Source organism: the organism of the source record quoted next, unplaced genomic scaffold (assembly GCF_019419815.1).
Source record: "Pyrus x bretschneideri cultivar Hongxiangsu unplaced genomic scaffold, Pyrus_bretschneideri_v1 Contig74, whole genome shotgun sequence".
Taxonomy (NCBI): domain Eukaryota; kingdom Viridiplantae; phylum Streptophyta; class Magnoliopsida; order Rosales; family Rosaceae; genus Pyrus; species Pyrus x bretschneideri.
Genome location: NW_025999814.1, coordinates 1,359,198 through 1,481,093, shown reverse-complemented (window position 1 = coordinate 1,481,093; position 121,896 = coordinate 1,359,198). Strand labels below are relative to the sequence as shown.

At 37.9% G+C, this 121,896-nt stretch overlaps 19 protein-coding genes and 3 non-coding genes across 31 annotated transcripts; 12 read left to right on the top strand and 10 right to left on the bottom strand.

The window, feature by feature from the left end:
* Positions 1 to 1,316: 1,316 nt before the first annotated feature.
* On the top strand, positions 1,317 to 4,890 carry LOC103961487 (proteasome subunit beta type-5). 3 transcript variants are annotated; one of them, XM_009374038.3, is made up of 8 exons: positions 1,317 to 1,450; positions 1,617 to 1,745; positions 2,462 to 2,591; positions 3,202 to 3,308; positions 3,564 to 3,698; positions 3,780 to 3,883; positions 4,163 to 4,263; positions 4,509 to 4,890. In XM_009374038.3, the coding sequence occupies exons 2-8, from the start codon at positions 1,632 to 1,634 to the stop codon at positions 4,634 to 4,636; spliced, it is 819 nt and encodes a 272-aa protein (XP_009372313.2). In that variant the 5' UTR covers positions 1,317 to 1,450; positions 1,617 to 1,631; the 3' UTR covers positions 4,637 to 4,890. The 3 variants fall into 3 exon arrangements, with proteins under 3 accessions (XP_009372313.2, XP_048430623.1, XP_048430624.1); XM_048574666.1 differs by having other exon boundaries at positions 1,327 to 1,450; positions 1,547 to 1,745; XM_048574667.1 differs by having other exon boundaries at positions 1,357 to 1,444; positions 1,612 to 1,745.
* Positions 4,891 to 10,545: 5,655 nt separating this feature from the next.
* Positions 10,546 to 15,550, top strand: LOC125472837 (receptor protein kinase-like protein ZAR1). The gene is made up of 2 exons (XM_048574773.1): positions 10,546 to 12,337; positions 14,448 to 15,550. The coding sequence occupies exons 1-2, from the start codon at positions 10,819 to 10,821 to the stop codon at positions 15,080 to 15,082; spliced, it is 2,154 nt and encodes a 717-aa protein (XP_048430730.1). The 5' UTR covers positions 10,546 to 10,818; the 3' UTR covers positions 15,083 to 15,550.
* Positions 15,551 to 17,288: 1,738 nt separating this feature from the next.
* On the top strand, positions 17,289 to 25,236 carry LOC103961484 (pre-mRNA-splicing factor ATP-dependent RNA helicase DEAH7). 2 transcript variants are annotated; one of them, XM_009374036.3, is made up of 18 exons: positions 17,289 to 17,467; positions 17,732 to 17,789; positions 17,886 to 18,024; positions 18,190 to 18,411; positions 18,510 to 18,586; positions 19,165 to 19,450; positions 19,884 to 20,048; positions 20,171 to 20,316; positions 20,420 to 20,511; positions 20,914 to 21,025; positions 21,522 to 21,699; positions 21,831 to 22,060; positions 22,147 to 22,323; positions 22,542 to 22,613; positions 22,738 to 22,914; positions 23,036 to 23,097; positions 23,202 to 23,354; positions 23,440 to 25,236. In XM_009374036.3, the coding sequence occupies exons 2-18, from the start codon at positions 17,784 to 17,786 to the stop codon at positions 25,037 to 25,039; spliced, it is 3,894 nt and encodes a 1,297-aa protein (XP_009372311.2). In that variant the 5' UTR covers positions 17,289 to 17,467; positions 17,732 to 17,783; the 3' UTR covers positions 25,040 to 25,236. The 2 variants fall into 2 exon arrangements, with proteins under 2 accessions (XP_009372311.2, XP_048430631.1); XM_048574674.1 differs by having other exon boundaries at positions 17,289 to 17,471.
* Positions 25,237 to 25,707: 471 nt separating this feature from the next.
* On the top strand, positions 25,708 to 27,091 carry LOC103961480. The gene is made up of 3 exons (XM_048574675.1): positions 25,708 to 26,094; positions 26,208 to 26,258; positions 26,361 to 27,091. The coding sequence occupies exons 1-3, from the start codon at positions 25,785 to 25,787 to the stop codon at positions 26,684 to 26,686; spliced, it is 687 nt and encodes a 228-aa protein (XP_048430632.1). The 5' UTR covers positions 25,708 to 25,784; the 3' UTR covers positions 26,687 to 27,091.
* A 1,503-nt stretch (positions 27,092 to 28,594) lies between these two features.
* Positions 28,595 to 32,231, top strand: LOC103961481 (mannosyl-oligosaccharide glucosidase GCS1). Its single transcript, XM_009374034.3, has 9 exons — positions 28,595 to 29,033; positions 29,131 to 29,216; positions 29,411 to 29,662; positions 29,761 to 29,935; positions 30,365 to 30,451; positions 30,566 to 30,634; positions 30,772 to 30,868; positions 31,226 to 31,308; positions 31,650 to 32,231. The coding sequence occupies exons 1-9, from the start codon at positions 28,707 to 28,709 to the stop codon at positions 31,995 to 31,997; spliced, it is 1,524 nt and encodes a 507-aa protein (XP_009372309.2). The 5' UTR covers positions 28,595 to 28,706; the 3' UTR covers positions 31,998 to 32,231.
* A 459-nt stretch (positions 32,232 to 32,690) lies between these two features.
* On the top strand, positions 32,691 to 40,384 carry LOC103961483 (mannosyl-oligosaccharide glucosidase GCS1-like). Its single transcript, XM_048574763.1, is given in 23 exon segments — positions 32,691 to 33,070; positions 33,155 to 33,228; positions 33,539 to 33,790; positions 34,090 to 34,264; positions 34,877 to 34,963; positions 35,074 to 35,142; positions 35,259 to 35,355; positions 35,733 to 35,815; positions 36,313 to 36,420; positions 36,844 to 36,965; positions 37,141 to 37,248; positions 37,344 to 37,417; positions 37,703 to 37,828; positions 38,159 to 38,226; positions 38,427 to 38,576; positions 38,651 to 38,701; positions 38,870 to 38,926; positions 39,059 to 39,208; positions 39,301 to 39,392; positions 39,510 to 39,619; positions 39,703 to 39,723; positions 39,726 to 39,765; positions 39,863 to 40,384. Coding segments are annotated over 23 exon segments (2,568 nt in total). The 5' UTR covers positions 32,691 to 32,758; the 3' UTR covers positions 40,005 to 40,384.
* Positions 40,385 to 43,018: 2,634 nt separating this feature from the next.
* LOC103929956 (nuclear pore complex protein NUP54-like) lies at positions 43,019 to 46,092 on the bottom strand. Its single transcript, XM_009339227.3, is given in 10 exon segments — positions 43,019 to 43,347; positions 43,431 to 43,580; positions 43,676 to 43,777; positions 44,139 to 44,225; positions 44,305 to 44,370; positions 44,801 to 44,851; positions 44,853 to 44,912; positions 45,007 to 45,066; positions 45,319 to 45,372; positions 45,462 to 46,092. Coding segments are annotated over 10 exon segments (1,200 nt in total). The 5' UTR covers positions 45,915 to 46,092; the 3' UTR covers positions 43,019 to 43,230.
* A 613-nt stretch (positions 46,093 to 46,705) lies between these two features.
* LOC103961478 (F-box/kelch-repeat protein At1g67480) lies at positions 46,706 to 49,990 on the bottom strand. Of its 2 annotated transcripts, none has more exons than XM_009374029.3 (4): positions 49,835 to 49,990; positions 48,728 to 48,798; positions 47,783 to 48,620; positions 46,706 to 47,568 (listed from the first exon to the last, which is right to left on the bottom strand). In XM_009374029.3, exons 3-4 carry the CDS (start codon positions 48,334 to 48,336, stop codon positions 46,938 to 46,940), a joined length of 1,185 nt encoding a protein of 394 aa, XP_009372304.1. In that variant the 5' UTR covers positions 48,337 to 48,620; positions 48,728 to 48,798; positions 49,835 to 49,990; the 3' UTR covers positions 46,706 to 46,937. The 2 variants fall into 2 exon arrangements, with proteins under 2 accessions (XP_009372304.1, XP_009372306.1); XM_009374031.3 differs by lacking the exon at positions 49,835 to 49,990 and adding an exon at positions 49,602 to 49,808.
* Positions 49,991 to 61,732: 11,742 nt separating this feature from the next.
* Positions 61,733 to 64,523, top strand: LOC103961477 (small ribosomal subunit biogenesis GTPase RsgA 1, mitochondrial). 2 transcript variants are annotated; one of them, XM_048574752.1, is made up of 5 exons: positions 61,733 to 62,470; positions 62,994 to 63,215; positions 63,318 to 63,512; positions 63,638 to 63,831; positions 64,178 to 64,523. In XM_048574752.1, the coding sequence occupies exons 1-5, from the start codon at positions 61,814 to 61,816 to the stop codon at positions 64,365 to 64,367; spliced, it is 1,458 nt and encodes a 485-aa protein (XP_048430709.1). In that variant the 5' UTR covers positions 61,733 to 61,813; the 3' UTR covers positions 64,368 to 64,523. The 2 variants fall into 2 exon arrangements, with proteins under 2 accessions (XP_048430709.1, XP_048430710.1); XM_048574753.1 differs by having other exon boundaries at positions 64,101 to 64,237.
* A 227-nt stretch (positions 64,524 to 64,750) lies between these two features.
* On the bottom strand, positions 64,751 to 65,685 carry LOC103961474 (signal peptidase complex subunit 1-like). The gene is made up of 3 exons (XM_009374026.3): positions 65,563 to 65,685; positions 65,265 to 65,302; positions 64,751 to 65,140 (listed from the first exon to the last, which is right to left on the bottom strand). The coding sequence occupies exon 3, from the start codon at positions 65,138 to 65,140 to the stop codon at positions 64,859 to 64,861; it is 282 nt and encodes a 93-aa protein (XP_009372301.1). The 5' UTR covers positions 65,265 to 65,302; positions 65,563 to 65,685; the 3' UTR covers positions 64,751 to 64,858.
* A 1,361-nt stretch (positions 65,686 to 67,046) lies between these two features.
* Positions 67,047 to 69,768, bottom strand: LOC103929952 (60S ribosomal protein L17-1). Its single transcript, XM_009339220.3, has 7 exons — positions 69,678 to 69,768; positions 69,510 to 69,546; positions 69,344 to 69,384; positions 67,854 to 68,084; positions 67,661 to 67,763; positions 67,505 to 67,572; positions 67,047 to 67,410 (listed from the first exon to the last, which is right to left on the bottom strand). The coding sequence occupies exons 1-7, from the start codon at positions 69,678 to 69,680 to the stop codon at positions 67,345 to 67,347; spliced, it is 549 nt and encodes a 182-aa protein (XP_009337495.1). The 5' UTR covers positions 69,681 to 69,768; the 3' UTR covers positions 67,047 to 67,344.
* LOC125472844 lies at positions 68,329 to 68,471 on the bottom strand. Its single transcript, XR_007254775.1, has one exon. It is a non-coding gene; the product is annotated as a small nucleolar RNA snoR74 (small nucleolar RNA).
* On the bottom strand, positions 68,512 to 68,652 carry LOC125472846. The gene has a single exon (XR_007254777.1). It is a non-coding gene; the product is annotated as a small nucleolar RNA snoR74 (small nucleolar RNA).
* On the bottom strand, positions 68,697 to 68,838 carry LOC125472845. Its single transcript, XR_007254776.1, has one exon. It is a non-coding gene; the product is annotated as a small nucleolar RNA snoR74 (small nucleolar RNA).
* Positions 69,769 to 73,639: 3,871 nt separating the features above from the next.
* Positions 73,640 to 80,952, bottom strand: LOC103961473 (endoplasmic reticulum metallopeptidase 1). Of its 2 annotated transcripts, XM_048574751.1 has the most exons (22): positions 80,830 to 80,904; positions 80,384 to 80,722; positions 80,117 to 80,202; positions 79,920 to 80,021; positions 79,604 to 79,710; positions 79,420 to 79,520; positions 79,175 to 79,262; positions 78,560 to 78,648; positions 78,112 to 78,251; positions 77,854 to 78,010; positions 77,597 to 77,732; positions 77,312 to 77,408; positions 76,747 to 76,876; positions 76,345 to 76,404; positions 76,084 to 76,202; positions 75,810 to 75,934; positions 75,285 to 75,509; positions 75,024 to 75,184; positions 74,503 to 74,666; positions 74,287 to 74,369; positions 74,112 to 74,197; positions 73,640 to 73,965 (listed from the first exon to the last, which is right to left on the bottom strand). In XM_048574751.1, exons 2-22 carry the CDS (start codon positions 80,594 to 80,596, stop codon positions 73,822 to 73,824), a joined length of 2,613 nt encoding a protein of 870 aa, XP_048430708.1. In that variant the 5' UTR covers positions 80,597 to 80,722; positions 80,830 to 80,904; the 3' UTR covers positions 73,640 to 73,821. The 2 variants fall into 2 exon arrangements, with proteins under 2 accessions (XP_048430708.1, XP_009372299.2); XM_009374024.3 differs by having other exon boundaries at positions 80,384 to 80,952.
* A 4,880-nt stretch (positions 80,953 to 85,832) lies between these two features.
* Positions 85,833 to 88,809, top strand: LOC103929949 (probable arabinosyltransferase ARAD1). Of its 2 annotated transcripts, XR_007254753.1 has the most exons (5): positions 85,833 to 86,520; positions 87,038 to 87,334; positions 87,432 to 87,527; positions 88,022 to 88,643; positions 88,678 to 88,809. XR_007254753.1 is itself a non-coding variant. In XM_048574748.1 (4 exons), exons 1-4 carry the CDS (start codon positions 86,011 to 86,013, stop codon positions 88,445 to 88,447), a joined length of 1,329 nt encoding a protein of 442 aa, XP_048430705.1. In that variant the 5' UTR covers positions 85,833 to 86,010; the 3' UTR covers positions 88,448 to 88,809. The 2 variants fall into 2 exon arrangements, 1 of the variants encoding a protein (XP_048430705.1); XM_048574748.1 differs by having other exon boundaries at positions 88,022 to 88,809.
* Positions 88,810 to 89,086: 277 nt separating this feature from the next.
* On the bottom strand, positions 89,087 to 92,352 carry LOC103961471 (sulfite oxidase-like). 3 transcript variants are annotated; one of them, XM_048574749.1, is made up of 12 exons: positions 92,181 to 92,352; positions 91,985 to 92,100; positions 91,078 to 91,140; positions 90,960 to 90,996; positions 90,788 to 90,872; positions 90,575 to 90,693; positions 90,404 to 90,499; positions 90,202 to 90,312; positions 90,010 to 90,111; positions 89,818 to 89,865; positions 89,499 to 89,714; positions 89,087 to 89,426 (listed from the first exon to the last, which is right to left on the bottom strand). In XM_048574749.1, exons 1-12 carry the CDS (start codon positions 92,253 to 92,255, stop codon positions 89,310 to 89,312), a joined length of 1,185 nt encoding a protein of 394 aa, XP_048430706.1. In that variant the 5' UTR covers positions 92,256 to 92,352; the 3' UTR covers positions 89,087 to 89,309. The 3 variants fall into 3 exon arrangements, with proteins under 3 accessions (XP_048430706.1, XP_009372295.2, XP_048430707.1); XM_009374020.3 differs by having other exon boundaries at positions 90,788 to 90,869; positions 92,181 to 92,348; XM_048574750.1 differs by having other exon boundaries at positions 90,788 to 90,877; positions 91,985 to 92,317.
* A 2,679-nt stretch (positions 92,353 to 95,031) lies between these two features.
* On the top strand, positions 95,032 to 98,721 carry LOC103929948 (flavonoid 3',5'-methyltransferase-like). The gene is made up of 5 exons (XM_009339214.2): positions 95,032 to 95,170; positions 95,984 to 96,069; positions 96,229 to 96,373; positions 96,496 to 96,627; positions 98,303 to 98,721. Exons 1-5 carry the CDS (start codon positions 95,117 to 95,119, stop codon positions 98,591 to 98,593), a joined length of 708 nt encoding a protein of 235 aa, XP_009337489.2. The 5' UTR covers positions 95,032 to 95,116; the 3' UTR covers positions 98,594 to 98,721.
* Positions 98,722 to 100,913: 2,192 nt separating this feature from the next.
* LOC103961469 (65-kDa microtubule-associated protein 8) lies at positions 100,914 to 105,139 on the top strand. Its single transcript, XM_009374016.3, has 11 exons — positions 100,914 to 101,185; positions 101,295 to 101,498; positions 101,653 to 101,910; positions 102,007 to 102,219; positions 102,502 to 102,657; positions 102,731 to 102,890; positions 102,989 to 103,140; positions 103,233 to 103,320; positions 103,596 to 103,669; positions 104,212 to 104,286; positions 104,472 to 105,139. Exons 1-11 carry the CDS (start codon positions 101,102 to 101,104, stop codon positions 104,793 to 104,795), a joined length of 1,788 nt encoding a protein of 595 aa, XP_009372291.2. The 5' UTR covers positions 100,914 to 101,101; the 3' UTR covers positions 104,796 to 105,139.
* Positions 105,140 to 105,720: 581 nt separating this feature from the next.
* On the bottom strand, positions 105,721 to 106,950 carry LOC103961505 (retrotransposon-like protein 1). The gene has a single exon (XM_018650939.2). The coding sequence runs from the start codon at positions 106,796 to 106,798 to the stop codon at positions 105,863 to 105,865; it is 936 nt and encodes a 311-aa protein (XP_018506455.2). The 5' UTR covers positions 106,799 to 106,950; the 3' UTR covers positions 105,721 to 105,862.
* A 1,119-nt stretch (positions 106,951 to 108,069) lies between these two features.
* LOC103929941 (mitochondrial import receptor subunit TOM20) lies at positions 108,070 to 110,854 on the top strand. Its single transcript, XM_009339204.3, has 6 exons — positions 108,070 to 108,231; positions 108,398 to 108,476; positions 108,613 to 108,782; positions 108,874 to 108,921; positions 109,520 to 109,618; positions 110,519 to 110,854. The coding sequence occupies exons 1-6, from the start codon at positions 108,133 to 108,135 to the stop codon at positions 110,642 to 110,644; spliced, it is 621 nt and encodes a 206-aa protein (XP_009337479.1). The 5' UTR covers positions 108,070 to 108,132; the 3' UTR covers positions 110,645 to 110,854.
* A 7,451-nt stretch (positions 110,855 to 118,305) lies between these two features.
* LOC103961467 (cytochrome P450 78A5) lies at positions 118,306 to 121,308 on the top strand. Its single transcript, XM_009374014.3, has 2 exons — positions 118,306 to 119,354; positions 120,444 to 121,308. The coding sequence occupies exons 1-2, from the start codon at positions 118,371 to 118,373 to the stop codon at positions 121,062 to 121,064; spliced, it is 1,605 nt and encodes a 534-aa protein (XP_009372289.2). The 5' UTR covers positions 118,306 to 118,370; the 3' UTR covers positions 121,065 to 121,308.
* The last annotated feature ends 588 nt before the right edge of the window (positions 121,309 to 121,896 follow it).

Here is a 121,896-nt window from a genome sequence, read left to right as displayed (position 1 = left end):
TGACGTTCGTAAGTAAAGAGATCATGCATGTGAACATCGTTCCTCGATTCTAACAGAGTCACTGCATGAAGGACACAAAGGTGTTGACTAGAATGTTCTAAATTATTTAATACAAACAAACGATTCGGATTCATTTTCAATTGTTGCTGGTGGTGAAGCCAACATGGGGGCATTAGCTGCCACTGACCCCAATAACTTCAAATGTCTCCCCTTTGAATTTTTATATAACCCCTATAATAGCTAAGGCAAACAAAATAGAGACACCATTTATTTTTTTTAATTGAAACATATCAAAACAACCTTTCCAAAATAGGGAGAGGTTTGTCAGTGATCAATATTGTAAAGAATTAACATCATATGGAAAATCATTGGTTGAATGATGACTTGATTATATACAATGAAAAGTGAATGGAAATCAATGGTTTAATGATTACTTAGCCATATACAATAAAAAATGTATTTGATTCTATTGATAATGATGTTATGATAAGACGTTCTAAAATATGAGAACATGTAGTTACCAATTATAAATAAAACCAAAGTATATTATTTTTCGAAAGCTTCTTGTTCGTGACCCCATTAAGGTAAATTCATAGTTACGCCACTAATTGCTGCATATGATCTAAAATACTTGGTACAAACTTAATCTAAAATACGTTTTCGGGCTTCACCAAATTTAATATATTATTTAATTTTTCTAATTATTTATACTTATGTGCTGGTAGATTAATTTTTCATGCAATAAAAATACACTTGTATTCTATTTTCTTATGATGTAATATGAATTTCTTAATTAAAGATAGAAAAAATAAAAAATGAACGAGGCTATCTGAATTTGATGCTAATTGGATCTAGATTGATAAATCAAATTCGATAATCCAGACAAGTATCGAATTTGTTAATTCAATTATAAATGAAGCCAGATATAGATCAAGGCTAATCTAATTAGAATTTGACCCATTTAGAGCTCAAGATGTAACTACGCTTGAATACATATTTTTTTTTTAATTTAAAATAAATATGATAAATGAAGGGCAATGGGAGGTAACAGGTTACAACATTTTTCTTTTGTCTTAGTAAATTGGAGATGTTATAATTCGGATCCTCCAATTACATCTGTTCATTGTACATCATGCGATCATAAATTATTGTAATTTTTTTATATTTAAAATAGAATATAATAGTACCTAACCAAAATTGACTACATAAAATACGATAAATGAATGTGATTGAAGGATCAGGCGAGACGAATAATCCGACATGGGGCTATTTTATCGGCCCAACTTAAAGCCCATCATCGACCCCAAATCGTTAGTTTTCTTTTCCTCATGCACAAGAAAACCAAAACCCAATACAAATAAGCAGCATTCCTACCAGTATCTTTTTAGCTCGATCTCACTCTCGCTTCTTCCTCTTTGGTCTTCGTCTGCACGATCATCAACCTCTCAAGGTACTTTCACAATCCCTAATTTCTCCCAATTTTTTTCGATGTTCATTACCGAACCTACGAAATTTGACACAGATTGCACCATTTTTCGATTTCTAGGGTTTATTCTGGAAGACGATCACAAATTTATCTGCGATTTTAATTTTTCGTCTAATGTTGTGCTCCTCAGAGGATTTTAAGAGCTATGAGGCTTGACACTAGCGGTCTTGAGTCACACGCGCCGCTGTTCGGCGAGAGCAGTGGGTTTCTTGACGTCGTTTCGGCTCCTCCGTCGTTCGAGGTTCCGACGACGAATGATGTGAGTTTTTTTATGAGAGATTTGCAAAGTGGGTGTTGTCTAGTTGCCTGTATTTCTTGTGATAATCTGGAATTGGAATTTTATTTTCTTCCTCTGATTTCATGAACTGGGTGTTCAAATTTCTTCTGTTTTGTTAATTATGATTGACTGGGGTATCTGATATTTAATTAATTGATCTTTGATCTGTGAAGTGGATTATGGTATTTCTGATGGAGGTTTTGATTTATGGTTTCTCAGCAAATTTTATGATAATTTACTCGATATGATGATCTCTACGACTGTGCTGGGTGGTAGTGGACATTTTCTTGCTGCCGTCGTTTCTTTCGATGATGTTATTGTTTCTTGTTGTTCAATGATCGAAGTTGTATTGTTTTTGTATTTGATTAGTTGAGGATGTAAGATGTACTGTTTTGTATTTGATTAGTTGCTGAATATATTTTTAGAACTTCCTGGTTCATAGTTATTACTGCGTTTTCACGCTGTATACTTTGATTTTCGGGCCCTCTTCTTATTCTCTGTGGTTAAGTTATGTTTGTACTCACATGTCTATCTATCTAAATTTGTGGTTAATTTGCAGTACGAGATGGATCTAAGTATGGCTAAGGGGTACTTAGATGTTCATTTTACGCTCTCTTTCCGTAGTTTTTAGTCTCTGTGTGGTAGAATTTGGCTGAATATATGGGTTTTTTTTTTTCCTTTTTTTCCTGCTGTTTCAGTTTGATGGATTTCAGAAGGAAGCTATTCAGATGGTGAAGCCGGCTAAGGGGACAACCACACTTGCGTTCATCTTCAAGGATGGAGTCATGGTTGCTGCCGATTCCCGGGCCAGCATGGGCGGATATATCTGTAAGATGTTTTATTACTTTTTTCCTATTGCTTGCATATATGAGATAGTTGTATGCTTTGTACCATGAAGTTTGTAGGGGTAATTTGTAATGATGCTTAAACTATTTAGTGTTTGTGAAAATGTATCTATTTTACGTTTCCGAATGATTTTAATTAAGTGCTCCATTAATCGTATTGGCGTATTGACATATTCTATTAGTTTAGGAGTGCTAGAGAGTATCTCTTACGTCTGCATACCTGGTGTAGATTGTTCACAGTTTAGCGTTGTTTTGATTAAGTGCTTTGTTCACTGTGTTCACATTTCCTTATCGTGTTAGTTTAGGTGTCCTAGAGCATGTCTGTTATGGCTGCATACTGGTATACATTGTTCACATTTTAGAGTGATTTTGATTAAGTATTATTCGGATTGGCATATTCTATTAGTTTAGGTTTCCTGCCTCGTATCGGTTATGTCTGCATACCGGTTTACATTGTTCACATTTTAGAGTGATTTTGATTAAGTGCTCTATTCATCGCATTGACATATTCTTAATCATAATAGCTTAGGTGTCCTAGAGAGTATCAGCTATGCATGGGTTCACATTTACCATCTTGTTTCTTATCTTTTCAGCATCACAATCTGTGAAGAAGATTATTGAAATCAATCCTTACATGCTTGGTACAATGGCTGGAGGAGCTGCTGACTGCCAGTTTTGGCATAGGAATCTGGGGATTAAGGTAGTGCATCTATTCTATTTTGTTAATTTGCAGTTTAAAAACTTTAGACTTGTCAGCTATGATTCAATTAGAAGGGCTGGATTTATACTTTTTTGGTGCTGTATACGTGGATGACAAATATACTTAAGAATCTTTATCTGATGAAATTTTATAGGAGTGGTGCCATATTGACGTTCACAATGACAATTGTGCTATTTATTTTGACTTAGTATATGGTTATTGGTTACCAACAACCAATCTTTTGTTATGGCTCAGTGTCGGTTGCATGAGTTGGCAAATAAGCGGAGGATTTCAGTTACAGGAGCATCAAAGCTGCTGGCAAACATTCTTTACTCTTATCGTGGTATGGGTCTCTCAGTTGGGACCATGATTGCAGGCTGGGACGAAACGGTAAATGAGATACAAATCCTGTCACATTAGTTTTTGATGTCATTTATACTCATGTAATGTGTATCCTCGTTTTGAGTGCAGGGTCCTGGACTGTATTATGTAGACAGTGAGGGAGGCCGTTTGAAAGGAATGAGGTTTTCTGTTGGTTCGGGCTCGCCTTATGCTTATGGTGTTCTGGATAATGGGTGCGTACTTTCACTCCTCTAGTTTTTTTTCGTCTATCGTTGCAATAGTGTTGAACCGTTATTTCTGCAATGTCTTCTGTAGTTGTCTTTATTAATTGAACACGAGAGTAACAATGCATAGGATTTGGTTACGGATAAGAATCACAAGCATTATCTTACGTTATGCATACTGAGTTCTAGCTACTTAGTATAGCGGAGTTTTATTTGTATGTAAGCATTATCTTACTGTACAGTTATTTCTGCACCCGTCATTCTACTAACTCAAGTTGCTTATGTTAGGTACCGATATGATATGTCTGTAGAAGAAGCTGCTGAGTTGGCTAGAAGAGCAATATATCATGCAACATTCCGTGATGGAGCCAGCGGCGGTGTTGCGAGCGGTAAAAATCTCTCTCTCGGGTTTTATTTTCTGCACATACATATACATGACTTGTACTTTTTATGGATATATTTTGAGGGAGTTTTAACAAAACACTTTTGGTACTGTTCATTTTAACGAAAATAACATTTTTACTTTAAAAAGTCACTCTAGTACTATTCACTTACAACATCTTTTTATCCTTTTGATTAAAACTCAAAGTTTTCGAGCATTTTTCATTAGTTTTACTTTATTTTTATTAATCAGTATATCATGTGGGAGCAAATGGATGGAAGAAGCTTTCGGGAGATGACGTAGGGGAGCTTCACTACTCGTACTACCCTGTGGTCCCAGGGGCTGTGGAGCAGGAGATGGTTGAAGTAGCTGCACAGTGATGAACCCATTACAACTTTGTGATATATTTCTCTCCATTTTCATTTTATCTGCTGTTACTGATGCTTAAAGTTTCGGATTCAATTAATCCCTGACGCGGTGATACGGTATCACTCTATAATTTCTCCCACATGAGAAGTACATCAACGAGAACAAATTTTATTTGCGGGGATTGGGCCCCACCATTCTCATGAACATGTTGAACAACCAACGTTGATTATTTCATACCAAATCAATCTGATCCCTTAAGCCCAAAGCATGCAAGTATAATAATTAAGAATATATATATATATATATTTAGTTGTTGCCTGTAGGTGGATGTATTTTTGTTTTTTTTTTAAACAAATGATATTATTTACTCGAAGGGGAAGGTGGATGGACTTAGTGGGTTAAAAGCCAAATTTTTTAGCCCGGAAAATTTAGCTTTTAACTCAGAAATAGCTTTCTGCTCCAATCAGTCTAGTCTAAAATTTTAACCCGGAATTATTAAAGAATGAATTTAGGCTTTTTTTATTAAATTAAATTTAAAAATAAAAATAAATATGTAGACTATCGTAAATTAATTTTATGAACATTTTAATCTAAAAAAAATTTAAATTTCGATAAATATTGGGTGGAGTTCACTCCGATTTCTGGGCTAAATTTTGGGGGGAATTTGGCATTAGTTTAGTATTTACCCCAAAATTTCCCCTTGGATTGGAGTGGGTTTGAGGGGAAATTTTGGAGGGTAATTTGACTTTTAGCCCACTATTGGAGTTGGTCTTATGGAGTTAGCAATAATATGATTCAAATTCATCTTTAACGATAATTGAACTTAAGACTTCTCACTTGCAAGTGAAGAGAAATATCAATAGGTTGTAGTACTAAGTGGTAGGTGAATGTATATTTTAATGTTGCACCATGTCATCACTACTACTTGACATGGTCTTAAATATCGATATTATCGGCGATATTTCGTCGATAATATCGTTTTTTTTTTTAGAGGGGGATATTTTCACACGTATCCACCTTATTTTCGTCAATATATTGGGATAATATCGGTAATATCGGGATAATATCGATAAAATAAACATAATAATTCAGTGTGTGTGTGTGGTGGTGCGTGTGTGTGTTATGATAAGTTACATAATATAATATATAATATATATATATAATATAAAGCTCAAATTAGTTATTGCTACTACAACATGAAGCTCAAATTCGAGATAAGGAAGTAGAAATAGATCATGTCGACCAGTGTAACCCACTAGATGTCTTTTATATTGTTGTTGAAGGTGATGATGTTCAGAGGGTAACCCACTTTATCAATGGATTAGACCTCTTCATTAGATGATGATGAAAGGCAACCCAGCTCTAAGAGTTCTGAAGAAGCACGTAATGAAGGGATAAATGTAGAAAGAGTATTAAAGGAGGAGGTGGGATCTAGTAGCGCTGACTCTTTCGAAGAACTTTTCCAATCCTACACAACCACAAGATCATGCTGATACTAATGATAACTCTAGTACAAGATCAGGAGACTCACCTACCACCAGAGGTGGGAATGATGAAGGATATAGTGGAGCTGGAGGTAGTGGTGGATATGGAAAGTATGTTGGACCACCTCCCGGATTTATGAGCCCCTTCACTGGTGAGGCAAACTTCACCCATGCAACACAGGATGAGGACCATGGCAGTAGGCGGGCAGGACCAGGAATTGGTGCCATAGGGAATGACTATACTCGTAGAGAAGAGGCAAGCAGACTTTGTCAAGTCAAAAAGATGACTCGTTATCTATGACTTCAGACTCTGTTGGAGTGAGAAGTAGTAACTATGGTTATACTCATAACCAACCATTTCCCTACCTTTCATACCCCATCCATGTTGGGATGGAATCGAGCAACTCATGGAAAGAATCCGAGACTCAATCTTCAAATGATTTTGCTTATGGACAACGTCAACCAATCTTGGATCCATATAGATGGCATGTTAACAATTACATGCAAAACTATTTTGGGGATTTATCATTTGATGACTGCTCTTCACAATACACTTACTCTACACATAGAGATGATGAAGATAGTGAAAATTTTGAACCTCATAGGAATTCTATGTGGTACTAAGTCACTCATGTATCTTACCATGCAATATATAAAGTGTAAAATATTGTACTAATTCATTATATATAAATGATTATGGTGTGTTTAAACTTCTTTCATTAATTACTACATATTTTCTACACTCACAATGTTTGCCAACTCGCTATATAATCAACTTAAATCAGTTAAATCCATCATGCAACGCATTTCCTTCCAATTTTTTGTGATAAACTAATAGATAATTGACTAAATAAACATCCTGCAAAGTTTCAATAAAAATTTCCAAGTTTTTCTTACAAATTCCATGGTTTTTATTCAATTTTTATCGATATCGATAATATCCCGATATTTCCATCGAAATTTCCGTGTTTTTGGACTACCGATATTTCCGATATTAGCGATATTTTTGAGCATTGCTACTTGATAGAATCTTAATACAGCGTTTGGTAACATCTTAGAACCAACATTTTTTCACAGTTTTAAGTTAAAAAAGCTAAAAGTTCAAGGCAGCAAAATCCATCTTTTCAATTTCTGCGCAAACCTCTTTTCCAAGAGCCGTTGAGCCTTTAATGAAACTTTCACGTACCCAAAATGACCTTAAGCAATTAAATAATTTACAATCAAACATGCTTTTATCATCTTCCATTATTTTTGGTGAGCTGTTTCGGAATCAGTCGGAGTCGAAGCGGTGATGCAGCGAGCAAGATTACACCCTCTGTCCACGGTGGTGCCAGATGCCTTTCTCGATGGTGATATCCCATCTACCTCCGATGGTAATATCCCCATAACCCAATTAAACTAACAAAAACCCCAGATGGAATTACCAACAATTCGAAGATCGAACACTCACCTTCCATGTTAAGACTGGATATTTTTTTGAGGTTGTTCAAGAACATGAGGTTGTACTTCAAGACCTTGGAGCGGCGGACCTTGAGCTTTTAGACCAAGCAAAGCTATCCTAGGCCCCTCCTCCTTTATTATCGACCTAGTTTCGAGCTTGCAACCTAACCTGCCAATGAACCATCCAGCACAGAGGAAAAATTTTAGGATTTCAATTGAGATAGAAAGAGATCACATGGAGAAAGGAAGATTGAGAAAGCAAAATGTGAAATGGGAAGAAGGCGGAAACGATGATAAAGGGAAAGGAAAGAGAGACACGTGAGAGAGAGAGAGTTTGAGAGGTGCTTCTGGAAAGATAGTGGGATGATTCCCTTTTAATTATGATAATAAAACATAAAAAAGATGGGAATTTTAAATAATAAACTGTTCAAATTTTTATGTTAAAATAACCATTACTGTTGGACATGCTTACGATAAATTGATTAGTTATTGGAGTTTTTGTCATTTGGCTAGCTGAAATAGCAAAAAAATTAGTAGTGAAGATCTGATCATATTCAGTTTAAAAGATTTTGATATTTTTAAGTAATTTGTGGTACTAATTAGTATTTAGAATAGATTTAAATTAAGATATGAATATTTTTAAAAACAACAAAGCATGTTTAACAATTGATTTAGTACTATGCCCTTTTGATCATTTTACACAGTCACAACTGTTTTACATAAAGATTTACCAAACACTATAACATTGCTTTTTTTTGCCAAAAGTACATTTACAACTATAGTTTACCAAACACATTACTGCTTTATTTCATAGCTGCTTATTTCCACATCACAGCCAAAACAATTTTTTTTTCAAAGCACAACAATACCAAACTAGCCCTAAGAGGGATGGGGATGGACTTAGTCTCACAATAGGTTAGCAATAATGTGATTCAAATTTGTCTTTGGCAAAAATTGAACTTAAGACTTATCACTTATAAGTGAAGATAAATATCACTAGATTTTTGTACTAAGTGGCAGGTGAATGTATATTTTAATGTCGCACGATGTCATCACTACTACTTGATAGAATCTTAATCCAAGTAAGAAAAAGCGAATACAAAATGTATGCTTTCTTTGTATGTAAATTTAAGTACTGTTTTGGGTTTTGAGCATCTTTTTACGTCTCATTTTATATTTTATAAAAATATATAAATAAGAGTATTATTCTAATGCGAAAAATGAATTTTGAAATTTCATCTACTTTTTGAAAAGAAATATACATTGTCTATCCAAAGACATTTTTGCATCTCCCGTTAGAGATGCTTTGAGTCATGACTTGACAAGAGATTTTACATCCTTGTAATTTTGTGTTTATTAGTGAGCTCAACTTTTAACGAAATGCTTGAATTCTACTTATTTTCTTGAATTATCATAATTATTGCAGTAACTTAAATTTAATTTGTAAGTACTCTGGTGTTCAATTAGTAAAATGTCGAATTTTTTTTCTCAAAACTTCACAAAGAATCCTACCATTTTAATAGCCAATAAATTAGTGGATAAGTATATTAATTGTTCATTTAAAAAAAAGTAAAATGATTCATATGATAAATACATCATTATTCCCATTAAAAATACAATTATTATTTCAATTTCCACCCAAGACTGGACGGACGTTATATCTCTCTCTCTCTCTCTCTGTGTTTTGTTAGCTTCTAAGCATGTTTTGATGATTACTAGTAAGAGATAATCATTGTGCAAATTCCACTAAATAATAATTAAATTTTACTTTTACTTTTCACCAATTACCAATTCAATTTGCTCCCTCCGTACTTACTCCTAAAAGGGTACAAATATACGAAGTGATTAATTGCCTTCGTTAATTTGATCAAGAAAAATGCAAAGGACACTCTTTAAAAAATGAGACTTTCTATAAACTTTGTGATAATTTGTGAGAAATTTCATTTTAAAAAGTCCCCTTAATAATACTCTTTGGTCAACGCATATATTTAATTACCCTTAATTCCTTATTAATTCGAATCACGAATTTTTGCTAAACATTATTTTACGAGCGAGCTCATTACTTTAACCAATCTTGCACCTCATACCCAACACGTAATTTCGGCAATACAAACGCTACTTTTGTTGGAATGACCCATTGTCGTACGTCGGACAAACCGACAATTTAAGGGGGCTATGAGATTTTTTTCTTCTTGGGTCAAACATAAGTCAGACATTGAGTCGAAGATCCTTTCCTTATCAGCAAGTATTGCCTTTGCCTGCTTCATTTGTTGTTTGCTGACGCTGCCTCTTGCTGTGTATTTTGGCCAATGAAACCGCAACACAAGACTCTGTGAGTCTGTGACTGTGACTGACTGCGTGTGACAATATTATTTTTACTTATCCATTTAGTTAAGTTCCAATAATTTCCATACGTATAGTAAATATCGTTCAAACAGATTTGATTCGGTTGTTCGTACAAAAAACAAAGTGATTGGATTTTATAAACAAACGATTCTTCGCAGACGATCATCCCAAAAACATATGTGCTAATTAAGCATACAATACACCACCTACTCTATTAATTTAACCATAAAAAATAATTAAGAATGAGACTAAATTTCTTAAATGACACTAAATAATATCAGTTTAGCTTCTAACCGAAATGGTTTTTGAAATTGACCTAATTCATTACTTTGGTCACTAACGATAAGAGTCGAGAAAATGAGAAAATGTTAATCATAGATGTATTAGACCTGACCAACCTAATTCATTACTTTGGTCACTAACACCATCATGTACCTTAAAATGAGGAAATTGGCTTAATTTCTATATGACACTAAACAATAATAGTTGAGCTTTCTAACCGAAATAGTTTTTTAAATTGATCTAATTCAGTCACTTTGGTCGTCAACCATAAGAGTAGAAAATGAGGAAATAGTTAATCATAAGCGTATTAGACCTGTACCAACCTACACTACAACATCACCATCATGTGCCTTAAAATAATAAGAACACTGTAAAATGCCTCCACTTCCTCTCCTTTGCTTCTCTTCTACTCCCCTCCTCCTACCTCTCTCCTTTTGGCGGGAAGTGGACCCCGCCAATCAAATCTCCTCCTTCCTCCGGTCTCTTTCTCATAAATACCCGCAGCACCGCCTCACCCACACCTCCAACCACCCTCTCTCTCTCTCTCTCTCTCTCTCTCTCTCTCTAAACAACAACAACAACAATATGAACTTCAATTAAACGCACAAATCTCCATCTCCTCCCATTTCTCCGCCCAAATTATGGAACCTTCCATATTCTCCGCCCTCATCTTCCTCCTCTTCCTCGTCGACACCATACTCTCGCTCACCCCCGACGGCCTTTCCCTCCTCTCCCTCAAATCCGCCGTCGACCAGTCCTCCGACGGCTCCGCCTTCTCCGACTGGCTCGACACTGATCCCACACCCTGCCGCTGGACAGGCATTTCCTGCATGAACATCACCGGCTTTTCCGACCCCCGTGTTGTTGGAATCGCTCTCTCCGGAAAGAACCTCCGCGGATACATTCCCTCCGAACTTGGAACATTAGTATACCTTCGCCGCCTTAACCTCCACAGCAACAACTTCCATGGCTCAATCCCTTCCCAACTCTTCAACGCCACCTCACTCCACAGCCTCTTCCTCTATGGTAACAACCTCTCTGGTCCTCTCCCGCCGTCGACATGCAACCCCCCGCGCCTCCAGAACATCGACCTCTCCAACAACTCCCTCTCCGGTCCGCTCCAGAAGGACTACTTGAAGAACTGCCGCCAATTGCAGCGGCTGATCCTCGCGGGAAACCGATTCGAAGGCGAAATTCCGGCGGGAATTTGGTCCGACATGGAGAATCTAATCCAATTGGACCTCTCCTCCAACGAGTTAACCGGATCGGTGCCGGACGATTTCGGCAAGTTGAAGTCTCTCTCCGGCACGCTCAACTTATCGTTCAATCACTTATCGGGAAAGATTCCGAAATCCCTCGGCGAATTGCCTGTCACGGTGAGCTTTGATCTCCGAAACAATAATTTCAGCGGCGAGATTCCTCAAACGGGTTCGTTTTCGAACCAGGGTCCCACCGCGTTTCTGAACAATCCTCTGCTCTGCGGGTTTCCGCTTCAGAAAGCTTGTAAAAACCCGGGGCAGAGCTCCGCGGATAGTCCGAATTCGGGACCGGGATCGGAAAAAAGTCCGGGAAAGGGATTGAGTCCGGGTCTGATTGTCCTAATCTCGGTGGCGGACGCCGCCGGAGTGGCGTTTATCGGATTAGTCGTCGTTTACATTTACTGGAAAAAGAAGGACGACGAGGACGGATGCAGTTGTACCGGAAAGAGCAATTTTGGCGGCAACGAGAAGCGCCACCTCTGTAATCTGTGCCAGCTCTGCTCTTGCGCTTGCATCAACGGCGGGTTCGGGAACGAGGATTCGGATTCCGGCGACCCGGAAAAGGGAGAGAGGGGGAAAGGGGAGGGGGATCTCGTTGCGATCGACAAGGGTTTCACGTTTGAGCTCGACGAGCTGTTGAGAGCATCGGCTTACGTGCTGGGGAAGAGCGGATTGGGGATTGTGTACAAAGTGGTGCTCGGGAATGGAATCCCGGTGGCGGTGAGGAGGTTGGGGGAGGGCGGCGATCAGCGGTATAAGGAGTTCGCGGCGGAGATTCAGGCGATCGGGCGGGTGAAGCATCCGAATGTGGTGAAGCTGAGGGCGTACTATTGGGCGCCCGACGAGAAGCTTCTCATCAGTGACTTCATTTCTCACGGTAACTTGGCCTCTGCACTTCGCGGTAAGTTTTTTGCCTTTTTCTTTTTCTCTTTTTTTTTTTTTTTTTAATATGCAGTTGTGAATTACGTTATTATGTCTTTTTGTGAGAGTGGATGGGTCATATTTTTGGTTTGCGCCTTTTCATTAATTAGTGAATTTTTTTTTCATTTATAAATCAAAAGTTAAATTCGATCATCATCGAAGAGGAATTTGAACCACATTATTAGTAGCTCTGGTAAGGCGAGGTCAAACTCATCATCCTTAATGTAGATAATATCATTTGTTAAAAAATGCTATAATTTGGATATTGTTAGTGATGGAACTAGAAATTGATCATAGGAGGATCTTTAAGCCATACGAAAAAAATTAGGCAAAATATAGCAATATAATTAAAGGTGGTGTTATCTCCACATTTATTTTTACTTTCACACACCTTCTCAATTTTCTACCAATCAAATGAATTGAAGAATATTAATAGACAAAAATTAATAAATGTGCGTAAGAAGGAAAAGAGAATATAAATAGCATTGCTTTATAATTAATTGGAACAAAATTAAAATGTTTTATTTTTTATTGGCCTTTAAGCCATGCAAGTTTGCTCCTGTAGTGAAGGACATATAAGGCAGCTGGGCCACGACTAGCTTAAGGGGTGGTTTAGAAGTTTTAATTTAATTGGTACGGGGCCTGTTCCGCCTGGACCGGTTGGACTTTAAAAGTTGCAGGTTTTAATTATAAGAAAACTAATAAAAACAGTTTGAAAATTTTAAGTTTTAATAAGAATGATAAAATAAAAGGTAAAATAAATAGTATCAAGTTCGAATTTTTAGTGTAAAAATGTGATTTTTCATTAAAGTAAACAGTACCGCGGACTTTTCGTTAAAATTCTCAAATTAAAGTTCTAGGTTTTAATTAAAGGAAACTAATGAAAAATGCTTGAAATTTTTGAGTTTTAACGAGAAGGACAAAATGAAGGGTAAAGTAAATAGTACCAGGTTTGACTTTTTAGTGTAAAAATATGATTTTTTTTTTTTGTTAAAATAAATAGTACCACGGACTTTTCGTTAAAATTCCCTTTAATTATTAGGCAGCAAATTATCATCCTGCCTGGTACACAAATGATGATTTTGCATTATGTTTGTCCACCCTTATCATTAAAACTTGTAGTCCGACTATGAAACGGACGTCTGTCTCTTATTAAATTTGTAGTTCAACTATAAAACGGATATTCATTCTTTACAATAGAAGTTACAAACCATCGCAAAACATATGTTCTCGATGCACATCCGTTCTTTATATAAAGACGGAGGTTCTGGGAAGAGCAAATATGTTGAAAATTGTGGGAATATTTGCCAACTTGGCAAGAAAATGACATGCTTAGATATCACATTGTTTTTCGTATGTGGGCAAATAGTTGTATCCATGTTGTTTGGAAAATGACCACGTGTTTTTATGTAAGTGGTGAAAAATTTTATTTTTGAAGTTACTAATTTTTTAACGCACATATCCCACCATTTGTATGGTGACATGTAATGTACCATTTTATGTGTCGATCACACTAAAAAATCTCTCGTGATGTGAGGCTTGCGCATTTTGGAGAGCTCAACACAATTCACTACATGGTAGGTCAGGATAATCATATCATATTTGGTGCACACCATCACAGCTTTTTGGCCCCGCTAGTTGTAAGTATACTTCAATGGGAAATGATTTCCGCACCCATTTGTAGCTTTTTGGACACCCTTTTGTTTAAGCTACTCAATTGAACGTCAAAAGAGAAAATGGCTGAAATTAAGACAGGGTGTACAGAAAGTAAAAAAGAACGTGCGGAAACAATTTTCCTACGTTGATCAAATATTTGTTCGATGTTAATGAAATTGGAACTTTGGAAGCAGAAAAGTGAATCTGTGTTTGTGCAGGGGAAACGTAAAGGGTAGATTTTAATTCCTGTGTCATCTGCCTTTGTTTTCAAGTTTCCTTGGTGGCATGGAGCCACTACAACTACCATGTCATAATTCGAGTGGATAACGTCGATTCTAATGCAATTCTTCTGCATTTCCCTTTTCTGCAATTGTTATACAATTCCTTTACTTAAAAGCTATTGAAACTGAAAATTTTGAATTAAAAATGTGCAGGGAGAAACGGTCAGTCATCATCAAGCCTCTCGTGGACAACGAGGCTAAAGATCGCCAAGGGAACAGCCCGAGGCCTCGCCTACCTGCACGAATGCAGCCCCAGAAAGTTTGTCCACGGTGACATTAAACCCTCCAACATTCTTCTCGACAACGAATCTCAAGCCTACATTTCAGATTTCGGACTCAACAGGCTTATCGAAATCACAGGAAACAACCCCTCCTCGGGTGGCTTCATGGGCGGGGCTTTGCCTTACATGAAACCAGTACAAACAGAGCGATCAAACAATTACCGTGCCCCGGAGGCCCGTGTCACGGGAAGCAAAGTCACCCAAAAATGGGACGTGTACTCGTTCGGAGTTGTGTTGCTTGAATTGCTCACAGGGAAGTCCCCGGAGCTGTCTCCGACCACGTCAACTTCGGTCGAGGTCCCAGACCTAGTGAGGTGGGTGAGGAAAGGATTTGAGGATGAAAACCCTTTGTCGGATATGGTAGACCCTGTGTTGCTACAGGAAGTGCATGCCAAAAAGGAGGTACTTGCAGCTTTCCATGTAGCCCTTGCATGCACTGAGCCGGACCCTGAGGTTAGGCCAAGGATGAAATCCGTCTCTGAAAATCTTGAAAGGATTGGAACGTGAGGATCGATACGTATACACAGTTGGGAGATAATTTCCGCACATCCTTTTTCATTCCGCTGCACTCCTTCCTATTTTTTGAGCTTCTATATTGTTTAATATAAGTTAATGGATAATCAAGGAACAAAAACAAGAGGAATGCAGAGGGTGAAAACATGAGTGCGGAAATTATTTCTCTGAATATAGTCATGAAGTTCAACGTTCACTTGATGAATTTGAAGATTTAGTTTTTGTCAGATGGTGGATTTTGATAGGTTGTGGTAGGTTTATTTTGAAGAATCAATTTGTTGATGAAGAACCCCATTTAATTTTTGGAAGTCAAGCAAATCCCCATAGCATAATTTTATTACACATTATTTTGTTTTCCTTTTGTGTAAAAATGATAATTAAGAACTGGCTACATTTTGTAATTTGAAATGTCTAGTTTCTGCCAATTCTAGTTTGCTTGTAATAATAATGTAACTTTTCTCCCATTCCCCCCCCCCTCTCTCTCTCTTCTTTTCTCAATTTTTGCGTTGTATAATGGACATTCACAAATTCTTAATTCAATTTTTCCTACCGTCATTTTTTTTTCCTTGTTCACCACATGATTTAATTCAACCTAAAATATTAGATTAAGATAGCAAGCGGTAAATTGTCTTAGTGGCTTAGAATTTTTCTTTTTAACTCATTGTATTTCGAGTTTAAACTATTTTCCTACTCGTAGGGTAGGTTATCCTCTTCCAACCCACTGCGGGTACAAACTTCCTCCTAATTCTCTACGGAAACTACAAAAACTCAGCTCCTAATTTGTTGTGGTTTTAATGTACAAATGAATTTTGCTTTGTAATACATTAAAACCAAACCAAACCTAAATCGAATCGGAAAAAAACAAGCCGAAGAATACTTTAGGTTCGATTTTCAATTTTGGTGAAAAACCGAACCGATTGAATCCGACCTGTGGACTGTATAATATGTTGGAATAATGGCTGATACAAAACTCTTTATCCTTGCACCCAAAGGAGGGGACCATTGCACCAACGAGACGACTAGTACTACTAGAACGTCTCTACCAAACAGTAATAAGTGGCCTGAGCTCCAACTTGAACTGTCCGAGTTGATCTTGAAAATCCTTGATTCAACTAATTTCGTCGATGTCCATCGCTTTAAAGCTGTTTGTACATCTTGGGAAACCGCTGCAAAGTTATATGCCTCTGCAGCCGTGGCGTTGGCGTTGCCTCCACAATCCCCATGGCTGATGCACCGTGGCCACGAAGAGGTACTAGTAGTACTACTGATCAGTTCTGCATCTTTAGCCTTGCGGAGAAAGGTTTACACGATGAAGAATGTGTTTGAAGCCTTTGAATGCGCCCAATGGTGTGAGTTCATCGCAGGGGTGGCTGGTGGTCTGTGACAAGGATGTTTGCAAGAAATCATTCACGGCACCCTTTCTTATTGCAAAGTGTACGAAACAATAAAAACTCGTATGGAAATGCTTTACAAATAACGAAAAGCGCTTTTAGAGGAAATATATTTGAGTTATAAAAACACTTGAATTACTTCCTGCAAGAAGCATCAGTTATATGTTTATCGGAAGACACATATCAAATATGTAGTTTACCGTGTTTCTTCGACACAATCATTTTTGTGGGGAGCCTTTCTCTTCTTAGTGGCGATCTTGAGATTGTTGGAAGGCACTAGTAAGTCCACTATATACATTACCGGTGGAGAAAAAAGCCACATTTAGCTCAGTTGGCAAATATTTCGATCAAACTCCAGTCTTTATAACCACCATTTACATAGAAACATTAACCTTAATTTCTTATGCATAGAAATATCAACCTTAATTTCTTATGTTCAAGTTAAAACCGTTGCTTGTCAAAATTAAGTAATTTGTATCTGATCTACTAAGTAGTATGTTTCAATTCACTAGTTTATCCATCTCACATGGACGTATATCGTGGACGAAAGTTATACTTTTTGACAAATCATTTAAATTACGAAAAAAAGTATTTGAAAATCAGGATCCAATTGTACGTCACAGAAAATCCCTTGACAAATTAAAAAGTCACAAAAAGTCCAAATCATTTTGGAGGCCCATGTGTTTAAACTTCGGACTGGAGATTGGATCCTTCTCACAAACTAAAACCAAACCAAACCCGGAAACCCACATCTCGAAAAATATGAAAAATAAATTTAAAAATAAAAAATAAACGAAAAATAGGCACCCGTTTTGTCTCGCACGTAAAAAAAAAAAAAAAAAAAACCGTAGGGAGTTCCGGGACGAGTAGAACCTGAAACGAAAGTCGGTGGAGTCGCCGCCAGTTGTCTTCTTCTTTAAAACTACAGATTGAAACCCCTCCAAAAACTCCGACGGAACACTACTCTCGCAGGCCTCTTCTTCCACAGGTACGTACGTCCCTCTCTCTCTCTCTCTCTCTCTCTCTCTCTCTCCCCTCTCCAAAACTTCAATTGGGGAACGACTCGATTCACGGCGTCCGAATTCGAAGCTAGAAATTTCTAGGGTTTTGTTCGAATTCAGTTCAGTTCGCATTCTGGAATCATTCGCCATTGGTATTAAAATTTTCCGGGGATTTGAAATTGCAAAATCTTGTTTTTATGTGCCTTACGACTTGAAATTTGTTTCTGATTTCACTGTTGCTGTATTTGCAGGTGCCCTCATTGCTCGGCGGGTTCGATTTTAGTGTTTGTTCGGCTGATTATCATGGAGGTTAGTATCCGATTCGTGGGATTTAGCTAGAAAGTAGAGTCATTTTTGTATTTACTAACATTTTTATTCCCTAATTTTTGTGATGTTAATGTGTAGAAACGAGGTCACACTGAACCTATTGACCTGGACAAGACAACGGCGACGTTGGAACCTGAGGCGAATAGCGATGGGGGATTATTTGTACCTGGGAAGGATAGAGTTGTTTTTAGACCTCCAGAGAGGAAATCTCTCCTGGGTAAGATCTCGTCTTTAACTTGTTCCGTACTTTCGAGTTTCTATCCTTGTTCATGTGTTTTGTTATGTTTATGAAATTTTGTGGAATCAGTGCCCTGCCTCCCTCCAATGCAAGTGGTAGTATTGTTAGGGGCCTTCCTTCTAATTTTGATTTATGATGGAACAGGGTTAGATGTCCTAGCTATTGCCAAACGGGAAGGTTCTAAGGTCAACGGTGGATTCAAGACCCCAAGAGAAAGAGGTGCTAATGTTGTCTCATCAATGGAAGAAGACGAAAAATCAGAGTCTGTAATTTCGGATGAAAAAGGTACCGATGAACCCACTGCTATACGAAGTCACTCTAGGAGGCGATATCGGGAAATATCTGGGAGTGAGACACCACGGACAGGTACACTTTTCTTATAGTATCTTACTCCGTCCCATCTGCCTTTCTCTAAGTATACATTTCTTTACTTAAAAAGGCACTTTGTAATCCTTGTGTTGCAGAAAGTACTGTAACAGAAGAAGGAAAACTTGATGATATGCACGAGAATCGCCACTCTAGGGAACATCGGCGTGGAGATGTAAGCTTACTTCTAGCGGTCTATTTGTCTTTCTGTTTTAATGTCATTGTTTAGAAATTAGATCACAAGTGATATTATATTTGTTCAAGAAATTGCTCATCCAGAAATTTGGCCTTTAGGGTCTAAAGACATTACCAAATTGTTTATTTAGTACTTAGAAGCTGACTTGTGATTCTCTATATGGTAAGAACCATGATTACATGGCCAGTACTAGCACTACAGTGATAGATTTAAGAAAATGAAGAATCTCATGAGAGTGGCATTAAAAAAAGCTGAATTGACCTAAGGCATTTTTTTTCTTCTTATGTTGTGAAGGAGAGATATGTAGGAGGCAAGAGCATCTTATATTTAACTCTGCTCATATGAATGATATGGAGGAGGAAAATTGTAAATGAGAACTCAAAGTGCTTTTGATTGGTCAATTTGATTATATAAGTTATCTATCTTCTGCTCCCCTCTGTTGTTTTCTTGGGAGGTTTATGTTAGAATTTCGCACTTGTGACATGCTATTTCCTCTGTTGTGTATGCTTTTCTTAAATAAATTCTGCCATGCTTCTTACTGTGCATCTTAACTGAAGGATTCGTCTCCTAGTGGAAGTTCCCACAGCGTCAGGTCTCGGACCCCTAAGTATGACAGGGATGATCGTGGAAATGAGAGAAGAGATTACAAGAGTAGATACGACAGGGATGACCGTGGTAGTGAGAGAAGAGAGTATCAGGATGGTAGTAGGAGTGAAAGACAAAGATATAGTAGTAATGGTAATGATTATTATCGTCGAAGGGAAGGTAGCCGATACGAACAAGAATATAGTGGAGAATATGGAAGAAAGCGTAGTAGATATGAAGATTCAAAGAGGACACCTGGTATGCACTGTCTTCTTCTTTTCTTCTGTTAAATTATTTGATTCTTTTAATAAAGGAGGACAGACACGGAAATGACCATAACTATGCAACCCTATTCCTAATAGATTAACCCCAAAATAGCATATCCAAATTATAAGAAAGCCCTTTGAGGCCACAATTGCAGAATTTACACTTTCAACATTTTTATTTGTTAATAGTGTATGTACGGAAACTTTTATTTAGGTTTTCTTTTCAAGGAACCTATACTTTGAGCTTACAATTGGGTTCCTTATACTTATTGGAAACTGTAGAATAATGAGTTCTCATATGCTTCTTTTATTTAATTATTTGTCACAGGTACATGTGAGAGGTAGCTTATATAATAAGATATAGCTTAAGTTGTGTAACTACACGGATATTGCTGTCTCTAATGCCATATTTGCAAATGTTGCAGGCAGATCTGACTGGGATGATGGGAGATGGGAATGGGAGGAGTCACCACGACGTGATAACTACTCTAATACCAGTGGGCGACATCAACCATCACCGGCACCTATGCTGCTTGGTGCCTCACCTGATGCACGACTAGTATCCCCATGGTTAGGTGGCCATACACCTGGTATGATCTTTAAACATCAACCTTATTGGAGAAGAACAAATTTGGATTTATTTTTCCTTTATGATAGAGATGGTTTCATTTTATCTTCATTTTTAGATTTAACCAGGTTAGAATTACAACAGGTTCTGCTGCTTCTCCTTGGGATCATGTCTCTCCCTCTCCAGCTCCAATACGTGCTTCTGGATACTCAGTCAAATCTTCAAGTTCGAAATATGGTGCGAGGTCCCATCAACTTACTTTTTCTTCAGAAAGTTCACAATCATTCAAGGTATGTTTTCTTTGTGAATTTGTGGTTAATTTTTGTAGATTTTTGAATTAGGTTTTTTGCCTCTTTTTTCTGTGTCAATGATTCATGATAGTCCTGTTTGCAGGATGGGGAAGAAGATAATTTGGCCGAAGAGCACACATACGAGATTACTGAAAGCATGCGTCAAGAGATGGAATACAATTCTGATCGTGCATGGTAAGTTAATTCTGTTAAGTTTTTTTTTTTTTTTTTTTTTTAACTCAATGAACCTTAAATCATGTCCTCAAAAGCAAGTTTAGGGGATGATCAAATGTGATTGTCGTTTCCTGGGAAAAGAGATCCCCTGTAGAGCACCAATATGTCAATATTATTTTGCCTTGGCTCTGCTAAATTTTGCTTATCATTTGTACAAATTTTCACAATTGTTTTGTTAAACGGTAAAACATCTTAATAGCGTTATCATTAGAACAACCCTGCATTTCATGTCAGCTTTTAAGTGGTAGCTACCCACATAATGTTTTGTTGTTGCACGGTATATCCCTTGTGGACCTCATGTTATGATTTAGTAGGGCAGCTTAGTTTTGAACTTCATTTGACTCATATAAACTTGTTATACAGGTATGATAGAGAAGAAGGAAACACAATGTTTGATACGACTGATGACTCGTCCTTGTTTTATGCAAACGATGCTTCATTTCAAAAGAAGGAAGCAGAGTTGGCAAAAAGGCTGGTATGTTCATTGTTTTTTTTTTCCTTTAATTTGCAGAGTTTTATCTGAACCGTATTTTTGTTGATGAATGAGTATTACACAGTGCTTTTTATTTAAAAAGAGAGTGGACTAAAGGACTGGAAGTTTCTTCTTTATTCTTCTAATTGTGATGGCTTCCTAAGATGGAGGAGGCTAGTAAGTGAATATCCTATTGGTTGAGAATGTGAACTCGAGAGTGATGCAAAGTCATAGAAAAGAACCAATCATTGATGCTCTAACATTTATTTAGTAACATTTGTAAATATGATGAATATTGAATACTCACATCAGTTGTACTTAAATAAATTTTCAGTCATCTCTCTGATTGTTACCTGTCTGATTTGTTATCTCAGTCTAACTTGTTTAGTGGCCAAATTTATTCATTTATTATGTTAAGTCAGATTGTATATTGGCCGAGGTGTACTGGCTATGCTTGTATTTCTGTCATGGTCACTATATGTCTTGTTTTTCTTTTCAGGTCCGAAAAGATGGAACTAAGATGTCTCTTGCTCAGAGCAAAAAGTTGTCTCAACTCACTGCTGATAATGCTCAGTGGGAGGATCGTCAACTTTTAAGATCTGGTGCTGTTAGAGGTACCGAGGTGCAGACTGAGTTTGATGATGAAGAAGAACGGAGAGTCATTCTTCTTGTCCATGGTAAGAAAATAGCATAAGCGCATGACTAGCCATATCACATTATTGATGAACTATTTGCTTTTCTGTTTATGAATAGAAGATGGAAATCTCTGTTTGCTATAATATCTACTACTGTTATGATGTTATCCCAGATACAAAGCCTCCCTTCCTGGACGGCAGGGTTGTTTTTACCAAACAAGCAGAGCCCATAATGCCTATAAAGGATCCGACATCGGATATGGCCATAATTTCACGCAAAGGATCTACTCTGGTTAGGGAAATTCATGAGAAGCAAAGTCAGAACAAATCACGTCAACGTTTCTGGGAGCTTGCAGGTTCCAAACTGGGTGATATCCTTGGTGTTGAAAAAACGGCGGAGCAGGTATATTGAACTTATGAGAGGAAGTTCTGATTTTTGCTTTGCACTATTAAGGTTTGGGACTAAGCATTTCATTTTTTTAATGCTAGATTGATGCAGATACTGCTGCAGTAGGTGAAGATGGTGAAATTGATTTCAAAGAAGATGCGAAGTTCGCACAACATATGAAGAGCGGGGAGGCTGTGAGTGATTTTGCATTGTCAAAAACACTCTCACAGCAACGACAATATTTGCCCATATTTTCTGTGCGAGATGAGTTATTGCAGGTATAATGTTATCTGTTTGTGTCTAATGCTTTGTTTGGTTTGGAAAGAAATAATATCTAGCAGATCTCTCACTTCCATTGAGAATTCGAACTGTCATTATTAATTAGTTTCAGTGACCTGTGATGCTGATGTTTTGTTTACTGATCTCTCTCTTCCACTAGGTTAGGCCGTATATTTAAACATTATATTCTAACCCTGATTTAATATCCATTGGATAGGTAATTCGAGAAAATCAGGTTATTGTTGTTGTTGGAGAAACTGGTTCTGGAAAGACAACTCAATTGACACAGGTAAGTTTGCTTTTATAAATATCGTATCATCAAATTCTCTCTCATTTTTTGGATTTATGAGAGTGGATGCATATGAACGGTGTACTCCATTACCTGGCATTCATTATGTTGATTTTGTTGACAGTATCTTTATGAAGATGGATACACAGTAAATGGTATAGTGGGTTGCACCCAACCAAGGCGTGTAGCAGCCATGAGTGTTGCAAAAAGAGTAAGTGAAGAGATGGAGACTGAGCTTGGTGATAAAGTTGGCTATGCTATTCGTTTTGAGGATGTGACTGGGCCAAATACCATAATAAAGGTCATTTTTTTGTCTGCTTTTTAAACCAATATTTGCCCATATTTTATAGAGAAGTACAGCTTACCTATGGTCATAACCTTTACATCATTATATTAAATCTTGCCTTTTTAATCTTTTGCAGTACATGACTGATGGAGTACTTCTGCGTGAAACGCTCAGAGATTCTGATCTTGACAAATACCGGTATGAAAATTTCCAAATTTTGGAAAAGCTCTTTATCTCTGAATTTAACTGGTAATTTACCTTCAGCACAAAATTATTTACTGCCAAGGTTTTTGCTTTTGCAGTGTAGTTGTCATGGACGAAGCCCATGAAAGGTCACTAAACACAGATGTGCTGTTTGGAATTTTGAAAAAAGTGGTGGCCCAACGTCGTGATTTTAAGCTCATTGTGACATCTGCAACTCTAAATGCTCAGAAATTTTCAAATTTCTTTGGGAGGTAATTTTAGTTAAGTTGTACCATTGTCATGGTGTTCGCATCAACTTGCTCTGCTTGCTTAATATGACTATTTATTTTGTTGCAGTGTACCGATTTTTCACATTCCTGGGAGAACGTTTCCTGTAAATGTCTTGTTCAGCAAAACCCCATGTGAAGATTATGTTGAAGGTGCAGTGAAGCAGGCCATGACAATTCACATCACGAGCCCTCCAGGTGATATCCTCATCTTCATGACAGGCCAAGATGAGATTGAGGCAGCTTGTTATGCGCTTGCCGAGCGGATGGAACAACTTATCTCGTCCTCCAAAAAAGCAGTTCCAAAACTCTTGATACTCCCTATATATTCACAGTTGCCTGCTGATTTGCAAGCCAAGATATTCCAAAAAGCTGAGGATGGGGCACGTAAATGCATTGTAGCAACCAACATTGCTGAGACTTCTTTGACTGTGGATGGAATATATTACGTGATCGATACAGGCTATGGTAAGATGAAGGTATATAATCCTCGAATGGGTATGGATGCTCTTCAAGTGTTTCCTGTTAGTCGTGCAGCTGCTGACCAGCGTGCTGGGCGTGCTGGTAGAACTGGGCCTGGGACATGTTATCGGCTGTACACAGAGAATGCATATCTAAATGAATTACTGCCTAGTCCTGTGCCAGAGATTCAGAGGACTAACCTTGGTAATGTGGTGTTGTTGCTCAAGAGTCTTAAGGTCGAGAACTTGTTAGACTTTGATTTCATGGACCCACCTCCCCAGGACAATATTCTCAACTCTATGTACCAATTGTGGGTCTTAGGTGCCCTGAACAATGTCGGAGGCTTAACTGAACTAGGCTGGAAAATGGTGGAGTTCCCATTGGACCCCCCGCTTGCTAAGATGTTATTGATGGGTGACCAGCTTGGATGCTTGGATGAGGTTCTGACAATTGTGTCTATGCTTTCGGTGCCATCAGTGTTTTTTAGGCCTAAAGATAGGGCAGAGGAGAGCGATGCTGCAAGGGAGAAGTTCTCTGTTCCGGAATCTGACCACTTGACGCTGTATAATGTCTACCAGCAGTGGAAACAACATCAGTATCGGGGGGACTGGTGTGGAGATCATTTTTTGCATGTTAAAGGCTTACGAAAGGCTAGAGAGGTGAGGTCCCAACTGCTGGAGATCCTGAAGACGCTAAAAATTCCTTTAACATCCTGTTGGCCCGATACTGATCTTGTGAGAAAAGCCATATGCTCCTCGTACTTCCACAATTCTGCAAGATTGAAGGGAGTTGGCGAGTATGTGAACTGCAGGACCGGGATGCCATGCCATTTACATCCGAGCAGTGCTCTTTACGGTATGGGGTGCACTCCAGATTATGTGGTTTATCATGAACTGATTTTGACGGCAAAGGAGTACATGCAGTGTGCCACGGCGGTGGAGCCGCAGTGGTTGGCCGAGTTGGGGCCCATGTTCTTTTCTGTGAAGGATTCAGATACATCGATGCTGGAGCATAAGAAGAGACAAAAGGAGGAGAAAACAGCGATGGAGGAGGAAATGGAGAACCTGAGGAAGACTCAAGCGGAGGAAGAGAAAGAAAGCAAGCGGAAGGAGAGGGAAAAGAGATCAAAGCAGCAGCAGCAAGTCTCGATGCCAGGTTTGCACAAGGGATCTTCTACATATTTGAGGCCAAAGAAACTTGGCTTGTAAATGCCAATTGTTTATAGTACTGTTACTTGATTCTGCCCTAGTTTTGTGGTCGATCGTCAACCTTTAAACACAAACCACTAAACCGATTTGTGCTGTAACCACCCTGGATTCGGAACAATCCATAAGACCCGCGAACAATGTGTTACGCTCCAATCCACTCGAGATTTATAATACGACTTGAAAACTTTCTTTTCTAAGTTGTATATCCTATTCCAAGATCCTGGAAACCGAAATAATCAGGTTCATGTACACAGCAATGACAATCTGTGATATAAACTGCAAATAATGGCCATCACTCCCTACAACAAAGTGGTCTTTTAGCGAAAAAAGTTCAGTGAGAAGACATATTTCTCTCGCTATATGACACTCTGCAAGAATATCATTCTGTCATTTGCAATAACTGACCCAATTTTGATCACTATAGAAAAAGTGAAAAGTAAAGAAAAACATAACTACACGTGAAATATACGACCAATTTATTGTTATTAGACTTTGAGTAAAAGTGAAAAGTAAGATGCCTTGGCGCTCGGATTCATCCAAAATAAGCCCGTGTGGGATTCGAATGCAAGGAATCCGTTTGTGTGTGTCTTGGACGTGCAATTAACGTGGCATGAAAGCTCCCTACACAAGCAACTCAAACTTTAGGAAAGCACTACCTAGCACCTCCCACAATCGATGCCCTACAAGTAAACAAAAGCTTTCATTGATTGGAAAGTGACCGTTGCTCAAATGCTAACGATTTTACATGGTTGGACCCAACGACTGCATAAGCCAATGCTTAGCTTTCAAGACCAATAAACTTGTTCACCAGATTCTAGTTGAGCCAAACAAACCTTGTATCACTGCCTTAATGTACAAAACCAACCATGTAACAAACCCTCCACATCTTCTTGAAGAGATGGGAAATTGTGTTCCAGTTCATAAGACCCAAGACTCTGCTTCAAATCTCAAATGTTCAAGCGATTCCCGGACAGAATGCATCCTGATTGAACGCCCTGTTCGAGAAAACTCCATTGGTACCGCGATCTCCCATGCGAGCAGTTTTCAAGAACCAAGTATTTCTATACTAACTTGTCCTGCTAAATTCATGGCTATCATGTACTTGTAGCCCGAAAACTTTGATTTTATCGAATTTTACTGTTTTGAGTATATACTTGTTACTTTGTAGGTGGGAAAGAGTTAGAATCTGATCGTGAAGATTTCTTCAGTGTCAATGGTGGTAAGAACTAAGATCAAGTAAATTTCATCAATATTTTTACTGTCACCTCAGAAAATGTAATGTCGAGTTCGACGTTTGGTTATTTTATTTTATTTTATGCAGATCTTACCCCATCTGCAAGCAACACTCCGATCCATGAAATAAAAACTGATGCGAATAAGCAGCTGATTGAATTGTTCCATGAGAGCGACAGCGATGGATCAGAAGACGAACCTTCCATTTTCGACCTGCCACAAAATTCAGCAAATAAAAGTCTATCGTATGAGTCTGTAGCGGACATAGTTTTCAGAAGTGTGACAATTCCGAAAACGAATTTGAATCCCAGCAGGACAAGAAAAGTTACACAGTTTGCACAATATTGCTGTCTGCCTAAACTGGTGCGGAGCCTAAGCTGTAGTGAGAGGAAGAGACGCTACCGATGCCAATGAGTTCTGCTTCCAAAGATTCAAGAATGTCCAATTACTATTTGAATAGTGGGAAAATACCTTATTGTTGTTGTTGTTGTTGTTGGTGGATGTACAGGCGAAGCTATAGAGGGACAGGGAGGGGCGGTCGTCCCTCCCCTCGCCAGAAATAAAGCCTAGGAGAGACGGAAATCAAGCCTAGAAGCGAGATTCTGCCCCTCTGCTTACTGCTGCTACTTTGTTGCGGCTCTGTTGCGAGGCTGCGATGATTGTGTGATAGCATATTAGTTGTTTATATTGAGATAGATGTTTTTGCTTTTATTAATAATGAGTCTATTAAGCGATGTTTTCATGACATAAACTTTCGCCGTTAACAATTGTAACTTGTTTGTATTGATAAATTAAGAACGACATTAATATTATCTACTATCTAAAATGATTTGATTGTCTACATTTTCTTGGGACCATTTATCCTTTGAAATTTTGTCCCTCCTCTAGAAAAAATCCTAGCTTCGCCACTGGTTGGATGAATGGTAACTTTGCAGAATTCTATGAATATATATCTTGGTGTTTGGTAAGTTGATAGGTATGTGTTGAGAACATGTTTCAGGAATCTTGTACTGCATAAAGAAGCCCTCAATTTTAGTGGAAATTTTGAGTGTCATCGATCTAAAATGGTGTGAGAGTGTCTCATTCAGCATGTGGCTGAGGGGTACGACGTGTTTGGGATCAGGTAGAACATCTCCGGTTTTGGATTCATGAAAAGAAAGTGAGATGTGATGTGATGTGATGTGATCTAGTCCAAGTCATGTGAGCTGGCAGTAACCAAAACATGGTGTCTCGAGCATTATGCCTTTAGATACGTAATAGTTCGGCGTATATCAACGTACATGTGAGCGGATTAAACCAATATAAGTCAAATAAGTATAAACCACACAAGGGTATGGTGCGGCTTCTCAATCTAGACGAGAGTAATGTTAGGTAGAACAATTTTGAAAACAAATTTACAAATTATGTGATGTGTAATCAATAAAAATAAGCGCGAATCATCACTGTTTTTTTTTTTTTTAACAAACGACATTATATGCACTAAGAGATGGAGAAGTGAGATAAGTCTCACAATAGACTAGCAATAATATGATGTGAAGTGAAACAACATTGTTAAAGAGACTTGACCATAATTTCCGTCGATATTTTCATAAAATTTGCGCATCGATATTTCCACATATGTTGATATTTTAGTGGGTTGGTTTGAAATTGTGGTGCTTAAAAAAAAAAAAATGTGATTTTTAAAAAATCTGCTGTCAATGATGGTAGAAAAGCAGAAGCAAGGTCTACCATGCTTCTAAATTTTTTTTTAAAGCACAGGAATCAGTGTCCATTTAATGAAATTTTCAAAGGCAAGTATACCCCACATTTTCTAAGATTACAATCTTTGCTCCTACATTATTGTCTTTGACAATTATTTATCACATTAAATACCAATCCTTCTTAGTCATTCAACATATTCATATCAATTTATATAAAAATTTACCAAGCACTCACACACTGGTTTTTTATTTTTTATTTTTTTTGAAGCACTTTACAGTAAAATTTTAATAAATACTCAACAACTTTATGCTACAACAGTTTATTATTCTATCACATTAGAAACAATATTTTTTAAAAGAACACCAATGCCAAAGAAGACCTGGCCCAATTAGCTTAAGAAGATCATAATAATAAAATAAAAAGGAATTGTTATTAGCACTTCAAAAATCTCATTTTACATTCCAAATTTTCCATATTAGGAAAGAAAAATACACTTGTAAAGAGTGTAGAATGAAATTTTTGGAGTGCCAATAACACTTACTCAAATCAAATTATGATATAACAGGACACGTGGCTTAGTGGCGGTGCGTAAAAATTGGAGCGTAACCTTTTCAAATTCCCATGGTATTTGAGCATTGGTTTCCCAGATACGTACTCCGACTTAATCATACTGACACTGGATTCTTACGCTTATGCAATCAGACTTTTCAGTCTTTGAGTCAAGCAAAGTAAAATGTCAGGAAGTGAAAGAATTGCTCGAAGCAGAGCCAAATCCCACAGAGATCATGCCAAGGACGACGATGACTTGGACGGCGTTGATCTCCGTCAGACACAGCCTCCCAAATTGATGCCACCGTGCAGAGATTCCAGAACCAGAAACCACCACACCTCAGTCGGAACTTCCAACTCCGTCGGTCTCAAACGCACGCTAGGGCTTGGCGTGTTCGCCTTCTTCGTCGCCATGCTTTTGATCCTCGACCTCTTAAACCGTTTTCCAGGTCCTAGGGTTCTTACGCCCTTCACTGCTTCCTCAAAGCTCATGGAAACCCCTCACCCTCAGGTATTGTGCGATTCGAATTTTTGTTTTTGATGGTTGCGTGTGTTTATTGAGAGGTCAGGAATTGAGACTGAGATTGCATTTTGGGGTGGTGTGGCAGTTTTTTGAAGGTGATGAGGAGAATACCAAGGAGAGCTTGTATTGGGGAACGTATCGCCCTCGCGTTTATCTCGGAATCCGTGCCAGGTTTGTCCTTGTGGCTGCGATTCGTTGCGTATTTCAGCAGCGAATTTGAGCATATAAGTTTAAGTCGGAAGTAATTGTGTTACTCCAAGCAATAGAACTAGGCTGCTCTGTTAATTTTGACTTTGTGGGTGGCAAATGACTGTATGGTGGTGGTGCTGGTGGTGGTGGTCATTATAAACTGTTGTCCCTTGCAGGACTCGTCGATCTTTGATTGCCGGATTAATGTGGATTGGTATGAAGGACGGGCAATATTTGTTGCGCCATGTTTGCCAAGATTCTGATGAGCTGAGCATATATAGTTGGAAACATCGTAAAGACCAAAACTTGGGACATCAAGTCATTGTTGACCACGACATGAACTTGGCCACAAGTTTCTTCCAATCTAAGGGGGAAGACAGCGGCTATGGAGGAGATTGGGCAGTTCGAGTTGATGTGCGAAGCCAAAAGTAAACAGCCACAAGTTACTTTGTTCGGTAACATTTGCTTTAGTCACTCACTATTCGTGAGTCTTATATTGACACTTTCCATCATGCGTCAATCACAGGCCTAAGGGGAACGAGGAATTTCGGACAAATGCGGATCTTTTTTTTTATTTGGCTGATGAAGATGGAAATGCTCTAGCTTTAGGTGGAGATACATTGGGCGTTCATAAGAATTATTTCCTTGCATCTGGTTTACGTACAGATGTTGGAAGTTGGCAGCTACATTTAAAATCATTGGTAATGTTAGGAAGGAATCGTCATTGTAGTGTTCAAATGTTTTTTTTTTATTTATTTATTGAAAATGTCATATAACGGTGGAAACTAGGAAAATATCTGTTTCCATGAACCACCAAGTACACTTGGTCTACCTCCATGACATAAAAGTGAACTCCCATAGAGTACCATGGTCTCTGTACTAATTACTTTAAGGTTATAGCTAACACTAATGAATAATCTGACCAATTCGTCAGTTTTCTGGACAAAACCAAATGCTCTCTCTCACTGTCCAGTGTTTATGAAAAAAATTTCACCTTGTATCTATCATCTCTATGCCCAATTTCACCGTCAGTTCCATGCTCCATGTCCTTGATCATTTTTAAGTTGATGTGTGTTGTTAAGGCCTTCAGTACTGATATGTGGCATACTTCCTCTGTGTTTTCTCTCCAGGATGATTTGGAAGTTCATTATTTAGGTCTTAAGATGCCTCGTATTCACAATTTATCTGATCTTGTCCAGGAATATATTGGACCACAGGTATGTGACATTTTCATGCCATTATTTTGTTATATATCTAGGAAGAACTGTCAGCGTAAATATTTATGGTATTACCTACCTTGACCACTTGGAGTTTCACTGCCATGTTTCTAGCTAAGGAAGTTTGGTCGAGTGCAGCTACCTGACGTATCTGATGATTCTCCTAATATTCTAATTTTTCAGGTATGTAATCATGGTGGTAAAGCCTGTAGAGTAATGGTTATTTGGGGAAACATCTTAGTTTTCATAGATCATTAGTGAAATCTATCAATTGTACTTTCCCATCTACCTCCTTCTTTGGTTTCCCATTTCTTATGCAGATTTCCGCAAGGATACCCTTCAAGACTGATTTTGCATACATATCCGGAACTGATTTGGAAAGTTTAAGAGTAGAACAACGTGTCAGCGGCCTCACAGGTTCCTCTTCCATTTGATCGTGATAACGGTGATAGAAGCGCACAGGGATTCCAATGAGTTTATGAAACTGTACAAGAGACATTCATAAATGTGAAAGAGAAAATTATTTCAAAAAAATTAAAGAATTTATACTCTTTCCGTAAGGGATCTTTAGGACTGAATCAGAAACCGCTGATTCACAATCAGAAATCATTGATAACCTTACCATCAATTTTGGGTTTTTTCGAGTACCACAAATTGCAATCCTACTTTCTGCTTTTCTTGTGTTTGATTTACCCGATTTCATGGAAGTGACTCCCAATTGGGACATCATCCATGGCCTCCTTAACTTATTTTTCCTTTCTCTGTAATATGTAGGTACCTCACTGACCAGTCAACTGATGGCAAAACAAAGAGAATTCAACACAAAATTTGACAAGAGCTTTAATCTGTCTAACAAGGTATTTCAGAAATCATCTTCGTAGTATAATGCACCTGGTCGAATGTATTTTCACTGAAAGTGGGAATATCTACAGTAGTTACAGAATTACTGTTCTATAATCATTTTGATATTTTGGATAACATGGTGAAAACGTAAGCTATGTTTGTGCGAGGGACTTTAAAATTTCGAAGGATTGAGGAAGAAATAGACTACAAAGTGGGATTAGAAATGCTATATAATCATTACGAATAGCCTGTCAAAATTATCCATTGGGGTTCTTGATAGATCTCTATCTCGTTGGATTTTTTCATAGTATTCAAAAGCTGTAGAACTAAGTGATGTTTTTATTTATTAACACAGGTAGATCAAGTCACCAAGTTCGATCAGCATGCTCCTCCCAGTTTGGCTAAGCAGGTTATGAGCCAAGCTCGCAGTTTTATCCAGAAAAAATGGGAACAGACCCAAAGATTAGCAAAGGATGCTCAAACTGGGGACACACGCACGGTTATTCATTCTGCAGCTACCGAATATAAACAGCATCTCTTAAACCAATCTTCAAAGTTGTGGATGGACCACTACCCTAAAGTCCAGAGCGTGATGAAGAAGACTGCCTCAGCAGCTGCGTACTGGTCCACAAAATACAACCACATGGTAAAGAACTTGACCCTGATGGGTTATAACATATCAAGCTTTGGTTCCGATAGATGAGATGGGCTTTTCCAAAAGCCTATAAGCAGGACGAGGCACGAAGAAAGGAAATGCAGCTATGCTTTTCGAGCATAAACTCGTTCAGATTGAAATCTTCGCTTGTTTGAATTTCTTTTGCTACTTCTAAGTTCAATCTGTATGGTATAAGTTATTTTAGTATGGGGTTTGTGGGTGAGGACGAAGTGTGTGAATAGTTGTAACGAGAGAATCCAGAAATTCTAAGCTTTTCTTGCACGATAAGTATCAACATATGGTTCATCGATTACATTTTATCCTTTCAGGTTTGTAGTCAATTGCAACCTTATAAACATCTTCAAAACATTTCAATCTCATACACCTCTTAATATTTTATTTCAATTTTATATATCCGTTAGTCAAAACATTAGTTTGAATGTTAAATGATGATGTAGCAAATATATTACTTATATTTTTATTGATATGACAGTCAAATTTTGTACGTGAAAAAAACAGATCAGAAATAAAAAAAATTGGGGCACACTCCTCCAATCCTACGACATCAGCTTGACCTTCCAAGCCATCCCGATCTTCCTCGCCCAAAAGGGTTTTGCCACCTTCGTATTTTTAACATTCACATTTGGGCCGAGTTTTCAAAGTCCCTTGGAGTTTCGGCCCCAAATTAGTGGGCCAAGAAGTTGGGCCCATTAATTTCGGTTTACAACACCCCACAATTTTTCACACTTACTCTCTGAGTCAGTCGAGACTTGAAAGTTGAAACAGATAACGGATAGTGAAAGTCTAAAATGGCCGGAACTGGAAGAAGCTACCGGAGCAGAGTCAGCTCCTCCAGAGACGGCATTGACGGAGACGCTGTTCCTCTCCGCCCAACTCCCAATCTTCGGCCGCAGAGAGGTAGCAGAGGCAGAGGCAGAGGTAGAAATCAAACTTCAATCGGAATTTTCAACCTCGATCTCAAAGTCCTGCTAGGGCTCAGCGCGATCATCTTCTTCGCCGTCTTGTATTTTATCATCAACCTCATGAACCATGCCGAACAAGCTCAGACGCCGAGGGTCGTCACGCCCTTCCCGGCTCCAAAGCTCATGGACCTCCCTCAGGTATTCGATTTTTCTTCGTTGACTATCAGACTATGTAATGTGTGAATTCTGTGAGTTGATTGTGCATTTTACCGGTTGTGGCAGTTTCAAGGTGAGCACAAGGAAAGCTTGTATTGGGGAACATATCGCCCGAACGTCTATCTCGGAATCCGGGCTAGGTATGCCTTTTGCATTGCCGATCTTAAATTTCTTTTCTTGAATTGTTTGTTTAGAATTCATGTTCATTTAGTTGATATCGTAGGTTGTGTCGGGAATTTTGAGCATAAATTTATGTTTTGGAGTAAGTTTGTTACTCTTGTCACTAAAACTAGGCACTTGATCAAATTGTTGATCAACATTTGTTTCTTGATGTCCACGATCTTGCACTTTATCGCGTTTCACTATGTTGACGGATGCATTGCTTTTTCTTTTATGTATTTTAGACTTTGCGAATGATGTGGTGGTAATTATAGCTGTTGCACCTTGCAGGACTCCCCGGTCTTTGATAGCCGGGTTAATGTGGATTGGTATAAAGGATGGGAGGCATTTCATTCGGCATGTTTGCCAAGATTCTGATGATCTGAGTAAATATGGTTGGGCACAACATGATGGGCGCAGTTTTGGACATCAAGTCATTGTTGACCAGGACATGAACTTGGGAACAAGTTTCTTGAAATCCAAGGGTGAAGACAGTGGCTATGGCGGAGATTGGGCAGTTCAAATTGATGTGCAGAACCACAAGTAAATAGCCTGGCTTAATTCTGGAATGTTTGCTTTATTAAATGGACAGGGTATAGGCATAAGTGAGGTGACTTTATGATTGATTGGACGGTGTGAGGATAATACTTACCAGTATGCTGATGTAATGAAGAAAAATGCGTAGAGGGCTTTTTTTTTTTTTTTTAATTTCTCTGTTGGGCGTTGGGATCCTTCCCAGGTGGGGGCACGGTTGTGGCATTTTTATTTCTAACAATAGATGGAATTGGCCAGGCATTCTTTATACATGAATCTTCTATTGACTCTTTTCATTATGCTTCCAGATCTAGAGGGAATGAGGAAGCTTCAAGAAGTGCACATCTCTTTTTCTATTTGGCCGATGAAGATGGAAATACTCTAAATTTAGGTGGAGATACCTTGGACATTCATGAGAACCCTCTCCTTGCATCTGGTTCACGGATGGACATTGGAAGTTGGCAGCTACATTTAAAATCACTGGTAATGTTATGAAGAGACTCGGATAAAAAAAGTATATCTTTTATTTTGAAGGACAAAGTCATATGAATTATGATGAGGAAATATATTTCCATGAACGTATTCTTGGTCTACCTCATTAAGATAGGATCCATTGAATGCTGCCAGGGTATCATGCTCTTTGTGGTATTCGTGTTAATAGCTAAAAATAATTAATAATCTGGATAAATTTGTGGATAAAAATTCATATCCTTTCTTATAGCTGGAGTATTTATGATAAAATTCCACCTCATGTCTCTTGGAAAAATCAATGTTAGTTCCGGCTTGGGACAGAGCAATGATAGCTTCACATGTGCTAGACTAGAGCCAACGTGAAAATTAGGAACAAATTGGACTAAGTAGGAAAATCTTTAGAACATGAGGGGAAAAAATGGAAAACCCTCTAATAACTTACTCAACAAACCCACCCAGCCCACCCCATCCTAACTTACCCCCATCATTAGGTCACAGACACCCCAAAGTCATGGCTTGTCCATCACTGGTTCCACCTAATCTGCGTTGTTACTCATTTTTCAATTGCTGTATATTGTTGAAGGCTCCAATACTGATCCATTACTTCTCTGTGTTTCTTTTCAGGACGATTTGGAAGTTCATTATGCTGGTTTTAAGACGCCTCATATTCACAACTTATCAGATCTTGTTCAGGAGAATCTTGGACTACAAGTATATCAGAGTTTCATGACAAATTTTATTATATATCCAGAAATAAAAATCAGCTTTTTAATATCTACAATTCTTGCCTTGAATGCCTGGATTCGCTTCCATGTTTCTAGGTAAGGAAGTTTGGTCGACTGCAGCTACCTGATACATCTGTTGACTCTCCAAATATTCTAGTTTTTCAGGTACATGGTGGTAAAGAGTACTACTTTTTTAGTCTAACTAATCATTGATCATTATTTTTCACTCTTGATTTTTCTTTCTCATCTACCTTGTCCTGTGGTTTCTCATTGTTATGCAGATTTCTGCTAGGGCTCCTTTCAGGACAGATGTTGCATTCATATCTGGAACTCGTTTGGAAAGTTCAAGAGTAGAAGAACGTGTCAGCAGCCTTACAGGTTCGTCTTCCATATAATCATGATAAGTAACAATGATAGAAGCACAGGAGGGTTCCACTGAGTACACGAAAGCATCTAAGAGACTTGAAAATGTGAGAATCATTAAATAAATCGAGCTCTGTGTCAGGCTTCCATTAAGGGGTCATGAGGACTGAATAATTGATGTTTCACAGTCATGAACTCAAATGTTGATCCCAATGTTATTCGTCCAAGTCTTAATGCTATTCCTTCAAATTTGGGCTTTGTCAAGAACCAGAAATTAGTATCTTGCTTTCTGCTATTCTTTAATATCTGTGTGTGCATTTCATGATTTCATGATTGACTTCCAAGTTAATGTTTATTGCCCTTAACTTTTAGTTAGTTACTCTATAATCAAGGTACCTCACTGACCAATCAACTGAAGGAGAAACAAAGAGAATTTGACACAAAATTTGAGAAGAGCTTTAATCTGGTTGACAAGGTACTTTGGAAATCAGTTTCCTAGGACAGTGTATGTTGTTACAAACTATTGAACTGTGTCTGCTATTTGAATGTCATGTTGAAAGTGAAATATTAATATGTAATCACACAATTACATGAAACATTGAGTATTGTTTATTGATATACTTGTGATTTTGGATGACATGGTGAAAAAGAATAAGCCAGTCCATCCTGGTAGCTTAATCTGATGAGCTTGTCCGCCATTTTCAATTTTATATTGTATCTATAGGAGTTTGGGAGTCTTTACTGTCTTTTGGCCACACAAGGCAAAACCTTATGGCATTAGTGGGCATGTCTTGCATTTCAGTAGGACAGTTGAGGCTGGTGTTCTACATATGCAGTTACAAACACTGACGTTAAAAAATTTAACAAAACTGAGATAGTTATGTGCATCATGAGAATTGAATTTTCACATAATGTACTTAAATATAATTGTACAACAAAAGACTTCTAAACTCGTTGTTACTATGCTTTCAGCTTGATTCTGAATCTATTGTTGCTGGTAAGGCCGCTATAGCAAACTTGTTGGGTGGCATTGGCTACTTCTTTGGCCAGTCAAAAATTGCCGTCTCTGGGGATATGTTAGTAAGTTATTGGTTAACTCTATGTGCTATTGGTCTTCCTATTAAAACTTTTTACTTTTCCTCTGTTTTCACAATTTTGTTTCTTAAAGAAAAATACTTCATTTTCCAGTTTCCCTCTTTATTTCCATAATTTAGGAAAAAAAGCATCATATGACTAATTGCATGATCACACATGCTAATGGTTCCTGCTTAACTTAGTGTTAGTGAAATCCACCTCTTTTGCTTCCAAATATGAGCTAGTGCTGCAATGAAAAACCATGATGTTCACAACATTTTTAGAATATGATATCAGGGGGTTTTCATCACAATAACTATTTTCTGACAGAATAGTTAATTGAAAGTGACCAAATTATTTATTATGCCTGGTAATCACATCATTGTGGACATCTGACAAAATCATACAGTTGGCCGTTTCCTCTTGCAGCCGGGAAGTCATGATAATTCTATCTTATATTGGCCTGCTGAGCTTTACACAGCTGTTCCAAGTCGACCCTTTTTTCCAAGGGGATTTTTGTGGGATGAAGGTTTTCATCAACTTTTGATCTGGTGAGTTGTGTTTTTCAATATGCATGTTACTCCAATTTACTCAGTTAAGCTGCCGCCTTGTAATTTCCTGAAAAATTATAAAAATATGAAGTTAAGTACCTTATGACAGTGTACTATCTGCCTACTTCCTCGAAAATGGATACTTTTTCATATATGTATCCTTAATGTTGAGCAGGCGTTGGGATACACATATTTCCTTGGACATCATAGGACACTGGTTAGATCTGATGAATATTGATGGATGGATTCCACGTGAGCAAATTTTAGGTGTTGAAGCTCTAAGGTAAGATTCTTGTGACCTTGTCCAAATATGTGTATATGTCAGCTTAGATTTTGTCAGTGGAAGTAGAATTTAAGCTTTTTCTGGTGTACCTGCAGTAAAGTCCCAAGTGATTTTGTTACTCAGCTTCCAACAAATGGAAATCCACCAGCTCTGCTTTTGGCGTTGCGTGGTAACTGAATTTTTTTTCTTTTCCTTCTATTAAACCTTTCTGTCCATGCAAAATTGGAAATATAGTTTTGTGTAATATTATGCTAAGGAAAGACTATTTTGTTATCCACACCCCCAAAAGTAACTTTAGTTGTTCTAGAAACATTATGTCGTGAGACATATGTTTGAACTTTTGACTTCCTAGTTTCTTTCCATATCCCTCAAAATGTAAATTGTTTACTTGAAGATTTAGGTGGTTCGATGTATAGATTATTTATGATGTGGTCTGAAAGTTTGCTTCTTCCAGACCTAGTTCACGGCTTAAAGAAAAACAAGTTTACTGCTGCTGAAAGTGATGCGATATCTTCATTCGTAGAACGGGCTTTTGTTCGTCTAGAAGCATGGTTTCAATGGTTCAACACTACCCAGTCAGGTATATAAGGGTTTGTCAATCTTAAGTCTCTGCCACGGGTTTTTCTTTATAGGAGGACAAGGGCCATTCTGCATGTGTTGGTCTGTTGTTTTACTGAGTGATATGTTTACTCAAGGGCACATATTTGATAAGTCACAATTCTGGGAAATGGAATCAAACACCATGAGTCTGAAATGTGTATATGCATGCACATTTGTGCTTGTGCTTGTATGCGTGTGGTGGAGTGTGTGGCTGTGGCCACGTGTTTGTGTTACAAACTTGCTAAAGTCAACTTTCGTTTTTGACTTTTGAAATCTTTTATTTATTTGGAGTATGATTCGATGAACACAGGGAAGGAAGTGGGCAGCTACTATTGGCATGGGAGAGACAACATAACAAATAGGGAACTCAACCCGAAGGTTCTGTTTTGGAATTTCGGACTCTGTTAAAAACTCGATTTTAAACAAAAAACAGTCTCTGCTTTTGTTTTAACTTTACAAGAGTGTGGTATTATTTTTGTCATCATATACCTCAGCTGCTCAGGTTTGGATCAAATTAAGTAAAACTTCCTGTTTAAAGACACTGCTAATGAACCGAGATTGTATTATGGCATCTTCAGACGCTGACTTCTGGATTGGATGATTATCCACGTGCTTCCCATCCTAGTGAGGATGAGCGTCACGTAGATCTTAGATGCTGGATGCTACTTGCAGCAGATTGCTTGCATTCCATTGCAGAACTGTTTGAGAAGGAAAATAAGTCTGCAAAGGTATGTAAGGGAAACAAATGCATCTGGAGACTACTTGGATTTATCAAATACTTAACATAGAAAAAATTATGCAGGAATATGGTGCTACAGTTAAGTTACTCTCGGATTTTGAAGTACTGAATCAGGTTAGTTTGTCATTATTGTGTCTATAGTTTATTGTGGCATTTTCACCATGACACATTTGTGTGGAGATTATCATGTCCGACAACCACATCTTCATGGTGAATTACTTTTTTAGACTTTCAGTTCATTGTATTTATAGTTATATCTTATATGCTCCTGATGCTGAACAGATGCACTATGACGATGCATATGGAACATATCTTGATTTCGGAAATCATACAGAAAAGGTATGCTACTTGCATGTAGTAAATATAATTCCTTTTTTCTTCTTGGTTGTGAATGTCTACTATTGGATAGCCTTTTTGCTTTTTGGTTACAATAGTTCATGCTAAAATTGGGCATTCGTTTGATCGTACTAGGTTCGTTTAGTTTGGAAAGAAACGATGACAGGACACAATTATGCAACTCGAGAGCTTGTACGGGAGGTATTGGAAAGCCCCAAGCTGAGACTGGTTCCTCACATTGGCCCTGTTAGTCTTTTCCCCTTCATTGGAAGGATTATACCGGCTGTAAGTTTTCTTCATCTGGTAGAATATTTTACCAATTATCTAGTATTATTGTCATGTTACCATTCAGACCGCTCTTTCATGTTTGATCATAGGATTCAAAGATATTGGAAAAACAGCTAGACATTATATCGAATCGGAGTATCTTATGGACAGATTTTGGACTCCGCTCTCTTGCCAAAACAAGGTGATCAAGTATGCAGATATGTTAACCATATTCGTCTCTTGGTTGAGTTAATTTTCTCGGACTTCTGAAGACCATGTTAATTCGGGAGCACTAAATCTTTAATCTTTTATTTGACAGTTCCTTGTACATGAAATACAACACAGAGCATGATGCGCCTTACTGGAGGGGTCCAATATGGATGAACATGAATTACATGATTCTTTCGTCGCTCTATCATTACTCTCGAGGTACGCAGCTTAACGCCTCCCCTAATGTAGAACAAAGTTTTGTTTCTTCATGTATAACCGTCTTATTGTTTGAATCGTTGCAGTGGATGGACCGTACAGAGAAAAGCGAGAACTATCTATGATGACTTGAGAGGCAATTTGATTAGGTATTGTGAGACATTTTCTACCCATGTAATGCCCTATTTATTTTTTGTGCTTAACCTGCTATATTCACTGGATTTAAACGCGTTTCCACTGTTGCAGAAACGTGGTGAAAAATTATCACAAAACCAGGTTCTTCTGGGAACAATATGATCAGAGGAACGGCAAGGGAAAAGGCGCACGCGTATTCAACGGCTGGACATCTCTCGTGTTGTTAATCATGGCGGAAGCTTACTCTAGCTAGAGCGCACAGCGTAAGAACAAAAATTGATAGTTGGATTCTGAAATGTACAAGGGGCAAGGCTCCTTTTATAGCGCAACGTCGAAAATGCCAGAAAGAGCAAAATGTGGTGTAATCTAGCCCGAAGAGAATAGTATACCGATAGCGATCGGGTCTTCAGTCTAACTTCCCTTTCGTTCCTTGAATCGTAGTGTTATTACTAGTACTGATACAGGAGAGCCTCAGAAGCGATTTTGGTTGTCAGAAAACACTTTTAGCCGGTTCAGATTTTTCAGCGGCAGTCTCAAACTGTCAAACACTAACATTGATATATTTGTAGCGTGACGAGAGACCAACGAATGTAATTTACTTATTGCTGAATATTAATGGTTGTTTTAAAATGACTGAAAAAGCTTTTTCGGAAAAAAATGTCTTTGGGTTCCATAAACACGTGAAGTTCTTCCTGCAAAAAGCACCAATTACGTAATTTTTTTTAGGAAGAACTTCAAGTGCTTTTTCAAGATTCACTATATTTTCACAGGAAGTACTTTTAATCATTTTAAAAGCACTTTCAAATGAGTCTTAAGTCAATTAATAACTTGATAACATAATTATAAGAAGAAAAAATCTGTTAAATTTGTAACGGAAAATAACAAACAACCTAACAACTCAAACAGAAAACAAAAAACAATAACACGATTGAGAATCGAGATAATAAGAAATTTAGTTGACCGATTGACGTTGGTTATCCCTTGTTCATGGGCGGATGATGCGGCCATGCGTGCATGTAAGGACCGTAAGTTGGTGGCAACATATCATTCATATTTGCTGCTCTGTGTTGATAGATCATCACCGGCGACGGCGAGTACACGTAATAACCCCGATGTGCCTCGCGTCGTTCGTACTCCATCGCCAGTCATGTGTCGCTGTTGCTGTTGGTAACAAGGACACCAAGGCACCATCCTCCCTGATAATGGAGGAGCCATTGGATGACTGCCCATGGGGCCGGCGATATGATTCGGTCGATCGCTTTCCTCCGTTGCTTTGTCGTTGCATGTAAGTTCTCCTCTCTGTATCCTTTTTGCCTCCGATCTTTCCCTTACCACGTTGTTTTTTATTCCCTCCATTGCTATTCATTCGAATAGAGCTAGCCCCATCTCCCTCATCGCTATGAACATCGCAGTCATCAAACCCGTCACCCTCGTCACCGTCACATGCATCGAGTTCTTCCTCGTCGGACGAATTCGACTCGACGATCCTTTTGCCTTTTCCTCTACGACTTGCTTCAAATTCCTCCTCCTCGTCAGGCAAAACAAACTTGACTGTTTTCTTACCTTTGCGAGTACCTTTGCTACTCTCCCCAACACCAACAGTCATGTTCTTGAACTCGTTATTGAGTTGATCAGCTTGAGCGTTTTTTAAACCGTTTTGATCTTCCCAGAGCTCCACGTCCATAAGCATCTTTGTCTCTTTAAGCTTCCTGATGAGCTGGTCTGTATCCAATCTGCCAATCACCTCCAACTTCCCATGCTTCATATCCAGACTTATTTCATAGACTCCAATTTCTTCATCGTTTTCATTAATTTCTGATCATGGGCTCTGCAGGGACACTTGAAGGTCACTTTGAGAGCACATGTGTGAATCTTCTTCATGAACTCTCGATCGGCCATCCTTAACGAATAACGAGAGCTAGAGCGAGCGTGCGTGCGCGAATGCGATTGATCGAGCTACAAGAGCGACAATAAGTTTTAACAAACACACCTCAAATAACTGTTTATATAGTGAACATGATAGCGCTAATTGAAACAAGAATCCTAGTTGAAAAAAGAAACATAAAGTCCCAAGCCATCAGGATAACTTAAAATGTTGTCTTTTTATACACTTCAGCATGACTTTCCTATTTTGTGTGTTTCCTAATCCTCTTCTTTCTACCCACTTCAGCGTGTGTGTGTGTGTATATATTTTTTGTACTAAGCCCTTTTTTTATCCACTTCAGCATGACTTCTTCTGTGTTTCCTTAGAGCATCTTCAATGGGTCCTTTAGCCTCCATAAACCTACTATATTTCAAGTTTTAGTGAGAAATTTTATCCCCAATGAACCGGAAAATGAGGCTAGATCCACCGTTGGGGCCAACAACTTTCTTTCTTGGGTATCATAAAATTGGGTGACATCTAATCCCAAAAAATAATGGGTCTCACAAAAAAAGTAGTATTCCATGTGAGCAAAATTCTATGACTCCCTCCACTTGCAAATACATTTATACTCTCCTTTCTTTTCTTTTCTTTTTTTTACATATTTTTCTTTCAATTTGGCTGATTAATGATTGTTTTAAATTTCATAAAATTACAAATTTCAATTGATTTAACGTTCATGGCCATTAGTGGGTGAAATTTTCAAATAATTTTTTTCAAAATTGTATGATACTAATTTACCAATTGGTGCTAAGTAAATTGTTGTGTTGTATGAAAATCAAATTAATTCTGAGGGCGAAGTGGGAGTTTGTATCTTTCAATGGATGAGATTGAAATAAAAGACTCTAATCCAACAAACGGTTCATAAGTAATGAAATCAAACTTTGTCACAATTCGAACTTTTTTAGGTTGAAAGGTTCATAAAAATAAAAAATAAAAAAATTATCACATAATCAAATTACTTCATGAATAAATAAATAAATATAAATAAATATATATATATAACATCATATAAAACCTGAAAGAAATAGCCCTTCATTGGAAGAGATTCTTTTATAAAACCCTAAATATTCCTCAGAGCTTTAAAATAAGCTATATTCATCACTTTTCTAGCCCTATATATAACCCCTTACCGAGAATACTCTTAACATAATACGAAGCCACCTCTTTCAACTACCCTCAGGGCCGTCCCTAAACTTCGTAGATTCTATTGTATAAACGAATCATTGTCGGGTGGGGTCCACCAGCAAGAGGACTCCCAAGGAGACACTTGAAGGATTACACAAAAGAAAAAGGAAACTGGGTATATACCGGTTTCTTGCAACATCTCCTGCTTGCAACGACCATTGAAAATTTGTAAAATAAGAGCTAATGTTCATTGCAAATGATGCTGCAAGTATAACACTGAATCTCATCTCTGGTGGTCAGCTGAATTGATTTGCATAGTTTAACTCGACCTCTGTTAATGATTCAGGGGTTGCTGATGCTGAATCAAACGCGAAAATTTAAATCAAAATATTACAATTAACAAACCAACAATTTGTTTCATTTTCCCGTCTTAGCTCCCGTTCTGTGTTGTTTCCATATCCTCAGCCATTATAATCTCCATATCCCTAATATCTCGCTTCAAAACATTGCCGAGTCTCGCAATAGCTTCCGTCTGCTGCTGTAACACCTGCTCCACATAAAAAGTACACTCATTTACCCAATTCTGATGTTATTATATAAAGGAAGTGTTTCAAACTAGTCTGCTCTTACCTCTTGCATAGCAGCAAGACTCTGTTCGTGTATTTTGGTTGATCCTGGAAGATAACCTAAACCACCGACACCAATAGAATTCTCTTGGACACGGGATATGGTTAATAGGTTTTGTACCCTCCTAGAAAGTTCAGCTCCCGATCCTTTCAGCTGGAAATCCATCTGCTTGTTAGGTATCTTCACCCAATGACAGACAAAGAGTAGGATGCACATAAAAGGGATAAAGAGCATAATAATAAGCGTACCTGTCTTGTAACTGCAGCTAACTTCTCGGCCAATTCTACTTCACCTTTCATTAAAGGCAGTCGGAAACCCTTTCCCTCTAGTGCCTCCAGTATTCTCATCACCTTTTGGAATAACAAATGAGAACAAAGATGTCAAAAACACTTGGCAAAATACTAAATGCATAAGCTACCTGCACAAACATGATTTAAACCCTCCAAGCAAACAACAGTCATAAATCCGGCCTTCTAGATGTCGGTTAAGCACTGTAAGTAACAGGGCCAGATTGCAATGACGGTATTTTATTCTAAGCCAACTTCAAAATCAACACGGTCAATAAAGGACAATGAGGTCTGAACCTTATTTTACTTCATCACTATGTGAAGCTTTTAGCTTAACGTAGGCTAGAAAATTACAAGGTACTGATGAAACCCATCTTACTCACTATTTACAGTTTTTTAAATATATTGGAGAAAGTGTACCCACCCTCAAAAGGCGCCTTTGAAGACCTTGTTCTTTTTGTCTCATTCTTTCGATCCAAGGAAGAGTGTCAGCTTGAAAATGCCTTTGAAGCTGCAAATGGCAAAAGACGTGAGACCCATTTTCAAATTATGTGGTAATAGTAGATGGACATTTGAACAATAAAAGGTACCATCTTGACATTGCTTTGGGTCATTTGCAATCTCTCAGCATCTGAAAGAAGGACTTCATCTTGGAGCTGCATCAATTCAGTTTGACAACATTAGACATTAGTAAATGATAACGAATTTCTCCAAATATATACGTCAGTGTCACCAACTGGTTCTTGCAATTTTTTTCTACTCAAACCCCATATTAGTTTAATACTTGCATAATAGCAGTGATCCAATGACAAACATGGTGACAGCAACTCTGGTGGGTAACCAACAATTTTACAGAATGGTTTACCAAGTCTCAGTAACTGCCATCTCAGAACTCATAAATATCCCTGGTCAATAACATCTTAATCCAAAATTGGCATTCACGAACACCAACCAGTGAATTTAAGTTTTAGCAACAAAAAAACTCAAAATATTACTTAAATGTACTATTTCCAAGTAGCAACAACAGAAACAACACACAAAAATACTCTAAACAATATCTCTATGCTTCAAACTAACAACAATTACCTTCAGGCGTTGAGAGAGATCTTTAAAACCCTGAACAAGCTGAGGCCACAGGCCGTTCCCTGTCAGTACTTTCCAGACCTTCAAGCTTCGCCATAGCCTCTGCCCACATTATCTGGCAATGCAAACTATTCTCCAAACTTAGCCAGAAAAAAAAGCCAGATAATCCCACTGGCACCTAGGAAATAAAAGGGGAACAATAAACTCACATCCGATACACCAGCAGGCTTCACCCTGAACTGTGGATCAGTTACGCTAAACAGCAAATGCTGTAAAAATCAAGACAGTCATTCATTTCTCACACGAATCTCCGAAACTAGGTTTCTCAAAAGCAGAGGAAAATAATAAATTAGGGTTTTAAATCAAACATGAACTTAACCGATTCAGCACCTTCAAAATTCACAACCTTACTGTCATTTTCTCAGGAACCAAACAGACAGGTACAGATATCATGGGCGTGAAGCAAATGCATTCGAAAATCTAAAAAAAAAAAAAAAAAAAAAAAAAAATTAGAAAAGAACCTTAAAAGCATATTTAGGGTTTCCAGGCTCGTCCTTGTAAGCATCAACAATTGCCTAGCAGAGAAAACCAAAATAAGCATCAACGGTTTTGGCACTGAATCATCAATAAAATAAAAAATAAAATAAAAAAGGGAAATGCTTACTTGAATATCGCGATCGGCGAGAGAGAAAGGGAGAGGAGCGACAGGAGCCATCTGAGTCGTCAATTGAGAATTAGGGAAGGGCGTCGGCTGCTGCGGCGCAGAGAACGGAGCCTGAAACCCAAAGCCGCCAGCAGACTGAGGCTGCTGAAACGACGGCGTTTGCTGCTGTTGTTGTTGCTGCTGAGTTTGAGAAGAGAACGGAGTGTTGAATAAGGAGCCGCCGAAGCCACCGGCGGAAAATGCAGACGTCGACGGAGTTCCAAAGGCCGGGGTCGAAGGAGTAAAGAACGATGGCGTCGAAGATGGCGTCCCGAATGCCGGGGTCGACGACGGCGTTCCGAAAGCCGGGGTCGACGACGGCGTCCCGAAGGCTGGGGTCGACGACGGCGTGCCGAACGCTGGGGTTGACGAAGGCGTGCCGAAGGGGGACGACGAAGATTGAGCTCCGAACATTGTCGCCGCTGCGGCTGATCTCACTCGCTGTTGAATGTAGAGAGAGAGAGAGTGGTGTAGCTCCGCTGTTCGACGCTTTGCCTGTGCCTGCTTTTGGTTTCTTTGTCCCCGCTTTTTCTCCCAGTCTTTTTCCCTCTCCTTCACATTAGTCAAACGATTTTGGGGATCTTTTTAATTTCAAATTTTTTAGGGCTCCTTTTTATTAAAAATTTTATTTTTGGGGGTTATTTTTTATTAAAGATAATTTTTTGTTTAATGTTTTTTTCATATTTTTTTTAAGAGGACAATTGATGGTAAGACGGCGTTATTCACCCATTTCAGGCTTAGAGAGGCTATGAGAAATTTCACTCTACCCGTGCCACAGTCAAGCAGACTCATCAGTTCGAAACATCAAACCCGGTTCCTCTCACATTTTTTGTTTATTGGAGCCGCAATCCTGCGCCCTTACCACTGAGCCACCTGATGTGGTTAATTTTATGTTTAATGTTAGTTGAAGACAATTATGTATCAATGAGAGATTAACCAATGTAGATTTGTAAAATCCAATTGAGGGGGACGTAGAAAACCTAGGTGCAACAATCCTTTCTCCTTTGGTTCTTTGGAGGAGGGTTGGTGCCTCGACGAGACTATTGACGAATAGCTAATCTCGCCTAATACTTTTTTACAAAAAATTTATTAAAAAATAAATCTGATTCATTTGTAATCGAGTTATTGTAGTTGAACCGTATTTAGATCAAAATCGGAGTATCAGATTGAAAATCTCAAGAAGATAAAAAAGAGATGCCACAGAGTGATCCGACAGGAATATAATCGAATGCAATGAAGTTAATACACGATTAAAGTAGACTCAACTCCGAGCAATGCACGAAGCTGAACCCAAGAGTCCTAATCCGGGCAACGGAACAAACAAATACAGTTACACTAGAGTGTCCTAAAATCCAGTCAATACAAGAAGTTCACCAACTGATTTTCAGAGTCTTACGAACGTCCTCTAACCTTTGCCTTTCGGCACACCTTACAGTTTCACACCTTGATTGTAACACAGCACAAGCACGGACCAGACATCTTTACCTCAGAAGTCTGCCACTCTGATCCTGGTGCTGCATTTGGATCGTACAATAAAGTACGATAACCAGGCTCCTCCTCGAGCGACAACAACAAAAGTTTCTCGTCCAGTGTCCCAAATCGGAACTTAATGCTTGTGCTTCCTGTCAACGGAATCTGTACCATCTCCCAAGAATTGTCGTAGGGATTGTAAATCGAAAGTTTGCGCTGGTTCTTCCACTCCGAACAGAACAGCTTCTTTTCCAGCACAGCATGAGCAGTGACCATGACACAACCATTCTTCTTCATCTCACACCAGGTGCGACTCTCAGGGTCGTAGACATCAACAAACTTCGAATTACCAATGGTGAAGCTTGACCTTCCGCCCATAACATACAGCTTTCCTTCAAATCCACAGGCAAAGCAGCCATAGCGGGGGCGGCGAATACTGCTTATCAGGGTCCAAGTATCGGTGTCAGGATTGTACACCTCGGCACTGGATAGACTGCTGCCATCTATACCATATCCTCCAACTGCGTAAATCATACCACTTAGTTCCGCACAAGCAAAGTCATGTCGAGCAACATTCATGTTTGCCAATTTGCCCCACCTACAATTACGAACAAACAATAAGATTGGATTCTTATGAAGTTAAACTTGTGCAGAGAACCACATTTAACATACAACATTCGTTAGAGTCTAATATGTCGGCGAAAGAAGCCATGGTGAGGGAAAATACGGGGCATTCTTATACATTTATGAAGGTTTTGAAGAAAGGAAATTAGAGGAAGAGACTGATCACTGAAAATGGACACAAAACAAACCTGTTGAGGCAAGAATCATATTGGTAAACATCTTCTGATGCAACGGTGGTCTCGGTGATCACAGAATATCCACCAACTACAAGAAGCTTTCCATTGAGAACCACCACCCCAAACCCAGATCTCGTTGGACCAGGCATGGGAGGAAGAACATGGTGCTTATGTCCATGGCAATCTAAAACCTCCCAGTGGTTTTCCTTTCCTTCGGAATCAGTTGTCAACACATAGAGCCACTCCTCAAGCAACCCAGCTAATCGCCGCACAGTGATGAGTTCTTTGCTTTGAAGAAAATACCTCCATTTCTTACACACACCACCCATTGTAGGGAAGTCTGAACGAGGAACAAGCGCAAGGCAATATTTTGCTATGTCATCTGGCAATCCGGGCAGAATGGGGCTGTCAAAATCATCTACAACCAGAGAAGTCAAACTGCGATAGCTTTCTTTACGAATTGGTGTATCTTGCTTGACTGAATTGGATAGGCCCGTATTTGGATCTTTGAACCTCTTCTTTTCACTCACAAAAGCCGGCATCTTGTAGATTGAGAAGATAGGCATGTCAAACGAGATGCAGGTAATATCCCCTATGATCGGTTAAGTATCTCCCAACAATGCGTATTCTTTTTTTTTAAAGCAGACTTTTGATTAAAGGAGTTCATGATATCCGTCACCTATAGGAATTTTACAAGACCAAGGCATAAAATATGTCGCAAAACGCACAACACAAGCAGTAAACGCAGGAAATTTTCTGTGTCGACAGGGTTCAAATTCCATAACAAAAGTTCTGTTCCCAAAGTAGTTGCTCCTTAACTTCTTTCTTGCTCCACACATTGCCCAAGTACCTGCATATCGCGGAGCAAAATTAGCGGAATCTAGTTTCAAGAACAGGAACAAAACAATAAACATTTCATCTGCGGTCGAGGAGTAAGATAGGTCGAAGAAATCGTACCAGTCGATGCTATATACTTGGCAGGTTTTAGCCCCCAGTAACTTCCATAACATGTCCAAGTGGATAATCACCTGAATGAATCACAAATGAGTCAGAAGATTCAGCTCGAATATTGCCACAACACAATTTTAGCACTTCAAACAACAAGGCAGTGATCGGTGATTCAGACAGCAACAACCGAAATTCCAAAAAAAAAAAAAAAAAAACTATACTCCGCATTCAATTCGCGTATATTACTTGCGGGGGAAGTGTCTATATTTGTGACACTGACTTTGTAAAAACTTCAGAAACAAAGACATGAACACAAAAGATTGATACAAGCACCGGCGGCCTTTGTAGTCAAGGCCGGCAGCAGAACTAGTCCAGACGGGCTAAGGAAGAAACCTACCTACCCACTTTGTTTAGCTAATCAGATTGAAAAAAATCTTAATTTTAGTACCAGATCTAATCATCCTTTCAGGATACAATAAAAATGGAGCTCAAGACAACCAGATCCAATCACAATTAGATAATGATGCGATCACGAAACGTAATATCTCGATCAAAACCAATGCAGAAAATCATCAACCCAAATCCCAAACCGATAAAGAAGATACAGCCTCGAAACGTTTGCAAATATACACAAATTTCAGCTCCTGAGAGCTAAAACTGCTCTAATATTATCATTCAAACTAGCAGGCAAAGTTTTAATTCTCCGACGTGATTGACACTCTCGATAACAGAAAATTTGAATGATATCTGAACACGTAAAAATACCAATATCTTGAACAAATCAGAATGAAATGCAAATATGTCGATTTGGGTTAGCTTAGCTAAGATGGGATTAGTGAAACATAATAATTATGCATAATTAAAGCATAAACTATATCCAGACCTGGCCGTAGCCAAATTGGCTAAACCACTGTGCTCCCCTACTCAAGTTCAAATCTCCTCCCGTAATTTAGATTAGATTAGAATAACGCTCGAATTCAAAACAGCATAAACTTAATCAAAAAGAAAAAAAATGGAAGCTGAACCTGATTAGGAAATGTTGAAAACAAGAGCATATATATAAGCAAAAGCAGGAATGTAAATCTGAGATTAACAGAGAGGATTAATGAAGATTACCTAAAAAAGGAGATTATCCAGAAAAGTTTCACAGAATTTGGAGAGAGATTATAACGTGTGAAGGAGGAGGCTAAAATTAGAAACAATCGGAATGTTTGATGAGGTGCTTGAGAGAGCGGAACACGAGGAGTTTTATAGGACCCGAATTACATGGGAAGAGGATTAAACTGACGACAAAGCCCCCGACCACGTCAGAGTAAGGACCAGACGTATCGATATCCTCTCTCTGCAGATAAATTTTTAATTATAACAGCAACACGAGTAGTACATTACGTATTTTTATATAAGTGATGAGAAATTTTTATTTTTTAAGTTATTAACTTTTTAACACACATATCATACAATTTATATAATAACAAGTAATGTATCACTTCGTGTGCCAATGACACTGAAAAATCTTCTCTCTCCTTATCCAAAACCAAATGACGAGAGATTTGAGCCGTTAAAAAAATTGATTCAGATTCTTAATTGTGCTATATAAATAATAAGCATTGTATAATATAAAATAAACGGTCTGAATCTTTTAACTTCGTCAACTTTGAACATAAAAATTAGAAAACAAAAAAATCGATTCGAAACAGACGATCTTAGTTCTGTTTACGACATAATGGGAAAATAAAATTAACTTTTTATTTTTTATTTATCAAGTTATCTTTTTTGTTTTTATTTTCTTTGATTGTCAGAATGACAGGTGGGGATTATCCAGCGTGTAATGACTCGGAGATTGATTTTTGTGTGAATGATCTGCGCGGAGCAGAAGTGAGGTTAACCAAATCAGAACTCCCGGTCAACGCACTTGGTCGTCAAAACAAGCGATGAACGACTCAGAAGCACTTTTGGACGACTTAGGACTCAGAAGCACTTTTGGATTTATACGGGAAAAAGAAATAACGAGTACTATATATACATGTATAATACTGGTTTTTATGTATTTTCCTTTTTTTGTGAATTTATTTTCAGAAGATAAATGAGTTTGGACGGTTAAGTTGAAGAGGATAGATGGGGCATCGGGAAGTTCAATCAAACCTTGATGACATTGTGGACTTCTGCAAAGTTGGATCGACTGGTTTTTGGATTCACAGCAAAAGATTACAAAATAAATAATAATATTATCATTTATGAGCACTGTAATTAGAGAAGAACAACCATGCAACTGGAATTTATGGTGTAAGTAAGTTTTCTTTGTGTACTTGAGATACTGGTGTTGAATCTTAGATTGCACTTATGTTATAGGTAAGTTTCTCTCGTGTACGTATCAAGTGTTTTCGATGCAATATGCTGAGTGCTATAGAGATATAACTATAAAACATTACATAAAACACTTAGTGGACACAAAATAGACCCATTCCAAAAATTTGAAGAATCTTCGAAAGATGTTTACATGTATATTTTTCAAACTCTGAGTGATCCTAAAATCACCTTGACCTCGATGTGCATCACTGCATAGAATAGACAAAAAATTGTTACAATTGTACAATAATATTGTTAGTTATATAAAACCACCACTAATAAAAATATTGTCAATTCAAAATCTCACTCTCATTAACAAAAAAACAAAAAAAAAAAAGATATATGGTAGAGAACACATTACTCTCAAGATATTTTTCGTTGCTCGGGTGAAAACAAGAGATTCTAAAAATATCTGGTAGCCATTGCAATGCGAGTCATGCTCCAAGTACATGAATGCGATCACAAAATGCCACACAAGCATATCAATTCATCCCATGTTTTCTTCCAGTCCAAAATTTTGAGGAGGGCACGTGCCCCCTATTCTTTCATTGGCTTCACACTTCCCTTTTTTCAAAATAAGGGCTAATTGTGGGCTTGTATCACATCAAATTTCAATAATCTGAATTGTGTATTTTTTAAGATCCATCTTATAAATAATTCTCGCAAAATATTAGTCAAATTAGAAATATTTGAGACATCTAATTTATTTCAAAGAAAACTAATGAATATTATGTTCTAAGAAACATTAAGATTTCATCATCATAATTAAATGGACAAATGTTTGGGATTAAATTGAATTTTTGAAAGCATGATTTATGAATCGAGACTTACAAAATAGACAGTTCGGATCGTTTAAGTTCGTATGAAGTGAATCCCACAATTAATTCCTATCTATATGCGTGTGTGTGTGTGTGTGTGTGTGTGTGTGTGGATGGTGTCTAAGAAGAATTTATTGAAGATTCTTGATTTATAAGCATCTAGGTTGAAAATGGACCAAGAGATTCTCAGTGTCTAAGGCTGCTATCAACTCTCCAGAGCCAGAAGAAAATGTGTGGTCTTATCCATTAAACGGTCAATTTCAACATAATCTAACATTCCTTCAAATTACGCCACTTGGTAGGTTAATACTTCAACAATAATTCCCCCAATTTTTGTGATGCTCATGCAAAGCGGGGTGAAAATCGACATCTTCACAGTGATTTTTGAACTGCTTTCTTTTCTGTTTGTTCCTCTTTTTCCTTCATAAATTGGCACGACATGAATTTCTATCATTTGAGAAAATTTGCATAAAACGATTATCTCGTCAAACGTTGTTAACAATTCACATATTATACTATAATTAAATGATATAGTACTCTCTTAAACAACTTATAGCAACACAATTGATATATCATGAACTTAGTATTCTTACGCTAAAAGTAAAACAACATGACCATGTAAGAATCACATGTAAAATACTCCCTGGGATCGACGTAATTTATGTTTGGATTTGTGGTGTTCTGTTGCGGTGGGATAAAATCGTTGTGTACTGCCGTTGTGTGGGTGTGGTTGGATAGGTCGACTGACAGGCAAATATGGGTCGAAGTCGACGGCGGATTGGGCATTGGATGGGTGTGGTGGGCACACGTTGAAAGGGTCGGTGAAGTGGAGGGATGGGGGTAGCTTGGCCTTCCCGTAATGGGCAGAGCAGGCGGTCACATTCCTATATGATTTTGGCTACCACATCATCATTAGATTATAATCCGATATAAAAATCACGCATTCGTTAGTATTCCAATATAATTAAGCTCATTGATTGTTCGAAGAAAGCATTAAAAAAATTATTTGGTAGGTAATTGTGATTTAGTTCAGAATCTCATGCAACACGTCAGTATGGTTATCATCTGGTGGCTGTGGTTATGCCTACCTAAATGGCCAATGATCCTTGCGTGCAGGCCTCTAGGGGTTGGTTTTTTTTTTGGGTTGGTTTTGTTTTTGGTGTTTGTCTCAATTGAGATTTTGCTTTGCAAACGGGATGTTTATCTCTCATGCATGAAAATCAAGATACGTAATTGCGATGTAACTATAAGGAAAATACAATCGAAAATAGCGAAGACTTTTCTCCTAAAGGTCAATCCAATTGTGCAACAAAACAAAAGAATTTTACCTAATTAGATATTTTTAACAAAACCAAACATCTGATCCATCCTTAAGTTGAAATCAGTTTGGGAAAACCAAGAAAATATGTTTTGCTATTTTTTTGCAAATTTACAACCGACATCCCTAGTGTCCATCAAATAAACAACCAACATTTTTGACCTAAATGTTGAAAATACTAGTGGGTAATGAATGCCCACAGTATTGAATACCTGCCAAAGGGTTGAAAACATTGCCAAAGGGTTGAAAACCTTGGCAGAATATTGATATGCGGAGATCATTTGTCAAAGATGTGTGCTTGGAGTTGCTCTATAAATAGAGCACTCCGCATGTAGAAAGAGAGAGCAGAAAAAGAAAGAGAGGAAGAGGAGAGAAGAGAATACATAGAGTTTTCTTTGTACTCCTATTATTCCAAATTATAATGAAAGCATCACTGCTGCCCGAGGACGTACTCCAGTCACACTGACTGTAGAGGAACCTCGTAAATTTTGTGTCTTGTTTTATTTATTCCACTGTACACACATAGTCAATTTTACAACACGTTATCAGCACGAAAAGCTCTTATGTCAGTGGAAAGCACAACGCCATAAATCTGATGAAGCACTATCCACCTCTCACCTCCATCATCTAAAATCTCACAGAATAAAAGGTATGTCCATTTTTCGTCTCTCCCACTGCGCCAAAAGCGCCCCACCGAATTCCGGTGAGAATTGAAATTTACGACCTGAAGTCGTCACGAGATGAGAAAACTCGTACTTGACAACTGGTTTCCAGAGATCCAGAAGAATCTCATCAGACTTGGAAACCCAGATCACGTTGTTTTCAACAAATCTTGAGAACTCCCATGAATACTTGGTTGTTTGAGATGGTGATGGCAAGAATGAATCCACACAGGCCTCCCTCTCTTGTGCCTCTGTCAACCCCACTGTCATCTATGTCTCTGTAAGGAAGTTCTTGCTTAACGATGACATGTTCCCTGGGTCATGCAAGAACAACGCCAGTCTCTTGTAGCCTTTTGGATTGAATTGAATTTGGGCAACCTCCATAACTACCCAGTTGGCCCTGCGTTTTGAGACTGGCAGAGACAGAGAAAGAAGAAAAAAGGGATGTTGACTGCAACATAAGAAAAATTATATATATATATAAAGGATTTGAATGGTGCAGAATGGTGCATGACACCATTTAGTCAAAATCATTTAAATGGTTTCTGTTGGTGCATGGCACCATGCTACAGAAATAAGAAAAGTAAAGTTTGAATAAGTACTGACAAAAGAAAGAAAAATAATAAATAAAAGGAGGTATGATACTTCTTGTTATTTATGTGAATTTGTGTTGGTTTAAAACCCTTTCACAAGTTCTATTTACTTTAAAGTAATTTATTTATCATGGACGGTTTTACCGCCTACTGCTTTAAGTTTTGATTTATGTGAGTGGTGCTGAATTAAATCCCCTGTCACAAGCTTTATTTACTTAAATGCAATTTATTCATTATGGCTGGAATTACCGCCTATTGCTTTAATTTATTTATTGTACTTCTTTTTGTTATGATGAATACATACTGGACCCGAAGTTCCTTGATCAGATCAGAACCTGCAGTTTCTTGATCCTCATCATATAAAAATGATTGGACCTGAAGTTCCATCAAACAAAAAGATCGGGCATAAAGTCCCTTGATCCTCAAGATTAGAACATAAAGTTCCTTGATAAGTATCTTAAGTTTGAAGTGTCGCAGTGCCTCAACTTAATTGCAATAAAAAGCCATAAGAGTCTCGGTCTGTAAGACTATTAAATAAGGACCAGAAGTTCCTTATGTCCATACTCAAAAATGGTTTAGCAGAAGCATTTATTAAGCGGATGAAATAGATTACCCGCGCTCTGCTCACGAAAATAAAATTGCCCGTTTTTACATGGGTACATGTCATTTTACATGATGCATTATTGATTTGGTTGAGACCTGTTGACAACCATCAATACTTCTCAGTACAACTCGTGTTTGGGAACCAGCCAAACATTATATATTTACGAGTTTTTGGTTGTGTTATCTATGTGCCTATTGCACTGCCACAACATACTGAAATGAAGCATCATTGCGGATTAGGCATTGATGTTAAACATCATCTATCATTCAATATTTAAAACCCTTGACTGGGGATACATTTACCACGTGGTTTGTGGACTGTCATTTTGATAAGACAGTTTTCCTGCCGTTAGGGGGAGAAAATAACTTTGTTTCAGAAGAACGATGAGCAAATATCATTCCAGAAGAATGATGAGAAAAAAACCGTTCCAGAAGAACGAAGAGAATTTGTCGTATTTTGATTCATGAAGCAATCAATATACAAACAAAGTGAGAATAATTGAATGATGCAACGATATGCAAATCAAATGCCAGATGTATTTAATGATGCAACGAAAGTGATAAAATCACATATGCTTGCTGCAAATGTGCCTACAAGAATTAATGTCCCTATTGGACAAAATAATATGGCAGCAAATGATTTATCTGTTGCACGCCTGAAGCGTGGCAGATCCTCAAACTCAAAAGGTTTAGTCCTTCAAAAGAAGAAGAATATGGCACTACTAAATCTATTGCATTCCCGAAGCATAACTGTCGCATGCCAGACGCATGACAGTTGCCGCAAGGATACTTGTCCCGGAAAGATCAATCCGCGGACATGGGAATATTGATGTCTCATGCATGAAGCATGATAGACGTATAGATTCCAATGACTCAACTCCCGAAGTGGAGATTAAAATCCAAGATCTATAACGCTCAAAAGGAGGTTATGATCCGTATTCTCTAAATTATAACTATCCTGGAAGAGATAGTGTAATGCCCTTGAAGAGGCAATGGATATCCCAAAAGAAATGAAAAGCTTTTATGCATGCGCATGTACATGAGAATATGGGATCACAAATTGATGATAACCAATGGTAATTTTGGTTCTTACAAGTAGCTACTAAATTCATCAATGAGCTGTGGTGATATTGAGTCCCGTTCTTTTTCCATCAACAAAATTACGGGCCAAAATGGAAATAGGCAATTCCATTATAATTTTGTAAGAACGTGGAAAAATAGACCTATATACTTGGATACAATACAAATAGCCAAAAGATGTTGAACCTAGAAGGTTACATATGGGCATTTGTAATACTGTGAAATACACTCACATGATATGACACAAGGTTGTAAAGGAGTTCATATGAATGGAGAATTATATACAAAGGGTTATGAGTCGCCCACATCATATCTCCATGAGTAAATCCCTCAAATATACATGGAAGCGAATTGCTCTGTATAAATTCTAAAGGAAAATGTGTCATGAAATGTAGAAAATCCCTGAAGGATTCAAATTGCTTGAAGAAAACCCCATAAGGGTAAAGCATAAAATATGTACTCAATACCAATGGATGGTATAAATTGCCTTAGTGAGTACTTTCATTATGGTATTGTTGCAACATACTAAAATCTCTTGCAAGAGTTGATAATATTAAATTGGGACTCCTGAAGAGTCAAGAAAGATTATAAAGTGTTGAGAGAAATATTGTCTCAAACTGCAGAATCGAACAATATGCCAACACGAATCTTATCCATAATGTTTATGACATTAAAGAATCATATGGATTGAAGATTATGAGTTGAATACTCAAATGATTTAGACACTAAGAATAATCATTTATCTTCGCGAGGGTAAAGATAAATTGATATTTGGTCCAGAAGTACCACATCTTAGTGAAATATATGCTTTATTGTATTTAACACAATACACTGAATGAAATAAAGCTTATATATTAATATCTCCGAGAAATTACATACACATGAGTTAAAACAAACAAACAGAAGGGAACCTTCACAAAGGTTACTCATGTGAAGCCTCAGTACTCGGAAGTACCCCAGAAGGGGAAAACACCAGAAGTTGATTATTTGGAGTCTCAATACTTGGTGGAACTCCAGACAGCTAAGACAATGGATGTCTTTGGAATAAAGACTCGAACCCCCGATTGTCATTTTGAGTCCGACCTTCAGATTCCAGTAGCTGATCGAGCTTTCTTTTCATGCTCGTAGAGTAATTATTTGAAAGCATGTGTAACACTCTATTCTCATGCTTGAGCCCTCTAATCTCTTGTTTAAGACTTGCCACCTCAGCCATTAATGATTCAACTTGGTGAGTTCGAGCAAGTAGGCGCTGTCCCATATTGGATACAGAGCCCGCACATTGAACACTGAGAGCCAACGAGTCTTGAACGGCCGCCTCATCAGACCGGTTTGAAAGGATTCTGTTGTCCTTTGGAGTGAGAAGATTTCTGGCTACCACTGTAGCAGTTATGTTATTCTTCATCACAGAGTCCCCAACCGTAAGAGGACCATTAGAAGTTGAGAAGGACGGGCGCCATATGTTATCCTGACGCTGCTCGTCTGTATCAATCCTGAGACTCAAATCTAAACAAATGTTAGAGGGGCAAGCCATTTTAAGAAATGATGAAGGAAGTTAGATAAAATCTCAGAAGTGCAAGAAAGGGAAATTTCTGCAGGCAACAATTTTCTGAGTGTTTCTCAACAAAATTGATCTCTCTATAATAGGAGGGGCAACAGGACCACTTATTCAAAAATCGAAGAGACACCGATTTTCGAATTTCAAAAGCTGGATTTCCCTGCATGACGTCTGTCAACATCTCTCAGACGCAATCTCAGCTCTTGGATATCACGTGCAACTTTGTCAAAGATTTCTGATAAAGTTGAAAACGCGTGAATCTTACTGTTCTAATTACACCACAGTTGCTGACAAGAGTAAAGGCACAGCTTTACTACCTGCTATTGGAAAATCAATATATATGTCAACCTCTGTCCTCCATGGCAAGGCAGAACTGAAAAATATCTAACTCTTCCTCATCTCCGAGAATGCATCTTTCACAAAGTATCTCGAAATACTCAGTTTTCTTCCTCTCTGAGAATACCTCTACAAACAAGTCACACCAGAGTAAGAGTATCTCATATCATCAGGGACGAGAGCAAGAGTATCTCATATCATGCAATCTCCCTGTCCTTTCCTTTGTCCTTGTTCTTACCTGCCAAGACAAGGATAAAGAAAGCAATATGTCGGAACCTCCACTCAAACTTGCGCTGCCACCAAGAAGTGATGGTCCATTCAAATACAAGGTTTGCATTCCACTCCTGTATCAGATGACAAATACTACAAGAGAAGATGCCAAACCTGCATAAGGAAAATATCACTTCTGCAAGGGGAGCAACTAAGGCAAGTGAAAATGATACATTGAAGCATGTGGAGACAAGCACAACAAACACATTTCAGTTCATCCCCGACAAAGTCTAAGATCATTTGTCACATGAAGCTCCTCATGATCCAATTTCATTCAAGATCAAGTGTAGACGGCCTTTGAAGAAATCACAAGTCCGATTCAAGATCAAGTGTCCACCACCCTTGAATCAAATTCAGCTCCAGATAAAATAGGTAAATTCAGACCTTTGGAGGAAGTCTAGCAGAAAGGCCCTCCAACCCAGTTCAAGAACAAGTCTGTGGAAAGTTAACAACAAGTGAAACACCTCATTCGGCAACTATCACCGCTAAAAGACTAAAGCAGCAGAATCAATGATCAGCCTAAAGAATTTGAAATCAGGGGGAGATACTCATCAAGGGGGAGCATCCAAAAATAGATCAAGATTTTAACGAGGCAACTAATGTTGATATGTGGGCATCCAAGGGGGAGTGTTGAAAATACTAGTGGGTAATGAATGCCCACAGTATTGAATACCTGCCAAAGGGTTGAAAACATTGCCAAAGGGTTGAAAACCTTGGCAGAATATTGATATGCGGAGATCATTTGTCAAAGATGTGTGCTTGGAGTTGCTCTATAAATAGAGCACTCCGCATGTAGAAAGAGAGAGCAGAAAAAGAAAGAGAGGAAGAGGAGAGAAGAGAATACATAGAGTTTTCTTTGTACTCCTATTATTCCAAATTATAATGAAAGCATCACTGCTGCCCGAGGACGTACTCCAGTCACACTGACTGTAGAGGAACCTCGTAAATTTTGTGTCTTGTTTTATTTATTCCACTGTACACACATAGTCAATTTTACAACACTAAATTGATTTTAGGCTTTTATCAAATTGTAGCAAGTTGACTGCGAAAAGCATCGTTAATAAACATGGTGGTGTTCTGACCAAGAAGGATAATGTTAAGGAGGCTAAAATTTTAAATTAAGTTGGCAAATCAAATAATGTGTCATCAATAGGAAATAAACACATTAATCATTACTTAAATAATAATCCATTCATTAACATCCACATCATTTGATTTACAAATTAAGTTTGAAAAATTTATCCTCTCTAACATTACCCGACCGAGAATAAAGAAAGTAGTATCCTCTTATTTATCCGACATTCCAAAACGCTTTAGAGATATCATTACACGCACACTACTTACTATAAAAGTTGGGTAGGCAGAATTTGTATCTTTAATAAACATGGTGATGTTCTGTAGGAGGATTTGAATTAGTCATAAAATTGGTTTAGTGATTATCTCTGTGTTTGGACAAGTAAGCGGAAAATCTACAGATACTCTGATTAAAAATTGAGATATGAATAGAGGCTTAGGGCAAAAGAAGTAGAGGAAGACTTAGGAAACTTGGAAAAAAACTTTAAGAAAAGACATGGAGTACTTAGAGTTAATGAAAGACTTGACGCAAAACCAAGCGCAGTGACGTTATAGAATTCATAGAGCCGATTCCACTTAATAAAATAAAGCGTTGCTGCTGTAGATTATCTTTGAGTTTCATGTTTGTCATGAAACGTAAGTTGTTGCTGTATTGCATAGAAGAAGGGATAAGAATTTGTAAGTGTATGAAATGAGGTTATGTTCGTCATCCTATCCGGGATAATATAATACCATTGACTCCCATAGATTTGCCAGACACTAAGAAATAATGACCAAATCACAAGCTCTTATTATATGTAACTCACCTACAAATTTGACGTTTGCAAAAATTTTGACTAAAATGATCTCTTTCGTCACGTGTTTTGTGAAATTAAGAGTCATTTAATAACTCTTTCGTTTTTAATTTTTTACTTCTGATGTTAGTATAGAGGAGGAACATATATGAGAGTAACGAAGAATTGACAATAACCAACAACTGAGAATAAAAAAGGGAGGCAGTGGGTGGGATAGAAAAAAAAATAAATAAAGGAGAAAATAACAAAATGACAAAAGTGATTTCTATTTGTCTGTAATTCGATGCACATTCTTTTTATATTTCTTCTACCGTCATTCCTTCACCATTCTTTATTCCTCCTTTTCCCGTGCACGTTCTCCTCTATCTAAAATAGATTCGATGACATGGTTATCTTATCCATGGATGGCATCGGATAGGTGGTGAGACGAAGAAAAACAAAATAGTTATAAAAAAAAGTACCCTCTTTTAGCTGTTGACTTCGTTGCCAATTTTAGGGCATTTTCAATGGTCACCACTAACTTTGAAATCTCATTGAGAGACTTTAATGTAATATTCGAGTCCTTAAGGGAACGTTGTCTGCAATGGGAGGTTCTGATAGTAAAATTCTTAAATGTAGAGATTAAAATATTAAAAAATCATTGTTCATCTCGTTGTAGTATTGTGGTCGTTGATAAAAATTAAAAAACTATCTCTACTGTTAGTTTCTCAACGGTTAAAAAAAAAACAAGTTGCAGAAATCTTTCACGTGGGTTGGTTCCAAAAACAATAAACAATTAAAAAAAAAACCCATAATGAAGCTATGTTGTGCAGCATTCAAACATTGGTGGGTTTGGTTCCCACTCAAAATCAACAGGCGGGCCCACCTTTTAAATCCTATACAGTCCTTATATTTGAGAATTTCTTTGAGATATCTCGCAAGTTTTTTATATTGGAGTTTTATGTGACAAGCTAAAAGTTAGAAATAGAAGTCCTCAAAGTATCCTAATATATATCTCGCAAGTTCTCATATTTGAGAATTTCTTTGGTCATGGTTCATGAGTTACCATATTCTACATTATGCGATAACTTTTAGCTTGTCACATAAAAGTCTTGTCAATTTTGATTAACGGAGCAGTGGTTGTAGACTCGAAGTCATGATTAACGAACCAATAAACTCACAACAAAGTTACATCACAATCTTACATTAACTTTTTATCATTATAAGTAAATGTAAATATCGTTCTCGTATTCGAGTGAGCCGAATCAGTGACCCTAAGAAACAAAGAGAGGAGTACACTAAACCAAAAGGAAAACTCCGTGTTGCAAAGACCCAAAGAAAGGCTGCATTACATTTTATGAGGCCTAACTTTGGGCTAAATCGGGCTAAATCAAGTTATAAAGTCTACTTCACAAAATTGGGCCTAAATCCAGTGTTGGTCCAAACCATGAATTCTCCATACGACGTCGTTTTGTATACACCCATGAAGTCCCACCTGAGAAATGCAGAATGCCTGTGCACTGTGCAGTGCTCACTCCAATCTGCTGATGACGGAAATGAAGAATCTCTATGACCATAATCCCCTTTTCAACTGAACCAAATTCCCAAACAGATTATTCGCAGCCAAACCAAATTAATCTCTGTATCCAAACACCGCCACAATCTCCATGCCAATTTCCTCCATGTCCATCCTCCGCCACCGCACCATCATCCCCACCACCGCCCTTCTCCCAACCGTCGCCAAACTCATCCGCCAAATCTCAACCCTCCGGTGCGCCACGGTCGCTGTAGCCAAACAGCACCAGAACCCTAACGTCTCCAGGAAATCCCAGCCCCCGAACAAGAAGCTCCTCAGAGCCAAACACACCTTCAAGGACTACTCCTCCCTCGCCCCGGTCCTATCTCCCCAGGACAAGCCCCCTCTCTCCGAGTCCCAAACCGTCGGCACCGTCGCCGCCGCCCAGGCCAACTTCATGCGCGTCATCGTGGAGCCTCCCAGAAGCATCGAAGAGAGCAAAGTGGAGCTGCTGTGCGTCGTGAAGGCGGTGCTGAAGAAAATTAAGAGGAGAGTGCTGGTTGGGGACAAGGTGCTGGTAGGGTCGATTGATTGGGTGGACCGCCGGGGAATGATCGAGAATGTGTACCAGCGGAGCTCCGAGATTCTTGACCCTCCGGTTGCGAATGTGGACCATCTGCTCGTGCTCTTCTCCATGGAGCAGCCCAAGCTCGAGCCGTTCGCGCTCACCAGGTTCCTGATCGAGGCCGAGTCCACGGGAATTCCGCTCACACTCGGTCTCAACAAGTCTGAGCTGGTTGACGAAGAGGTTTGATCGGATTCTTAATTTTAATTTTGGTGCTTAGTTTGCTGCTTAGTTCTAATTATTGTTAATCTCTTGTGTTACGTGAGTAAACTTAGTATTCCGGATGAGAAATGGCCTCTGAGAAAAAGTAGAATAATCCAATGCAGCATCAAAATGTTTCTGAAATTTTGATCTGGTGCTCTGTGTTTTTCATATAATAGTTCAACGAAGCATCAAACTGGTTCTGAAATTTTGATCCTGTTGAAGACTCATTCGAATCTAATCTGTCATCGTACAGTAGCGCGCAACAGCGCCTACAATTAGTTATTGAGCTCGATCATATTTCTCCTTGTCATCGTACAGTAGCGCGCAACAGCGCCTACAATTAGTTATTGAGCTCGATCATATTTCTCCTCGTAATCTATTCTTATCCCGCATGCTAAATGTGGTTTACTTTTATGGATGCAATATAATTTGTCCGTCTTCTGTATACTCTGTTTTGGTAGTATTGATTCTTAAGCGTGCTAGCCTTCGATGAAATTTTCAGGCAAAGGTTGCATGGAAGTCTAGGCTACATAAGTGGGGCTACAACCCGGTTTTCTGCAGTGTTGAATCTAAACATGGCCTTGATTCTCTTGCATTCATATTGAGAGATCAGACAAGTGTTATTGTGGGTCCAAGTGGCGTCGGAAAGTCTAGTCTGATTAATGCTTTGAGGAGCAACCACCATGCTTCCGATGATGCAGAAGGGGAAAATTTGTTTGATCCGGTGGGTTTCATCACTCCCTTCGTTCTTTTTTCTTTTGTTTCGATCATTTTGTTCGTGTGAGTTTGGTGCTCATATATCCGTTGTTTCCTGTACTTATTTCAGATTTTAGGCAGCAAATGGTATGGGGATCAGCTTGTTGGACAGGTTTCAACAAGAAGTGGCAGAGGGAAGCACACTACTCGCAATGTCTCGTTGCTTCCTTTGTCTACCGGGGGTTATCTTGCTGACACTCCTGGCTTCAACCTGCCTAGTTTACTAAAAGTCACAAAGCAATCTCTAGCACAAACATTCCCAGAGGTTTGTGTACTTTTTATTTTATGCCCTTCACTTGACTCATGTCCTTTAAGTTCGTTTCCCTCACATTGTTGGCACATGTTAACTTTTGTTACTTTCTACTGCTACTTTCGCTTTTATCCTATCAGATCAGGAAGATGCTCAGTGACGGTGAGCCTGCTAAATGCTCATTCAATGATTGCCTGCATCTTGGTGAACCGGGGTGTGTCGTTAGTGCTGCCTGGGAAAGATATCCGTACTATTTCCAACTTCTTGATGAGATCCGAATCAGAGAGGAATTTCAGTTAAGGACGTATGGAACTAAAAAGGAGGGTGATGTCAGGTATGCTTGTGTTATATATATCAGGGTATTAACCTTGATTATGCATGCCTTTCGACTAAATACTTTAACTTCTGTGGTTTAAGTACTTGAATGCTGATAATCCGCACTACCATGGTTGTCACGGTGAAAAAGAAATCATATGCTCCACCGAAACATTGTGGTATGAAAGCAGCTAGTATTTCACCGTCTCTATGGCTTGAATCGTTTGACTATTCATAATTTTCTGCTGGTTTAACTTTGCCCTGGCATTCATCGTTGTGCTTATGCAGACTTAATTAGTATCTGCACAAATGTCGTATGTTTTGTTTGTCCTGCTAATGAGCCTGAATGGACAAATTGTTTGCAGGTACAAGGCGAGAGATAAGGGCGTTCAACAAGCTGAACCGCGGTTGGAGCTGAAGAAGCACAGGAGAGTATCTCGCAAGAGTACGAACCAATCTTTACTCGATGAATTAGACGAGCTGGATGATGACGACAACTTACTAGATGAGGAAAATGATGCCTTTCTGAGGGCAATGAGGGATGAAAACCAGTAGAAAGCTCACTCATTTCATACGTTGTAAATAGTTAAAGTTTGAGCCGTGATGTTGTAACAGTGTTTAGACTGACCTCAGCCGTACAGAACAGCGCGAGCGTAATCAGATTGCTAGATTCTTTTGTAGTGAAATGCAAGCAACGTTTATAATTGGCAACCGATTCAATCTCAGAGATCTTTACACTCTCAATGGATAGGGATTGCTTGAGGGTGCAACAAGTCAACAACATCAACAACAAATCCTACCAAGTAGGGTCGGCCGTGCGAATCCTAGACGCTCGGTTTTACCTAAAACACTATCAAAAGCAAATTGAAGGGTTTCCTATTTACGAATCCGAAACCAAACCTATTAAAACAAGATCGCACAAAACACAATGCTGCAAATACCATGAAATTCTCTTCTAGTCATTGTATAAGTGCTGGTAATGGAAGTTTGAGTACAATGTTAATATCTCATTGCTGTGATCAGTCTCAAGAAAACTGACCTACTTCTTACTTCTTGGAGGCTTTCTTCTTCGAGCTCACGGGCTGCTGCGGCTGCGGCTTGGGATGCTTCTCGGCTTCGCTCGGGTCCAGCCACTTGAGCGGGTGGCGATTGAAGAAGGGCCAATTGGGGACGGTGACCAATGTGGTGAGAACCACACCACCAGCATAAGTCAGAACCATCGTCTGGAAAGACCCAGTGATGTAACCGGCGGCGAATCCAACCACGGCGAACACCAGTAGCAGTATCTGCATCAGCTGCTCAGCTAGCCTTTGCCCTTGCCAATCCATCTGCAAATTATACCAAAAAATTAAAGAAGTGATCTTCCTCATTCGGATTAATTAACGGATCAAAACAAAATTAAGCAAATTCGCAACATTCGAAACTGTGCCACAAAAACCCTAGAAACAGTACCTTGTAATGAACTCTGAGGTAAGCACTTCCTCTGCAAGCTGAAAAATTAAACAAATTTGGAAGCATAAATTACATTACCATAATTTCACAGAAAAAGCAATAATAAAAGAGAAAATTGACGAGATCATGAAAATCATTTGGTTGGATATGAATTTATTCAGCTGCCAAAGAACAAAAAAGCACCAAATTCATAAAGGTCGATGACGGAATCGAAAAGAAAAATGTTCGAACAAAAATTGGGATCTAAATCCCTAGTAATTGAAATTCCACGAGAGAGAGAGAGGGAGTGAGTTTTTACCTGCGAACGGACCAACTGATGAAAGCACGGGCGAGCGATAAAGGGAGACAGTGATGATAAAGGGAGACGATGAGAATTTCTGAGGGGGCGAAATTAGAAAAAATAAAATTGATACGCTCGTTGAATCTCGGAAAGAGATCGTGGACGTTGATTTTGAATCTGACGGCTGATAAGCAAGGCGCATACGTGGTTTGCTCTGGTCGGTTTGATAAATTCCGGGTCGATTAAGTTCCGGGGTATATACCGGCCCAATTGAAAGGTCCCCAACTAGCTAGGCCTGCGATTTCTAACCCAGGGATGCCAACTCCTTTTCTTTTTATTTTCATTTTGTAATTATTATAATTATTAACGAAAGGGGAGAATTCGAAGTTGTTATATTAGTTTATAGAAAGACTTTCAAATGTTGAGTGTATGAGTAGAAATCCAACATCTTATTCATTTGATTAGATACAACTTTTACCAATGGCACGGCCTAAATTTTAGGCCAAAAAATTGTTATATATCGTTTTAGCCTAATATTTTTTCCCATTAACTTTTTGAAAATAATATTTTTTTTAGATTAATTTAGCTAAATTTGGGAATATTTTTACTTAAAAAGTATTTAAACTATAATCAATCTAATAATGCATTATCATATGTAAGTTTTTTTTTTTTCACCTGATGTCATATGACGCCGAACCCTTTCCATGTGAATTTCTTTTCCTAGACACATTGGTTTTCAGTTTGAATCGTGTTCTGCTTCTAACAAAAGCATTTCCAAGGAGCACATATAGAAGCATACAGAAAAGGATAAATGAAGAGGATAATCCTCCCTACATAATATCATGCTAGAACTGGAGTCTCGTTGGTATTAAAGGAATTGGATCCGCTCCGGACCTTAGTGTCCGGAGCCTAGGAATCAATTCATTTGGGCCGTTGATTGGTGGTTAAAAGAAATCAGAGTCGTTGGCTTTGTGTGGTGAGCCAGGAAAATGAGTTAACGGAGACTATTTTATTGAATTTGTGCGGTCTAGATGAATTGATCTCTAAACTCCTGACAGCAAGGTTCGAAACGGATTCAATTCCGGTATTAAATACCCCGTGACCGGTGAAATATGATCACCTAGTTCCAGGTTTGATATAAGTTTTTGAATCTTTTGATCTCAACCCTTTATATCCAAATTTCAAAACCAATGACAAGTGATCCTGACTTCCCAAGTCACCTTCGGATTAAAACTTCAAGTGCTTAACACATCATTACTACATCACTTAATATTATAATTTAATGATATTCTTCTTCAGTTGTAAATAAAATAACTTAAGTTTGATGCTTATCAAAAATAAATTTGTCACTTATTACCACAATTTAATGATATTCCAATGATGGTCTTAAATTCGATTCTAGCCAAAAATAAATTTAAACCACATTATTATTCACGCTTTACAAGGCTAAACCCATCCCCTCCCCCCTTAACGTGAATAATATCATTTGTTTAAAAAAAATATATAAATAACACCTCATTAATCCAAAATTTAAATTTCGGTTTTACAAAGATGACAGAATGCCATTGATTCAAGACCATTGACAAACAACAGCACCAGGGGCATGATAATGTGGGGCATGAGTATGAAATTATGTCTACCATTGGTTATCAAGCATATTACCCAAACAAAACATAATTTGGTACTAAAACAACAGGAGGCCCAAAAGTTGTCTACATAACATCTCAAACTATATAAAAAGCAGCAAAAAACCCTCATCAAAGGAAACCAGCAACCCTTCGATAGGACGAATGATACGCTCTAAGAGGAAGCACCGCTCCTAAGAGCAGCCTTCTTCGATTTGCTTGTTGCCAACTGGCTCTCGGGCTGCAATGATAACAGATAATCGAATTGGTTAACAATTTGCCTCGCGTATTTTCAACGACATAAAGTCATACTAAATGTACAATCTTCAAGTTACCTCTTTCTTGACGGGTTCTTCCTTCTCGGAAAGGATCAGCTCAATATGGCAGGGCGATGACATGTAGGCTGCAATTGGTTTAGCAATACAAATCAATATAAAAACAACAATTCTCAACAAGAAAATAAGATGAGAGGATGATTGGTTGGAACTTACGGTTGATTCTTCCGTGAGCCCTGTAGGTTCGGCGCCTTTGCTTCTGTGCTTGGTTGACCTGGATGTGAGATACGATTAGGGAATCAACATCCAAACCCTTCACCTGAAAAATTGATTAGAAATTATTAGTCTCGATAGCAGATAAAGATAACAACACCAAGTGATAAGCAGAATGTAAGATGATGTAACTTACTTCAGCATTGCTCTCAGCATTCTTAAGCAAATCTAATATGAACTTGGCAGACTTGACAGGCCAACGTCCTTGCCCATTGGAATGCCTGTTTTTTGCCTGGGCAGTACGCCCAACACCACGGCAGAAACGACGGAAGGGAATGGCCTGCTTGTGAGCCAGAACATCCTCCAAATAACTCTTTGCCTTGTCCAAGCGCATCTTTCTGATAGAAAACGCAGTTTCCCTTGTGTTCTGTTAAACACAATAGCAACGCAAGTCAAAACCTCAAAATTAGTAATTTAAAAAAATTCTAAAACACAAGCACAAAATTGTTTTTACAAGTGTCAACACTCCATGCAAGGCAGCAAAATCATGGTACTATCCACACACTACAGAAGTGATTCTAACAATGTCTTATAATTATTTATGAAAAAACGTCACAAGATCCTTAATTCGAATCAGGTTTGAAACAAAGAAAAATACACATTCATGAGAAAAATGTGGCGTCATTAACTGAACCTTCAGTCACAAAAATGCAACAGATGCAAAGTACAGAGGTTCACCCAAAAACAATGCAATTGATTTTCCTGAAGTTTACGGGAGCCCAGTTCACAGAAGGTAACTAAGCCCTGCTTTTTTAAATCAGGTTTGGAAAAATTGAAAAAAATTAAACATGACCAAATGTGGGGTCATCAACTGAACCTTCATTCACAAGAGTGCAAAAGAAGCAAAGTACAGAGGTTCACCCAAAAACAATGCAATAGATTTCCTGAAATTTACAGGGGACAATTTCGCAGAAGGTAAATAACCCTTCTTTTTTTTTTAAATCAGGTTTCAAAAATATGAAAAAAATCATACATGACAAAATGTGGCGTCATTAACTGAACCTTCAGTCACAAAATGCAACATATGCAAAGTACAGAGGTTCACCCAAAAACAATGCTAGTGATCTTCCTGAAGTATACGGGAGCTCGGTTCACAGAAGGCAACAGAGCCCTGCTTTTTTCATCAGGGTTTGACAAATTAATGCATGTATATATGCAAACCAAACCACCAGAGTTTGAGTCAGTGCTAAGTCAGTAAAGAGCATGAAATCACAACCTTTTTCTCACCTTCAGCTAATTGTACAAACTTCTAAAACTCGCTACCTCCTAACACCAGTTTTTCTAATCATAAAACTGGAAAGCAAACACCTTTAACTAGATTCGCAAAACACGTAAAACTAGAAACCCAGCCACCACACCAATTCAATTGTTCTCAGACAACAAATTTTAGTAAACTGAAAACACATCCCACAACAAGCGGACCGATATAACCAATTCAAAATATTACATTAACTACTGAATCTCCACCCAACAATAAAAAACAGAGCAGATTCATTGACATAGGCAAAAGAAACCGAATAGAAATCCCACATTTTACAACCAAATCATCACATGCTAAAACAAAAACCCAAAAGCATGCAACTCGAAACTTTTAACTCTACGAACAACAAAGAATAGTAACAATACCTTGAAATGAACCCTCAGGTCAGAACCTCTTGCTTTGCAAGCTGAAACAAACGAAACAAATCAAAACCCACAATCACATCAAAACAATTTTCCTGGAAAAACAAAACCAAGATTCGTATACAAAAACCCATTAGATCCGTAACAGTAAATCAATAAGAGTACATACACTTGGTGATATTGTCGGGCTCTCTGGAGTACTTCACCTGGAAAAAAAAATACAAAACAAAATCACTGTCAGTGCATTTGAAGGCGCAGAGATGCAGAAACAAACTGAATTTCCAACAGGAGGAAGAGAGAAAGAGAAGATTGAGGGGAAGGAAGTGAGAAGGATTACCATGGCGGCCGATGGAGCTTCTGCCTCAGTGAAGGGTTTACGCTTTTGCTTAGACGCAGAAGAGGCGAGTTCTTGTGGGACTTGTGCTTTTATAAACAAATGGAATGAAACCCTAGTAATAACCAGGCCTCTAATATGCTAATGGACCCTCAATTGGGCTTGTTTGGGCTTCATGCTAGCAACCACGTAATGTTTGTTATGTGGGCTCTATTCAAAGCCCAATACCAATTCAAAAATATTATTAAAAAATTAAGCCGAAATTAGGAATTAAAAACTTAAAAAGTTGAGAAGTGATTCAGAGCATAATTTTGTGCATGTAGTCCCAAAAACAATGGTCGACAAAGCAGTAAAACTTCGTCGTCTTGGTCGCATCAACACTACTACAAGAGTGTTGTCTAACCTATAACCTAAACCGTCACATTTTGTTTGAATGAAAAAATTAAATATTATTAAGGGATTTTAAAATAACCGAAATTGAAATGATGGAATTTTATTTTTTATAATTTGTGAATTTTAATGTATGGTTAATTTAAAAGAACAATAGAATTTGAATACGGAATTTGTTATTTTTAAACTTTAACTCATACAAATTTAGAATTGACACATGTTTACATGGAACTTAAAACTTGAAAATTGGAGGTCCCAAATTCAAGTTTTTTTCTACATGAAAATTCTAAATTTATTTATTTATGAATCCACACGAAGGATCGATACATGTCATTTTGTAAATCCTGACTTTTGTCAAAATTTCAAATTTATTTTCTTCTTCCAATTAATTTTGTGGACGTTCGGTTATTTGCATTAAGGGTGGATGACTCGGTGGAGGTATGGGACTTCAGTGGCGAAAGCTATTGTCCCAGGTTATGGACATTGTCGTCCGTGACATGCAGCCCGCGTCTATCTATTTGGTGGAGTCAGTGGATGAACTTGCCTTGGTGGTGAAATATGAGAAGTGGGAGAACGTGGAACGCTTGTGCTGTGCCCATGAAGAGCCTGCGGAGCAACCCTCGTTCCCCACTCCTACCGTTTGTTCCTAACCCATGGCGATAGCTATAGCAGTGCAAGTGGAACTACCATATTTTTCATGTCTCATTCCCAAAAATGCAAGTAAACATGCTCTTATTTCGCACCTGCACAAGGAAGATCTGGGGGTATAGCAGTGATACGGAACACAAAACAAATCTCAGTTACTGAATCTTTGGTTGGAGTATTCTCAGTCTCCATAAAAATTAAAGCATTGAATGGGTTGGACTGGTGGCTATCAGGGGTCTATGGTCCCTGTAAAAATAAAGAGAGAAGGGAGTTTTGGGAAGAAATGGCAAGCCTTTACGGGCTTTGTGGACCAAGATGGTGTGTAGGAGGAGATTTTAACGTGGTGAGATATGTAAATGAGAAATCAAATGGGGGAAGGACGACTACAAGCATGAGGACTTTTAACAAGTTTATCCAAGATATAGAACTCAAAGATCTAGAGTTGCTCAATGCTCAATTTACTTGGTCAAATATTAGAGAAGAAGCAGTGTGTCGGAGGTTAGACAGATTCTTGTTCTCTATTGGATGGGAAGAGATCTTTTCAAATGTAAGACAAAAGGCTTTGGCAAGGGTAATTTCAAATCATTGTCCAATCGAGTTGGATACTAACAAGGTGAAATGGGGGCCAAGTCCTTTCAGGTTCGAAAACATGTGGCTAGAACACCTAGATTTCAAGAACAAATTCAAACAATGGTGGCAATCTAAGCAGGTTGAGGGTTAGGAGGGTTATAAATTTTTGAGCAAGTTAAAAGCTCTCAAAAGGAAGTTGCAAAGATGGAGTAAGGAGGTTTTTGGTGATGTCAAGAAAGATATTAAGGAAGCTGAGGCTAGTTTAGAGGAATTAGATATGAGAGAAGGAATGGAAGGGTTAGATGTTGCTTCAAAAAGAAAGAGGGAAAAGTTACTTTTCCTTGTGGAAGATTTGGCTTTCAAGGAAGAAGCGAAGTGGAGGCAAAGAAGTAAAGTGGAGTGGGCTAAAGATGGGGACGGTAACACCAAATTTTTCCATAAAATAGCTAATGGGAGAAGGAAGAGAAATTATATAGAAAGATTGGAAGTGGAAGATGGTGGCGTGGTAGAGGATGTAGAAGAGATAGAAAACAAATCGTTAACTTTTTCAAGTCCCTATTTAGTAACAATGAAGAGATGTGTTAGGGTTTGGAAGACATTAACTGGTGCTCAATAAGTCAATCTAAGGCAGCTTGGCTTGAGAGGCCTTTTGAGGAATTGGAAGTTCAAAGAGCAATTTTTTATTGTGGAAGGGATAAGTCGCCAGGTCCAGATGGGTTCTCTTTGCTAATGTTTCAAAATTGTTGGGATATCTTGAAAGTGGATATTTTGAAGGTGATGGAGGAGTTCTTTGAGAAAGGGATAATAAATGCAGTGACAAATGAAACATTCATCTGTCTTAGTCCGAAAAAGTCAGATTCTTTGAAAGTGACAGACTACATGCCTATAAGCCTAGTTACTAGTTTATACAAATTGTGGCGAAAGTGCTTGCATCAAGGCTAAGGGAGGTTATGGGTAGCACAATCTCTCTATATCAAGGAGCTTTTATTTAAGGTAGACAATGGAGGGATTGGTGTTCAAAATTGATTTTGAAAAGGCTTATGATCATGTGGAGTGGAGATTTTTGGATGAAGTCTTACAAAGAAAAGGCTTTGGCGATAGATGGAGGAAATGGGTCAGGGTTGTCTAAGTTTTGCAAATTTCTCAATTTTGATCAATGGGATGCCTATAGGAAAATTTAAAGCTTCAAGAGGTTTGAGATAAGGTGATCCATTGTCACCTTTTCTTTTCACCTTATTAGTTGATGTCTTGAGTAGATTGTTGGATAAGGCACAAGAGAATCATTTGATTAAAGGTTTGTACATTGGGCAAGAAAAGGTGGAGATTTCGCATCTTCAATTTGCTGATGACACCAATTTTTTTCTTGGCGAAGGCTGAGGAAGTTTGGAACAATTTATTAGAGTTGCTCAATTTATTTTGTACTATTTCAGGTTTGAAAATTAACAAAGCAAAGTGCTCTTTGGCTGGAATAAACTCAGATTGTGAGAAAATTAAAAGGATGGCAGATTCCTGGGGTTGTGAGGTGGGTAGCTGGCCAATAAAGTATTTGGGTCTCCCTCTTGGGGGAAGGCCAAGAACACTTACGTTTTGGGATCCGGTTGTAGAAAATATGGAAAAAAAAACTTCAAAGTTGGAAGAAGGCTTTCTTATCTAGAGGTGGTAGATTAACTTGGATTCAATTTGTTTTGGGATGTTTGCCAATTTATTACATGTCCTTGTTCAAAATTCCTTGCAGGGTGATTGGACGGCTAGAAAAACTATTGAAAGGGTTTCTTTGGGAAGGGGTAGAGGAAGGAAAGAAAAACCATTTGGTGAAATGGGAGGTAGTTATTAAAAGTAAGGAGGAAGGGGGTTTAGGTGTGGGGAATTTGAGGAAACGGAATGAAGCGTTATTGGCTAAGTGGTTGTGGAGATTCCCAAAGGAATCAAATTCTTTCTGGCACAAGGTAATCAGAAGCAAGTACAGGTTGCAGGATAATGGGTGGGATGCAAATCCTTCGTTGCGTGTTTCAAGTCGTAGCCCTTGGAAAGATATTTCGTCTGGTCTTCAATCGTTCCTAGAGTGTTGCAAGTTTGAGGTGGGCAACAGGAAAAGGGTGAGGTTTTGGAAGGATGATTGGTTGGAAGGTGGACCATTGAAAGAGCCATATCCTAGATTATTCTTGTTATCGAGAATGCACAACCAGAGCATTTCAAGTTTTGTAGATTCTTCTGTTCATTCTTTGAGTTGGACTATGGGGTAGAGTAAGACACTGGGCAACCCTCTACGCATCAGTTTCGAATGAGTTCAAGGATTATTCTTTTTCTCATATAGTGCAGGATATGTTAGCAGCCGTAAAATGATTATGGTTGAGGTTATGTTACTTGTAATCAGATTTATTTAAGAGGTCTTGGCTAGCTTTGCTACATGGTGGATTTCTTATCCACTATTCTGTAATCCTTGTTAAAGTGTTATCGTTTCTACTAAAAAAAAAAAAAAAAAAAAAAAATTTATGGCTTTGTCTTTTGCATTTCTGGACTTGCCGGGTAAAGTAAAACTAAACTAGAAGATGTAACTTGACAAGAAGCTCGAATACGCAACGACATCCACCCACTCTGGAAAAAGGCCTCTCAGCTTCTTTGTTTCGTCAACCATATATTGGTCTATGACAGCTACGTCAACCCTCAAACCGTCGGATCCCCTAGCCTGCAATTATCGCAAGCAAACTTGAGCGGCTGACGGAGAGATTTGCAATATGAGCAGCTAAAGAAAATAAACTGAAGTGGCTGACGGAGAGATTTGCGATATGAGCAGTAAAGAAAATAAACCAACACCAGGTAAAAGAGCTTTACCTCTAACCAGAAGTTCCAATTCTCAGAGCTAGCTCCACTAAGCCGGCATATGTATGATGGTGGACCTCCGTCATTCGTTACAGTAGCTGTTTCAAATTTTCTCAAGCATAAGCATACACCATGTGAAAAGGTAAATGTGTGTAAGAAACTCAAAACGCAAAAAACTTTCCGTTACCTGGAAGTGTATTGTCTGCAAATGACCAACTGGATAAAGGGCCTGTTATGTTGAGGACGGTAACCCAAACCTCCTTTAAGGAACTGAAAGAAAGGTATCACACAGTAAACTTTAAAACTTGCAACTGAAATTAATAAAAAAATCCAAAAAAACGGTGTTGAAAGCCTATTCAGTATCCAATAGTAGGTCATGTATGTGGTGGTTTGTTCTACTCACCCTAAAGACAGTTGCAAGTATACTCTCCGAGATCCCTCAATGAAAACCGTATGCGGCTCATAAGTAGACAGATGGGGGAACTGCCTGTATTGCTTCAAAATACTGTCACTTTTTGCAGGGAACTTCAAGCTTCTTGAGAACAAAAAAGACACAGGAAAAATTCCCTGCACATACATACAAAAAGGCCATCAGATAATCTTTCATCGCAATTAATGTTGAACAATTAACTGAACATAGCAATTGACCTGCACGAACAAGTTATCCATGGATTACAGTAAGACTAAAGTGTAGGTCTGCTCTTGAATCTCGAGTACATCTCAGGCTCATCAGTAAAAAAATCATTCAGGTGATTAATCAGACACAGAGAACAATGACTAAGTGCAGGACACGAGGACCATGGATAATACTTAGGATAAGTGATCCAATCTCAAGGATAAGAACTAGAGTTTAAAGAAAAAAAAAGGTCATGGAAGGCTGTCTTTAATAGTTAATTGACGTAAACTCATTACAATCTTACATACCATAAAATTTTCCAGCTGAGATAACTTTGCAGTTTCAAAAGAAAACTCTGAACTAATGTGCAGTTCCTTTGCCACCTCCGGTGCATGTTTGAATACAAAAAGTAAAGAATTGGAATCTACAACAGAAAAATCATAGCTGGAGTCCATAACCTGATTTGCATCTGCCACGCAAGAAAAACTGTTTGCATAGGATCTAGGATAAATCTGATCAAAAGGAAAGCATTTTGGAATTATACTTAATCATTTTGCTAGCTTGAATACCTGCAGTAAGAAACGTATGCTGGAAAAGAATCCGCTTAGGAGCGTCCACACTGTATGGAAAGAACTGAGACGACAAAGCCAAGCCTAGCACACTAATGTGCAGCAAAACCTGCAAAATGGATGACCTAGCTAACCAGCGACCACAGATTGGTATCAGAGGGCCTACACACAAACCAGTCACAGCTCCCACTGTTGTTGCCATCACAACATCAGGAACAAAATAACCTGCAAGAATGCAACTGATGATTAAAAGAAGATTTTGTGAATTCTTGAATAACGGGAATCCAAAGTACTTGCAGCATAATTCAAAGTTTCAGAATGAACCATATTTAACAACAAAATCTTAATAATCTTGCTCTATTGCAAGCACAACGTATCCATAGAGAACTGAATCTCCCAACTATGATAAACATGGGAAACCACCATATATTGATTCAATAAAAAAACTGACTTGAAGAACATAATAACTCATATGTGAAGGTAACACATAACAGCAGTAATGAAGGAAAGTTCAAAAATACTAACCATATGGAGGTGGCAAAGCACCCATCATACCCAGCTTTTCAACCACAAATTGTACAAGAAATCCACCAAAATATACAGAGTATGCAAGGCATGGAAGTACAGGTAACACGTAGAATAATGTTGACCTGAGAGAAATGATATATATTCTGTTAAAGAACTGTAATTTCTTTTCGAACTATGAGAACAGGACTAAAATGTTACTGAGAACTGTAAGACAGGAAACACACAAAAACACCCATTAAATTATAACTTTAATAACTCTGGAAACGGGTACCTGAGTGACTGGTGACCAAATAATTTGACTGATAAGCAGTATGAAATCCATCCAGGAAGCATAGAGGTAGATATTGAAAAAGTTAAGAAGCCTCCGCTAAGCCCAGCCAAAAGGTAAGCCTGCTTTCACTAAAATAGTTTTAGCTGTCTCAGGTTTAACTAAACAAATATGAGTTACGCATCTTAAGTTCATGATTCATCCTTTTAAGTGATTAATAAAACTTTTAAGTGAAACTATGAAAAAAGTAACTATGCCACTTACCAAAGTTGATATAGCGTATAATCCAAACGCTCCCCAAAACCTCGCTTCATCAGATAAAGCCTGCAAGATTCACACGTATGATGATTGATTTGCTAACTTAACATGCTGGGATTACTACACAGACATTAGACAATAGGTATACAGACTGAAAAAGAGACATGATGCCACCAAATTAATTTCTAAGGCAGAAATATAAGCCCACACTAAACTTAGTAGGTCATAGTTTCAAAACATTTTCTTATTATATGCAAGCTGATTGACAAACCAGATAATGTAATCAATGAGATTTTAAAGAAATCTATAACTTTTCAACCAATAAATGAAAAAAAAATGCATTTCTCCATAATTGTCTTCTATTGGGGGAAAAAGATAAACTTGGTCTTGTCTGGTGCATAAGAGTACCTCCTTTAAAGACTTGAGAGCTGATGCATCTTGAGAGAGGGGAAAGCTACTCCAAATAATTCTAGGAATCAACATACCAACAAGTGAGCAGGGGACGAACATCAAGTAAGCCAAATATGGATGAGCAAACCTGCATTTGAACACAAAAGGTAAGTGAGAGTTTCAAGGAACAAAGCTCCATCTTCAAAATACACATATCAGGAGCTTAGATAGATTTCTTTTCTCTTCTTTTTTGTAGGAGCTAGAACTAGTGGACTAGAAATTATACATTTAACTTGATTTTTTTAATACAAATGATCCAGAACTTCAACCAAGCGAGACACACCATTTCAGTGAAAAGAAATTTATCTGTTATCACTATAAACCATACAAACTAAAACGGGCAGCCCTTTCATCAATGATATGAAGCTTAACTGCTGAAATAAAGTGTCTGATCAATGAGCGTAATTAAATTCTACTGAAAAGTTTTCAATATTGATTAAAAGCTAGACTCATAATCTTGTAAAAGCACAATGCTAACAGGACTATAAATTATAAAGGAAGAACTCAACAAACATGAACCAACCAATTCATAGCACAACTAGTGAACAGCAATCTCAGGATGGCAAAGATAATTGGAAATACAATTGCCAGAAAAATCCCAGTAGCATGGAAAATCATTCCTGCAAAATTAACAAATTGGACAACAATGTTGAAAATTCTTGATAAGATGTCAAATATTTCAATACGAAGACAAACGCAAGTTACATAATGAATTCTGCCCACGAAGTAGAGAACAAAATTTGTCGGGTGCAAAAGTAGGACTCTTAGCAATAAGGAACGTATTTACATTGAAAAGTAGCGGATTTACCTTTCGTAAAATCGCAGAAAGTTGAAAACCAAGAAACGAGCCCACGATTCTGCTTGTGTGAAAAAAATGGCATAGCTAAGAAAATGGCAATTGGAATACTGTGAAGTAGCCTGGCTACCTTCCGCGTATAGTAAATCTGTAATACTCATCATGAGAGAGAAAGCATGAGTATCATATATCATATATCAGCCTGAGAACATACTTGTCAAATCAACAGTATCATGAAAATACTACAAATCACCAGCTTGGTACCGTACCATAAACAATGATAAATAATCAAAGAAAACAGCATGTTCTCCGTCATAGTGATATGCATTCGACTCTCTTTCATGTTTAACTTGTAGCTTAGAAGAATTGGTGAAGGCCTTAATTACGCTAACCAAATTCTCTCCCCGAGCTTGCATACTTCCAGGTCTGGAGGCATTGGAATGTATCAGAGGAAGTGCTTAGGGACGAAGTGGTTTGAAAAATCAAATTAAGTAAATATGTACCAAAATAGCAGATGTAATGCATACAATAATCTCTCCATTGTATCATAGGATGTATGATAAAAATAACCACCAAGGAGAAAGATAATATCCAAGCCTGGAATGTTGCCATAATCTTGAGAAAATATCCGGAAATCTGTATCTCCAGGAATGACAGGAAAAACATCCTGCAGATGGCACATAAATCAATCCAGAAGTAAGCCAGTTTATAAAATGAGACAAACTAAAAAAATATATATTATCTGAATTAGTATCGCCACTAAAGATTCTAAGGTACTAGAAGATCGTAACAGTTGTAATGGGTAGAATCAATAGCGTAAAAATATCCCGTTTATCCAATTGCATTATTAATATGAAACTGGAGTTACGAAAAAAGTTAGCTGATGCATTTTGCAGTAGGAAAAACTAAACACTTACAAAACACAACATCAAAATCAAAATTGATAATTAGTAGTGGAAAAGGCAAAACATTAACCTGAGCTGCGCTATGTGCCATAGGATATACGGCTGATTGAGCATAGACCTGAGAGGGCCAAGAACCAGGTCCTGATTGACAAACTAAATCTGCAAAACTCAAGAGTACAGAAATCAACAAAGAATGCTGCGGCACAAAAAAAATCCGGTTTACTAAGCAATAAAACTGGAAATGAAATTCATTGCTATCCACACACCCCCTTTTACCTTCCACACACCCTTTGTTAATTTTTGTCCTTTGATCCTCTCAATTCATTCAATCCGACGGCCAGAAATTGAGGGGGGGTGTGTGGAAGGTAAAAAGGGGTGTGTGGATAGCACCACCCTCTCAAAATGTAATGAATACTTATGCCAATAAAGGTCACATCAAGAGATCATCTGGAAAAGATGTTTTGTAAAGCAAATGCATCCTATCTCTTCAAGACAACTTAAATTATAACTCGGTCATCCAAGCAAGGTAGTTTGAGTATTCTAGCTGACATACTACTCCCAAATTATCATGGGAAATGAAAAGCAATAACAAACACCTAGATGCACTCTGGAGTAGCATTACCAAGTTAAACAAACAACTTAAACATCTTGAAGAAGGTAATATTGACAAGTGATGATATCCTACCAGGACCGCGGGTCCCTGATGCCTCCACATTTATAAAAGCCCCAATAGTCTCACGCCATTGATGTGTCTTCATGAAGCCATGAGAACCCTAATAACATAAGAAATCACCTCCAATGAGCTTAAACATATCAGATGCCAATAGCAAGCTAAAAAATATATATATTAATTTTTGAGACTATATAAAACCTGGATTGGTAGCAAATGATGCAATAACTTCCAGAATAAATATTATGGAAATAACTTACCAACAAGAAAAGCTCTTCAGCCCCATTAAAAAGAAAAATAACAGGCCGAGGAGGAACCCATCCAGAATCCACCATTAGCCTTGCTATTTCCAGCATTGATGCTGCAAAAGAATAGAAAAATAAAGAAAATGACATGAACATGCAAGAAATGGTTAAAATCAAGTGAAAGTTTGTTTCCACACACCTACACATGAACCGCAATCAGCAGCACCTGGGGAAGCAAGTGGACTGTCAAAATGTCCATTTAACAAAACTGATGGTTCATTGTCTTGTGAATGTATTGACGATATCCTGCCATTGAATACAATGTAATGTGAAGTGAAATTTACTAAACTGCAGCAAGATGAAAACATCAATGCCACTGCATTACTCATAATATTCTTAAAACTTTGACCAAAACAATAGATATAGCGACGGCAATAAGTAGTGACAAAACTGAGACCGGCAGGCGGCAGCATATTGACAAGAAATTAAAGTAATCTAAAATGTGTATAGTTTACCTCATCACAATATTTGTGTGGTTTCTGTAACCAAGAGAAATGCCATGGCCCAAAAACATCATATTAAAGGTGCCATTAACAACGGACTCTTCTATCTCAATTCTGCAAGTATAAAAATTTTGGCACCATTGCCACACGAAACTCGGATAAACAATGAATAAATAAAAAAGAAACAATCTTTATAGTGTATTACAGACCTAACATTGGACCCAGCTCGCTCCTTTATCATTTCCAACTGCCCTGTAATGTACCGAGCAGCTTCGGTCAAGCCAGGACGCCCTTCCTATCAACAAATTAGGAAATTACAAATAAGTACCTCAACCCAAAACGTGTCCCCAATCTCTCCAATAGAAATTACAATAGCGAATTCAAATCAAACCCAGGAAAAATCCCAAATTGTTTTTCTTTTCAATTTGAACAAAAAATGGAGAAAAAACAGTGAGGGCATTGAAAAATGAGCTCACCTGGCGGCCGTCGATCTCATGGGCCAACACTCGAACGTGCTCGACGGCTCTGGCTTCGGAGAAGCGATCGAGAGGGGCGTCGATGTCGAGCGGCTTGATGAAGCGCATGTAGAGTACGGAGTGAACCAGCGCCGCCATGAGGCCGTACGTCGCTACCAGAATGAGCAGCAACTTGAAGCCAGGCGCGTCGCCGGAGCTAAATCCCAACGCCATTTTTTTCCGATCTCTATGCAGTTGGTGGGTGTGCGGATTTGTGAAGAGACGATTGGAAATGGTGGCTTTTGAATCGGAGAGGTGAAGGAAGTCGGAGAGAGGGGAAGTGCGTACGCAAAGAACTACCTTCCCCAGATACGGGACGTTGGGAACTTGTGATCGTTGCGGTGGCTTTTGGTTCGGAGAGGTGAAGGAAGTCGGAGAGTTGGGGTAGTGCGTACGCAAAGAACTACCTTCCCCAGATACGGGACGTTGGGAACTTGTGATCGTTGCGGTGGCTTTTGGTTCGGAGCGGTGAAGGAAGTCGGAAAGTGGGGAATTGCGTACGCAAAGAGCCACCTTTCCCAGATAAGGGAACCGGATCCCCTCCGGATCCAAGCCCATTAATCAATGAATCGGTCATTAAAATTTGATTCAACAACTATAATTATTATAACTTTTAAAAGATTCTCTATTTGTAATCATTAGATTAAATTTCAATGATCTAGATTCATTAATTAGTGGACTCAGGATGGTTGGATCTAGAGGGGATCCGATTCCCAAATAAGGAACGTTGGGAAGAAAATTTTTATTCTGACGGAAACATAAGTGGTACACTACGTGTTTTAATAGAAGTGGTGAAAAATTTTATTTTTTAAGTTATTAATTTTTTAACACACATATTACTCAATATATATGAGCTACGAGCCTGCTGTCACCTATTTCGTGTCTCTCTTGTGTCCCTCTTTCTAATTTTTTAACACGTATTCCTTGACTTAACTCAAATTTAACATTGTTAACTTTTTATAAAATTAAATTAAAAAAAAAACCAAAAATTAAAGTAATACAAAAACCAAGAATAAACTTTTGAGTTCCACCCTTTACAACCCATTGCCGCCAATCGGCATACTACAGAACTAGCAAACATTCTTTCAAGTTATTAGGATTTGGGGATTGAAGGAAGATATCTAATCAACTGAATATTGGTGAAATCTGTAAGGATTGAACCGACGACGAACATCGAGATTTAAACCGACGCAAATACAACTCTAATATCTAATTCGTCGTCGCCGACAAGAGGGAGGAAGAGAGATAAATGCAAAGAAAGATAACCCCACCGATGGTGAAATCTGTAAGGATTGAACAAACGTTGAGATTTGAACCGACACGAAGACGACTCTAAGCACTAACGGAGCCAAGGTGGGGGCAATGGGATTCCTTGACCCCAATAACCTTGTGGCCAAACAAGAAGAAGAAGAAGGAGCTGATAAAGTTAGTTTGTGTTTGTTTGATTAGTTTCATGGGGTTTCGAACTGTACAGAAAAATGGAACAAATAATGCAGAGATGTTGGACGACTACAAGGCTGTGCAAATTGCATCTGCCATCACTTCATTTAATGAGGAATGTTTGTAGGGTTTGCTGCATTGCCAACTCCCAAAACATTTTTTAAGAGTGGGGGACGAGAACTTAAACAAATATTACACCCATTCTCCTCCAGATTTGATTCTAGCCCTTCATTGAGGTTTTAACTGATCTAATCTGGAGTGTACACTTGTCACTCTCACATACACATACAAAGCATTTAAACTGAAAACTAGCCGTTGGGACTAAACCCTTATTTTCTTCTCTTCTTCTTCGATGCAGCAACAATTCATCCATTGGAGCTCCACTTGCTGCCGTCGATCCTTGGAACCAGAAGCAGTTTAGGGTCCAATACGAGCTGCTGCTTCATTTGTTAGCCATCACTCCATCAGCGCCTCTTCTCCCCCTGCTAAATCTTCCCACCATCATAAATCTACCGTATGGCAGCCTACAGATCGTCAGACCTGCGTTTTTGTCCTGCCCTGTCTAATAATGGAAGCTCAACTTTTGACCCTATTGTCTTAAATTTCTAGCTCCGCCATTGACTCTAAGATCCGATTTGGTTTCGCTGACGAGAGAGAGGAAGAGAGATAAATAGAAAGAAAGGATGCTTGGACTATAATTGGATCATATATCCCCAACAAAAGAAACCTTGCCGATGGTGAGAAAATGCAGCTGACAAGCATGGTGGGGAGGAGATTGGGGGTTGGTGGTTGCGAAACAATGTTGGTTGGGAAGGGTTGCTGTTGGGTTTTTGGTTTTTTTGTTTAACTTCAAATTTTTTTTTTTAATTAAACTTAATTGAAAGTTTAACAGTGTTAGATATGAAGTTAAATAGAGGGACAAGTGTTAAAAAATTAGAAAATGGACACAAAAGAGACACAAAATATAAGACATCAGACTCGTGGCCTGCCTCATGTGCCAATTATAGATTGGCTTTCTAGTCTAAAATGATAGCTCTTCACTTCCATACAAGTGGTCCTAATTCTCCACCATTAATTATTTTGATTATTAAAATATTTGTTAAATAAGAACCAAAATAATAAAATTATCCTTAATTTAATAAACAATAGTTAAAATAATTTGACAAAATTTGAGGGTATTTTGTCATTTTATCTTATTTAATGAAAGTTTTTTCACAAAAGAACAAAAATGATGGATGGTGGTCAAAATCAGGGATCACTCTTATCGATTTCAAATCTCGGAGACCAAAGGGAAAAGTTATGTCAATTTTCACGATCATTTTGCCTAAAAAGCCTCTATAATCTACCTTAAATTTTATGTTTTTGTAACTCAATTGTTTTTTTTTTTTTTATAGTGTAAAGCTTTAAATGATTGTATTTATTAGCAAAATTGTTGAAACCAAATTTCTATTGTTTGAAATGCTAGTGGAAGAAGGGATCCGTCATTAAACTAATCCAAAATAAAATTGGCGTTAATGTCAATTTGACTCCTAATCACAAAAACTTCTTTGACAAAAAAAATACAAAGGTTTCAAATTGAGTCAGTAAATAATACTTTGTTTGTAATGATTTTTTATGTCAAATATGCATAGTGGCGTCTCCATTTAGAATTTGACATTCTCTTTAAAGATGCTTTAATAAGATTTTTTGGGTAACTTTAACAAGAAATTGTAGAAAAATCAAGGTCCAACAAACTAGCTAAATCCCTAACTATCTTAACTTTGTGAACAATAACTAGCTAGATTTAACTAGGAGGAGAGAGAAAGTTAAAAACTATAAAATTGCATTGTTTATAAACTTCAAGAGAAGAAAAAGGGCTTGGATTGTTATTTTTATGAAAAAATAATATTAAAGTATTTTAACTTAACATAAATAGCTAGTGTGTCACATCCCGGTCCGGACGGATCACTTCCCGGGCCCGACTCCACTACCGTAGCACGATATTGTCCGCTTTGGGCTTAGCATTCCCTCACGGTTTTGTTTTTGAGAACTCACGAGCAACTTCCCAGTGGATCACCCATCATGGGATTGCTCTAGCCCCCTTTCTCGCTTAACTTCGGAATTCCTACGGAACCCGAAGCCAGTGAACTTCCAAAAGGCCTCGTGCTAGGTAGAGATGAGAATATATATATATATATATATAAGGCTCACTCCCCTGGGCGATGTGGGATGTCACAATCCACCCCTCTTAGGGGTCCGACGTCCTCGTTGGTACACCACGGCCAGGGCTAGGCTCTGATACCAAATGTCACTTCCCGGGCCCGACTCCACTACCGTAGCACGATATTGTCTGCTTTGGGCTTAGCATTCCCTCACGGTTTTGTTTTTGGGAACTCACGAGCAACTTCCCAGTGGGTCACCCATCATGGAATTGCTCTAGCCCCCTTTCTCGCTTAACTTCAGAGTTTCAACGGAACTCGAAGCCAGTGAGCTCCCAAAAGGCCTCGTGCTAGGTAGAGATGAGAATATATATATAAGGCTCACTCCCCTGGACGATGTGGGATGTCACATAATGTTGTTGGAATTGATGAACAACTAAATTAATATTTGAATCATTTGGCTAGCTACAATAAAATAAAAGGAAACCTAATGAAAATGACTTGAAAACTTTAAGTTGTAACGATAAGGACAAAATAAACGCTAAAATGAATAATACCAGTATTGACTTTTTAGTGTAAAAATGTGGTTTTTCGTTAAAGTGAACAATACCAAGAGCTTTTCGTTAAAGTTCCCTAAAATAAACTTGGCCAATATTGTTGGAGATGCTTTAATACAAATTCTAGAAATAGGATTGGGTTGTTTGGAAGTTTCAAAGTTTTTTAAAAATTTAAGGATTTGGAGGAATTTTATTGTATTTTTTTATGTTAAATCCACGTAATTATATTTGAACATTCGATTTTAAATGATTTTAAAAAGTCGAGGATTCGTAAGTAGTCAATTGGCTTGATGGTTGGGTTTTTCTCTTTATAGTAATATCACTTATGACGGAAATTGTTAATTAGAAATATTCTAAAAACCGCATGGCACTAGTAGAACGGCATAAGAGCCTAGCGCCAAATAAAGAATAAAATAAAGGGGCTTTTGGATTTAGGTCCAAAAACATAGGTTGTTTTTGGGACTGAGTCCAGTTATCCAATTACATATTTTGATATCAATTTTGTCCCTTCAGATAAAAATATTTAAATTCTTTAATTTTTTATCATTTATTCAGTTTTTAAATTTTGAATATTTAAATACTCAAACTAAAATATTATCTAGTAACTACCTACTATTTATGAAGAAAACAAAACTAATATAATTTAGTAACTACCTACCTATTGTATAGGAAGAAAAATGCTTTATACCTACAAAGTATATATAATCTACCTGCAAAACAAAAATAAACTACATATTGTATTGGAAGAAAAATGCTGGGAACCTATAGAAATATAAATATGATATAATATACCTCCATTAAATGAACGAATTTGGAGGGAAGAACACAAAAATATCACCCATGAAAAGAAGAGACAAAAAAGAGGAGGATTGATAGAGGGAATTGTTTGGAAGAAGGAAAAAAGGAGGGATGAAACGGATTGGGGGTTGAGGTGATTATATGGCTATAACTAATCCTACAATTAAGGGATTAGTTAAACGACAAATAATCCTATAATTAAGAAATTTTGTGTATTTACAACAATTCGTAAGCCTAAGGGGTAAATATGGTACAAACCACAAATAAACATACGTAGAATCTCAATTATTGGACCTATTTCAATGAAGTGGACTAATTCTACTAATGACTCACAAAATTGGATCTATATTAAGTTATCCCTAAAATAAAATAGAGTAAAATTGATCTTCGGATTTTAAAATTTTGCTTATTTTTTCCAATAATTCAATCACTTGTATTGTGATAATTGATGTACCAGTTCGTGTCTTCAGAGAAAGAAATCTCTCTCCTGAGTGCTGACTAGAAAATTCTTTTCTTTTGTTCCTCCCAAGTCCCAAATGAATGCTTGAAGCAAAGTAATGGCCCAAGGCGTGAAAAGTGCATCGATTTTGCCTCCCTAACCAAATCAAACGGACAGTTGAGTCCCAGTACTATTATACTGCCCGCGCACCCGGTAATGCCAAACGCCAGATCTCACAAAATGTACGGAAAAGCCGCCTTCGCCCTCATCATCGCCTTCCTCCTCCTCCTCACCTACTCAATCTTCATCGGCACCGTCGACATCCGATCCTACTTCCTCCCGCTCCTCCCCTCATCGCCGCCGCCGGTTGTCCAGTCCCTCTGCGCCACCACCTCCCCGCCTCTCAAGGTCTACATGTACGATCTCCCGCGCCGCTTCAACGTCGCAATTATGAACCGCCGGGGCACCGACCAGACTCCTGTCACCGCCCGGACTTGGCCTCCGTGGCCAAAGAACTCCGGGCTCAAGAGGCAGCACAGTATTGAGTACTGGATGATGGGCTCGCTTTTGTTCGACGGTAATGGCGGTGACGGGAGAGAGGCGGTTAGGGTTTCTGATCCGGAATTGGCCGATGCGTTCTTTGTGCCGTTTTTCTCTTCGTTGAGCTTCAATACTCATGGGCACAACATGACAGACCCGGCTACTCGGATTGATCACCAATTGCAGGTAAACATTGGGTTTTGACTGTTGATTTTTAAATTTGATAGTTGGGTGTTGAATTGGGTCGTTGAAAACATCGAATTCCGGTGGCTTGATTGAGTTTGTTTACCCTATTTGTATTGGACATGAAAGTTTCATTTCTAAGTTGTAGTTTTGTAGGCAATTGAACAGAGTCTTCTGCTGAAATTGAGATTAAAGTGGTTAGCTGAGCTTAGATGCGATGTAAAAACTGGGATTTTCTTGTGTAGCTGACATATCGAATTCGAGACCCGGGCCTTGTTTGATTTCTTTATTTATACAAGAAATTGTAGAGCAATTTTTAGTAAGTTAGAATGTGTCTCCACTTGTTATCTTTACTTGGTCTTTGTCAACAGGCTTCTCAAAGTTTAAGTCCTCTCTCTAGCGCTACCGATTTTTCAAATCACTGTCAAATAGATCCTTGTGGTGTTTCCAATTGACCTTTTTCTGTGTGCAATTCCATAGTCTTGTTATGACTAAACTTTCTTTTTTTTTCTGATTTCAGATAGATTTATTGAAAATCTTGGGAGAATCAAAGTACTGGCAAAGATCTGGAGGGCGAGACCATGTTATCCCTTTGACACATCCCAATGCTTTCAGATTTCTTCGGCCACAGGTCAATGCGTCAATTCAGATCGTTGTAGATTTTGGCAGGTATCCTCATGTAATGTCAAATCTGAGCAAAGATGTGGTCACCCCATACGTACATGTTGTGGATTCCTTTACAGATGATGACCGTCCAGATCCATTTGAGTCCCGTACTACGCTTCTATTCTTCCAGGGAAGGACATACAGGAAAGATGTACGTTAGCTTCAAAGTTGCTTGAAATAACAGTATCCTATCTTGAAACCTTGTACTTCGATCTACAATTGATTATCTACGGTCTTGTTATATGCAGGAAGGCATTGTTCGTGTTAAACTGGCAAAAGTCTTAGCTGGTTATGATGATGTTCACTATGAGCGAAGTGTTGCAACAGGAGAGAACATAAAATCGGTATGCATTGAGTATGGAGTTTTATAATGGGTCATAGGTGATATTGTTTCGTGCATATTCTTTATCCTGGAAAACATGGTTTTAAACACTAGTCACTGGAAATGATTCTTTGTCGTCCTTGGCATCATTTACATTTCTTTATGATCTTTAGCCTTCTTATTAAAACTATTTCTGTGCATACCGTAGTCCCCCTACTTCTTGTTTCTATCTGAACATCTAATACAATGATCGCAAGAATAAATTCCTTACTTTTAAGTTTATTCAAGAAGGTTTTTAATATATGTCCTCACATAAAGAAGACGGGAAGGTTGAGGGTGCATGGAAGGTTGGAAACTTACATTTATGTGATCTGCTTTTTCCTTCGGATGGATAACTTTCCCTTGGCATAGGAGGATTTTTTTGGTAGCCATCAGAAGTTTGAGGAATGATTCATTTATTAATATATAAATATAACTTCTAATGTTTCTCGTTCGTTTGTCTTTCTGTTATCTCAGTCTACGCAACGGATGCGTTTATCAAAATTCTGTCTGCATCCTGCTGGAGACACTCCTTCATCTTGTCGCCTATTTGATGCTATTGTGAGCCACTGTGTTCCTGTCATCGTGAGTGATGAAATTGAGCTCCCGTTTGAGGATGAAATTGACTACACCAAATTCTCACTATTCTTCTCATTCAAAGAGGCTTTGAAACCTGATTACATGGTTAATCAGCTCCGTAATGTTTCAAAGGAGAGATGGATTGAAATGTGGAGGACACTTAAGAATATCTCCCACCATTTTGAATTCAATTACCCCCCAGAGAAAGAGGATGCAGTCAATATGCTATGGAGACAGGTGAAGCACAAGCTCTCTGCTGTCAAACTCTCTGTACATAGAATCCAAAGGTTGAAAATACCAGACTGGTGGCGGAGGAGAAAGTGATTTCAGGAGCTTGCGTTTGTTGTATATTCAAGATCCTTTTTTCCAGCATAGTAACAACCCTTAACGGGGTAAAGAAATATAGGCACCACAACACCCACAGATTCTGCGGGTGATGTTTGAGAGATTCAATAGCGTTCTTCATAGCTTGCGGCTTGTCTATTCATTGACCCTGCCAATTCTCTGTGTCATTTGAGAGGTTCAGTACCGTTCTTCAAGTCACATATTGGGAGGTACTTTCTCTTGATGATCAGTTGCATCGGGTCACTAATTTTTTAACAATTGCTAGTTGTCGGACTTCCGAGCACTGTAAATTTATTTGAGTTCTAATGTTGTAATAACACGACTGTCCGCATTGCTGCTGATTTTGGCTATCGTGGTATATTTTCTAGCTTGTCCAATGCAGAAAAATGGTGTGTAGTATCCTTGGGTAGTCGTCCAGTTGATTTTCGACGAGATGGCTAAACAAATTAGCGGCCCTTCCCAAGAAATGTGGTTTCCAATTAGGCTATTCAGATCGATGTCTATGTAATATTTGCTTAGTGAAAGTAGATTGCTGAAGGCAGCATCTAAATTGGTATCAGACCGAGAGTTTTCTAACTTTGAATTTCATATGATTCGAAACACCACTCGGGCGATAAATCAGTATGAATCTTACATATCTTATAGAGAATGATTGCATATTTATGAACGAACATGTCAAACTGGAAACAAAGTGATATGGTGCCAACTGAAATCCCCAGGTTGTTTAGTAGGCTTAGAATCCTGGCTGCTTGAATTGCATACAGTGCTTACCTTTGAAACACCGAGCAACTCTCGAAGAGCGTACAATGTGTACATCAGAAAATATTCGAACGAAAAAGAATCACAAATCGGTGTGTTCAACGTGAATTCGAACCCTATGCCACGATGTGTTCAGTATTCCTCTCAGGTTCCAGATGGCGTCCACATTTTCGGGTTGGACGTTTGCAGCTATATCGATCTGTTCAACAAGATTCATGTGTAAGATAACATGAGCAGAGAAGTAGTTGAATTATAAGCAACGGTTACTTACTGCTTTAGCGACGATTTCAGTGCTGCGAGAGACACTCGCCTCAGCCTTAAAAAGCACCCATCCCCACTTGTCACTACTCGTATCATCTGCAACATATGGAGCTCCACTCTTTTGGTATCGGGTTGCTTCCACCCACGTCTTGCCACCATCGAACGATACATCTACTCGCTCAATCCCCCGCCCACCTCCAGACACGGCATATCCATGAACTACTACCTGCACAGAAACACGCGCTTGTGTGCATAATTACATCAATGTAAGTAAATTGTGCAGGGCAGTGTGACAAAATATAATGACTAATTGTATACAGATAACCTACTTTTCCAGGCTTTACAGCGTTTTCTTCCTCCAAAGAACAAATTACAGACTGCAGAAACCATCAAACACAATATCCATTATTTCATCAAGAATCATATCAGTAAAGTTAGATACTGAAGCTGCATTAAGCAGTAACGACGTGCAAAGAGTCGTAGCAGGAGGCTAGGAGCAGACTATCGGTATCTAGAAGTACCTGAACAGGAAAATCCATCTGAGGCCGCCGGGTTGACCAATCGATATTTTCCCAGTTCACAGTAGGAGGAAACATTTTGTAGTCCCTTTGCATAAAGAATCCCTGTTCAACCACAAAACACAATTATTATATCCATCTCAGGAGTCACAAGCATTAAGAGCAGGCCACGCAATTGGAACTGGGAAAACCAACCTGGCATTCGTTTTCGATTATGTTGATGGAACTCAGCCATTTGACAGAACGCGCACCTATAACACCCGGAACAACTACACGCAGCGGATATCCGTGATCCCGGTTTAGAGGCTTTAAGATAGCAACATGGTCGGAGAGTATAAGAACAATTCAAGAAATTTGATCCAAAAGAAAAAGAGTTTCACACAAGCTATTCCTTTACCTCTCCATTCATTTCATATGCTAGTAAAACTTCAGCATCCGAGTTTGTTGCTTGAATCAACGGTATTGACGCCTTGTAGGGTCCTCCTTTTTCCTCCTTAAGAAATCATTGTACCATATAAAACATTCCCGAGTAAAGCGATTAACATGTCGCACAAAAATTGAAGCTCACCTTGCACATGTCAACGCTTACAAACTCAACGTGCTTTCCTCCCAACGGGGAAACTGATGCTAACTTAGCGATTCCCACAAGTTGGAGAACATCAGCGAGTTTAGCCCCACCCCAAACGGCTGAAAGAAGACATAAGACAAACAAACACGATGAAGTTTAAACACTCGCATTTTAACAGTGAAAGAAATTAATGACAGATAGTAGCAAATTTACCGTTTCCAATGGCAGAAACGTCCCAGCCAACGCCTTTCACTGTTTTCACTTTGCTCATTGCAGTCCTTCTGTTACCTGCACACTGCTTAGCTTGAAACAAACCAAATCGAATTACTATCGAGCTGCTGTAACTAAATTATACAATGTTCAGCATCACAGTTAACAAACTTACTTGTAGAGTGGCTGTCACAACGTGCTTCGGCAGATTCCTGTTTTCGCAAAACCGAAATGTTACTGTTTAAGCAGATTAACTAATGATTAGGTCTCCCTCCGATATACTAAGTACTTACACAATGTCAGCCATTGATATCTCCAAGGGTTTCTCCACCAAACCGCATATAGACAATCGATACCTGCTCCGCCAAATATATTGTAGCCGTCAATGAACGGGTTCTTCACAAACAAGCCCGCAAAAACTCCATTGCCGTAGTCAATAACACCCAAAACACCGTTTTGAAGAACAATAGAAACTTTGAACCCAATTGTTGTTGCAACAAACATGAACAGTTGACGTCTTTCTCTTTAGTTCGATTCTCGAAGTATTTCTCACTAAGTCGTCACGAGGACTACACTAATTAAGTAATATAAAAGGGCATAACATTGCTTTGGAGGAGACAATTGAAGATTCATGAAATTGAACAAAAGAGTAAAGAAAAAATTGGTTTGAAGTCTTTTCTCCTCCTAATCTATTCTAAAATACGAAGAGTGAGAATCAAACTCGAGCTTTGAGAAGAGCACATTGCTACAGTCAACTTAGCAAACTTATGTTTTTTGAAATTATTAGGCTTTTTTGCCAAAATGATCCATGAGATTTGCGTAACTCATCATTTTGTTCCCTAAGATTTGAAATCAATAGAAGTGATCTTTGAGATTGTCCACCATTAATCATTTTGAACCTTCGGTGAAAAATTATGTTAAATAAGGATCAAAATGACAAAATTACCTTCAATATAATCAACAATAGCCAAACTGATTTAACAAAAATTGATGGTATTTTTGTCATTTTATTCTTATTTTATGGAGATTTTTCATTGAAGAACCAAAATGATTGATTGTGAATAAACTCAGGGACCAATTCTATCGATTTCAAATCTTAGGGACCAAAGTGAGAAGTTAAACAAATATCAGAGATTATTTTGACTAAAAAGCCAAATTATTATAAATAAATTATTCTAAAAATGGTAAGATGTTTTTAACCTTTCAATGTCATCCACGACAGGGATAGGGCCATGGTTTCGTTTGTAGAACAAATCCACCGGTGTCACGTACGACTCTATTAACGCCGCACGTGGTGGTTCTGCATTAAAAGGTTCCTGCACGACGCAAAACAGATACATAGACAAGAAAATGGATAAATAAAATAATGACATTAATATTCATGTGATGACCCGACCTGGGAATTAACAAGGAGACTTGGATGACGAGGTGGCTCCGCAGAATAATCAGAAGGGGCTCTTAGACCTGACATTTTACTTACAAATGCAACGAACAGGAAACACAGAGAAAAGCAGGGGGTTTTGTTTCGTTAAAGTTAACCAAATGCTGAAAATAAAAGAGACCACAAGTTTGAAGTTTCTATTTATATGTGGTGGTGGTGGCGGCGGCGCTTGTGAGGTTCTTATACTTTAGATATTTAATTGTTAGATTGTAATAACACATTCTTAATTTTACGATTTTATCAATTTTTAAAGTGTGAATTGACAAAAATGCCCTTAGAGGCGAGATTGATCTTCGTTGGCCGTCGTATCATAACACGTATGAACCATTCTCAGCATATTATCATAGTACTCGTCACTACGAACGCGTGGGCGCAAGCATAATTGAAATTAGAGTTACGACGAAGATTTTACGAAACTACTAATCCAAAAGATATTTTTGTAAAATTACTATTTTAATTATTTTATTATTTTGAGGCCCACTCATCTTTGTTTTTCGCCTCTCCAGGTTTTAGTGGCCAAGCTTTCGTGTCGACGAGGATTATTGGCAAATGTTGGTATAGGAGAGTACCTTCGATGGTATAATTCTTATCCTACTTTTACTGTACTGTACTTATGCTCTGACATTACGTGTGAATTGGGTTCAATCCCGCTCACATGCGCACTCTTGCATTTAGTCACTTATAGGTTTAAATTTACTCACGTTTTCCACATCACTACATTTTATGACTTCATCACCTTCTTGGTGTTGGCCAACACAGCTCGATTCGGAGTCTAGTTGGATATTCCGGGTCGAGGTATGCCATAAATTGTGGTCAAAGATACGATGACTAGAATTTAACGGTTAAAAATTCAAGATAATAGATACATGGAGCACAAAAGAAATTTTGCATATTCAGTGCTGATTTGGTTCGATCGGTTTTTTAACGTTCAGATTATTTTTTGCCCATAGCATGTTGGCTCGGGCCTTTATTAATGGGGAGCAGAAAGCAACATGTATGGTACGCTAAACTACATGATGATGTCTCGTGTGGTCGTGTGGTGTCAATTTGACTTTTAGAGTATGTTGTATTTTCATGTTCGGACAAAGATGATGACTTGTGGTGAAGATGCACCTGGATGTTATTTGGGATAATCTTAGTGTTTTTTTTTTTTTGGGGGGGGGGGGGGGCGGGAGGGTGGGTGGTGGTGAGGGGATGGTGGGGTTGGTTGTTGTGTGTGGTTTGGTGTACCACTAACACTAAATTCCGCAACCCAACTATAATATTCATGCGAGTAATCTCCATTGATAGGCTAACGGCACAATCAGATCAGTACCCATTAAGTTATTCCTCCATTAAAGTACCCAACTTCCTCAATAAGTTTTCAAGTTGCAATGGTCCCTATCAACAAAGTAAAGTAGACATGGAGAACGGTTTCGAAGAAAAGTTGGATGGATTAATGGCTAATGATGATGGATGGTAACTGCAAATAAAATAGTATAGGTGACAAGGCACTGTTATGTGATATTATTAAGACACTCGTAATACCATTATCTTAATAGAATTTTATATATTGACTTGAATTTTTTAATGACCATTTAATAAATGTTGATATCTCAATTTTATTCTGTGATGGGAGTACCTATTAACAACCCAATGAGTTAATTTGCCACCTTTAATCGTTGATGAAGGAGATAAGAGTAAGGGTGATTAGATTGTGGTTGCAGCCTAGTGTTGGGGTGATGGAGGAGTGGGGGTGGGTACGGTCTTGATGAGGTGGTGATAATGGTGGTAAAGCTAGTGGTCATGGTGGGGGTGGCGGCCATAAGATAGTCGTAGAAGGTTATGGTAGTTGTAAAGATGGTGGTGACGATGGGTAAGGTATATAAGATGGTGGTAGTAGAGATGGCAGTCGTGGTAGTAGAGATGGCAGTCATGGTAGTGATGACATTGGCGAGTGATCGTAAGAGGTTATGGTACGATGGTGGTGGTATTGATAAGGTGATGGTGGGGGTGATAGGGTCATGGTGATGGTCATGGCTAGATGATAGTAGTTGTGGTGGTGTAGTGGCGGTGAGGTGACATTGTTGGCAGTAGAGGTAACATAGATGCTCATGGTGGTGGTGGTAGCCAGAGATAATCATTGTATTAATTATGATGAGTGGTGGAATATATTAGAAGTGGGAAAAGTAAAATTCAGCAAAACCTTATGGGTGGTGATTGGATTCACAATTACAAAATATTTATTATAAAGCACTCAAAGTTTATAAAATCCTTTAAAATCAACGAATTTTTTAATACACATATATCTATGTGAGACTCACAAAAATCTTAATTGAATACCACAAAATTATATTGTATACGCTTGAATTTGAGAGTCAAACAGAACTCTATGAAGTCCATCAAATTTTATATACAATAAGAGCTCCAAAATTCATGATAAAAATCTTACAAACTTCGTTAAGATCTACGTAAAATTCAAATCAAATCCACATGAACTTATTAAAGGCAACTAAACTCCCTCAAAATCTTTATGTTCATAACTCTGTGAAAATCCATTGAACGTTATATACAATGCACCCCTTAATAATTATCTTTTATTTACTAATATTATATCATAAACGTTAAACCAAAACACTGTTCAACAATAAACTTGTTACATATAAATCATTCTCCACTGAACCATAAATGTAAAACAGCCCAACCAGCCACACGGCCCACACCTATCAAATAAAAAGTGAAGCCCAGTCCAAAAGTCTGGCACGACCTTTCCTTTTAGGCCATGTTATTGCCGCGTACCCCTTTACTCCCAAATTCCCAATATAAAACACACAATGCACCCAACTGCTTATTTCACAGAAAATTAGAAATTGAAGAAAATAAACATTTGCTCTTTTGTTGTTCACTCAGCCATGGCAGACGACAGACCGGAGAAGATAATCCTCAAAACCCCAGCACTTCTCAAGGTACACTCTCGTTTTCTTTTCCCTAATGTGACCCGTCACTTCTACGGATCATATGTGCTTTTTATAAAAGAGAGATTTATATTAAACTAGACCGTCATAATAACGTTCTTCCAAACTTATCAGGCATTTTAATTTTCTTACACGGTATCCCATGATTAGTTTGTAACACCACCGTCTTGACCTCCTGTTTCATATGAGTGATTTTCTATCCCTAGTTATTGCCTAGTTCTTTCTCGTTTTCCAGATTTCTTTCTTTTAGATTCGGATTGGAGTTTTCAACATTTTCGTTCTAATTTTTTTTAATAAAAATTTCTCGTACCGTGGAAATAAGAAATAAAAAAAATCAACATTTATAATCTTTAGTCTTTTCAGCTAAAAGTGAGATACTTTTTTATTATTAAATTTTTCAATGAGGGAATCAGATTCTTTTTTTTTTTTTTTTAATTATGAGATGGCCATATATCATGATGAACAAGTATATCATGCATGATGTACAAGTGTCCCTGTTTATACGTTCAGTTACAACTCAGAAGCTGCGTGATGCACAAATGTCTATCTTCTGCATTAAACTATTTCCTTTGTCATTTTTTTTTTTTTAAGAAAACAGTTTGGAATGACGAGTTTGCAATCAATTCGAAAATATATCGTTGTATCAAAAATTCTTGAAATTCAGGCTTACGTGTCCGCATTTTGTTGTTGTTGAAATATTTACAAACTAAAGGAACAGAATGTGCTAATTATATTTTGCGTTAATTAATGGTCTTATCCTCAAACAACGCAGTCAATTAACGGCCTTAATTTCTGATATTACAGTACATCTTCGAAACAAGCTGCTTTCCAAGAGAACACGAGCAACTGAAGCAACTAAGGGAGGCCACCATCGAGAAATATGCGGTCTGGTAGGGTTTGATATTTGTAGTTCTCTTTTTCCATCGTACTGGGCTTAAATCCCCGCCAAGGTTTTAAGGAGGCCACATTTTGCACCCAATCCTATTGTACGCTTCTTCATAAATGAATATAATTACTTGAGCCTGAAGGATTACATTTCGAACACGCAGGAGTCTTATGAATGTGCCTGTAGATGAAGGTCTGCTTCTATCGATGCTTCTGAAGGTGATGAATGCCAAGAAGACGTTGGAGCTCGGTGTCTTCACTGGTTATTCTCTTCTCACTACTGCTCTTGCACTGCCTGCTGATGGCAAAGTATGTAATACTCGTTTATTAATATTATTCATGTTTTTTTTTTTTAATTTTCTTTGAAATAGTTAGATTAATTTCATCCTTTTACGTGTAGTAGCTAGCTAGATTAATATTTCAAATTTCAGATAACAGCAATCGATGTAGATAAAGAAGCCTATGACGTTGGACTGCCATTTATTCAGAAGGCTGGGGTGGAACATAAGATTAACTTCTGCCAGTCAGATGCCTTCACAGTCCTAAATGATCTCATTACCAAAGTAAGTTAATGTTTGTGATTTATGTTGGGAGAAAGTAGATTAGGCCATTATAATTTATAACGCCGGGTGGCCTGTCTGCATTCGAAATTGTACTTGTGTGTGGTTGGAAGGAACCCATATACAGTGGAGCTCTTTCCTTTGGTAAAGTGCATGACCGTTAAGCTGGTCGAGCTGGCCCACCTAAGTTTGTCTCTAGATTTTAAGCAATTTTAAAAGGAGAAGGTGTGCGCGAGGCGTTTGATGGATAATCTGCCTAGGCGAAAGCCTTAAAGTTTAAGGCGAAAGTCTTAAAGCTTGAGGCGAAGCCTCAAGAGACCTAATTTTTTAATACATATTTCATACATATAAAAATATAATAGTCACAGACAAGTTTAACTCACATAACCAAGTTTAATCAAGCAATCAAATTAATCAATTTCAAACATCTACTTAAGTAAGTGCCTATTTATATGAGAGTTTTGGATAATATTTGGATGGGATAGGTAGTCTTAAAAAAAAAAAAGAAATAAGGAAAAAAATATAACGAATTTAAAAAAAAAAGAATAATCTCTACTAATTAATGAAACCCTCTTTGTCAACCAAAAAAATGTTGAAAAGACAAATCAGTCTTCTATCACACCAAAAAAAAATGATGGGCAATGATGTGATTTCACAAGTTCAAATTTTACTATTTTTTATTGAAGCCTCACATATAGTGATGTTAAAATACCTTCAATATTAAAAATAAATAAAAAAACCAAAAACAAAAACCTTCCACTCCCCCACGTTCTCTCTCTCCCTCTCTCCTTCTTATTTTCTAAAAAAATGTGTTCATACACACAAAGTGTGTAGGCAATATTAGTATAACATTAAGAAAATAATAATCCAAATAAAAAGATGTTTTCTTTTATACAGCCATCATGAGAATATTCAGGAAAATAATAAAAACAAAAACAAAACAATGCTTATGTAATATATATCTAGTATATGAGAAAATAAATATTAGAAATAAAAAGTGAAGAGAAAAGAGATAGTGAGGTAATAAATGTCTTTATAGTGGGATTACTTTTAAAAATGTGAAGATAATGGGATAATAAATGTGACAAAGTGGGGTCAGTTTAAGCATTAAAAAAAGAAACAAAAAAATTAAAAACACCAAGTTAGCCTAAAAACCTAGCTGTCTTCTTCATCTCCTTCGCTGGTGTTCATGGCCTGCAACTCAAAACAACTCTACAACGCTAAAAAATTTCCAAATTTTTGAAACTTAAAAAAGAAAAAGGGATGCCCAATCGACACCTCAGACTCCTAGGCGCGCCCCAAGAAGCCTAGGCGTGTATTTCGCCAACTCCCTTAAAACAGAGGCAAAAATGGTGCAGGCCCTGACTCAAGGCCGCCTAGGCGCGCTCCGAGCCGAGTCTTTTAAAACACTGATTTCAAGTAACAAATTGGTAAATATGAATAGCATTTGTCTTTAAAACAAAGAGAAAGCTACATTGTTATGAAGAATGTTATCTGCACTCTCAAATTAGCATGTTAAACCTCTTCTATGAGTGTTTAATAATATAATGTTGATTCTGAGTAAATAATGATGAATTTGGGATGTAATATATCATCACGATACTTAGCTTAAGTAATAAGTAGTAGTAGTTAGTATATTATTTGATTTGGAGAATTAAACGTGCAATCAATTAAGCAGGGGGAGGAAGAAGGGAGCTTTGATTTTGCATTTGTGGATGCCGACAAGGACTCCTACATGGGATATCACAAGCTGCTGATGAAGCTTGTGAAGGTTGGAGGAATCATAGCTTATGATAACACATTGTGGTTTGGGACAGTGGCGGAGCCTGAGGAGAATGTGCAAGAATTTGCAAGGAAAGGCAGAAAACATTTGCTGGAACTCAACAGCTTTCTCGCCGCGGATGACCGTCTTGAGCTAGCCGTTGTTTCCATCGGAGATGGACTCACCCTCTGCAGGCGTCTCTGTTAGCTTGCTGAGCAAGAAACAACTCTCATTTTGAAGTTTTCTAATAAATAATTAAGACAGTTTTATCTGTGGTAATTAAAATGGTTATGAACATCATCTTGGTTGCCTTCTTAATGAACTTCATTTAATCTTGGGAGATTTTCTATTCCAAATTTTAAACATAAAATTAATGTGGGTTTTATTTCATTTTGATTTTTTTTTTTAAATTGTCCATTTAGTGTTACGGTCTGATGGTATTTCTCTTCACTTGGAAGTGAGAGGTGTTAGGTTTGAATCCTATTGATGGCAAAATCGATACTAAATTAGGTTGTCCATTGTATGGTTTAATCGAACTCCTTATCCTCTTAGTATAAAAATATCGATATACTTAAAAAAATATATTTTGCTTTTATTTTTTTTGGAAACAAGGAAATTCTGTGTTAATTACATTTGGGAAATGCTTGTGATTTGCTACCGGCCACCGATTGGGGATGTGTCCGACTAACGTAATGGTTTATGGTGTGCTTAACGTGACCTTAGCATTTGGGCTTTGCTTCTACCCCGTTTTTTGAATGATCATTTTCTCCTAGCATATAAGCCCAAATGAATATCAACTTGAAAAATACCCTAAAATTTAACGTAGATACTTATTTTTGAACTTCCTTTTGTAGTACGTGATTAGTAAGATACTTAAATGATGATATATTTTCAATAATACGGTAATATCTCTTCAGAGTAAAAAAGAGTTAAATAAAACATGTTTATCATCATCGTGGCATCCCGAACCACTAATACAAGGTCATGTATAAGACTCTCAACATGACCTTATAAAAATGGTCCGCGACGTCACAATAATTGTAGACCTGTTTCATTTAAGTTCTTTCCTAGAATAGAGATCGTAATGTGCTATTTTGTAGGTTTTCCCACTTACTTGTCAACCGCAAAGAAAACCAATTCTCATGTGGAGTAGAACAAAATACTCCTCAAGTTTGATTTCCCAAACTCTCGTGGTTGAAAGCTGACAAGTCCAGTTTGCGTAATATGAAGAGAGATTGGGTTGCTCAACTTTTCTTTTTCTTTCCTTCTTGGCAGATCTTGAGCTCGGTTTCAATTTCTACTTTATGTCTCCTTTGGGTGACAGCCACAGCCACTCTTGGTATCTTATCCTCTTTACAAGCCAACAGACTGTCACATTATGATTTTGCTAATTAGCTCTAAGTGTGGTGCTAATCATCTTATTAAGATTTTAATCCCACACCTAATGCAGGTTAGTGAAGTTGCATTTTCTCATCCACATTTTATTAGAGAGACAAATGTTATTAGTGTGATTATTAATGAATCAACCACAACCAACTAGCAATTAATAGCTTGTTTGGATGTACTTTTAAACTAACTGAAAGCGCTTTTAGAAAAAATAGTTTTAGGTTCCAAAAGCACTTGAAGCACCAGTTATGTGCTTCTTCAAGGAAGCACTTTAAGTGATTTTCAAGAATTCACTTGCATTTTTAGTAAATATTGGTTCTAAAAACATTTTCACCAAAAACAATTTCAGTCATTTTAAAAGCATATTCAAACGAGCTCTAAGACTTGTTGCGAATGGTTAAGCGCTTTCATATAATAAAAAACATATGTGATAACATTTTGTAGAAAAAATTGAAAATAATCCTTGATTCAAAGACCTTGTAACTTTCTTACAAAAAGCGTTTATAAGTGATTTTTACATAAGCATTTTGAATTGGATCTTAAAGTCTGTTTAAGACGGTTTCTAGAAGGGCTAAACAACGATTTCTACCAACTAAACACACATGTGCATACTAACAAAAAAAAAAAACACTTGTGCGTTGTAATGATTTCCATACAAGTATTTTCAAATGAATTTGTGGCACACTCTCCCAAATATCAGAAAAGTCTTAAGTTCGAGTTACCTTCACGTAAAAAAAAAAATGAAAAAGGCTAATGATCAATCAAAATGTTAATGGGCTAATCCATAGCTGAAGATTTTCCAAATAAAGTAACGAAGGGCCCAACCTGGAATGCTGCTAATCAAATGTTACTAATACAAATTAGAACCTAAAAAAAGCAAGGAAAACAGACTATAACAGTTAACAGTGAAGGCAGAACTACATTCTTGTTTGCTTAGGAATTAAGTCAAAGCATGGTCAGTGCGGTACGGTGCGGTGCATAAACAGGTGTGCACCTGTGAATAAGAAACCATAACTACAACATTTCTCCTCAAGTTTTTATTCAAATAATAAAAGAGGGAAAAAAAAAGAAAGACCGACCAAAAGCGACAAAAGCTCAAGGGTTGTAAAAACAAAAAACTGCAGAGATCCTTGAACTCAAAGCTTGGACATTACCTACCTTTTGGCACACTTGTCTTTTAAGCAAAACTCATACCCAAAGAGGTCCACCGTAACACATCTGCCTTATCAAGGAACATCCCACGTTCTTTCTCTTTCCGCACTGCCTCTACTTGGCTGCACTGCATGCCAGGTTTGCCTAGATCACTGGAGAAACAAAGAAAAACGTCAGATGGGTTCGTTTCAGACGCCGATGGGAATGCGAAGCTCCACGCTTTTGGAAACTTCGTGCGGATACTTGCTTCAGGAATTGCAGGCAAGGTTTCGTTCTACATTATCGGAAGAAGCTCCTTAACTAATGCCTTTGAATGATTCTCGTTCTGAGACTTTTAAATTTCTGTTTTGTTTAACTTACATGAAAGCAGATGATTTGGAATGAAGTTGGGCAAGATCAGTTTGAAAGGGAGAAGGTGCTGCTGGATTTAGAGCAAGAATGTCTGGAGGTTTATAGGAAGAAGGTTGATGCTGCAAATACCTCGAGAGCTCGCTTGCACCAGGAGTTGGCTGAAGCTGAGGCTGAGTTTACCCATCTTCTTCTGTCGCTGGGCGAACCGTCTCTCCCTGGACGGGTACATCATTTAGCAATACCTGTTAACTCTGTAAAATTAGTATGACTATTAACATTGCATGCATGTTAATATAGAACTCATATACATATGTGAACTTTGAGGAAATATAAGAAATTCTTACTTTCTTGGGGTGATTCTTATTTTATCTCATCAGCCAGAAAAAATGGTGGGAACGCTGAAAGAGCAGCTGGATTCACTCACGCCGGCATTGAGGGAGATGAGATTGAGGAAAAAAGATAGGGTGAATAAGTTTCGAGCAGTACAAGGGCAAATTCAGAAAATTTCTGCAGAAATAGCAGGTCAGTCAGAGTACGGAGACTTATCATCAAATATTGTGGTGAATGAGAATGATCTTTCGTTGAAGAAACTAGAGGAGTGTCAGACGGAACTACAAACACTCCACAACGAGAAGGTACCATAATGTAGTTCAGAAATTGTTTCATGGACAACGAATAATATGTCCTTCTACATGATAAGTTCAAATCTCCTTCTTTGGTTTGTCTTGCAGAATGAAAGGCTCATGAGAGTCGAAAAATATATAGATGCAGTCCACAATTTGTCTTCGATATTAGGAACAGAAGCCTCAATGGTTATCACCAAGGTTCATCCAAGCTTGAATGAATTATGTGGGTTGGCCAAAAACATAAGCAACAATATTTTGGCTAAACTTAACAGCACAGTTGAATCCCTAGAGGAAGAAAAGCAAAAGCGACTCGAAAAGGTGACAATTACCTACGCAGTTGTACCAGTTCTCACTAAATATATCTTAGTTGTGAGAGATATAATTACAGAAAGAAATTCATAGAACTGACTAAGTAGCCTAAGTTATGGTAAACTCAAGCATAAATTCCATGGTTTTGGTATTTCAACTTCTCTCATTTTTCCTATTTTCGCATATTTTTCCATTTCAATATACAACTCTATTCTTCTGGGATTTTCAAGATACAATCTCACTTGTCAGATAAAGCATCAGTATCATATCTTTCTGTATATATTTTTTCAGCTTCACTATCTTGGCAAAGCATTGACGAACTTATGGGATCTCATGGACACACCCTATAAGGATCGTCAATCGTTTTCCCATGTCACTGGCTTATTATCACTCTCATCGGCAGAAGTATCAGATCCAGGAAGCCTGACCCTAAATATAATACAACAGGCAAGTATAAATTTTGATGGTAATTCGTTGTATCGGAAAAGAGTAATAACATCATTCAAATTCGTTTTAAAAGGCCGAAGCTGAAGTCAAGAGACTGGATCACTTAAAAGCAAGCAAGATGAAAGAACTATTTTTCAAGAAACAGAATGAGCTCAAGGAGATATGCAATAAATCACACATGGAGATTCCTTTGCAATCAGAGATTGATAATCTTATTAACCTCATCAACTCTGGTGTGACTCAGTGATTTTCATTTCTTTCGTAAGAAATAAGATGGTTTACTTTGTTTTATGGATAAAGTAGACTGTAAACTTAACTTGATGTACAACAGGGGAGATTGACCATGCAGATCTCCTAATGAGCTTGGATCAACAGATATCAAGAGCAAAAGAAGAAGCTTCTAGCAGAATGACTATCATGGAAAAGGTGGAGAAGTGGATGCTAGCACGTGACGAGGAGCGTTGGTTGGAAGAATACAGTAGAGTCAGTATATGGATCTTCATTTATAGTAGGCTCATACCTTTATATGTACACACATAGACTCCAGTTTTACTAATGAAGAGCACCTCTTTTAGGATGAGAACCGGTACTCAGTCAGCAGAGGTGCACACAAGAACCTGAGACGTGCAGAACGTGCCCGAGTATTAGTCAAAAAAATCCCAGGTAAATCCAAAAACTGTTTGTTAGCTATACGCATTCACATACAACAGAAGCAGGATTGTCATATGTAATAGGTCCAATCAAAGTTTACATACAAACACTAAACTTTGATGCCATACGTAACGCTAATAAGAATATCTTAGCCAGATGAGTTGCAGTTTCTCCCTAGGTATCAATCAAAGAAGAACGGAAATCTTTAATGTATGTGCCATGTTTTTGCATCACACCATTACTGAGATCCAATACAGATAAGTTTTCTCACAATATCATAAATGCAGCTTTGGTGGATTTGCTAATAACAAATACTAAGAGTTGGGAAGAAGAAAGAAAGAAAACTTTCTTGTATGATGAGGTACGTAAAGAATTGCTATGCCATACATACAATATGCTATACCGTATTGAAACGAAGTTTGTGTTCAACAAATTTCCACAATCAAAGAAAATCACTCAGAACAAGGAATAAATTGAAATTTCAGAACCTGAATTCAAGAGATTGGTGTTTTTGTTAGACTTTTTCTCCACTCAAACATAAAATCTTTTCTTTGTCGCTTGGTTCAGTGGACCTCAAACGTTAGTTGAATGCACATATATATGTTAAATGCAACCTCTTGTTTCATGAATATTACTGAAAATAGCCACGTACACATTAATCGATCTGATAGAAGATACAAAAGCTGAATGTAATATGGTTTAAGCCTTTAAGGATGACAAGAAATTATGGACCTAAGTGTCCCAGGGTTCTATGAATGTTGTAAGTTTTGTACTTCCACGGAATATCACAGTAGCTTCCATCTTTACACTGTATTTATTTGTCTTCAAAATTTCCATGCTTTCTCTCTCTGGTAGACTGGTAGTCCAAGTCAACTACAATTTCAGGGAAAACATGTCATGCAGGTACCACTCCTAGAAATGTTGGAAGAGTATAATGTGCTAAGGCAGGAAAAGGAGGAGGATAAGCAAAGACAACGGGTTAGTTTTATTTGACAATGCAATTAAAGGTTTATCAGACTGCAGAAACTGTTTTATGTTTGCAGTTTTCCAGTTAGACCTCCTAGATATTTGCATGTAACTCGATAGAATAATTTCTCATTCAATAATGGTCTATTGGCCTATGTATTACTTACCAATGTGATGAGGCAAGTTCTCCCTCACAGGAAGTGAAGAAGGTCCAAAGCCAAGTAGTAGTTGAGCAAGAAAATCTGTTCATAACCAGGCCAAGCACCAGTACAAGGCGAACTTCAAGCAGGACTTTGAACGGAGGTTTTAGCAACGCCATGCCTCTAAACAGAAGGCTTTCACTAGGCCTTCAGCAATTGGGACCAAACAGTGTAAACTCAGCCCCTCAAGGAATTTCCTTTATAAAGGAAGGCAAGAAGGTACACAGACAAAAGATGTTTGCTCGACCTGGCCTTGTTTCTCATCTTAGAGATGAAACAGCTTCAGTTATGTCAACGGTTTCTGGTCCACAATCTCCCTGAATTATGTCTGATTTGCCAATTGCCATGTCCTACGGGGAGGGACATAGAGGAGAAAGGCATGAGAGCTAGTAGCGCGGAAAGACCTAATAGATCATCCAGAAGAATAAGTTTAGTAGTTCAGCTAAAGAGACAGTATTTTAAGAATTACCCCTGTACCGGCAGAAGAGTCTAGAATTTTTAGACAACTGTAATTGCAAATAAAAATAAATAAGTTCTAAGATTGTTTTCTTATTACTACCCTGCACTGCAGGTTAGAAAAAGTAAAACATTAAGCAGCTTGCAAATCATGGGTTTCAGACTGTAATATTGCAAGGATTGTTGTGATTCTCATTTAAGCTATTCAATCAAGATTGGTAATACATACAATGTGTTTATCTCAACAGGACAAGAAAAAATTGCATAAAAAGACCAATCTAATTCAAAAATAAGAAATAAATGGAAAACAGAAAGCACAGAAAAAGGGTTGTCGGAATTTAGAACAATATAAAGCAATAATTGGGATATGAACACAAGCCAGAAAGTAAAGAACTTCTGTTTTGAACAACACAAAACATACATGGAAGCAGAATGGTAGAGTTTTTCCCCATTTCCTTTGAACAAGATTGGCTGTTATAAGTATGTAAGAAATGTAAGGACATGCCTTCTGCTTTTCGTCTCTTCGACTGTCATCAACAAAAGGTTTGTTCCTGTTGCTCATGCACTAATCTAATGCATTTGCTCCATTTACTATATCATGTACGTAGAAAAACAACAGGAAGCTCAATCACTTCTCATGAACAAAACTAAAAGATGAAATACCTCCTTCCTGTTTTGATACCCCACTTCTCGACGATGATCATGACAAGAAGCGAGCAGATTCAAATATCATACAAGACAATGAGAACAAAACTTGCATACACAACATTGTAATCAGTAACCACCAAGATCAAAATATCAAATGCATTCGATAATTAGATAAATAATTACAAAAGTTGTAATCAGTCTCCTGGTCCATTGATTTCTCACCATTACAACCTGACCAAACAAAATGTTTCTTTTTTCAACCTACAAAGACCGAAGATTTATGACTAGTTGATCTCAATTGGGGCTTCGTGGGCCTCAATTAGGGGTTCTTCATTCTCAATTGAAGCTTCGTCACTCTCGATTGGAACATCATCAACCTCAATTGGGGCATCGTCGGTCTCAATTGAGGCTTCGTCGATCTCAATCGGGGCTTCTTCTGTCTGGATCGGGGATTTTTTTGCCAGCTTGTGAAAGAAACCATCGATCCGACGAGTACCAGCTGGAGCTGGTCTATCGGCAGCGGTGCGGCTCCGGTCTCGTTTAGCTGGAGCTGAACTACTGACGACAGAGCGACCTTGACTCCGGTCGGTTGCCGGATGATCGGACGGCTGAGAGGGCACAGTAAGCTCATCGATTAGGAAATCACATGTCGGGCGGTGCCTCTTGACTGCGACTCGCATATGCTCGAGCTTCACGACCTTGCGCTTCCTCTCCGTCGCGACCTCCGCCGACCGCTCCGCTAGGAATTCGAGGAAAAGCTGGGCGGAGCACGAGACGAGTAGTAAGGCTTCCGAGTTTATCTTGTTAATGTCCCTGTCCAGCTTCATTATCCTCTTGACCCGACCGTTCGGAAATTCGGGTCGGATCCGATTCGCGTTCCGTTCTTCTGCTACTGCCTTCCCTTTTCCTTTTGCTGCCTTCTCTTTTTCCCGTGCTGGGTTCTCTTCTTCTTCTTCTGGTACTGGGTTCTCTTCTCCTTCTGGTACTGGGTTCTCTTCTTCTTGTTCTCCTGCTGGGTTCTCTTCCTCTTCTCCTGGTACCGGGTTCTCTTCTTCCTGTGCTGGGTTCTCTTCTTCTTCTGGTACTGGGTTCTCTTCTCCTTCTGGTACTGGGTTCTCTTCTCCTTCCGGTACTGGGTTCTCTTCTCCTTCTTGTGCTGGGTTTTCTTCTTCTCCTGCTGGGTTCTCTTCCTCTCGAGCTGCGATCTCTTCTTCTGCCATTGATGGCAGCGAAGCTCTGGTCCGGAATGAGTGGTGGAAAAGGGGAAATACGATGTTTAGGTTTTTGAATTGGCGGGAAATATTCAGTTGATAAGTTTCGGATGGACAATTTTGTCGTGACAGTTGATAGATCTTTGCAACTTTAATCAAAGGCTACTTGGGCAAAAACGTTTTCTACCCGCCATGCGAAATGTCGTTCCCGCCAAAAGAGAGTTTTTTTTTTTATTAGATGTGGTGGAACCCCCACCTGTTAGCCCACGAATGAGCCCACTTCACCACCAAGAAGGCTCAAGAAACATCGGTTTGAGATGGTGAGCTTAGGAAGAGGGCCCATATAAGGAGGAGGAGCAACCCAAAGAGGGGGGGCCCTAAAAAGAGACAAAAGGGCTTGTGAATTGCCCTTAACCTCAACAAGGTATTCGGATTTTAACACTATGTTTAGACGAGGGAAATAAACATGGAATTTTGGTAAAAGTTAGGATTTATAAATTGACAGACACTAATTCTCTTGTTTGGATTCATAAACATAGAAATTTAGGATTTATGCGTGGAAAAAAAACTTGGAATTTGGGACCTCCAAATCCCAAGTTTAAATTCTATGTAAATAAGTGTCATTTCTCAATTTTTATGATTGAGAGTTTAAAAATAACAAATTCCATATTCAATTTCATTATTCTTTTAGGTTAACCAAACAAGAAAATTTACAAATTATAGAAAATAAAATTTCATCATTTCAATTTCCGTCATTTTTAAATTCCTTAATAATCTTAAATTTCTTCACCCAAACATAGTGCACTTGAAGTGAATTTTGTAAGAAGCACTAGTTATGTGCTTCTAGTAAGAACAACTTTCAAGTGCTTCTTAGGAGAAACTTGCATTTTTACTAAGTGGTTTCAAAAACATTTTCTCTGAAAACGCTTTTAGTCATTTAAAAGTATTTCCAAACGAATCGTAAATGCTCTTGTTTCACTTCAAGTGCTTATTAGGAGAAACTTGCATTTTTACTGAGTGATTTCAAAAGCATTTTCTCTAAAAACGCTTAAAATCATTTAAAAGTATTTCCAAGGGGACCGTAAATACTCTTGTTCTCCCGCAAGGCTTGAAATTGCTGTAAGACGGGTCACATGACCCGCGAGGCCAAGTGATAGATAACACACGTGTCAACCGCGAAATCCTGCCGTGGTGTGTCGCGCTCGCGAAAGCTCAAAGTTGTATAGTGTATACTATTCTTCCTCCTCCCATCCAAAAAAAAAGTACAAACCCTAACTCTCTGCTCTGAGCCAGAGAGTGAGTCATACTAACCTATTTTGCACCAAAAATCGCCGTCAGCCGCCATGCAGTTCTCCCAGGAAGACTTCGATCGCCTCTTGCTCTTCGAGCACACTCGCAAAACCGCCGAAGTTAACTACGCCAAGAACCCTCGCGACGCCGATGTTCGGACTCTCTCCTCCTCTCTCTCTCTCTCTCTCTCTCTCTCCATCTTTCTCTCTCTCTCTCTCCATCTTTCTCTCTCTCTCTCTCTCTCTCTCCATCTTTCTCTCTCTCTCTCTCTTTCAATTTTCACCTGGCTTGGATTAACCGTGGTGTTTTTTACCGCAGAATTTGACGAAATGGGGAGGAGCGCTGCTCGAATTGTCGCAGTTTCAGAGCATTGCGGATTCGAAGAGCATGATTACTGGTAATTTTTTATTATTTTGTTTTCATAAACCCTAATTATTAGTTGTTATGGTGTTTTTTTCCCATTCAATTTTCTATTTTCGATTGCAATTTGTGTTCTGTAATGAGTATTCAATTGAACGTGAAATTTTGGTTAGATTGCATCTCGAAGCTGGAGGAGGCTTTGCAGATAATTCCCACGAAGCACGATGCTCTGTGGTGCCTAGGAAATGCCCACACCTCTTTTGCATTTCTGACCCCTGATCTCGACGAGGCAAGGCCTTATTTCGATAAGGCCACTGAGTTTTTCCAGAGGGCGGCCGATGAGGTTATATATTGGATATCCGAGTTTTTATATTATATTATACTTGAGCATTCTAGAGTCAGAGAGAGGATTGACAGCGGGTTTGATTTTGTAGGACCCCGGTAACGAGCTTTATCAGAAGTCCTTAGAAGTTACATCTAAGGTATTGCTATTGTTATTCCACTTGGCAGGGTATTCTGTTAGTGATTTATAGTATTGTATTGTGTAACTTTCGTAGATTGACCTCGTACATTGCTTGGCTACCTTAGAGATACTTGAATTTAACGTTAATATTTTGGTTGATTGGAATGTTAAATATTTGGTGGCCTAGTATGTAATACAACGGCATGACAAATTTAGTAGGTAATAAAGTTAAAAGGAGGGGGCTTTGTAGACTTATGATAATTCAAACTTTAAAACTATTCATAAATGGTCCACTTTGGGCTATGACAATGTTTAGAAAGGGTCACGGATGCTAAATTGCACCCATACATGGATATATTTAGTTGGTTACGGGTATGGCTGGGCAGAAGTTTCATTTTACTTTAAAAGTATATATGTATATCTAGTTGGTTATGGGTATATGGCTGGGCAGAAGCAATCATGTTTTGTAAATTTGATAACTTTAGGACCTTCTATCCAGCTGAGTACCAACAACTTACTTTAGGAGATTGTTGTCGTAGTTGGTTTAATACACATTTTTATGTATTGAATTTACATTGCAAGTGCAACAGAGGTAATTGTTGATCATGTATCCATAGGCACCAGAATTGCATATGGAAATCCATAAGCATGGACTGGGACCGTTGGGTCAGCAAACTCTGGGTGGGGGACCTGCTCCTTCATCATCCAGTACAAAGGTTAGATTCTCAATTTATTTCTTTATTCTAAGTGCAATACGTTCCAACATCAACATGTTGTTTGTCGCAAATGTTTTTGTGTTTGGTTTTTAGCTGTCCGTCATGTAATTGATATTGAATCATTGATATTAAATTTCCTTGTATTGAGATGTTTAACAACTCTCTTATATTGTCATTCAACTTATTATTTGGTTAGGAACCTGCTGCTCAATTACTACTACAATTCTATTTAAAGGTTGTAATATGTATATTTCTGGTTGATTGCGAACTATCGTGCTTCCAGATATGTATATGTTATAGAATGGTTGAAGTCTACATATGTTACGTTCAAATAGTAACCGTCGGTTAACACTGCTGCCCCATTTAGAAGTGTGATTGACAAGTATATTGCTCTTCTTTTTGTATCAAATTACACTGTATTTGCCTTGTCACCAGTCATATGGGATCTGATTGGTTTAACAAATTATAAGTTCCGAAACTACTGTTGGATTTTTTTGTTAATTCAGTTATGTCATACTGTATTCTCGTGATATGAATACGTTACTGCTACCATAAAAGACATAAAGGTTATGGAGCATGGCACATGGCTTTCAATTTTGACTGGATGTGGTTAGGGTTAGAATCACACACACACACACACACACAAAGACCATTAGATAAATCGTGTCTAACTATAGATAGCACACATGAATGAGCACATAATATCACTATAATATTAGCTTCTTTATTTGGTTTCGGTTACTTGTAGCATCTTTTCCATATTTTGAAACTAGCTTGAAGGCATATTTATTAGTGCATATATAAGTTTCTTTAGGATAGTTTACATTTCTCAGTGTGCAGATGCAAGAATGCTTCAGTTTTCTCATAGGAACTTCTAATTAAATTGTTTATTTATCCCAGAGTTCTAAGACCAAGAAGAGCAGTGATCTGAAGTATGACATATTTGGATGGGTTATCCTTGCTGTTGGCATTGTTGCATGGGTTGGAATGGCAAAATCCCACATGCCGCCACCACCCCCAAGATAAGCTTTATTTAGAATAAGACGGAAGTAACCCTGCCAGTGCATTTGGTTGAAGGGTAATATTTTCTTTAAGATATCCATCTGGTTGAGCTGTAGTAATTCAAGTAAATCATGTGGTATGTTGACTACATGTTGATTTTGACCATAACTTTTTTATGTTGCTATGATAATTAGAACATCATTTTTTATATGAATTATTGTTTGCTCTTGCAAATATTGGATAGTCTGTTCATTGGTTTGCTTATGTTCCCATCGACCTACTTATTTTACCTTGCTCTTTAGTACTCTTTATAGGTTTTCTCAGGGTTTGTAATTTTTTTTTTGGTGGTGTAATATATCCGTAAGCTAGGGAGGTCTGGTCTAGAATTTTGTCTTTTATTATTAGTTCTGAATTAGCCAACCTTTTAAAACATGTAATTCTAGCCAGCTTCACTGAAGAATAACAGAATACCCTTAATCTGATAACTCACCATCTCTCATAAGTCAGAACCCACACACAAACAAGTCAAAAGAACCTCAATCTTTGGAATGTGTGCTGAAGGCCCTTCACTGACATAATCTCTGCCTAAAAATTTGAATTGAGTTTGTATGAAAATTGGCAGCATGTTTCAAGGATATACTCAGCAGCATGACGAGTTTTCCACAATCAACGCTCTTCCCCTCCCTCCATTTGTCTTATTTTTTTTGGCATTAGTGTCGTGGTCATTGTACTAGTGGAACAGCACCAAAGTTAACGGGTAGTAACGGAGTTTGCTCTCCTCTTTTTATGGGTCATCTGGCTAGCAAAAAGTTTTGAAGCAATTGGTGAATGATGTCAATGGAGTTTTCAGTCCCCCCTCTCTCTCTTGCATGAGACAAGGGGAGAGAGAATTTGGGGTTTGGTTTTGGTTCTTTTGGAGATTTAGGAAATTTAGACTTAAATGCAGTTTTTTTTACCTTCTCCAGGTAATCCAGGATGGTTTAGTTCCCAATTGGTAAAAGTTGGTTATTCTTTAAACTGTTAAGGGACGTAGCTATTTTCTCTTTAAATAAGTGGAGTTCAGGCCTTTTGTATATAACTCTTTCGTTTAACTTGTAGTAATGTTTCACCTCAGGTTAATAAGGAAACAAGCTTATATTTGTCAAGCTATTGTTTGAAGCTACCAGTCGTCTTCTTAGGTTCAGACTTCAGACATACATAAAAGTTGAGTGAAAACCTGGGAATGAAGAGTTGTCTTTCATTATTACTTTCCATTTAAAAGAAAATATAAACTACTCCACTTGAATTTTCTGCTGCTAATGTAATTTTAGTATTTTACTAAGATGGCTCAAACAATCTGGTGTTGCACATTTTGATTTTCCACTAATGGATCAATTATTAACCCGGAAACTAATTATTAATATATCATCATTGTTAAGTGTCTAAAGCATATAATTTGGTAAAATACTAAGTTACTTTTTTATGATGAGCTTGATGCAATCATGATAGAACTAAGTCTTATTTTAAAAGAAGTTGGAATTAATGGAAATCATGTTTTGTGCAATATGATTTATTCATGAAAGATAATAATTATAATGCACTCTGACATATTCATTATAATCTTTCAAGATGAGATGTTCCTCTACATGAATGATTAGATGTTTTCTTAGAAAGAAAATTGAGCATGTGAAAAAAGTAATCTTGTTATTCTTTTTGGAAATACATGGACTACACAAATAAACAGGTGCGCTAAACCATAAGTGGTAAATATAATATACACGTAGGGAGGCTGCCACTTGCTAGTGGTAAATATAAAACTAGGGATTCAGTTGTTAAACATCTTTAATGAGGGGAAGTATAATATTGGTCGGATATATTATCTCAAGGCCATTATTTTGTTCTGAACGTCCTCTTATAGGCTAAGAGTACGCCTCTCATGTTTTACATTGTAAACTCTTATACAGGCACATACTAGCATGTTCACTTTGATCATTGGACCATTAGAAATCTCCCACTTCCATGGAAATAGGGTTCTTATGCTTTTCTTACCAGTTATTTGACTCATCATGTGTAAGACCAAGCCCTGGAAGCTAAAATTACAGGTAGAAATATGTTGTGTGCTTGAAAACTTAAAGTTAGCTTCGTAAACAGTTCTTTTTACTTGCAAATCTCAATCATTTTTTAGCTATAAATCTATTGTCTCAACAGTCAACACTCAAGTATCCTCAATAATTGAGTTGACTACAATGCGGACCGAGTTAATGATAACTTCTACTCGGGATAAGACTTATTAGGGCATATCTAGTACAGGAAATGATGTCTGAGAAAAGTAGTGAGGCCAAATCCTTTGAAATAAAGCAGTGGATAATCTATTGAGACCTATTTTATTTCTGATTCTCTTTCTTTTGGTTCTTGGTTTGGTCACTGTGGAACCAATTTTGTTGGGAACACAGCTTTTTTCAGTAAATATCTTATTTTTGTACATTCAGTTTTTTATATTAACAATCATTGACCTTCAAAGTAATGATTCTCTTAGTTTAAACTATAATAAGAACATTTTGAGCCCCAATCTTTATGAACTTTGATGTTCTTGTCCTCATAAATTTGCAGTTCTCCGACAATGTTCTAGGCTTGGGAAATTGTAACTCTTTGTTAGGCAAAGTGTAAAACTCTTTGTAAACCTAACACCGTCCTTTATTTATTTTGTCATATCTAATTCTGGTTCGTGTTTTGTGGCCCTAAAGTTGTTTATAGAGGTAATTGGAGCAATGGTCCCTAGACTTTAGCTCACTTGAGGTTTTGGCTAACTCCGTTAGAACTTCCATTCAAAATAAAAGGTTTAAAGGGACAAAAAATGAATGGAAGTTCTAATAGAGTTAGCCAAAAGGACCATTGCTCCTCATTATAACAAGTTCATGGACCACTACTCACAGATTTTTAGTTTACAGACCAAAGCTCCAATTGGGCCAAAGTTCAGGGACTATTGCTCCAATTTTCTCCTGTTCATATTGTTTATCAAATGTCAATGTCATCTAATATTTTGAAGGAGGCCATTTGCTTGCAGTTCTGATGACAGAGATGAAATTGTTTTCTTTTTGTGCGAGAAAAATTAACTAGGGTCAAACTCTCTGAGCCAAACGTTTTATCATAGAGATAGGAGTAGACTATCCCTTTTACCTCACTCGAAAAATAGTCATGTTGGGAAGCCTAATAGATTAACTGGTAAAAAGTCTTTGAAAGAACTGGGTTGAGTGATTGAAGCGGGGTGCCTGTAGGGATGATTTGCAGAATCCAGGATGCATTATCGTGTTTAATTATTAAAAAAAACTTCACCCCTTGTCGGTATCAAGGTTGTTTCCTTCTTCTGTATGACCTGCTGCCACATTCTATTATTGGTATGTAGTAGTGCTACCACATTCCATTATTGGTATGTAGTAGTGGGTAAGGTGTCATATACGCATTGGACACCTTGCCATTAGTGGAAACAAAAGATGCTCTCTAGACTATAATATGCTTTTAGTCCTTAATATATCTTGGCTGGTTGTTGCGTAGATGCTAGGAAAATACTTTGATAATGTTAAAAAGCAGCAATGGTTAGCTAAGTGTTCCACTTTGGTTGCATTTTTTAAGGGTTTATTCTAAGAGATCCTCCCAGAAGAGTCTGGCTAGTACTGGGGAGAGCCCTACAGGACTATGGAAAATATAGTTTCTGTCGCAAAGACTCCCTACTTCTTGTGTCCTCTTTGATTGATCCCCATTGGTTGAATACCAATTGGTGGTCTGTGTCTGAGATTTAATTCTTTTAAAACACTGCTCATAGTTCAATATATTTTTCTCTTTTCACCTATAAGGGAGTTATTAGGTTGCTCAAGTTGTATTGATTTGTTTATCATCGGCCTGTCGTGCTTTGAGCAAAGTAGAGTCCTCATGATCATTAATAATTCATAGTTTAATGAGACTTTGATGGAGGAGAGGCTTCCACGCCCCTTCCCTCGGTGTTGTGGGATTTTAATTTTACTATCTTTATGGTCATTTGCTTTGCCTCCTTTATAGTTTATTGTTGATAGGCCCCAGTGATATCGGGTGCTTTTGGATTGAGAGCAACCTTTAATCTGATTGGTAAATCAAGTATTGGATGCTAGCGTCGGCTAAATTCTCTTGAAAGTCGGTTGAGATAGTACATTTTCGTATATATTTTGATGCAAATGGGTTGTATGCTTTCTGTATTTGGTTGAGGGAGGGCTTGTCTTTCTGGCTTTGGATTTTAAATACTAAAGCTGGTTTTGATATGTGATTAGTTTACTTAGTATGTGGTTTGGAAGCCTTTATATTGCGCGTGCAGGAATTTGGGAATTAAATTAAGGGGGGAATATCTCTTTTGTGTGTACTTTGTGAATCTTTTACAAAATGATCTGTGAAAACTTGCTCTTTCTGCATCCGTATTCCACGGGAACTTATCATGCTTGTATTGTACTGAATGGTTAGGCTGCAACGGAATTGAAATTGCATCAATTTGTTGTGAGGTTTTGTTATAGATTTTGCGAGACATTGTGCATACTTTTTAGCCGTGGTTTTTAGATTGTCAATCTGGATCATTGATTTTGCGAGTTTTCCCGTAATGGTGAGACTTATTAACAGTCTGAACGACATAACATGCTTCGGAAATTGTGCGTTGCATGCTTGTATCGATACTGGGTCGGATAGTTGGAATGGTCATCTGTATCAGGTTGAATGCTGGGCTCCGACTAAGAAAGGGTTAAAATCCTGCTTGAATTACCAATCCATTTCCCTACCATCTTTCACTGCCCACAATTTTATGTTCGTCCCAAAACATAATTTTGGTCTCAATTGAGTTTTTTTTATTGTAATTATATGTAATACTTAGGAATGTTGCTTTCTATGTAAACATCATAGCACACGCGTAGCCCCCAATGAGAGAAACATTGGTAGAGCTGCCTTAGTTTCCAACGGAATCAGAATTTTGGTATTGCTTGCAAGGAGTAGGCGCTACTCATGGATATAGGGAGCGGCGTGGGATTAACCAGGATCAAAATACAAGCAATGTTTTGTAAGAGGTGTCTTGTAAATAACGTGGTTGGAAACGATTCGGTGGTGGCATGTGCATCGAGCTGCAAAGAATCATCCGGAAAGCCTCGGTGGTTCGCAATTACTTGGGTAATTTAGAGTTGAGGCGTAAAATTTTAGATTTGGTCTCAGAAATCAGAATCAGCCGGAAGCACACGGGCTCTTTGCGATTTTTAACTATTCTAATATGAGTGGCAAATCTAACGTATAACGGGAACGCAGCAATTGGGCTCACTAAGACTTGGTTTGGTACTGAGATGATTCTGAAAAAAGCTGGTATCAAAAAAAGCTGGGAGCTGTTTTTGTGTTTGGTAAACATTCAGCTTCAGCTTTTTTTCACAATTTTGGATGAAAAAAAAGTCAAAAACAAGAAGCTGCAAAACCCAGCTTTGAAAAACCAGTTTTTTTCACATTTGTTTTACATAAAAGTTTACCAAATACTATAATACTATTTTTTTTTTTTTTCAAAAGCACTTTTACAAAAAAATTTACCAAACACTCTGCTACTTATTCTCACAGCACAGCAGAATTAGCTTTTTTTCAAAGCACAACAATACCAAACCAGGCCTAAACAGGATCCGGCTTCTCTCCTCCCACTTCCCGTACACTTTCATCCCTTCTTATTTTGTGCGGTCACGGTCAAGCCACGTCAATATTTTATATTGATTTTTTTTTATAGAGATAATAAGACAAAAAGCAATAGTAATATAAAATATTGACGTAACTTAATCGTGATCACACAAATAGGAGGAAATGGAAGTGTATGGGATGTAGGAGGGCAGAGAAGCCAGATCCCACTAAACAACATTAAAGAAGGTCAAGAGTTATAAAATTAATATACAAAATATTAGTATTATTTTTTAATACATACGATATTATCAACATAAAGGGGTGAGAGAGTGCATTAAATCTTATAATGAGCTAGCCATGATAATTTAGTTCGAATTTGCTTTTGGCAGAATTGAACTAAAAATCTCTCACTTACAAATAAAGAGGAATAATATTAAACTGTAGTACTAAGTAGCGGTATAAAAAGTATTTTTAAATGTGTGGCCCACGCCTACCGACACAGCCGTCGAATCGAAGGTTGAATTTAGTAATTTAATTTAGCTGGGTTTTAAGTTTAAACAAAGCTGAATATTGTTAACCACAAGTGTGGATAATTAGATATGTCGGAGTTAATGCATTCCAGCTGCTTTGAATAGATTATGGACCGTTGGCTTTTATTTTCACAAGCTAAAATATTGTCCAAGCCTCCAAGGTGACAACCCGGCAGTTTCATGGTGGGCACTCGCTGTTGTGTTTCATACTTTCATGATAAGTTTTCAGCGTGACCGTCACACTGTTAATAACATCTATCATTGTATTTGTGTTATGATATATACAGTTATTCAGTAATCTTATATGCTTTTGTAAAAATAGTATCGGAGAAAATTAATTGTGAAAACTTCCGAACAAGGGAAAAAACACCACGCTCTTTTTACAATTGCAAAACTAATTATCAAAAAGAAAAAAACCTCTCGCACGCACCGCATAACAAGCGTCTTGTATGCCACCATATTCGACTCTTTTGACATAACACTTACAATATACCAATACACCATCAAATTTCGAATATCGTACACCAATATACCATCAACAGTCAATGCTAGTGAGTTCACTAACTGAATCGCTTCCAAACAATTTGTTTCAGTTGCTATAAGGGAGAAAATCTTCATGAGTTGGAAACAATCCAACCTTGAGCGCGTACAACTCTATAACAAAAACTGATAATTGCTCACCATGAGCAAGCGTATCGATAATATTGTACACCTATATTATAACTTATAACACGGAAATAATTATCATTATACCACTATGTATTTGTCACATTCAAAATTTTCTCATGTTTGATGAGAACAAATATATCTTCAAACACATGCCATTATCAACCTACGATATACACATCATGTGGTCGTTGCCCTTAATGGGTATGAGGCAAAAATAATACATTGAACAGGGTCGTTAATGGTCTTCTTGGATTTTTTTTTTTTTTAATTTATTATTAATATGGAAGGGTTCGAAACTATTAAAATAATTTAAAAGATATAGAGTTTCGAACCCAAGAAGCATGAATGAAAAGTTAGAAACCCAACGCCTATTCACTAAGATATTGAACAATATGCATCTTCTTGTATCTTCAAACGTGAAGTTGTTTTCGGGAAATCTACAAAAAAAACAAAAGGCTAGGATTCGTGATTGTGATTTTGATTTGAGGTGGGATATAATTCCAAATTGTGGGTTCGACGTGAAACCCATGTGAAACCTATTTGGCCTTACTCCAAAATACAGATTCTGTAACTATTAATTATAAATATAACGTAAAATTTTTATGTGCACTCGATATATTACTACACAATATTATTATTCTACGTGTTATATATGTTAGTGAACAACATTCAATAAGATCGAGTAACATTTTTAAAGATGAATAATATATATTAACTGTTAACAAGATGGAAATGGTCCTTAGCTTGGGTATGCTTAACCATGGTTAACAAACTGACCTAGGCCCTTAACCCTAATCAACTTCCCACGTACTATATATTCAAATGAACCCACACTCCATCCTCATGACAAATGTCCGTTTCTAGGCAATTCCACTAGCTTTTAGAGTTTCCCCGCTTAACTTCAAATAGTTATAGTTATGAAACTCTTCGTGCTAGCCAACCTTTCAATCTTAGTCTTTTGGTTTGGGGGTACGACGTCGTACTCGAACTCTCTCACTCTCACTCTCTTCCTCCTCTCATTCTTATACCTTTTCCTTGTCTCTCTATGCCACTGTCTCGTCCCCGGAGGTTTTGCATGGTCATGTTACAGTCATGCCCAAAACTCTCAAAACGGTTCCAGCCTCCGGGGACCAGCTGGGTGGCCCATACTAGGATTCCTACCCCATCATATGGGTTCTCTTGCCCACCAAAAACTCTCCACTATGGCAACTTCACTCAAGGCAACCAGGCTCATGGCATTCAGCTTAGGTACTACTCGTGTCATCATCAGCAGCCATCCTGACACTGCTAGGCAAATCCTAGGAGGCTCGTCATTTTCCGACCGTCCGATCAAGCAATCAGCTAAGTTGCTAATGTTTGAGCGCGCCATAGGGTTTGCTCCTTCAGGAACATATTGGCGCCACCTGCGCAGGATAGCAGCCGTCCATATGTTTTCACCAAAGAGAATCGGAGGCCTAGAAATCCTAAGGCAAAAAGTGGCTGATGAAATGGTGTTGACAATTTGGGATGAGATGAAGGAAAATAGGGTTGTGGGATTAAAAGCAATATTGCAAAAGGGTTCTTTGGATAACATAATCCAGAGTGTTTTTGGCACTAATTATTTAGGTTTAGAGAAGGAGGTTGGTACTAATCTAACGTTAATGTTGCTAGTTAAACAAGGGTACGACTTGATTTCTAGGTTTAATCTGGAGGATTATTTTCCCTTGAGGTTTTTGGACTTTTATGGTGTGAAGAGGGAGTGTCACAAATTGGCGGCTGAGGTGAAGTGTGTGGTGGGGCAAATTGTGAGGGAAAGAATAAGAGCAGGAGATTTCGGTGGCGGCAGTGACTTTCTCAGTGCTTTGCTAGCTTTGCCGGAAGAAGATAAACTAAGTGATTCAGACATGGTGGCTGTTTTGTGGGTGAGCAATCAAAAATCTCTCAACTTTAAATTGTTCTTGATATAATTCACTATATTTGCTCAATATATATGTATATGTATATATACATGTCATTTTATATATTTTTGCATGCATCAAATAATAATGATCATATCTTTAATAAATGTACAGATTCATAAAATCGGATATATATTGCTTCGATAACAAATGTGATTAACATTTCGAATAAGATTTTTATATGACCCTTACAGATGTGAATAACTACCAGTTATTAATTTACATATACTAAAACTTATCAACTTACAAATTAACGATCATCTATATACATGTGAATAATTGTTGTTAAGTTTATTATAGTTCGTTTGACAGATCATTAATTATGGGGGATATTTTTCCCTATAGTTCCTAGGACTTTATAAAAAGTGACAATCCATGATCCTGCTGCAAAAGCTATCTAGAGTCATGATTGAATAACACCATACCCTAGCTGCTAACTTGGTATTTGACCATAAGATTCTAAATTATAATATAGTTCCATTTAGAGTCGGTTTTTCTTGAATGTATGTTTGAATTCAATTTCAGCACGTATTTAAGTATTAAATTTGATTCGGCAGTCTTTTATCACTCTTTTTAAATCATTGAATCAAATACTATTGTCAAATATATCAACGCTAAATGCTGCTAAGTAATCAAGAAGATTGATTTAGACTCCGTCATCATTAAGTTAAGATTAGAAATTGCCACAATAAGATGATGGAGAACCTTTCACATGCTATTTTTGTTCTTGGGGATTAATTATTGATATTTTTATCCCTTATCCACTAGGAATAAATCATACTCCGTACGAATTCTATCTAAATATGGCCTATATTATTAAATATCTCTTTTATGCTATCCACGTTGATCTCTTTCCTGTTTACCATTTTTTTCATGGGACTTTAAGATTCTTGGTGGAACATGCACATTGCACTAATTTAGATTAAATTAACATATATACTAAGATTTGTTTCCCTAATAATTTTGATCTCCTAGCTCCTAGTACAACCATAAGATCTTCTGTGCTTAAATTAACCAAGCCTTTTTGTCTTTTGGTTTTGTGACATTATCCAGGAAATGATATTTCGAGGGACGGACACGGTTGCAATACTTCTGGAGTGGATTATGGCAAGGATAGTCTTACACCAAGACATCCAAGCCAAAGCACAACAAGAACTTGACACACACGTGGGGAACAAGAGGCACGTGCGAGACTCCGACCTTCCAAACCTGCCTTATCTGCAAGCCATAGTCAAGGAAGTTCTCAGAATGCACCCTCCGGGCCCATTGCTATCATGGGCCCGTCTTGCGGTCCATGATGTCCATGTGGACAAGGTCTTTATCCCAGCTGGCACAACTGCGATGGTCAATATGTGGGCCATAACCCATGACCCATCCATCTGGAAGGACCCGATGGTGTTTAGGCCTGAGAGGTTCATCGAGGAGGACGTGTCAATAATGGGCTCGGATCTCAGGCTCGCACCATTTGGGTCTGGCCGGAGAGTATGCCCAGGCAAAGCGTTGGGTTTAGCTACCGTGCATTTGTGGCTTGCTAGGCTTTTGCACCAATTCAAGTGGTTACCGGCAAAGCCTGTAGACCTTTCAGAGTGTTTGAGGCTCTCTCTCGAAATGAAGAAACCACTCGCATGCCGCGTCGCCCCACGCAGTGCATTACGAGTTAATGAAGCTAGCTAAGCTAGTGGTTATGAATAATTAGGGGAAATATAATGCAGTGCACTGATTGAAAATTGTACGATGGTGTGAGTAGTGATCGAAGTAGCTAGGGCGTGGTTTGCATAATGTATCTGAGGCTAGTAAAATGGGGTTAGGAAAGGACACTCAAAACCTCTACACAAAAATGTATGTAAGGAATCCTTGGCTCATGAACACTGTAAAATATTGTTTTGACTATTTTATAAAAGCTAGTGGTTTGAACTTTTGCATTAATGTTCAACGTCTTACTTTATGACTGCCAATATATTTACGGTGCTTTATAAACCATATGATGTGGTTCAATATAAAATAAGCTCATTAATGAAGTATTTAAGTAATAATTTAATCATCAATATTCACGTTATGTAGTTTATAAATATGGTTAAATATATGGTCTCTCTAGTATTATTCTTAATAGTTTATTAATTTATTGGCTAATTAATACCTTATTAATTTATCAAGGTATTCAGTGTTTCCCTAAGTATAATAATCGTACTTAGCTTCTCGTTTTATAAACTAATAATTCTATGTATTTTTTTAACCAAGTAAAATTCATGAATCAACTTATTTTTCCCCAAGATAGTTTGTACATTGCTCAAAGTACTACATTATTTTATTTTATGAACATTTAACTAAACAAAAACCCTATTTAAATAAACAAAACAACACATCATACATACAACAATGATTTCTCATCTCAAAGGTGTAAAGAAATCAGGAAACTATTAATTTATATATTACGTGAGACCTATACAAATTTTTTGTAATGTATTATCTTTTAAATTTAGCCAATTATTAATTTATCAGATATTAA

Bases quoted from the DNA above. Each gene is read 5' to 3' on its own strand.
- LOC103929949 (XM_048574748.1), top strand. From the start codon at position 86,011: ATGCCAAACGCCAGATCTCACAAAATGTACGGAAAAGCCGCCTTCGCC. The intron at 86,521-87,037 runs GTAAACATTGGG...TTCTGATTTCAG, and splicing joins GGATTGATCACCAATTGCAG to ATAGATTTATTGAAAATCTT. The intron at 87,335-87,431 runs GTACGTTAGCTT...TGTTATATGCAG, and splicing joins GAAGGACATACAGGAAAGAT to GAAGGCATTGTTCGTGTTAA.
- LOC103929941 (XM_009339204.3), top strand. From the start codon at position 108,133: ATGCAGTTCTCCCAGGAAGACTTCGATCGCCTCTTGCTCTTCGAGCAC. The intron at 108,232-108,397 runs GTTCGGACTCTC...TTTTTACCGCAG, and splicing joins AGAACCCTCGCGACGCCGAT to AATTTGACGAAATGGGGAGG. The intron at 108,477-108,612 runs GTAATTTTTTAT...AATTTTGGTTAG, and splicing joins TTCGAAGAGCATGATTACTG to ATTGCATCTCGAAGCTGGAG.
- LOC103961480 (XM_048574675.1), top strand. From the start codon at position 25,785: ATGGTTGGACCCAACGACTGCATAAGCCAATGCTTAGCTTTCAAGACC. The intron at 26,095-26,207 runs GTATTTCTATAC...GTTACTTTGTAG, and splicing joins GAGCAGTTTTCAAGAACCAA to GTGGGAAAGAGTTAGAATCT. The intron at 26,259-26,360 runs GTAAGAACTAAG...TATTTTATGCAG, and splicing joins TTTCTTCAGTGTCAATGGTG to ATCTTACCCCATCTGCAAGC.
- LOC125472837 (XM_048574773.1), top strand. From the start codon at position 10,819: ATGGAACCTTCCATATTCTCCGCCCTCATCTTCCTCCTCTTCCTCGTC. The intron at 12,338-14,447 runs GTAAGTTTTTTG...AAAAATGTGCAG, and splicing joins CTTGGCCTCTGCACTTCGCG to GGAGAAACGGTCAGTCATCA.
- LOC103961484 (XM_009374036.3), top strand. The intron at 18,412-18,509 runs GTACACTTTTCT...CTTGTGTTGCAG, and splicing joins GAGTGAGACACCACGGACAG to AAAGTACTGTAACAGAAGAA. The intron at 18,587-19,164 runs GTAAGCTTACTT...TCTTAACTGAAG, and splicing joins GGGAACATCGGCGTGGAGAT to GATTCGTCTCCTAGTGGAAG.
- LOC103961478 (XM_009374029.3), bottom strand. From the start codon at position 48,336: ATGCCTATCTTCTCAATCTACAAGATGCCGGCTTTTGTGAGTGAAAAG. The intron at 47,569-47,782 runs GTTTGTTTTGTG...TCGTAATTGTAG, and splicing joins TATGATTCTTGCCTCAACAG to GTGGGGCAAATTGGCAAACA.
- LOC103961469 (XM_009374016.3), top strand. From the start codon at position 101,102: ATGGGTTCGTTTCAGACGCCGATGGGAATGCGAAGCTCCACGCTTTTG. The intron at 101,499-101,652 runs GTACATCATTTA...TTATCTCATCAG, and splicing joins AACCGTCTCTCCCTGGACGG to CCAGAAAAAATGGTGGGAAC. The intron at 103,321-103,595 runs GTAAATCCAAAA...TCATAAATGCAG, and splicing joins ATTAGTCAAAAAAATCCCAG to CTTTGGTGGATTTGCTAATA.
- LOC103929948 (XM_009339214.2), top strand. From the start codon at position 95,117: ATGGCAGACGACAGACCGGAGAAGATAATCCTCAAAACCCCAGCACTT. The intron at 96,070-96,228 runs GTAGGGTTTGAT...TCGAACACGCAG, and splicing joins ATCGAGAAATATGCGGTCTG to GAGTCTTATGAATGTGCCTG. The intron at 96,628-98,302 runs GTAAGTTAATGT...TCAATTAAGCAG, and splicing joins TAAATGATCTCATTACCAAA to GGGGAGGAAGAAGGGAGCTT.
- LOC103961481 (XM_009374034.3), top strand. From the start codon at position 28,707: ATGTCAGGAAGTGAAAGAATTGCTCGAAGCAGAGCCAAATCCCACAGA. The intron at 30,452-30,565 runs GTATGTGACATT...CCATGTTTCTAG, and splicing joins AGGAATATATTGGACCACAG to CTAAGGAAGTTTGGTCGAGT. The intron at 30,869-31,225 runs GTTCCTCTTCCA...TGTAATATGTAG, and splicing joins ACGTGTCAGCGGCCTCACAG to GTACCTCACTGACCAGTCAA.
- LOC103961471 (XM_048574749.1), bottom strand. From the start codon at position 92,255: ATGTCAGGTCTAAGAGCCCCTTCTGATTATTCTGCGGAGCCACCTCGT. The intron at 92,101-92,180 runs GTCGGGTCATCA...TGCGTCGTGCAG, and splicing joins GTCTCCTTGTTAATTCCCAG to GAACCTTTTAATGCAGAACC. The intron at 89,427-89,498 runs GTAAGTAACCGT...CTTGTTGAACAG, and splicing joins CTGAAATCGTCGCTAAAGCA to ATCGATATAGCTGCAAACGT.
- LOC103961467 (XM_009374014.3), top strand. From the start codon at position 118,371: ATGAAACTCTTCGTGCTAGCCAACCTTTCAATCTTAGTCTTTTGGTTT. The intron at 119,355-120,443 runs GTGAGCAATCAA...GACATTATCCAG, and splicing joins ACATGGTGGCTGTTTTGTGG to GAAATGATATTTCGAGGGAC.
- LOC103929952 (XM_009339220.3), bottom strand. The intron at 68,085-69,343 runs GTATTGTTACTA...TGTGTTTAACAG, and splicing joins ACCTGAGGGTTCATTTCAAG to AACACAAGGGAAACTGCGTT. The intron at 67,764-67,853 runs GTAAGTTACATC...TCAATTTTTCAG, and splicing joins ATGCTGAGAGCAATGCTGAA to GTGAAGGGTTTGGATGTTGA.
- LOC103961505 (XM_018650939.2), bottom strand. From the start codon at position 106,798: ATGGCAGAAGAAGAGATCGCAGCTCGAGAGGAAGAGAACCCAGCAGGA.
- LOC103961477 (XM_048574752.1), top strand. From the start codon at position 61,814: ATGCCAATTTCCTCCATGTCCATCCTCCGCCACCGCACCATCATCCCC. The intron at 63,513-63,637 runs GTTTGTGTACTT...TTATCCTATCAG, and splicing joins TAGCACAAACATTCCCAGAG to ATCAGGAAGATGCTCAGTGA. The intron at 63,832-64,177 runs GTATGCTTGTGT...AATTGTTTGCAG, and splicing joins AAAAAGGAGGGTGATGTCAG to GTACAAGGCGAGAGATAAGG.
- LOC103961487 (XM_009374038.3), top strand. From the start codon at position 1,632: ATGAGGCTTGACACTAGCGGTCTTGAGTCACACGCGCCGCTGTTCGGC. The intron at 1,746-2,461 runs GTGAGTTTTTTT...CTGCTGTTTCAG, and splicing joins AGGTTCCGACGACGAATGAT to TTTGATGGATTTCAGAAGGA. The intron at 3,309-3,563 runs GTAGTGCATCTA...GTTATGGCTCAG, and splicing joins ATAGGAATCTGGGGATTAAG to TGTCGGTTGCATGAGTTGGC.
- LOC103961474 (XM_009374026.3), bottom strand. From the start codon at position 65,140: ATGGATTGGCAAGGGCAAAGGCTAGCTGAGCAGCTGATGCAGATACTG.
- LOC103961473 (XM_009374024.3), bottom strand. From the start codon at position 80,596: ATGGCGTTGGGATTTAGCTCCGGCGACGCGCCTGGCTTCAAGTTGCTG. The intron at 80,203-80,383 runs GTGAGCTCATTT...ATTTGTTGATAG, and splicing joins ATGAGATCGACGGCCGCCAG to GAAGGGCGTCCTGGCTTGAC. The intron at 75,510-75,809 runs GTTAGTATTTTT...GCATTCTTGCAG, and splicing joins TGCTTTGCCACCTCCATATG to GTTATTTTGTTCCTGATGTT.